The following is a 144,179-nucleotide window of genomic DNA, read 5'->3' as shown; positions in this document are numbered from 1 at the left end:
CTGTTATTCCGAGATTTAGACGCATGTTTCGTAGTGAAACCGATTCAAGACACTTGATCTGGCATGCAGATGAAAGAATTATAGATGGAAAGTATCGACATCCGGCAGATTCACCACAGTGGTTGAAAATTGATAATGATTATCCTGAATTTGGAGAAGAATCAAGAAACCTTCGTTTGGCATTATCTACTGATGGAATGAACCCACACGGTATCCAGAGTATCTCACACAGTACATGGCCTGTGATTATTATGATTTATAACCTACCTCCATGGCTATGTATGAAGCGTAAGTACATGATGTTGTCTATGTTGATTTCTGGACCTAAACAACCAGGGAATGACATAAACGTGTACTTGAAGCCCTTAATCGAAGATTTAAAGATTTTGTGGGAGACCGGTGTGGAGGTTTATGATGGATATAGGAAAGAAAGTTTCAACTTGAGGGCGATGTTGTTTGGCACAATTAATGATTTTCCAGCATACGGAAATCTATCAGGGTATAGCATAAAAGGTCAATGTGTGTGTCCTATTTGTGAAGATAAAACAGATTGGAAGTGCATTTGTATGTTCTGCACAATGAGAATGAGGTTGAGCCGTATGTTGAAATTCACAAGGATGTTCTCCGAGGTTTAAATCCCAATAGAAATGAAAATTGGATAGTACGAGAGCACAATCGATGTTTTATACCTTGGTTTAAGGATCATATTTATTCAAAGTATTATTCAGATCCCGCTTCAATAACAGAAAGGTTGAGATGCTTAGCATATGGTCCAAGTTTCCATGTTTTTTCTTATAGCGCATACGCGATTAATGGATACACATTTTATACCAAAGAACAAGATGATAAAAGTACTATGCAGAATAGTGGTGTCACCGTGGTAGCTGAAGCAATGCACATATCAAGTGTGAAGGACTTAAACCCCAAATTTGCAAATATGTCATATTTTGGTGTTATCGAGCGCATTTGGGTGTTTGATTATGAGAAGTTTCAGATTCCTATATTTGGTTGCAAGTGGGTTGAAAATAATAACGGCATTCGAATGGATAAGTCAAGATTTTTACAAGTGGATCTTAATAGGGTGGGATACAAAGATGAGTCTTTTATTCTAGCCTCTCAAGCTATACAAGTGTTCTATGTCAATGATCCGAAAAGTACGAAATGGTCTATAGTTCTTTTTTCCAACAAAGTAATTGATGAAAACACTGGAGATCAAGGTGATATTGATGTTGAGATTGAATCGTTTACCAGAAATGATCAAGATGAGAATATTATATCAAATGATTCATATATTAGAAATGATCATAATGAGGGTATTTGGATCAATCCAACCGTCTGTGTTGTTAAGAGACATGTAGAACATATTCCAACCAAGAAAAGAAAGAGAACTTAGTGAAAAAGGTACAGGTCAAATGATTTTAATTGTTTTCTTTATTACAGGTAAAATGGCTTTTATTACAGCAAATCGAGTCAGTTGCATCAAAAAAAAAGGTATAAACACAATTATATGATATTTATGCATAGAGAATGTTAATTCTTGATCTTATACTTCACCTAACTAATTTCATGATATTTTAGGTTCATGCTATTGATATTGAACAAAAAGAGGTTGTTGCTAAGAAGACTGCGGCTAGCAAAAAACACATACATCTCAGAGATGCTTTTGCTACTTAGTTTTATTTCTTTTTAAGTTATGAATTGGTTGTATATTTAGAATCTTTAGAAGTTAAACGATTATATATCAGTGGATTGTTGTATATGTATGGATTGTTGTATATAAGGCTTGTTGAATGCAATGTGTGAAAAAGGGCTTCAAATTATACAGTTTTAGGTGTACTGCTTCAATATACAGGTTGTCTAAAATAAATAAATAAATATAGCGCTTTTTTTTTTAAAAAATTTAAATAACCACCCACTTTAGAGGGCGCTTTCCAAAATAAGCGCCCTCTAAACCCTTTAAATTTCCACTTTAGAGGGCGCTTTCCAGTAAAAGCGCCCTCTAAACCCTTAAAAGTTTCCACTTTAGAGGGTGCTTTCCAGTAAAAGCGCCCTCTAAACCCTTAAAAGTTTCCACTTTAGAGGGCGCTTTCTTTAAAAAGCGCCCTCTAAAGTGGCCCTTAAAGGGCTTAAAGAGCCACTTTAGAGAGCACTTTCACCAGGAAAAAAAGCGTTGTCTTTACCTATGCCAGCGCCAGATTAGAGGGCGCTTTAAAGCGCTGTTATAGGCCAAAAAAAGCGCCCTCTTTTCCCTTATTTGACGTAGTGCGATCTAGTTTAATGAAGAAGCAAACAAGGCCAAATTGAAATATGTGGCGTGAAGGAGAATTGCGGTCCAAAACGCTGCGGAAATTAAAATTTCTCCTTTAGAGATCCTTACGAATGGTCATGATCAGTGATAGAATATTTACCTCTTGTGATGACCGAAACCTTTGGTGCAGATCTCTTGTGATGATCAAAACCTTTGATGCAGATCCACGAAGCGATCACGAACGTTGAACGATGACAACGTCTCTACTCAGTCCACACGAACGGGTTCCTTCAATCTCAGTGCTAGCTGGTACGAACGAAGGCTTTGAGTGAGAGAGAGAGAGTGAGAGAAAACGAAAATAATGCAACCGCACTTTGTGCTTCTGCACAAGGGTTCTATTTATAGAACCACTTGTGTGGGCTTCAAGCTAAAAGCCCACTTAAGTGTATTTTGGCCCATATCTTATAATATGCCCAAAATCACTTAAGCCCATGGTACCTTACCATATTTCGTATTCTACTCAAGCACACCGTACCTTACGATGTTCTATAACTCACTTAAGGGCACCGTACCTTACGGTATTCCTTAGTTACTCTATCTCTCATCAATCCGTCCTTTGTGTGTGACCCTGTAGGTTTTCGTGACGTTGGCAATTATATTAAATCACACATTTAACATAATAAACAGTGAGCGGTATCTAGCAACACATCACTGCTACCCAAGACACGAAAATGTCATGTGATCTGACAAAACCTCCTGTGATAATAATTATGTGTATAATTACCCTTTTGCCCTTATGTCTATATTGAACACAAGGCATAGACCGTGTCATCCTTGTCCAGTTCAATATTGGGCCCATAGACACTTATCCTGTTATGCAGGATGGGCAAATTCCATCTAGGTCACTCATGTCCCTCAGCATGCTTCGTGGAGTACCCATCAACTGTCTTTATGGTTATCCAGTTACGGACAACGTTGGATCAGCAATAAAGCACTCGATTATACATCTAGGATCCATAGTGGTTTCAGGTCGAAGAGTGGAATACACTATTATCACCATGAGAATAACTTATGACACTTTGCATAACTTTCTATATAGTATTCTCATAGCGGGTCAATCCGGTATAAATATTACTCCTAATATTCATACCTATGTTTAAGACTTGATAACTCTTTATCCATGATCCATGAGATGTGATCATCAGTCTACAAACATAATAGTCTTAATGCTTTAATGTTATCCCACTTCACACTAAAGCTCGACTACGGATACTTTAGGAATAATGTCCTTATGTTTAATGTGTTCTCATGATTAAGTCACACTTAATACATTAAACGGACTATCTATTCCATGGACTTTATTAATCAACCATAATAAAGAGAATGCCTTTTATTATTCGATACAAGTACCAAAATATATTGGCCTCTAGGGCTTTAAAGCGCCAGATTAGAGGGCGCTTTAAAGCGCTGTTATAGGCCAAAAAAAGCGCCCTCTTTTCCCTTATTTGACGTAGTGCGATCTAGTTTAATGAAGAAGCAAACAAGGCCAAATTGAAATATGTGGCGGACCTGATCGACAAATCGAGATAAGTCATCCACGTCTGAGAGTTTTCGGTCAAGCATAGAGCCTTCATAAGAAATAACTCCAAGGTCAAGCTAAGAGAGATGCAAGAGGGCGAACTATATTAAAAGATTTAGTTCTACCCGCACAAAAGGGGAAGCTACAACCTAACTAGGAAGGATCGTATTGTATATTCTATAAACTCCCTCAAAGGGTGTACAAGTGGCAGGAGTTGGAAGGATTGCTCTTTCCCAAAACATGGAACTCTCTCCGTCTTATATCTCCCAGGCTAATTAAACTCTTGCTTGAGGGGACTTAGGGTTTCCTCGAGTGGGAGAAGACATAAAAATCACGCCCAAGAGCCGTGACCAAAGTTTAGCCTAAGATACTTAATCACAAGTTTTGTCTAAGGCCTTGACATAAGCCCCTCCCGAGAGGTCCAATGTAACGCCCCAGATTAGTTTCAGGATTACCGACAGACCCAACATACCAACACGGGTCTTTTCAGCATGCTTTATCCTCACTCACACGCTTTTCAAGAAACTTCCCAGAAGGTCACCCATGCAAATACTAATCCAAGTCAAACCTCCTTAACTATGGGGTTCTTATTTGTCAGTCTACCGAAAAGAATATGCATCTTATTTTCAGTAGCCTACAAATAAGAACTCCATAGTTAAGTGTGCTTAACTTGGAAAAGTATTTGGATGGGTAACCTTCTGGGAAATTTCTCGGAAAGCATGTGAGTGAGGAAAAAACATGATGAAAAGACCCGTGTTGGTTTGCGTGGGCATCGGTAATCCTAAAAGCAGTCTGGGGCGGTACAAATGGTATCAGAGGCATGCCTCTTCCAGTACGATGTAGTTAGGGGACGAACCAAGCGGAAGCTGGTGGGCATGTAATGTAACACCCCTAATTTATTTTAACATTTTAATTAAATATTAGAATATTTAAATTGTGTGTAGTATGATTTATTTTGAGCAATTGTATTATTTTTTATAGTTTGAGTTTTATAAGGGTATTTTGCTAATTTTATAATTACTGAAATAATTGGGTTGAGAGCGTGGAATTTTAGAATTAGAATTATTTGAATTATTAGAGATAATTAGTTAATTTTAAAATATTTAGTAATAATAGAATTAATTGAAATTTTAGGATTTAATTAAAAGGTTTGAATTTTTATTAATAATAAAAAGGAACAAATTCTTAACATTTAAAATATTAAAGGTAACATTGTAATTATTATTTTATTTTAAGTTAGAATAATTATTTAATTGAGATAAAAAATTAAATTTATTATTTTTAAGTTAGAAAATTTAAAGGTAACATGAGGTGTGAGAGTACGTAGGAGGTGGAGTGTTCAAATGAGATTGAAACTATAAATTTTAAAATGAGCGTCATAGCTAGGTCAGAACATTAAAAATCTCAAAAGTGAGAAAAAGTTTCGTTAAGATAGACAGTTTGCTTACCGTAAGGTGGATATTTGGGCAGCCGGATGATGAGGATTCATTTACCCTTTCATCAGCGCCAATAGTTTGATATGTTAATACTATTTTCTCTTATTGATCATATCTTGTGGTGTTTTGTATTATGTGTTTCTTGTAAGGGATTGTTATAATATATATATATATATATATATATATATATATATATATATATATATATATATATATATATATATATATATATATATATATATATATATATATATATATATATATATATATATATATATATATATATGTGACACACGCGTGATTTGGTTAGTTTTGGCATAGATCATATTGTCTATGATCAAATGAAATTTGAGAAAATCGTGATTCATATAATATATGGATATTTTGGAAGATCAAATGGGATTGGGGTTGGTTACACTAGAAATTACATATAATATATAAATTTTGTGAATTACTGTAAAATTTCAAATTTTTATGAAAAAACATATTTTTTTATAAAAAGTTGAAACTTGTAATTTATATAATAGCATTTCATATTTATTCAAGTATATATTTTATTGTATTGGTAATAAAATGTATAATTTCTAAATAATTCATGCTTTTTATTCTTATTTAAATAATAATAATAGTAATAACAATTAAATTTATCATAAATAATTTAATTAAGTTACTTCAATAATTTCTTTGTTAATCATTGTATCACATTAAGATTTCTAAAAAAGAAATTATGAATACTTTGCTATTTACATTAAATATTTTATTTTATATTGTTTTTTTAGAAAACAATTAGTATTATAGTGTTCCTATAGTCTTATCTTGAGATTCAATAAGAACATATAATTTTATTTTATTTTTGTACAGTTATTGTTACATATTTATTCTTATATTGTTTATTATGCATCACCGGCGGCGGCGGTTCGGGAAATTTCGAACGTTTTTCTATTGTTTTGTCGTTTTTCGAGTTCGGAGGTCTTTTTTTTTTACTTTCGAGTGATCCTGAAGATAAATTGCATTATTTTGAAATTAAATTCTTTTTCTGAATAAAATAAAATATTTATAATTTTTATTTGAAAATATAATAGAAAGAGAATAACGAGTAATATTTTGGAGTAATGAAATTGAAATATTATTGAGAATGATGATTATTTTTAGTGGCTTTTTATTGGTGATATATGATTCATACTCAGAATCTAATTTTTGTGAATAACTATGGATGACTTATATTTGTTTTGGTGAACTATATTATTTGACTACTGACATATCCATGCTGCATGCATATACATTGGAGTTAGGTGAGATTTCGGTCTATTTGGTGACCTCCGATCTATTTGGTAGGATCGTTGATCTAGTTTAGAGACCAAAGGTGGATCTCGGATCTATTTGGAGGGGATCGTCGGTTCAGGTGAGGGAATGGAGACCGTGGAAGAAATCGATAATACACCTCTGATATCCACAAAAACTTGGCACCACATGCATATAGGTGATGGAGTTTGTGCATTATAACATTGCATATGTTGAGAATGATATGTGTGTTGTATTGGAGTATGTGGTTGTGTATTAATCTTATTGTTATATTCGTTTGTCATCCTGTTGCTAAATTTCACCATTATTATTATAAGTGTATTCTCACCCTTTCTTTGTTTGTTGGATGGCTTTGTGCAATGTTTGTACAGGTAATCAACATGAGTGATAGCTCGTGATAACTGTGAGATGACTTTGACACCCTCTTAGTATTTATTGTTTTTATGTTAGTTGAATAATGCTTTGATTTTGTAACATCGTGGAACGGGGCACTTATGTTCTTATGTATTGAGTTGTAACTCATTTTTTGGAGTTTTTAGTGATGTTTAATTCAGACTTATGTTATGTTTTTCTTTTGTTTTCCACTGTGGATTATTGAAGTTCCATGTTTATGTATCAGTGGTTCAATGAAGTAACATTCTACGTGTGAATTTTCTATAAAAATAAAGTTTGGGGTTTTAGGGTGTTACATAGTGGTATCAGAGAAGGTCGGACAGTCCGACCAAGTTCTGTGATTTGATTTGTTTCCTGTTACGCGACATATGTGTGAAACACTGTCATTGCTCATTTATTTTTCTTACCGCTTGCTAGCAGAAGCAGGATTGAAACAAATGGCGGAAAACCTTTTGCTTCTCTGAGATTCTTCTGGTGTGGAGGATTGGTTTAATGGGCTGTTGATTGTAGATGAGCGGGTGTTGTTGAGGCTATATTTCTTCTTGAACCCGAAAAGAGTATGAATTCGAGTTTCATTTTGCATGTCAAGTCGAGATGTCTTCAAGGAAGAACGATCAGGTGCACGTGATGTTCGCTTCCTTGAGAGTGGAATGTGATGTGGTGGCAAAGTGATATCTCAGTGGCGTTTGAATTTCCTGATGTTTTCTCTGAAGATATTTGCGACTTTCTTCTGCAACGTGAAATTGGGTTCGCCATAGTCTTAGTACCTAGTACTAGACCATTGTTGATGACTCCATGTAGGGTATCTACGTCAGATTTGGATGAGCTGAAGAGTTAGTTAGAAGACCTGCTTGATGAGAAATTCGTCAGACATAGTGTATCATCGTGGGGAGCTCCATTGTTGTTAGTGAAAAAGAAAGACGACAATATGAGATTGTGTGTTGACTATCACCAGTTGAATAAGGTTATTATCAAGAATAAATATCTTCTTCCTAGAATCGATGATCTTATGAACCAATTGATTGGAGCATGTGTATTCAGCAAGATAGATTTGATATTTGTCTATTTCCAAATCCGAGTGAAAGATGAAGATATTTTGATGTATGCTTTTAGAACTCGTTATGGTCATTATGAATACTCGGTGATATCGTTCTGAGTTTCTAATTCCCTGGATGTGTTTATGGAATATATGAACAAAACTTTCCATCCTTACCTGCATAAGTTTGTTGTGGTTTTCATCGATGACATCTTGATATTTTCCAAGTCAAAAGAGGATCACTCAAAGCATCTATGTATTGTGCTACAAGTTCTGGAAAAGAAACAATTGTTTGCCAAGCTATCTAAATGTGAATTTTGGTTGCATGAAGTTAGTTTTCTGGGTCATGTAATTTCCAGTAGTGGTATAATGGTGGATCCTTCGAAATTAGATGCAGTATTACCGTGGGAAGCTCCGAAGATAGTTACTGAGATCATAAGTTTCCTTGGACTAGCCGGTTACTACAAGAGATTCATAGAGGTTTTTTCCAAGATAGCTTTACCATTGACTTAGTTGACCCTAAAGGGTCAAGCATTTGTATGGAATATCTAGTACAAGGAAAGTTTCAGAGAACTGAAGAAGAGGTTGACTACTGCACCGGTTTTAACCTTACTAAATGCAAAGGAATCATTGTAGTATATTGTGATGCATCCAAGAAGGGTTTAGGAGGAGTACTTATGCAGAATAGTAACGTTGTGTCTTATGCTTCAAGACAGTTGAAAGTTCATGAGAAGAACTATCCTACACATGAATTGGAATTGGCGGGAATGGTTTTTGTATTGAATATTTGGAGACATTACTTGTATGGTTCTAGGTTCGAAGTATTTAGTAATCATAAAAGCCTAAAATATATTTTTGATCAGAAGGAGCTTAATATAAGGCAGATGAGATGGTAATAGTTCTTGAAGGACTATGACTTTTGTCTGAATTACCACACTGGTAAAGCCAATGTTGTAGTTGATGCTTTGAGTATGAAATTGTTGCACGTGTCAGTTATGATGGTGAGAGAAGTAGACTTGATCAAACAATTCAGAGATATGAGCTTAGTATGCGAGGTGACTCCTAGTAATGTGAGGCTGGGCATGCCGAAGCTTACAGTGGTTTCCTCGAATGATATCATAAAAGGCCAGAAGCTAGACATGAGTTTGGTTTATCGACTATCTTCCGTTAGACATAATGGAGATACGGATTTTAGAGTTGACGAGAATGGTGTGTTGAAGTTTCAGAATAGAGTATGTGTGTCTGATGTTCCGGAACTGAAGCGTGTGATTCTTAAGGAAAGTCATAGAAGTAGCTTTAGTATTTATCTTGGGTACTAAGATGTATCAAGTTCTGAAGAAGATGTTTTGGTGGCCAAGTATGAAGCGAGATATTGCTCAGTTTTTTATGGTTGCTTGACTTGTCAGAAGTCGAAGATTGAGCATCATAAGTCGTCTAGTCTAATGCAACCGTTGGATATACCTGAATGAAATTGCGACAATATCTCAATGCACTTTGTGACTGGGTTTCCAAATATTCCAAAGTGAAGTGTTTCAATTTGGGGGATTGTTGATAGGCTGACTAAATTAGCTTATTTTATACCGATTAAGAACAATTTTTCATTACAGAGGTTGGCTGAGATATACATTATATTGTTGTAAAGTTGTATCGCATTCTGTCGAGTATAGTTTCTGGAAGAGGTTCGAGATTCACTTCCAGGTTTTGGGAAAGCTTACAGGAAGCTCTGGGTACTAGGTTGAGGTTAAGTTCAGCCTATCACGCACAAACCGATGGTCAGACCGAGAGGACTATTCAGTCTCTGGAGGATTTGTTAAGGTCTTGAGTCTTGGAGTAGGGCGGAGTTTGGGACAGTTACTTACCACTGATTGAGTTCACATACAATAATAATTATCATTCTAATATCAACATGGCACCTTTTGAGGCTTTGTATGGTAGGAGGTGTATGACCCCCTTATGTTGGTATGATTCTGGAGAGAGAGTGTTGTACTTGGACCTGAGATTATGCAGCAGGCAAATGAGAAGGTTTAAATGATCCAAGAAAAGATGAAGGCATCTCAGAGTAGGCAGAAAAGTTATCACGACAAGCGGAGAAAATATCTTGAGTTTCAAGAAGGTGGTCATGCTTTTCTGAGAGTCACTCCTGTGACCGGTGTTGGTTGTGATCTAAAGTCTAAGAAGCTTACTCCTCGCTTTATTGGACCATATCAAATTACTCAGAGGATTGAATTTGTTGCATACCGTGTAACTTTACCCCATCTTTCTCGAACCTACATGATGTTTTCCATGTGTCGTAGCTCCGAAAGTATGTACACGATCTGTCTCACGTAATCCAAATGGATGATGTGCAAATTCGGGATAATCTGACTATTGAGACATCACCTGTTCGGATTGAGAATATGGAAGTGAAGCAGCTACGTGTCGAATAGATTATTCATGTGAAGGTTGTATGGGGGGTCTGTTGGAGGTAGTATGACTTGGGAGCTAGATAGCCGGATGAAGGAGTCATATCCAGAGTTATTTTTGTCAGGTAATTTTCGAGGGTAATAATACTTTTAAGTGGGGGAGAGTTGTAACACCACTAATATATTTTAATATTTTAACTAAATATTAGAATATTTGAATTGTATGTAGTATGATTTATTTTGAATAATTGAATTATTTTTGATTGTTTGTGTTATAAAAGTATTTTGATAATTTTATAATTACTGAAATAATTGAGTTGAGAGCGTGAAATTTTAGAATTAGAATTATTTGAATTATTAGCGATAATTAGTTAATTTTAAGATATTTAGTAATAACTGAAATAATTGAAATTTTAGAATTTAATTCAAAAGTTTGAGTTAAATATTTATTTAATTGGAATATTTTAAAATAGTTATTTAATTGGGATAGTTTTATTAATAATAAAAAGGAACAAATTTTTAACTTAAAAAATATTAAATGTAACATTATAATTATTATTTTATTTTAAGTTAGAATAATTATTTAATTGAGATGATTTTTAATAAAAAAACTAAATTGATTATTTTAAAGTTAAAAAATTTAAAAGTAACATGGGGTGTGGGAGTAAGTAGAAGATGAAGTGTTCAAATGATATTGAAACTATAAATTTTAAAAGTAGCGTGATAGCTAGATCAGAATAGGAAAAATTCTAAAATTGGTGAAGCGGCGCATCTGAGAGTGAAAAAGGGAGATTTGGGAAGGGATCAGTAGGAATGATAAGACTTTTGAGAAAAAGTTTCGATTAAGGTAAGGGGGATTGTTTAACGTAAGATGGATATTTTGGCAGGATGATGATGAGGGTTCACTTACCCTTTCATTAGCGCCAATGCTTTGGTTTGTTAATCATATTTTCCCTTATTGATGGTATCTTGTTGTATTTTGTATTTTCGGTATGTTTGTATTTTAGCCAAATGAAATTTTCCTTAAACCTTTGGCCTTGATCTATGGTAATATCTCAATAGTGTTAATAATATTGAAGTTATATATATATATATATATATATATATATATATATATATATATATATATATATATATATATATATATATATATATATATAATATTATGAATTTTGGTGCAATATGTTACACATGTATGATTTGACTATTTTTGATATAGATCGATATTACGATGAGACAGAAGGAACTAGATCTCGATCTATTAGATTGAACATCTTCGTAAAGGTTACCAGTTATGCTCACTCGTTTTTGACGTAAAACCTTCTTCAAGTGGAGAACAAGTCATTCTAGATGGATACGTGGGAATCAAAAGTAGAATTCGCATAAACGATGCCACTGTACCTGCAAGGTTTGCATTCTGAAGCTCAAGTCAGTATATGAATTATGAGAGACTATTCAAATTGTGTTTGAAACTTGTTATATGAAAAGGTGCCATTTGCATATATAGGGGAACAAAATAACTAACTCACTAAATTCTCGATGTAGAATTGATGAAAGTCCATCATTGCATATAATTAGATGAATAATTGGTGAAAACTAGCGAAAGATGAGCCAGAATGAAGAATAAAGACCCAAGAATGAGTGAAAAATAACCAAGTATGGCAGAATGGGACATAGTGAAAATAGGTGAATTTTGATGCAGCTACTGGAATAATCATGTACGCCATCGCGTGCGCGATAGAGATGAAAAGGTTACATGGTGTGTGCGATGCTTATATAATGCGCACAATGGGTGTTTTCTGGGTTTTTTCTGACCCATTCTGAGTGCTTTTTAAGGGGGGTTTCAACAGTTTGGAAAAGGTTACGAATTCTTACACTGAAAGCATGATTTTATAGCACCGAAAGTGATTTTAAGAGCATTTGAAGCCATTTGAGGTCAATCTTTCAAGGTAATTCATATGTTATTCCTATTTATTCAATTGGTATTGTAATTTTCATTATGAGTAGCTAAAGCTCCTCTAGATTAAATTGTGTGATCATGAATCTTATTCAATCTTGTTGGCATTATATGTTGGTTTAACTTTATATGAATCCTTTGAATTATAATTTTATTCAGTTGTTGCTTATTCTTAACGCTTTTTATATGAGATACTTTGTTAATTTGATATTGGACACATAGGGATTATTGGCCCTTAGCCTATATGTTGAACCTAGGGCAAATGTTCTACTTACGCTGGTTGAATAAGGATAGGAGACCCCAAGTAGTGGCATAGTGAATTAACGTTCTATACATCGCCTAACCCTTCTTACACTGGTGGACTAGGGATAGAAAGCTCCGAGTAGTGGTTAGTGAGTTATTTCGTGGGGGGCTGACTATAACGGTTTTGTTAATTCTCCATGAGATTATAAGGATAAGACCATTCATACAAGACATCATACATCAACAAAAGAGGATAAGGGTATTCTAATACACAACCTAACCATCTTTATTACTTCTGTTTAAACTCGTAGTTTATTTTCCATCTAAAAACCTGAACCCCCCCCCCCCCCCATTTACTATTTTTTCTTTATATTGCATAATTGTTGACTTGTTCGAACACATTTTTTGTGGGTTTGGTCTTTTTATTATTGCAATATTATCGGTACACTTCCCGAGAAGTCATCAAGAATGCAGAAGATTGTTTGATGTGTTAGAGGTCTGGATCTCCTGCTTCTCCACTGAAGGTTTAGTGGTCAGTAGAATATTCCAGAAGCTTTAGTAAATATGTGAGTTGGATTTGGGATGTTGCATATTGTAGTGATCGGCTCAGAAAAGAAGCATGTTTGTCTCAGAACAATATGGGAAGGGAATTTCTCTTTCCATCCTTAGGGGATCTCCCCCACCACCATGAAAAGACTAAAATGTCCCCAGCATTTGGAGATTCATCTCTGAACGCACCTTTTCCACAAACAACTAAGACGAAAATGGTGAGAAACATTTAATTCTGTTAAAATTTGATTCAGATATGCATATCCTGATTCAGAGATGCATCTCCATAACCCTTCTTAGTTCATTAGTTTGTGAGCTTTCTGGAGATGCATCTCTAGAATATGCTTTGTTATATCAAAATAGAAACATGCAGAAACAAAGGCATAATGGAAAACCAACATAAATTAACATCAAAATAAATATTACATAGATAAAGATTACATAAATTTAACATTAAATGTCATTTAAATAGGTGGTTCAAGACGTTACAACATTCTTATAATATATTCAGTTGATCTTTGAATCGTCGTATAATCGCATCCACTTAAATCACACCCTTTGTTGAGTAACGATAAAAGGTACTCCATATAGCCTTCAAATCATCATTTATCTTCAGTTTAAGCATGGTGAATCATATTTTGTCTTCATTGTTAACCGAGGGTGAAAGGTACTCAAGCTTGACGACTCTCCAATTTTCTGGATATCGCAAGAGAGTATTCAGTTTGGTTTTTAGATTGGCGAGAAGTATGTCCTCGCAGATTCGAAATTGAAGTATGGGGTTTTGCACCATTGAAATACACAAATACGAGATGGGGATATGTAGTCATTCTGGTTTGTGTAAAGAAAATGGAATTAGATACCTTATTTATAAAAGTTTTAGAGCAATAAGGACCTTACAAACATATCATATCTGCATGAAATACTTCGGAGATACATATCCGGATCCAATTTTTTTTCCAAAAAATAAGGGTATATCCGGAGATGCATCTCCGGATGATTCCCGGAATTTTTTTTTTAATAACTAGAAAGTGTTTCCATATATGCATCTCTGGAACCACCCAAAAATTATGCAGAACATAACCAATTGATTATGCATAGCAGAATTTCAAAAACAAAAATTGTCCAAAAAATACCACCAAATTTAATAATATTATGCAGTGTGTTACTTACAAAAAAATGTGTTACATTGTTATATTACAATTAAAATGCATCAAAACATATGTCACTAACTAAACCTATTGGTGGCTCATTCTTCGACCTTTCCTTATTTGCTTCTCATTCAATTTCACTTAACTTGGTGAACTCTTCCATGCTTTCAAGAAAGTGATCCAGACATGTTTGAGCATCTTGTGTGAAATGTATCGTCCACTCCGGCGATGTCTTTGGTATATAATATCTTGGTTTCAAATAAATATGAACAAAATGTTTTTTTTATAGCCAACCAATACACATAATGTGTTCAGATGGATTTTGAGGTGGCTTACTCTGAAGTGGAAAGAATGTTTGCGGAGTGGATTTTGAGGTGGCTTACTCCTAAGTGTGCATCCACACTTTGAGCTATCTGAACCTGTTTTATCAAGCTCGCTTGTCTTTGTGAAAAATAAAATTCAAACCCGCCCGAGATATGTTGCCAACCAATTATGAATAAATGATGTTATCTTTGAAGCAGTGTTCTAATACAATAATATTCTATCCAAAAGATGTATGTATCTCACTATGTTGGTTTCAGAGCATTTGATCCACAACGTCTCATTCTCGACAAAAATCACTTTATTGTTTCCCAACCAATTTTTCAGTCTAGCATGTGCATATTACACTATGTTAGTTGTTGTATTGCAAAAGTTTCGAACCTGGTTGATCCATACACAAACAATTTTCTATTTTACCTGATCCAAAATTATGCCCTCAACATATTTCAGCAAATCTGAATATATCGCACACACACTCCTGAAATATAAAATTTTATGCATCCATTATATTTCCACCACCACACCAGGTTTGACAAGTTTTTCATCTTCACGTTTGACTTGTTTCGTGCCAACTAGGAGTGAAAGTCTATACTTATTTGTTTTGTATGTTAAGTCAATTATGAACATGGACGGAAAGGTGTTGAACTGCTTGAAGGAATTAGGATGACTCCAAAATGCATCTCAACCAGTGACTTTATCCTTACAAATATTTTACCTCGAAACATAATGGTCATCATCCAAAAGCTTCAACAATTGTTACATTTCATATCTTGATTCTTTTACTCTCTTGTTGTCTCGAGCACACACGTTGTATATTTTTTTGATATTTAAAATATTTTGAGGTCTTTTCCGTTTCAAATATGGGAGTATATTTTTCGGCGCCACCATGTTTAATGCCATGTTCGAAACAAGTTCCCTCTCCTCCGGCACAAGGCGACATATAATGGGTTGGCCTGCTAGCTTGTCATGCAAGGCATGATTATGTATACCGAAATTCACATTAAATTTCTGTGTCTCATCCGCGGTACAATATCCGCAATTTAAACAAACACTCGCATTTCCTCGATCCAGTGTCATCTCGTTTCAACTGCCTAATCTTTGGTTGGTACATGCCATTTCTTTCGCATATCATTGTTACAAATGCTTGTCTTATATCCGAACTATTGTCAAACCTTCCAATTACAACGTTAAACCCTAATTTCTCGACCTTCCTACGGGCCCATTGTAGCATATGTTCACGAACAATAAACAATTCTTTATTTGCAAATTATGCAAAAATATCTACCTCGACAACAACTGGTCGAGCATCCAATTTAACATCATCATTCGCTTCATCTGGTTGAACATCAACATTCACTTCATTTGATTTAATATCATGCTTCACTTCTACCGATTTAACATTCACACACATAATAGTTTTGGGAAACATATTTGAGTGCATCATATTTATTACCACCAATAACAGGAAAAAAAATATGTTAAAATTCATACTAACAGGACAATTTGGAGATCCACGTCTAGACTACACCTAACTTCGTCCTGAGATGCATCTCCGGATTCAACGTCCATTTTTCAGCACATAATAAAGATTAATGCAAGAAATTAGGGATGCAATGAATGATCTTTACCTGTAATTCCAACTTGTTTTGCTCCCTTAGAAGTGATAAAGTACGAGAATGATGTTTTGGTGTTGAAAAGTTGATTCAGAATGAGAGAAAGTTTTTAAGGGTCTTGCAATAGAGTTTCTTTTTTAGCATGAAGAAGGTCATGCAAGTTGGTGCTTTATCAAATCAGGCTGGGCATTTTCCAAAATGCATCTCCGAAAATATCACTGAGTTGTTATTTAAATCAATTGCGTGAATAACAAAGTCCCATAGATGAGTGTAGGGGATATTTCAGAGATGTATCTCTAAATACACCCAAATAGTATACAAAGATGCATATCCGAACTATATATTTTTTTAAACTAATGAATCTCAAAAAAGCGAATATTTGTGTGATTTTGGGACGCATGCATGTGGACATTTTCGAACTTTCAAAAATGTGTGAGGCATTTCCAAGAGTGGAAAGAGCATTTCCCTCTGAGAATTCTTTTCCTTATGGTGGTCGGATTACGGAGGATACCGTTGGCCCAGAAGAATATTACTAACTAAAAACAATTTGATTTGTCGTAGTATTATTTACATTCAATCTATTTTATGCAAAGAAATGTTCAAAAGAACAAAGTATTCACCATAGGATTTCTTAATACATATATTTCTCAGACATTACACAAAAATCCAAAAATATCCTTCATTATTCAAAAATGCATCTCCGGACGCACCAAATACACATAATTCATTCATTTTTTATTCACACCACAATTTTATGAATAAATTTATTTCAGAAATACATCTCCGAAATATTTCCGAAAATATATTTCCAGAAATGATCAGAGCAATTTAAAACTTAAGATATTGTAACTTCATTCTTAATACAAACTCTTTGACTTAACTCTTACGCGTATTTAGTAAGATATGTCTTGTTTTTTCATATATATCTTTTGGTTTTTTCATATAAATTATGAGATATTAGTGATAATGTTGCGAATGATATATAATGCAGGAGATTATACCAGAACCGATTGAAATGATTCCAAAAAAATGGTTGAGAGAACTAGTGAAACAAGGGGCGGTGAAGCTTCTTAGTACACTAAACAAGATAGAACAAGAGATTTTAAGATTATACTATACCAGGGCCGGTTGAAACGATTCAAAATGGTTGAGAGAGCTGGTGAAACAAGGGGTGGTGAAGTTCCTTAGTACACTAAACAAGAGATTTTAAGATTATACTTTAGACTAAATATTTCTTAAATTTAAAGAGGTAATCTTATACACAAATTATGCAAAAACAATTTGATGCAGTTACTGCAAGGAGCCATTTCCTTGCTCTAACACTTCAAACCCTAAATATTTACTACTTTAAATTCAAATTGAGAAAAGGGAAAATAAAAAGTACTTTTTTTTTAATTTTCCTACAAACTCTTCCCCATTGTTATACTCAGTACATAACACAGCATTTTGATTTTCTCCATAGAAAAAAAGCACATAAATTATAAATTAAAACCACATCAACACAAGAGGAACCATTTCTTTCCACAATCATAATTTCCATTTTATAACTAAAAAAGTTACAACTAATAAATTAACAAAAAAAAAATTCATATAACTTACAAAGCGAAACCCTTCAAGTATTCAGGATCACGCTTAGCCTTCTCTTGAAATTTCTTAAACCACCGATCCAAAATATCCATCGGAACAATCAACTTCGATCCATCCACGCCACAAAAAGATTGCATAAAATTAAACAAATTCTCACCAACTTTCATCGCCAACCGTTCAATCCTCTTCTCACCTACAACATCAAGCGACGGCAACGACGCCAGATCCTCCACGGAAACACCGATTTTCGCCGAAAGCTGTTGAGCGTCCGCCGTCAATTGCGGCTGTAAGCTACCGGAACCAGGCTCCGGCCATGAGAGAGATAACACGGCGGAGGGACGAGCGATGGTGACGGCGCCGCAGAAAACGAACGGCGATCCCGGCGATTGGACGTAGACGGCGAGAGCTTTGTCTGGTGGGAGTGTGAAGCTGTTGAGGAGGAAGATGCAGATTTCGGTGACTTGATCGTACGCTTCACCTGCGTAAGATAGAGAGGAGCGGTTAGTTGAAAGTAGAAAAGGCTAATGTGCGCATGGAGTGTGTGGTGTGGGATTAGTTTAACTTACCGACGAATGTGTTCATGTCGAGGATCCAATGGAAAGTGTCGATTTGAGCGAAGGTTGAAATGTCCATTGGGAAACTACGGTTTGGGAAAACCACTCCGAACATTTTGATTGTTTGTTTGAAAATATTAAAATTAAAATTTGAGTTTTTCTCTGTGTTTGGATGAAACAATGGGTGAAGCAGTGTAGTAAGCAGATGCGTTGTTTTATAAGGGTCGTTGTTCTATGGCTACAAAGAGGAGAGAAATATACTAGAACTTTCTGGATATATGTAGGGATATATGAGTCTTTTCACCTTTGGAATTAAAGTAAACTCCGGAGTTGAGTGAGCAAAATGACTAAAACGGATCATTATCCATTGAATTCATTTGAATTCTTTAAATTAATCTATTTAATATTTTAATTATTTAAACAACTCAATATTAATTTGTGTTGGTCATAAGATAAGACATCCACTTGTATAAAGTTTGTCCTGAAAAAATTAATTATAAAATTAATTTTATATTTTTATTAAAATTAATACATAAAAATTATTTTCTTTAATTTTTATCTTGTGTCTCAATGACACAAGTTAACATTATCCTTTTTAAATATCAATTAAACTCAACCATATATATTATTTTACATAGGCAAAAGAGCATATTCGTGGAGAAGAACGACTTTGAATTAGAGAATAGAACTTTAAATTAAATATGGATAAATTTTTTGATACATTTTCTTAGGTATTAATGAAGGAATGTCCGATGTGGTTTATTCAATATCTTCATGTGTCGTGCTAAATGACGATTTTTTTTTAAAATTTCATGGCAGTAATTATTATGTTATTAATTTATTTTTGGCACTTTAAGTAATTAGAAAAACTGTATTTCTCTTTTCGGCAACCCAATTTTCCCTAATAGAGAAATTCATACGACCTCTATTGAAGACATAACTATCGAAGAAGAAGATTGTATGTTTTGAAAGTGCTTAAGGAAGTCTGAATCATTGGTCTCGTAGCTCCATTCATCCAAAAAACTTGATCGAATGTACGTTATTTTCCTCACACTTTCAAACTTTTAGTTTCGTGTAGTAGGTAACAACTCTGATGCATGTCTTTCTGGAACAAAGAATGATTTAGTTCAATGTTGTCTTCCATCACGAGGAATGGGGGTTGCTAGAGACAAGACAATGTTATGTATGGGTGGGGTTTAAACCACTGTATATGATCAAATTTCTGGGGGGAAAATACCTTTAGGGTTTGGAGCAAACTTGAAGATATAGATGAATTCTTTGTTGAAGTTAAGATGGATGATCGTCTTATAGATGTTGTGATGCATGCTATTGGAAACAACATTGAGTGGCATTTATATGTTGACCATAATGTCAATGACATCAATGTAAAAGTAGTTGAGCCTCAATGCATTGATTTGAATGAATAGGTTGAATCAAGTGAAGAATAAGATGAACTATGTGAAAGTGATCATTCTCAAACATACAAGCAAGAGAACTCGGGAGCATGGACGTCGAATCATACGAGCATACATGAACTGAGCTTGCCCTAGACGTAGGTCCGCTTGAGGATTGATGTTTCTTGAATCTGAATAGTGATTTACTTGAGTTGTGAGAACTCGGGAGCATGTTGCCATGCATTGCAAGATTTTTTTTTCCCATCACTTAAGTTTTCATTCCCTTGTTGACTTAAGTTGGAAACTCATTAGAAAACCCTGTTGAGCCAAGTGGACCTATAACATAGGGAACCCATTGGGGTTATTATTGTAAGACCCCAATTTTGACCCTAAGATCCCTCATGCAAATTCATCATAAGCACTAACATTGGGATCATACCTTGACATCCTCCTTACCCCTCTCTCATTGGGTTTGTTTTGGAAGAGATCACCAAGCACCATGTGATTGTATCATACTTGTATATTATCATTTTACTAACCAAAATACCAAAAATATGTCTTTGCATTTGCCTAACTCTTTTCTAGGTAGGACATGATCACATTGATTTATCAAGTTCATATATAAGGTTTGAGGCCTTCATGACAAAGAGCATAACCATGAATTTGATCCAAGAATGGTTATAAGCATCATATATGAGTCCAAATGATCTCTACAAGTTATATTGATTAAGTTTTCTTCAAGAGTTTGAAGGTGATTTGCCTTGGAACCTGATCAGTCACCATTTACATTGAGTTTTCATTACTAATCTGACTCGAAACAGAGGCATTTGACACACTGTGCAAGCATTTATGGTACATTTCGAGTTAATTTTACTTCTGTCATTTTATTTAAGCATTTTTAATCATTGTTATGTTTTACTTTTTATTTTAGTGATTTTATGCGTGGGATAGCTGTGTTTTTGTCCAACAGGTCCAGGTAGAAGAACCAGAGAACTCAGAACGAGACAATGCGAGATTCCGGCAAGCAAAGGAGCAGAAAACCCCGGTACATGAGGCCTGACACGGCCACCCGTGTCACCTGACACGGGCCGTGTCAGGCAAGGGAAGACATGTGAAGAAAAAACAGTAGCCTGACATGGCCACCCGTGTCAGCTGACACGGGTCGTGTAAGTCAGCACCCTCAACCGTGTCACCCCCTGCCAGGGGCGTGTCAGCCAGAACAGTAGGCTGACACGGCCACCCGTGTCAGCCCAAGCCCAAAAATCCAATTTTTCTCGGGCTTTTTGTTCTTCGGGCTTTCTAGAGATATCTTTGGACCTATCCAACTGCTGCTGGGAATTTTCACTATAAAAGAAGGTCTTCTGCCAAAGGAAAAATCATCTTGGAATACGGAAAAACACAGTATTGTGAAGCTATCAAGTATTACAGAGATCAAGGCATTCGGAGAGCTGAAGATATTCATGAGTGAGAGCGATTGAAGATCAAAGTCATCCAATTACTTGTAATGTGTAATTTTTATCTTGAATTTGTTTTAAACAATATGAGTAGCTAAACCCCCCAATGCTAGGGGGTGTCCCTGATTTAGAATTGTAATGAATTTGAGTTTACATTTGCATTTATAATATTGTTTTTACGGTAACCTTTTGATGTGTTTATTGCTTTCTCTTTCTGACCAATTGAGATTGATTTGTGGTTATCAATTAGGCTGGATCGCCATTGATAAGGTTTTCATAAGGTTACTCTACAGTAGATATCACCTAGGACTAGGGATACCCTGTATGAACCAGAGTATTCTTGATATTATACAGCTTAACTTCACCATAATTGACTATGGACATAGGAGTTAGGGTAGATTGATTAAAGGTTTTCTCACCAAGGACTTGAGAGAAAATAGCCTTGGGAACTAGTAGTAATTGATACTTGTTGATGCAATAGTGACTCAGAGCTGTTACAGGGATAAATCATACACCTTCCCTGGCATTGTTCCTTTTTCTCTATAAATCCTTATTTTCATCCTTCTTTACCTTTACTTTTATTATTATATTTTTACACTTAAAAACCAAATTAATACTTTTTGTTTAATTGAATGATAATTTAAACTCAATATTAACTTGCACTCCTTGAGATCGACATTCAGGAAATTTCCCCATTATTACTATAAAAGGCAAAATAGTACACTTGCTATTTTCCTGATCAGAACCCCTAGTTTGACTAGGTATCTTGAGTAACTTCTCCAACAAGTTATCTCACCAATTGATCAAATTTCTCAAGGGACACTTCAAAATTCATCATCTTATGCATATATGATATACCATGAGCCAAGAAAGTCAAAAGAATTAAAGGTTAACAAGTTGGTTGATGGTGGTTGGCCAGATGAATTCATCTGATCAAAACTGGGTCTCCTTAGACCTTATCTCCTATAATTCTCACCATATTAAAATTATTCCAAGAGAAAAGTTACTCTAAATAACATTCCAAACAACTTTCATGTTGAGACCTAGAGCTAGTTTTGCTTGGAAAATCATTTTCTATGTCGAAACATTATAGGTCATTTTGTCTAAACCCTAATTTAAAAGTCAACTTCCCAAGGCCATAACTTGCTAAATTTTTATGAGATGAAAGATTTCCAAGTTGTAAAATCAAATTCAAGATGTCTACTTAAACTTTTATGTTTTGAGTAAGAGCTAATTCAACTTTTATGAGCATGTGATATGAGGATATATTATAGGTCTTTTTTGACCTATACCATTGAATAAGTGATTTTTTTCAACTTCAAAAATGCATAACTATATCATTCTAAATCCAAATGACATGAAATTAGTGAAAATTTTGAAGGTCTTTGAAAGAGATACAACTTTGATGAAGACACTTTTCTCATTTGAAGTTCACATAAAAAGTTAAGCAAGGTGGAATATTGAGATATATGGCTTGACACTTAGAAAAAATTTCAACATGTTGAAATTGTAAGAACAAAAATAGTTCTACAATAGATTCCATGATTTTGATGATAACAAAGGATGAAACCAAAAGTGGTACCCTAACGAAAAGTTTCTAAGTGTGCAGGGTTCTAAAGAAAGAAGAAATAAATCTGATGATGTCATCAGATGCAAAACAAGATCAGATGCAAAATCTCAAGTATCAGAAGCATCTAAAGAGGAATCTCATTCAAGAAGCTCTAAACTCTGGACAAAACTGCAAGTATCAGAAGCATCTGAACATGAAGTAAAGTCTAGAAGCTCTGACTCTGAACAAATGTCTTCTGCAAACTCTGAAGTTATCAGCGCCATCTGAACATTCAAGAAATAACATCAGAAGCCAATTTCTCCAGATACACAAAGACTCTAATCAGAATTGTTAATCATGATGAAGTAACGTTTAAGCCAAGTTAAAGTTCTGCAAATGGATTTCCTCAATTAGAAAGAGACGTTAATCTCCACTTCCAAGAGAAAAGATACTAATTGTGGTAAGTAGTCACTTCTAAGTGAAAAAGTCTACTGCAGAAGCTATTAATGGAATGGCGTAATTACATCTCAATATCCAATAGATTCAACGCTACTTCAACTCTACTTCAACTCCTATAAATAGAGAAGAAATCTCATTCAGTAAACAACGAAGAAATCACTAGCCAAAACTATACTGAAATTATATCACGCTCAAGAAAAACATCTTTGTTCTTCAAAGGTTTTCACTAAGCTTTTGCTTATCAAGTGAAAAATTTGTTCTTAAGTTTGTAATATTTGCTTTCTTAGAAGCATTCTAGATTACACATCTTGTATCTATTTTTATTTGTTTTCCTCAAGTGACTCTTTGTAGTCTGTAGACTTGAGAGGACTAAGAGATTTTCTTTTCTCTTAGGGGTTGTTTGTAATCTTTCAAGATTAGTGGATTAAGTCCTTGTTGAAGGCGAAATCACCTTGGCCGGGTGGACTGGAGTAGCTTTGTGTTATAAGCGAACCAGTATAAAATCATTGTGTGATTTCATTTTGCAAAAGCGCTTATTTTTCAAACAATTCAAACCCCCCCTTTCTTGTTTTTCTCACCTTCAATTGGTATCAGAGCTCCGGCTCTGTTATTGATTTTCAAATCAAACACTTAACCGTGTAGAGAGATCCAGTGCGAGAAAAACAAATGGCCCACTCAAATGAGAAAGATTCTTACAATGCCAAGCCTCCTGTTTTTGATGGAGAAAAGTTTGATTACTGGAAAGATAGAATCGAAAGTTTCTTTCTTGGTTATGATGCTGACCTCTGGGACATTGTCACAGATGGATACAAACCTCCAACCTTAAATGGAGCTGAAGTTCCCAGAAGCAAAATGTCAGAAGATCAGAAACGTGAGTTCAAAAATCATCACAAGGCCAGAACAATACTTCTAAATGCCATATCATACAACGAATATGAGAAGATCACCAACAGAGAGACAGCCAAAGATATACTTGACTCTCTAAGGATGACCCATGAAGGAAACTCCCAAGTCAAGGAGACGAAGGCTCTGGCGTTGATCCAGAAATATGAAGCCTTCAAGATGGAAGATGACGAAGCTATAGAAGCTATGTTTTCCAGATTCCAAACTCTTATTGCAGGTCTTAAAGTGCTAGACAAGGGATACACAACTGCAGATCATGTTAAGAAGATTGTCAGAAGTCTGCCAAAGAAATGGAGACCTATGGTTACTGCTCTGAAGTTATCAAAGGATCTGAACAGTATCAGCCTTGAAGAACTTGTTAGTTCTCTCAGAAGCCATGAGATAGAACTAGAGGAGGATGAGCCTCAGAAAAGGAACAAGTCAGTGGCGCTGAAGTCCAGACCTGAAAGACGGAAGTCAGACAGAACCAAAGCTCTCCAGGCAGAAACTGCAGATACTGACGACTCTGAACCTGAAGACTCTGATGATGAAGAAGAACTGTCCTTACTAACCAGAAGAGTTAAGCAACTCTGGAAAAGAAGGAACAACAACAACTTCAGAAGATCAAGACCCAGAGGGGATAGATCAGAGTCAACTTCAAAAGGTAAACCTAATAAAGATATTACCTGTTTTGAATGTAAAGAAACAGGTCATTATAGAAATGAATGCCCCAAGCTGAAGAAAGATAACTCTAAGAAGGAAAGCTTCAAGAAAAATGCCTTCAGAACAAAGAAAGGATTAATGGCCACCTGGGACGATAGTGATTCAGGATCATCAGAATCTGACTCTGATGAACAAGCCAACGTAGCATTTATGGCTACCACATCCAGCAGCTCAGATGAAGAATCTGAAGAGGTATTTTCTGAACTTTCTAGATCTGACTTAGAATCATGTTTATCAGAAACTCTTACCTCTCTTCAGAAATTAAAACAAAAAGTTAAAAGCATTAAAGGTCTTCTTAAAGCAAAATCTGAAGAATGTAGTGAACTTGAGACAACAATTCTAGCACATGAAGATACAATCAAATCTTTAACGTTAGAAAGAGATGGAGCTAAAACAAAAAGCTTAAAATTAGAAGAAGTGTTGTCTCAAGCACCACAAACTTCAAATGAAATTATTTATAAGTATGAAGAAGCCTTTCAACAATTTCTGAAGAATGGGATAAATAGGAGTATTATGGCATCCATGATTTATGGAGTAGGTCAGAATAATAAAAGGGGAATTGGGTATGATTCTGATTCTGATAAAACTTCTACCAGTAACCAAATTAAATCACCTTTTTCATACCACTATACACACACACAAGAACACAAATTTAAAAATGCTAGAAGACCCAAAGTTGTAAGAAACTCTGGGAAAACTAATCTGAAAGGACCCAAGAGATTCTGGGTACCGAAAGATAAGATTATCTATGTTGCAGATATCCTATGCAGCAAAGTTCAGACACCAGTCATGGTACCTGGACTCTGGATGCTCGCGACATATGACGGGAAGAAAGTCTATGTTCCAAAGCCTGGAACTTAAAGACGCTGGCTTTGTAGGCTTCGGAGGAGATCAGAAAGGAAGGATCAGAGGCTCCGGAACTATTGGTAATGGTACTCTTCCCTCTATATCTGATGTTCTTTATGTAGAAGGTTTAATGCATAACTTGTTATCCATAAGTCAATTAAGTGATAACGGTTATGATGTAATCTTTAATCAAAAAACGTGTAAAGCCATTAATCAGAACGATGGCTCTGTCCTTTTCACAGGCAAGAGGAAAAACAACATTTATAAAATAAATCTTTCTGATTTAAAAGATCAAAATGTTAAATGTTTAATGTCAGTTCACGAAGAGCAATGGGTATGGCATAGACGCTTAGGCCACATTAGCATGAGGAAACTTTCTCAGCTAACTAAACTTGAGTTAGTCAGAGGCTTACCTAAACTGAAGTTTTCTTCAGATGCTCTGTGTGAAGCTTGTCAGAAAGGAAAGTTTTCAAAAACATCTTTTAAAAAGAAAAATGTTGTTTCTACCTCCAAGCCTCTGGAGCTTCTTCACATTGACTTATTTGGTCCTGTGAAAACAGCATCAGTCAATGGAAAGAAGTATGGACTAGTAATCGTTGATGATTACAGCCGCTGGACATGGGTAAAATTCCTAAAGCACAAGAGTGAGTCTCACTCTGTATTCACCAGTTTCTGTTCTAAAGTGCAAAAAGAATTTGACTCTAAAATTATTAGAGTCAGAAGTGATCATGGTGGAGAATTTGAAAATAAAGATTTTGAAGAATTATTTGATTCTAATGGAATATCCCATGATTTCTCCTGCCCTAGAACTCCACAACAAAATGGAGTTGTAGAGAGGAAGAATAGGACACTCCAAGAAATGGCCAGAACCATGATCAATGAAACAAATGTAGCAAAGCACTTTTGGGCAGAAGCTGTAAATACAGCGTGTTACATTCAGAATAGAATCTCTATTAGACCTATTCTGGATAAGACTCCCTATGAACTGTGTAAGGGAAGAAAACCCAACATTTCTTATTTTCATCCTTTTGGATGCATTTGTTTTATATTAAATACTAAAGAACATCTGAACAAGTTTGATTCCAAAGCACAGAAAGGTATTATGTTAGGATACTCAGAACGCTCTAAAGGCTACAGAGTATACAACACAGAAACCAAAATTGTGGAGGAATCAATTCATGTTAGATTTGATGATAAGCTTGACCCTGAAAAGTCAAAGCTAGTTGAAAAGTTTGCAGATTTAGAGATCACTCTGGTAGAATCTGAGAAAACTCCAGAAGCACCTGTCACTCCAGACTCTGAAGAAATTAAATCTCCAGAAATTCCAAGGAAAGTCAAGAGTCGTAGCAACGTATCTGAAGACTTGATTTTGGGAAACAAAGATGAACCTGTTAGAACCAGATCTACCTTCAGAACTTCTGAAGATATTCCTCTGGGACTAGTGTCTCTGATTGAGCCTACGTCCTGTGATGAAGCTCTTCAAGATAATGATTGGGTGGCAGCTATGCAAGAAGAGTTAGATCAATTCTCCAAGAATGATGTCTGGGATCTTGTTCCTAAACCCAGAGGCACTCATGTCATTGGAACCAGATGGGTTTTCAGAAACAAACTGAACGAGAAAGGAGAAGTTGTCAGAAACAAAGCACGACTGGTAGCTCAAGGTTATAGTCAACAAGAAGGTATTGATTATAATGAAACTTTTGCTCCAGTCGCAAGGTTAGAGTCTATTCGTCTTCTTGTATCATTCGCTATTAATCACTCTATAAAATTATACCAAATGGATGTCAAGAGTGCATTTCTAAATGGTTATATTTCAGAAGAAGTGTATGTAAATCAACCTCCTGGTTTTGAAAACTCAAATTTTCCAGAACATGTTTTCAAACTTAAGAAATCCTTATATGGACTTAAACAAGCTCCCAGAGCTTGGTATGAACGCTTAAGTAATTTTCTTCTGGAACAAAATTTTATCAGAGGGAAAGTTGATTCTACACTCTTCTGTAAAAATCATAAAAATGATCTCATGATATGCCAAATTTATGTTGATGACATTATTTTTGGTTCTGCTAATATCTCTGTTTGCCAAGAATTTTCTAAGTTAATGCAGGCAGAATTTGAAATGAGTCTAATGCAAGAACTAAAGTTCTTTCTGGGAATTCAAATCAATCAAACTCCAGAAGTCACGTACATTCATCAAAGCAAGTACATTAAAGACGTTCTAAAGAAGTTTGATATGTCTGAATGCAATTCTGCAAAGACTCCCATGCATCCAACTTGCATTCTGGAGAAGGAAGAGGTAAGCAACAAGGTTTGTCAGAAGCTCTATCGAGGTATGATAGGCTCTCTTCTCTATCTGACTGCTACTCGTCCTGATATTCTCTTCAGCGTCTGTCTTTGTGCCAGATTCCAATCAGATCCTAGAGAATCTCATTTAACAGCTGTTAAGAGAATTCTTAAGTATCTGAAAGGAACTCCTAACCTGGGCCTGATGTATGAGAAAACATCAGAGTATAGGCTTTCTGGTTATTGTGATGCAGATTATGCAGGAGATAGAATAGAACGAAAAAGTACATCTGGAAATTGCCAGCTTCTGGGAAACAATCTAATCTCCTGGGCTAGCAAAAGACAGTCAACTATCGCTCTATCAACTGCAGAAGCAGAATATATCTCAGCATCACTGTGCACAACTCAGATGCTCTGGATGAAACATCAGCTAGAAGATCTACAAATCTTTGAGAGTAACATTCCTATCCTTTGTGATAATACTGCTGCTATTTGTTTGAGTAAGAATCCCATTTTGCATTCCAGAGCCAAACACATAGAAATTAAACATCATTTTATTAGAGACTATGTTCAGAAAGGAATAGTAACGCTGAAGTTCATTGATACAGAACATCAATGGGCAGATATCTTTACTAAGCCTCTGGCTGAAGATAGATTTCGCTTTATATTAGAAAATCTGAACATTAAAAATTGCCCTGAGTAAAATTTGGCTCTGAACATGTAAAATGAGAATCTGATAAAAACAAATACACTTCTGCCTCTGACTCTGATACTTCTACCAAGTTAAGAAGATATCTGAGTTAGAAATCTTCAGAACCAATCTCTTGGTATTCCTGAAGATCAGAAACATCAACACGTGGGGAACATGCGTCTAACCCTAGAACTTCTAGACAACTGTCAAAAGAAATCAAAGGTCAGAACGCTTGAAATCTCCTCGAGCAGTGTGCTTACTGTTGGGATTAGACTTTCATTTATTAGCTATAATCATTTTTCCTCCCCTAGCGTGCAAATCTTGTGTTCTGTTCCAACGCAATTAATTGTGTCGTTTTGCATGTGTTTTTACCCTTAGGTATATAAACACTTTTCTCACATTTCACACACTTATCACTCTCACTCACTCTTAAACCCTAAACCCTCTCTCAAAGTTTTCTCTGCAACTCTCTCAGTTCTTCATCTTTTTCATCAATCTTCATCATGAATCCTCAAGAACAAGCAGTTTTTAACTTCTCCCAACAAATGGAAGCTGCTTCTAACCCCCAAACCTCAAACACTCAAACACCCATGGTTGTAGATGTTACCACAACCCCAGTTTACAAAGAACCTCACATTTTGGAACGCGAACAACACATAAACCTTTCAACTCCCTTTGAAGGTTTGGATGTTCTATGTGAATCGCTGGTAGATTTTGAGAATTTGAGAAGAAATGGCGTTGATTTAACTGAAGATCTTCGCAAGCAAGGTTGGGAAAACTACTTCAACAGATTGTATGGTCCAATCTATCCTCTTCTGGTGAAAGAGTTCTGGAGATGTGCAGATGCTGATGATGAGTTCATTGTTTCTTTTGTTCTGGGAGTGAAGATCATCATCACAGAAGCATCTATTGCCTCTTTGCTGAACATGGAGAGAACTGGAGGTAAAAGGATTTACAACATTCCTCCAAGGTCCAAGCGCATCACAGAAGTCATTAACCCTACAATCTTCAAAGCAAATGTTGAAGGAAACCCCTCTAAGAACAAGGAGCTTCATCAGAACCTCCGAGTTTGGTTGAAGATTATTCTGGGAACAATCCATCATCGTCCAGCTTCCAACTCTTCAGATTATATAAATGCTGATCAGAAGTGCATCCTCTACTGTATTCAGAAGGGTATTCCAATCAACCTCCCTGTTCTCCTCTTCAGATATCTGAGGGATTCAGTCAGAGAAACCAGGAATAATATGAAGCCCAGATCCTACGTTCCTCTGGGAAGATTGCTCTCTGATATCTTCATTGAGCATGGACTGGTAGATGCTCTGGAGAAGACCAGATGTATGGATGATCTGGCAATTGACGTTGGAAAGCCTCTCAATGCCAAAAATCTGAGGAGTATGGGAATCATCAAAGACATCAGAGTCAAGCCCACTATGAATGTGACCTGGGAAGCTCTGAAGGATCAGAGGAAGATGCCTCATGGCCTTGAAAGGTTCTTCAAGAATGAACCCAGAGATGCCATTGCCATCTACCTTCAGGATCGTCTGGATGAAGGCATTGACGTTTCTGATTTCCGCCTTGAAGACTGTCTGGATTCTGTAGAAGATCTGGTCAGATACAAAAGAGGCCTTTCTGAGAAGAAGATAGCTGAGGAAGCAAGGAAGGCAAAGAAACCCAGAACTGGAGAATCCTCTGGAACCAAAGCTCCTCTGAAAGTCTCTTCTTCTTCTGGTAAGTCCATTCCTCCTGCTACTTCTGTACCTGTAATGGCTTCTTCTACTCCTCTCCCAACACCTCCCATCTTTACAACCTCAGAAATTCCTCCTTCAACCATTAGAACCTCTCAACCTCCACCTGTTCTAAAAATTGCCCGTAACTTCACAACAACCTCTGACCCTAATCAACTATATCACCACAGCTCTTCATCATCCTCTGAGTATGAATCACCCCCTTACCTTTCTCCTTCTTCTAACCAAGAGTCTTCTGATCATGAATCCTCTGATCAAGAACACTCTGACCCAAACTCCCCAACAATAGCTGAAATTTATGCTAAAAATTTCGCCCCACAAACTCAAACACAAACTGAAGTAACCTCTCCCCTCCGAACTTCTATTCCACAACAAACAACCACCACACCCTCTGAAACTCAACCATCTGTAATTCGCCCATCTGAACCTTATATCACTCCACCATTAATTCCCGCTGTACCTAGCCCAGACTCTGACCCATTAGATGTAAACCCACTCTATGCTTCATCCCCCAGTCTTCAACCAGACCCAGATTCTGAATTTCAACCAGAAGCAGAATCTGAACCCCAGCCAGAACCAGAAACTGAACCTCAACCTCTAAATCTCAGCCCTCAAAACTCTCCACCTCATTCACCTGAACCTGAACCTAAAATTATCACACCTACCCTTGAGGAGGCCATTATACAGGTTGCAGAAGCTTCAGTCCAGAAGATCAAGTCTCTGGCTAAAAATTCTGAAGTCAGTGATGATCCTAAATCTGTTAGGACACACTGGAACAGAGTTATTAGTTGGATGACCTCTGAGTCTTATAGGCTGAAGAGTATCTCTGAACAAGTCAGAAATGGCTACATCAGAGACTCTGAGGAAAGACTCCAGGAAAGACTGGCTAGAGAAGCTGAGGCCAGAAGGTTAGAGGAAGAGAGACTGGCTAGAGAAGCTGAGGCCAAGAGATTAGAAGAAGAAAGATTAGCTAAGGAAGCTGAAGAAGAAGCTAAGAGATTGGAAGAAGAACGCCTGGCAAAAGAAGCAGAACTTCTGAGAATTCAGGAAGCTGAAGCCAAGGCTAAAGCAGATGCAGAAGCCCAAGCTGCTGCTGAAGCTGAAACTCAGCAGGCTCTGATTCAGGGGGAGTCTTCCTCTGCGATCCCTCTGATTCTTAACACTCTGAAGGAGATCAAGCAAGATCAGAAAGAGATCAAGCAAGATCAGAGTGAGCTCCGGGCAAGGATGGACAAGCAAGACGCTCTGAATGAAAACCTCCAGAACATGTTTGCCATGCTACTACAGAGACTTCCTCCTCCTCCAAACCCTTAGGCACTTAGGATTTCTTTTGTTTGCCTAGTGTTTTTGCTTCTGTCTTTTCTTTTTAGCTCTGATATTTCTTTGAATCTGTTGTTTTTGACTGCTGTTTGCCTTTGTGCTGTTTAATGAAGTGTTTTTCTCTCTATTATTCTTTTTATTTTTTATGCCTTTTTGATTATGCCAAAAAGGGGGAGAAATTATTAAATAGCTCTGATGAAAATTATGTCTAAAACCTTAAGCATTCTGCAACAATTATAGAAATAGTTCTGATATAAATAGCTCTGATTAAATAATAGCTCTGATTAAATAACTCTAACTTTAAAGTTAAGCATTTGCAGAAAGTTTTCAGAAACCTAATTACTTGGAAAGCTCTGGTAAGAACTTCTGAACTCCCTAGTACTAACTCAGGGGGAGCTTTTGTCTATCTGATCTAATATTTTTCATGTTTCATCTGATAATTTTTATTTGTTTTGTCATCATCAAAAAGGGGAGATTGTAAGAACAAAAATAGTTCTACAATAGATTCCATGATTTTGATGATAACAAAGGATGAAACCAAAAGTGGTACCCTAACGAAAAGTTTCTAAGTGTGCAGGGTTCTAAAGAAAGAAGAAATAAATCTGATGATGTCATCAGATGCAAAACAAGATCAGATGCAAAATCTCAAGTATCAGAAGCATCTAAAGAGGAATCTCATTCAAGAAGCTCTAAACTCTGGACAAAACTGCAAGTATCAGAAGCATCTGAACATGAAGTAAAGTCTAGAAGCTCTGACTCTGAACAAATGTCTTCTGCAAACTCTGAAGTTATCAGCGCCATCTGAACATTCAAGAAATAACATCAGAAGCCAATTTCTCCAGATACACAAAGACTCTAATCAGAATTGTTAATCATGATGAAGTAACGTTTAAGCCAAGTTAAAGTTCTGCAAATGGATTTCCTCAATTAGAAAGAGACGTTAATCTCCACTTCCAAGAGAAAAGATACTAATTGTGGTAAGTAGTCACTTCTAAGTGAAAAAGTCTACTGCAGAAGCTATTAATGGAATGGCGTAATTACATCTCAATATCCAATAGATTCAACGCTACTTCAACTCTACTTCAACTCCTATAAATAGAGAAGAAATCTCATTCAGTAAACAACGAAGAAATCACTAGCCAAAACTATACTGAAATTATATCACGCTCAAGAAAAACATCTTTGTTCTTCAAAGGTTTTCACTAAGCTTTTGCTTATCAAGTGAAAAATTTGTTCTTAAGTTTGTAATATTTGCTTTCTTAGAAGCATTCTAGATTACACATCTTGTATCTATTTTTATTTGTTTTCCTCAAGTGACTCTTTGTAGTCTGTAGACTTGAGAGGACTAAGAGATTTTCTTTTCTCTTAGGGGTTGTTTGTAATCTTTCAAGATTAGTGGATTAAGTCCTTGTTGAAGGCGAAATCACCTTGGCCGGGTGGACTGGAGTAGCTTTGTGTTATAAGCGAACCAGTATAAAATCATTGTGTGATTTCATTTTGCAAAAGCGCTTATTTTTCAAACAATTCAAACCCCCCCTTTCTTGTTTTTCTCACCTTCAGAAATTTCCAAACTTCCACCTTTAAATTCACCATAATCCAAGCTCCAAATGAAAAAGTGTTCAACATCAAACTTGTTCCCCTTGATCCAAGCTTTCCAAAGAACCCAAGTTCATTCATTTTGGATTAAGTTTGTTATGGTTGCGCATGGCTTTAACAGAGTTGCACCATTGGAGGAAATCAAATGTCCAAAACTCCATTTCACATTGCCTTGCCAATCAAGCATCATTTGAAATTCATTACAGTTGCAATTGGATCAAAATGGATTGCTTCATGGGCATGTACACGCCCATGCAAGCTTGTGCATCACATTGCCAAATTTAGCAAATTTTCAAGTGTGCAATTATCAATCCCAAATGCTATAAATACATGACCTCTGAGCTCATTTGAAGCACACCTTGTGTGCCAGCTTTTCCCCCATTGAAACCCTCTCATTCTAAAGGAAAACCTGATAATTTTCAATCTGAAAAATTGAGTTTGAATCTCAACTGTTGGAGATTCAAGAACTCCAGGATCCAAAGCCTTGCACCATTGCTAACCATTCCCTGCAAGCTTCTCAAGTGTGATCAGATCGTGTTTGAAGCAAGCAACCTCAAGTTCTGCACAGCATTGAAGGTAATTTTTAGAAAACTTCATCTCTTCGATTCTCACTCAATTCTCATCAACTCTCTTGGATCTTTGGTTTTCTTAAGTCCTACCAATGTAGGCAAGAAGATTGAGTTGCTTAGAGGCCAAATCGAATAAACTCAGTTGACACACCTCAATTCAACTCCTCATATCTTTCTATATATGTGGAGTTAGTTAAAATTGAGGTCAGATTCGTGCTCTACACCATTTTTTCTTTTAGATCATGTCCTCCTTTTTTATTTTGGTGATGGTTGATGGTGGACCAGCCCGGTGAGGTCCACCGGAGAAGAAGACCGGAGCTCTGACTCCGGCGGTGCGCTGGCACGTCTCCCCGCCATAGGATCCTTTCAAAATGTTTTAATCCTAAGCGTACATGCTGATTACCACGCGTGTGATCAGTTGACTCAAGTGCATGGTGGATTGCGTGCGCTTAGCCACTTGATCTGCCACCTCAATTAATGAGGGAGATCAAGTGGCTCACGTGTTTTTCATTTTCTGACTTTAATTTTTATTCCTTTGATTTTCATTAATTCATATTAATTTTAATATTGATCCAAAAAATATGAGAGTTTCACCAAATAATTTCAAATAATTTCCTCTTTCATATTTTGAATTAAAATTATTTTTTGGATCATTATTAATATCTTTCATGATTTAATTGATTTTGTGAATATTTTTAATTGTTTAAAAATACTTTTAAGTCTTTAAAAATTCTAAAAAAAAATCTCCAAAGTCCTTTGACCTATTTGACCTATGATAAATCTCATGGCCATTTCTTTGGTGTTTTGATGAGGTTTTAGGAATTTGACAAACCATATTTAATTTAAATGCCTTATTTTAGTATTTTTAATTTGAATAAATGCCAAATAATTGTGTTGACCTATTGTGATGATTTGTGTAAGTTTGGCTCATGTTGTTGGACCTTGGTCAAGGTTGATTTGACTTTGTTAAGTTAATATCATTGGATTTAGGGGATTGATGGAATGTACATTCCACCTCCCAAAATGAATGAATGATATTAATTTGGTAAAAGTCCTCCTTTGACCAATTTGAGTTTTGATCAATTTCCTTCCCTTTTCATCTCATTCCCCTTCTTTATGCATCAATCCCATTTGGCCTATTGTATCTCTAAGTCCTAAGGCTAGTTGATTGCAAAATCAACATAAATATGGATGAGATTAGGCCACCTCTTTTGTATATTCTTTTTGTGTGTGGTATGTTTCATGAGCATAGTCCATTATATTATGTCTCTAACATGCATTAACACCAAAAATTCTATGGCCCGACCTCAAATAGTTGTGACTTTTACATAAGTCCAATTACAATTGCTTAACATAGCGCTAAATTTTTGACACAAAAAGGCATAACATTCTAGTTAGTGAGATTGTAAGTCTCCCCTCTTTCATGGTATTGTGTGGAAATTTGGCCTTTTTTCCTTCCTTTGGAAGATATCTTGGCTCAAGGATCAATGCTTGTGATAAGTGGGTTGAGTGTTCTCCAAAGAATGACTTAACATGAAAAGCAAAAGCAAAACAATACTAACTTCTAACTTATTAACAACTAACATTTAATTTCATGTCCTTTATTTTAATGCACTTTAATTTTTAAGTTCTATTCATTTGCCATTATTTATACAATTCTAATTGTTTATGTTAATGACATTTTCCCTTTGTCCATTTGGACCATATTGTGTGATATATCTTGCTTGTGTATATTTTGTTTGTTTGTGATGTCTTGGACCATTAATGTACATAATAAGAACAAAAACCCAAAAAAACTTTTGTGTGGACTGCTGACTTAATCTTGGACAAATTGGACTCAGAATTTAGGCAACCTCCCTATGCTAAAGGACTTGGTCAATGCCAACTTTTGTGAAACCAAGTGATTGCATTGCAATTTGAAGCTTCATCTGATACATCATTCAAGATCCCTTTGAGTTCATCTGCAACATGATCATTGTGAAGTTGTTATTTTGAACATGTGGCTTATGGAATTCATCTGTTACATGAGCTAATTTGAAGAAGATCATGGAGTGGCTAAGCTTGGATGTGGCTATCTTTATTTGATGCCCTGCTCTTCAAGTTAATATTGTATGTATTGTTTGTTGCTTACTACCCATCGGTAAGATCTTTTCAACTCTTAACTTTTAATTTTGTGCATAGGATTAGTCTCTTCATCTCCTCCCTATTTCTTTAATTTCAAAATCTCTTCCTCCTTTCAAAAAACTTCTTTGTTTGAACTTGCTATTTTCTAAATTTTGACCACTTTGCAAACTAGAAACTTTGGCCTTATGCCATTGCATTTTCAAATCTATTTTCTTAATCAAACTTGTAAATAGACTTATCTATACTCGACCTAAACTTTCAAAAGCCAAAAAAGAACTAACTCATTCAAACCATTTCCAGGCCTTTGTGCCTTTCAAACTTAATTTTGTTAAAAGCAATGCATCCACTTTGAAATTTGTATCACAAACTACGAGGTTTTGATCCCTTATTTTTATGTTGGTACGTAGGCACAAGTCTGAAGGTCTTGTCAAACACAAAAATATAATTAATGAATTATTTTTTCACCCCCCCATTCTATTTATTTGTAAACATCATTTTGTACAAAATACATATGCACACAAAAAAGGGCTCCATAGGAGTACCTAGGACACTTTGGATGCTAACACCTCCACAGATTAGGATGCTTACCATCAAAAGGAGATGACTTAGAGGTCAAGGCAAGGTGTGTGTTGGAAATGGCATGAGCTATAGGGTTATGTTTTGTTTGAGATTGTTGTAACAAGCCAAAGAGATTGTGGTACTACTCTTGAGGAAACCAAAAGACTTAGATTTTGAAGATCCTACAACAGAAAAATTAGTGCTAGCTTATCTAAAATAAGTCGTTGAGGAGCTTTGCCTTTGGTCTTGAATCCACGAGGATATCCATGCTTGATAAAGCAAGTGTCAACTATGTGATTCGTTTTGCCAAAATGAATGCATACACAGTTTATGTCTTGAGGGGGACCCGTCCATTTCCATTTTGGTTTGCCTTGAGAAACATTTGCTACAAGTGAAGCAGAGTCTAAAGAATTTTTAGAAGTGTTAGTGGAAGGCATATCAAAAATAGGTAGATAAAACTCTCTTTCTTGTTGAATGATCATACAAAATACCATGTAAATAGCAGGCAAATGTGTCATAAGCATAATCTGAGACTTAGTTGCACTGAATTTTTTATTAAGGCCTTTGAGGAATCAAATCACATAATTTGGGTCTCGATAAACCTGTAAAGATGTGACAGTAATGCAACTACATTGAATCGAACACTTACAATGTGTAATGAGTCGAGAATTCTCCAATTCATCCTAAAGAGCCTTCATTTTGGTGTAATAATTCGATACTTCCATGGAACCTTGGCGTAGATTGTAAAATTCTTCTTGGATATCTGGAATACGAAAAATATCGCTCTGGGAGAACCGAGTCTTGAGGTTTTTCCAAACATTTGATGCATAATCAATCCAAAGAACAAGTCTTTCTATGGAGTCACTGATGGAGCGTTGAAGCCATGCAAGAACCATGGTATTGCACCTAATCCACAGAGCATACAAAAGATCAATATCATTAGGTTTAGGTAGAGTACCATTAATGAGTTTTTCCTTGTTCTTGGAGATCAAGGCAATGTGCATGGATCTAGCCCAAGAATGTTAATTCTTGTTATTTAAGAAAGGTGAAACAGGAATGAGGGCATGGTTTTCATTGGGGTTGAGATAATAGGGGTTTGAAGAATTTATTAAGAAATCGACAAAGTTGACAAGAACTATTGAAGGATAGAAGGAAGAAGAAGAGAAAGAGGAAAGATCAGAGTAAAGGATGAAGAAGAAGAGAAACAAAAATTAGTCGTGACACCATGTTAATATAGTAACACATTCTCAAGAAATAGAAACTTCTAACACAAGTAATAGAATAATCTCACACATTCTCAAGAAGTTATTTCTCTCAACTATTTAAATTCCTAAGTGGACCTCACTGACTCTAATTTTAAATGATTGTGTTCATTAAAATATTATTGATCGGTCTAATTTTAATAAAAATATTAGAATAGTATAATTTGATATATATATATATATATATATATATATATATATATATATATATATATATATATATATATATATATATATATATATATATATATATATATATATATATATATATATATATATATATATATATATATATATATATATATATATATATATATATATCCTCAAAAATAATATAATTACAAGTATATAAAACCTAATTAAAAATATTTGTAACTAACCGTTAACCGTCTACCTGAGCGATGCACGGTAAATTTTATTAAATTATTATTAAGAATATATACTTTAAAAAATAATTGAAATTTTTATATTGATTATATTTTTTTGTTAGAATTCAATATATATATATATATATATATATATATATATATATATATATATATATATATATATATATATATATATATATATATATATATATATATATATATATATATATCCCCTTTTCTTGGGAATCAGAGTGTAGAAAACAAAAACAAAAATTGTATGAGAAATAAGTTAGTGGACATACTTGGTTGATAAATTTTATTTTATTAATTTAAATTTTTTAAAATTTATGTTAATTATTATCCCTGATTTTTTATTATAAATTGTTTTGGATTTTTCATATATATTAAAAAAAAATACTGTTATATGAGAATGAAAAATTATAAATATTGTTACAAAATTGTTTTCATTAATAATACGAAAAAGAAAAATTTATATAATTTATGTGAGATAATAATAAATATTTAAGTGTATAATAAGAAAATAACTATTTATTTTGTAGTCTCAAATTTTTTTCTAAAATGATTTATAACAAAAAAAAATAGAGGGAGTAATTAATTGTGGATTGCTAAAATTTATTATTTTTGATTGAGTGATGTTAACTTGTGTTCTAGAAGTATAAGTTAAAAAAATTATTTATAAAAAATAATTAAAAAACAATTATTTTTTTATTAATTTCTCTGTATAATTTTTAAAGTAATATTTTTTTATTTAATTTTTAACTTGTGTTGATATGCCATACAGGGGTGTTCAAAAATTTAGTTAACTGATCCAAATACTTAATCTGAACTGAATTGAACCATAAAAAACTTAAACCATTTAAATGGTTAGTAAATTGAATTGTTTATTTTAACCAATTCAGTTAATCTAATTGAATTTAAAAACCAGTTTAAACTCTTATAAACTCTTTCCACAATTTTATCTAAAATATAAATACTATTATTTCTCAAATTCAATAAACTTAATAAATCATTATATTAAAATGATAAATATTTTAATTATAATCTTTTAATATTTTTTAGTCAGTTACTATTATCATAACATTTTCATTTTCACATTACGTGTTCTTCCCCAAATATGAAATATGAACCCTAAATCATCTTCTTTCCAATTCAAACTCAACATCAATTTCAATTTCACCTTCTATTTGTTTTGAATCGATTTCAAAATGATTCATAACTGTTTCTATATATTTTACCTTCTATTAAATGTTTATATATAACTGTTTCTATATATTTTACCTTCTATTAAATGCTTATATATATCAAAATCAATTTCACATTATATATATAGTTTAATAAATGATTATTAAATGTTAAATAAAATTAAATAATCAATGTCAATTCTAATTGAAAAATTCTAAATATATCAAGATCAATGTTTCTATATTAAGACTTATGAATCCAAATACGTACCAAGATTTCTAATACGGAGTATATACTAAAACTGATACAATAACACCTTTTTATTTTTGATTCTTTTTGTAATCACAAGTTTATGTAGTGTTTTTAAATGTGAAGTCAAATGTTCTGATATGATATAAGTGCATAGCAGAAAAAGTTGTCGGCTGTGGCATTCGCTGTGATGAATATGAATTCAATTTTTTTAAAAACAAAAAAGAAACAATTTTTAAAAAATCCAGATTTGAATTCAATTTTTAAATTTAATTTTATTATAAAAACAAAAAAGAAACAGTTTTTTTAAATATATAAAAAAACCAGTTTGGAATTTGGTGAAAAAATTAATCTAATTTTTTAAAAAATTGGTTTTAAACTGGTTTAAATAAATTAAACTGGTTTAAAATTATGAACCAGTTCTGAATTGGTTTTAAACCGAATTGAATTGATTAAACAGATTAACCACTTTTTGCTAAAGTGGTTTTTAAAAACTGGATTGAACCATTAATATGGTTCGGTTCAATTCAATTCATGAACCACGAACACCCCTAATGCCATACGTTAACATTATCTTTTTTAGCATTATCTTTTTTATTAAATAGAAATAGAATGGAGAGAGATGGGAGGTTTTGGAGGGAAATTTTTATGGAGTAGTTATAAGTTATAAGTTATAATTGAGTATTGTGATATGATTAGCGATAAAATTGGTGAGGGACTAAAATGAAATATCGTTGACACTAGAAACATCTAAGACTCTAATACATGTAATTAACGCTAAAATTGGTGTCACCATTCATTCCACACATGTTTCCCTTAAACCCTACTTCTTCTTACAGTTTCTCTTCTCTTCTTCACTCGCGGCTTCATTTCTCAACAACACCGCAATTTCACATCGACAAACAATCAAACATGTCATGTGCAGATAAATTCCCCGTAAGGTCTTCTTCTCTTTCTTCTTCTTCTTCAAAATTTGTTGCCAACACTTTCACAAAACCTCTCTTGGGTCCGCTTAATCCAAGATGTGTTTGTCCCCCTCTTACTTGTTTCCGTTTAAAGACTCCACCTTTACCAACAAAAGTTTATTCCTTTACAAACCAGAAGAAGAAAAACACGAATTATGAGAGTGCTTTAGATTCAGCTTTGGAGACTCTGGAATCGTCTAATGATGTTGATGACGCCCTTGATTCCTTTTATGAGTATCTTAGTGCAAGGGACATCACTGTTATTCTTCGTGAACAGAGAAATTGGAAACGTGTTGTTACGGTATTTAAGTGGTTTACATCTCATGAAGATTATGTTCATAATGTAATTCACTATAATGTTGTGCTTAGGGCTCTTGTTAGAGGTCAACAATGGGACCAACTGAGGCTTTGTTGGATACAGATGGCGAACAACGATGTTTTGCCTACGAGCCATACTTACGGCATGCTTATTGATTGTTATGGCAAAGCGGGTCTTGCCAAAGAGGCTCTTTTGTGGATTAAGCATATGAGAATGAGAGGCTTTTTTCCTAACGAGGTTATCATGTGCTCTGTTGTTACGGTTTTGAAGGATGTTCGTGAGTTCGATAGGGCTGATAGGTTTTACAAGAATTGGTGTCGGGGGAACGTTGACTTGGATGATCTTGATTTTGATTCCTCCACTTTGAATACCAAGGGTTCGAATTCATCCTTGCCTCTTAGTTTCAAGCAGTTTCTTTCAACTGAGCTTTTTAAGACTGGTGGGGGAATTCGGGATTCTAATTATATGATGTCGTTAGATATGGATATCGAGCCCCAGAAACCTCAACTCTCTATCACTTACAATGCCCTTATAGATTTGTATGGCAAGGCCGAACGGCTAAAAGACGCTGGTGATGTCTTTGCTGATATGATGAAATCTGGAGTGGCAGTGAATATTTCCACTTTTAATACTATGATATTTATTAGTGGAACTCATGGCAATTTGGTTGAAGCCGAAGCGTTGCTTGTTAAAATGGAAGAGAGGGGTATATCCCCTGATACGAGAACTTACAACATTTTCCTGTCTTTGTATGCTAATGTGGGGAATATGGATGCTGCTCTTTTTTATTATAGAAGGATTAGAGAGGCTGGACTCTTTCCAGATGTCGTAACTTACAGAGCTCTTCTTGGTATGTTATGCGCAGAGAATATGGTTCAGGCTGTGGAAAGTGTGATTGATGATATGGAGAAATCTTCTGGATCTGTTGATGAGCATTCTCTTCCTGGTATTGTCAAGATGTATATTAACAAAGGAGATCTTGATAAAGCAAATGACTTGCTTCAGAAGTTTCAAATGAACAGAGAACCCTCATCGCTTATATGTGCTGCAATTATTGATGTTTTTGGCGAAAATGGGTTTTGGGCTGAAGCGGAGACTATGTTTTATAGGCCAAGGCACATGGCACGACAAGCGAGGGATATACTAGAGTTTAATGCCATGATCAAAGCATACGGAAAAGCAGAACTTTATGACAATGCTGTTTTTCTCTTCGAAGAAATGAAAAATCAAGGAATTTGCTTTATTCCTAGTACATACAATTCTCTTATTCAAATGTTATCTGGTGCAGATTTAGTGGACCAGGCAAGGGACCTTACAGTTGAAATGCAGGAAATGGGGTTTAAGCCCCACTGTCAAACTTTTTCTGCTGTTATTGCAAGCTATATCCGTCTTGGTCAGCTTTCCGATGCAATCGACGTGTACAAGGAAATGTTAGAAACTGGTGTAAAACCAAATGAGGTTGTGTATGGTTCTCTAATAAACGGATTTGCAGAACATGGCACTCTTGATGAGGCGCTTCATTACTTCAACTTGATGAAAGAATCGGGATTTTCAGCAAATTTAATTGTGTTATCAACCTTACTGAAGTCCTACACTAAGGATGGTGACTTGGAAGGAATAAATTCCATCTACCAGCAGATGCAGAACATGGAAGGTGGTCTCGATATAGTTGCATGGAATAGTATGATTACTACCTTTGCCGAACTTGGCTTGGTATCCCAAGCCAGGCGTACTTTTGAAAATTTGAAAAAGGCAGGTCTGGCTAATAGTACGTCATACGAAATAACAATGGTTCTTTATAAAGACATCGGCATGTTTAAGGAGGCAATCAAGTTAGCAGAAGATATGAAAATGTCAGGTTTACTGAGAGAATGTCATTCATATAACAAGGTAATGCTCTGTTACGCTACTGATAGCCAATTTCAGGAGTGTGGCAAATTACTACATGAGATGGTATCTAAGAAGATTTTACCAAATAAGGAAACTTTGCATGTGTTATTCACTATACTAAAGAAGGGACGGTTTCCTAAGGAAGCAGTGGAACAGTTAGAGTCATGTTTCAAGAAGGGGGAACCTTACGCCTTACAAGCAACCTACGCCTCTCTGTACTCTTTACTCGGTATGCATGCTTTTGCACTTGAATCTGTTCAAACATTCATAGAATCTGAGCATGAATATCCTGAATCTGCTGCTGCCTATAATGTGGCAATCTGTGTATATGTTTCAGCTGGATATGTTGCGAAGGCGTTGAATATACACATGAAAATGCGGGATAAGCACGTGAAACCAGACATAGTTACTCACATTTTTCTGGTAGGTTGTTATGGAAAAGCTGGTATGGTTGAAGGTGTGAAAAAGATACATAGCCTATTAGAATATGGAGAGGTTGAACGGAGTGTGTCGTTGTACAGAGCTATTAAAGTTGCCTATAGACTCTGCCATAGGTATGTTCGAATGAGATTCAAGTTCGACTCAGAAGAAGATTCTGAAGCTGAAAGTGAATATTTTGATGCTGAAAGTGAATATTTTGATGCTGAAAGTGGAAGTGAAACTGAATATTACTCTTATTCTGATTGAGATTCTCCAGGTTTGTAAAATCCTGAGTTTGGGTTTCTTCATACATCAAAACTTGTATATATTGTAGTAGTCATCTATTCATACAAAGGGTTTGATTTGTTAAAGATATTGTAGGAGTTAACTATTCTTATAATATAATTTTTACAAAGTAAAATTAGATAAAAATTAAAACCTTGCATAGTGTTTTAGAATTTACATGATTTTTTCTTACAAAAAGTTATCTTTTAAAAGTTAATCAAATACACCCCCTCTAAATCAAATCCTCTTTGAAAGCAAGTGTTCTCAACAATTAATTAACAAATCAAATGTGCTATTAATAAATTATGAGTTTGCTGGAATATAACAAATATGTTGAGTTTAATGGTAGTGTAAAAATAATTTATGAGTTTGCTGGAATATAACAAATATGTTTTGAGTTTAATGGTAATATAAAAATAATTTAACTATCCAAGATACTTCACCTTTTCATTTTTAATATTTGTGATTGATTGAGTTAAGGAGATTAAGAGATTATTTTGGTAAAAAATTATTGAAGATTTAAAAAAATTTGTAGGAGTATATTGATATTTATTTAGATTTTCTAAAAAGATTCGAATTAAGGAAAGTTGCTAAAGATGAAAGTATATTAGTCCAGGAAAATGATTTTTTTTATAAGCAAGAGAAAATTTGAAATTAAAAAGAGGTATAAGGGTGCTCTCCCTTTTATAACTAAGAAAAACAAATACCAACAAAACCAAACGGATAACAAACATCAACTCAATTAAAGAGCGCAACCTACCTACGCCCAACAAGCTCTAGGGTTTTTACACCAATCCAACCTAGAGATAAACTCCTCAATACTAAAAAAAAAACATTAAACCACTCCCAAGCCAAAAATTTAGCCAAACCCAAAACATCCAAATTTCTAAGAACATTATCTTTAAAAAAAAAATATTTCTACAAGATTAAATGGACCAACAAAATGCAAGATCAAAGAACCAAAAAGAAATAGAAGAATTTAGGCCTTGAAGTGTCTCCACCAAAGAACCCGCAAAGGATGAAACATCCACTCCAAACAAATGCTCCACATCTCTCTCTTCCAAGAAGCAAAAAGGACAAACTACATTGTGAGCTCCTTCAAGAATTCAACGCTTTGCCAACTCTAATCTAGTAGGTAACTTATTAAGGATTAACCGCCAACCAAAATAAGGATTTTACTTTGAACTTTGGACTTCCATAAACTATCTAAAGCATTAACCTTTATAGGATCCAACAAAGGCACCAAAATGCAAGAGTACAATTGTCAAACTGACACAAGGAGCACCAAAATGGTAAAAAATCGACCTCGAATAGTACAACTGTCAAACTGACACAAGGAGTACCAAAAACAAAATCCAATCAAAGAAACAACGGAATATAAGAAGCAAAAAACAAGCTACACCGAGAAAAACCAAATGCGTCAAACAAAAACAAAACCCTAAACCAATAGTCACACTACAATCCTCCACCTAACAACACACCGACTATAACTTAGACCACCAGACCCACAAAAAATACCAAGGTTACACTAGCACCACCGAACACTACAAAGCAGGCCAAAGCTCTTTAACCGCTATTGGTTAAGACATTGGATAGGATTTTGAAGTAAATCTGAGAAGGATAAGGAGTTCACAAATAACCGACTACAAAACTAACTCCAAGCAAAAAAAAATATTTTTCTCTTCCAACTCTTTCATGTTTGTTATCTTACTAAAGAAGTGTTTCTCATTATGTGATAACAAAATAGACCAAATGATCGCATGTCAAATCATGACAAAAACTCTTATAGACTTAGACTTAACCCCTAAAGATATGAAAAATTCAAAAAGAGTCATAAGATCCCTAGAAAAGCTACTTGAACTCCTAAAAATCACATACAAGACATTAGAGGATATAGAACATGTAACAAACAAGTGGGAGTCAAATTCAATCCAATCCCATAAAGGATGCAAGAGATAACATCTAGGTCAACAATAAACCTACTCTTGAACAAGTTTTCTCTAGATGGGAACCTATCCAAAAAAGTTGCCAAGAGAAGACAATAACTTTAGAGGGAGCCCAACTATCACAAATGAGGGGGAAATTGGGAATTCCCTAACTAACAAAGGCTCAGATGCCTGAAAAAGGTCATGATGGACTTGATAAGCCGACGCCACCGAGAAAAACCATCTTTAGAATGACTTCAAATCCACATATCTCCTCACTAAGCTGGACCTTTCGAAGGGCCAAGAAAAATCTGAGACCAAAGGTTCTTCCCGGATGAAGAAAGATCTTCTCCATCTAAGATCCCACAAGAATCTCCTGTCTTTCCACCTCCCATCCTCTCTAACAGTCTCCTTTTGCACTTGAGAAATATAAAAGAGACTCGAGAATCTGAATTTAAGAGGAGTCATACCTAGCCAAGGATTTTTCCAAAAAGAAGTATGAAACCCTGATCCCACCTTCTTAACAAAACCTAACTCAAACCAATTAGGGGTATCATCCTTTTTAGAACCAACAAGATAACCCCCTTTTCACCATGTTGAAAAAGAACGAAGACCGAAATACCTTCCCCTTACAAAGAGGAGACAATTGAGGTATCATACCTGGAAGAAAGGATATCAAACCATAAACCTTAGCCACCCGAAAGAAGTATCTATCTCCACGTGGCTAAAAGGACAAGGTTAACCAACCAAAATCTCTAACCCCTAAGCCCCAAAATCTTCTTAGACTTACAAAAATAATACCACCACACCCAGGAGATCTTAGCATCCCCTTGTTGGAACAAAATTGGTTTGTACCATATCTCTAAGATTTTGATGATAATAAAGTATTTAAAGAATAATTGGGTATAGTAACATATGTTCAAGTATGCAGGACCATATACTAAAAATTATGATATAAATTCAGTTTTGATACTAAATTAACATTTAAAGAGAAGCTAACAAGATCCATAATCTAAAGGATCAAAATTAGATTCTGAAGAATCAGACTCAAAAGAAGGTCAACTTCTGAAGATCACACCCTGAAGAAAGTCAGCCTCTAAAGACCTAGAATCTGAAGGATCAGAATCTGAAGACTATGATAGGTCACTATCAGACTCTGAGGTTAGTCAACGCAAGGATCAATGAGACTCTGATAGGCCACTTTCATACTCAGAGAACTATTTGTCTTCTTCTGATCGCGTGAAGATTCAAACAAAAATATTCATAGACAATTAGAATGCAATGGATAATTCCTCTTGAAGCAAAGATATTTAAAATATATTTTCAAAGGGATTAATCATATCAAGTAACATTTCAACATCTTTGATCAAGCTTCTCTAAGACTCGTTTGTGCTCTTCAACGACTCTTTTGTATTTCTCTATATAAGGAACTGGAGGCTTGAAAAATACACAATGAACTATTGACAATAAAATAGTTATTACTCCGTCAAATAAAAAGCACAAGTTTAACTTAGAATTTCTTAACACTTGTATATTTTAGAAATTCTTAAGTCTTAAAGAGTCTTAGTGTGTTATATTTTGCTTACACCTCTGATTGTATATCAAGTGTAAGAAACAATCAATCTTTTCTTTGTAAGTTATATTGTAAGAAGTCTCTTGCTTATGTGTTTGAGCATTTGAAGTCTCTTTTTAAGTGCTTAAGCATCTAAAGTCTCTTATTGTGTGCTTGAGCATTAAAATTATCTTACTCGTGTGTTTGAGAATTGGAAGCCTCTTGCTTGTGTGCTTCAGAAAATTATAATCAATTGTTATTATAGTGAAAATCCATTGGAACTGCAAGCAGAATGGAGTACTCTCTATTTGTGGGAGGAACCTGGATAAATCTCTCTCTCTCTCTCTCTCTCTCTCTCTCTCTCTCTATATATATATATATATATATATATATATATATATATATATATATATATATATATATATATATATATATATATATATATATATATATATATATATATATATATATATATTGATCCGCTTTCGCGCACGGGTCAAAAACGAGTTTAAAAGTGTAGTAAAACGGAAGTGACACTCGAATATCGTATCACAAGGACTCTTGAATGTTATAACCAAACAAATAAAAAGAAGGGGGTTTTTAAGATTCAAAACTTAAATCGAAGATGATCAAAGGTAAAAGCAAAATTGATAAATAAGTTAATCTATTATATCGATTTCCGACTTATCATCAATTCTTATAATTTCAATTCCCTAGCGAATTCAATCCCATTCGATTACAATACCCACTGACAAGCGCAAATTGGTATTATATGATGTATGTTCCTAATTTCCGAATTAAGCAAACGGATTTAAGCAGACGCGAATTAAGCAAACGCGACTTAATCAAACACAATAACGAAAAAGCTACGCTAACGTGATTATAGTTAAGGATCATACAAACAATCAAATTTAATCAACTCTATCCTATAAGAAACAATCGAATTAAGCAAACAAAAGTAATTGAATTAAGCAAACGAGTTTATAGGAAGAATTGAAAAGAAATTGAAATTAAATTGAAATTAATAAAAACCTCAAAGTGGAATTCGAATACAACATATCAACTCTTTGGGAATTAGCTCTCCATGAAATCTTCTAAGCAATATTGTATCATCAAAATTCAGAATTTGGATTTCTATAGTAGTGAAAGACCTAATATAATAAAAGGTAAATTCGGGCCCTTATAGGATCCGACCCGAAAATTACAAAAACTGGCCCAAACTAACTATTTTAATTAAGTCTAGAACTTTAACGAATTATTCGACCCTCATTCACTTAGAATCAGATTTTCACTTCAACATGAAACTTTTAGCTTATCCTCTCAGCTTTTCAACGCATATTAGAACGCATCAATCCGATCCTCGTAGCTCAAGTTATGATCTGCATAGTAACAAGGTATAAAATAACTATTTATGCTGAAAATAAAGTACAAAAATAAAATAAAACCAAAAATAAACTTAAATATAAAAATACACTAAAATAGTAAAAATAATAGAATAAACTATAGAGTTGCCTAAGTATAATAGTATAAGAAGGTGCATCAATATGCACTGATCATACATATAAACCTATTTTATCCGCTGCAAACTCTTAACTAAGTATCAAATTCTAGACCTTGTGTTCAAAATTTGATTAGAGGCTTAGAGAAAAGAAATAAAAAGGTAACATAATTCAACCCCCTTCTTGTGATTTTCTAGGGATGTCAATTTGCATCTTTTAATGGGGATCCATGTGGGGATCATCTGTGTCGAGCTCCGAGTGATCTTTCTCCATGGGGACGAGGATGGAGGGAAAAGTTCCCCTGATGACACTTCAGGGCGGGGATTGGGAAAGTACCATCCGCCCCGCGGATTCCCTGACCCCGACCATATTATTTAACTTTTATATATAATATATAATTATAATTTTTCATATTATTTAATTGAAATAATAATTGATATATTAAAAAATGAAGAGTTATCAATGAATCATTTTATTTTTTCGTTTTAATGTATAATGCATTGTTTCACTATCCAAGTACCAAATCCTGTAAAAGTGCATCCATTAGATACATAATTCTTCTTTTATCAATTCTATTTGCCTCATTCATTCCTCATCTCCTTTGTTCTCATCATCATCATCACAACAACCACTCTCTATTGTTCATTGTGTTTATGATATTTACTCTTCGACTTCACTGTACTCAATTAGTAACTTGTTTTTCATTCAATTAGTAAATTAGTAGTTATGTTTTTGTAACTGCAAGAGTTTTTGAATTTTTTTTGTTATTGATATAAGATGTATTAAAAAAAATGCAAAGTATGTCTTTTTAAAAAAGGAAAAAACAACGAAATACTAGTGTCGTAGTTTTAATCGAAAAATATAGAAATTTTTTTAAGACTCGATCTCCATGGATCTCTGATTCTCCGTGGGGATTTGTGAGGATATGGAATAATATTCCTCTGTGGTAGGGACACAAGGATGGGGATGGGGAAAACATTGGGGGCAGGGGAGTGGAGAAACATCTTCCGCACATTCCCCGCCCTGTTGACATCCATGTGTTTTTCTCACCTTTAGTTGGTATCAGAGCTTGGTTTGTACTCTAACAGTTAACAGTGGTACATAAATGATCCTGAGAGAAAAACATGATTGATGCATCTGAAACCTCTAGTCCTAGAAACATTGTTGTAAGTTATGACTATAGTACGTATGAAAATAACAATTATACTTCTAAACCTCCAACCCTTCAGTGGAGATTCTCTGAGTTTAAATGGTGGAAAAGTAAGATGTACACTCACATCATAGGTGTTGATGATGAGTTATGGGACATCCTTGAAGATGTTATTAAAATCAGTCGCGCTACAATCCTCCATCCAACAACATGCCAGCTAGAACTTAGACCACTAGACCCACCAAAAACACCAAGGCTACACTATAACAACTAAACACTCAAAAGCAAGCCAAACCTCTTTAACTGCTATTGGTTAAGACACTGAATAGGAGTTTGAAGTCAATTTGAGAAGGATAAGGAGTTCACATATAACCGACTACAAAACTAACTCCAAGAAAAAAAACCTTTCCCTTTCAACTCTTTCACATTTGTTATCTTGCTAGAGAAATGTTTCTCATTATGCGATAACCAAATAGACTAAATGATTGCATGTAAAATCATGACAAAAACTCTTCTAGACTTAGAATTAAGCCTTAAATATATGAAAAATTCAAAAAGAGTCCTAAGATCCCTAGAATGAGCCACATGAACCTCTAACCACCCAAAAATCCCATATAAGACATTAGAGGATAGAGAACGTGTAACAAACAAGTGACTACCCAATTTCAACCCATTCCATAAAAAGGATGCAAGAGATAACCTCTAGATCCACAATAAACCTCCTCTTTAACAATTTTTCTCTAGATGGAAACTTATCCCAAATAAGTTGCCAAGAGAAGATCACAACCTTAGAGGGAGCCCAACTATCCCAAATGAGGGGGGAAGTTGGGAATTCCCTAACTAACAAAGGCTCATAGGCCTAAAATGGTCATGATGGACTTGATAAGTTGACACCTCCGAGAAAAACCCATCTTTAGAATGACTCCAAATCTACTTATCACTCTCTTCACCAAGTTGGACCTCTCGAAGGGCCAAGAAAAATATGAGACCAGAGGTTCTTCCTAAATGAAGAAAGATCTTCTCCACCTAAGATCCCACAAGAATCTACCGTCTCCCCACCTTCAAACCTCTATAACAATCTCCTTTTGCACTTGAGAAACATAAAAGAGACCTGAGAATCTGACTTTAAGAGGAATCATACATGGCCAAGGATCTTCCCAAAAAGAAGTATGAAACCCTGATCCTACCTTCTTAACAAAACCTAACTCAAACCAATTAGGGGGGTTATCCTTTTTATAACCAAGAAGAGAAACCCTTTTCCACTAGGTTGAAAAAGAACGAAGACTGGAAGATATCCCCCTTAAATAGAGGAGATGGTTGAGGCATCATACCAGGAAGAAAGGATGAACTTTACAATGAAGAATATTATGAGAAAGATGAAGAACAAGCCAATATAGCTCTGATGGCTCTTACATCTTTAGACACATAATCTGACTCAGAGTCTGGTTCAGAGTCTAAAGAAGAATATGATGTATTCTCTAAACTATCCCGTGCTAATTTAATTACTCTTATTTTAGACCTTATGAGTCATTGTCAAGACAGAGCTGCAATATAACCAAGTGTCAATTGAATAAAAAACTCTTCAAAATAGAAATGAAGTTTTAGAAAAAGATCATATTTCTCAGGTTCAAAAGTGTCTGATAAATATCTATATAAGTATGAAGTTTCTCTTCAGGAAATTTTCATAAATGTCTTTGATAGAACAAAACTTGGATCCATGACTTATGGTGTAAGTTAGAACAAAGAAGAGGGTATTAATTATTCATAAAAACCTTTCAAACGTTGGTTAAACAAATAAAACCTTCTTCTTCAAGCTCTGGTCATAAAGGGTTATATTCTCACTTTGTACCAGCTGCTGACAAGGTAAAGGTTTTGAACCAACCAGAACCAGAGACTTCTAAGTCAAAGTTTCTGAAGAAACCAGAGCCAGAGATTCAAAGTTAAAGGTTCTGAATAAACCATAACCAAAGACTCTAAAGTCAAGAGTTATAAACAGAGCAGAACTCAAGACATCAAAGTCTAAGGTTCTGAAGGATTCACAACTAGAGGATAAGTATAATTCAAGACATAAAATTGTTAAACCAAAAGTATAAAATGATCTCAAGCCCTACTACATAAAGGCTAAGGTACAAAGTAAGAAGAAGTCTTTCAGAACTAACCCCAAAGGACCCATGAGATTATGGGTACCTAAATCTAAAATTGTATTTGAATCAAATATGCATCAAAGGAGAAGCAAAGTAGTTGTCTTGGTACCTGGACAATGGCTGCTCATGACATATGACAGGATAAAAGCATATGTTCCAAACCCTAACTTTGAGAGAGGGAGGAACTGTGGGGTTTAGAGGAAACCAAAAAGGAAGGATCGCTGGTACAAATACTATTGGTAATTCTTCCATTTCAATTAATTATGTTTGGTTAGTAGATGGACTAAAACATAACCTACTGAACATTAGTCAATTTTATGGCAGTGGTTATGAAGTAATGTTTAATAAGAACAATTGTATAGTCATGAATGAGTCTAACAAGTCCATAATGTTCAAAGGTATGAGAAAAGGCAATGTTTATTAAATTAATTTCTCTAAAATGGCTTATTAGAAGGTATTTTTCCTTCTATAAGTGAGTGATGAAAAATGGCTCTCGCACAGAAGGTTGGGACATGCCAACTGGAGATTAATTTGTAAGCTTAGTGTCGCATCCGCGAAAATCAACCGGCGAAGCTCAAATAAAAACACAACACAGAGCCGCCACTGCGCGTTATTTATCCCAAGATAGGGAAAGGAAACGCTCAGAGAAACCTGGAAAGGAAATGGTCTTGCGACCAAAGAGAAAGGGTAAGGGAGTCGGTTACGCAAGGGGAAGGTATTAGCACCCCTCACGTCCGTCGTACTCGACGGGATCCACGTTCTAAGAAAAGAAAAGGTTGCTAAACATCACACACACACACAGGGGAACGCAGGTGGGGTTTAAGAGAAGGGAGCTCGATAGGACGTCGCATCATATGCCTACATATCTTGTCTGGAACAAGAATCAGAGCCACTGTAGTTCGGCTTACGCACGCCAAACAACACAAAACACACAAACAAATGGCAAACATGGAGCCCGACAACCACTCGATGGAATTACGTCAGCATCCGAACCCAAAACACGCACAAAACGGCAAACGGGGAGCCCGACTGCCAATCAATGGACTTACGTCGGCATCCAAGCCAAACACACAATCAAATAACAAACAAACACACACAAAAGAAAAAAAAGTTGCCCGGAGTGGTCTCGCGCGACCACCTGCCTACATACCTCGTCTGGAACGAGGATCAGGGCGATGTAGTTCCCCTGAAAGGGACTGAATTGCTAGCCAGAAACCAGGGAAAGACACACTACTAGGGAGCTGGACTCGAGCCTAGTGTTGTCATGCATCGTTACCCTAAGTTTAGTTTTCTATCCTACTTGCATAAGCAAACTACTCCTATCCAGGAAAGAAGCAAGCACACAAGCATACAGAATATAAGCATACATCAAATGAGAACAAGCATCTCAAACAAGCATGTCAATCAGATATCCACATAGCACGCACTATAGCCAAACAAGGGGGCTCAATCAATAGGTTTGACTGCCGAAGCGAGTCGTCTGTACGGGCTGTGTTTGCTCTTAACCTTGCCATTACGAGGCTAAGGTGAAGCAGATGAAAGGATGAAGTGAGGATCAGACCTCACAGCTCTTATCCCTAACCAGGGAGAGCTTCTGACAAATGAGCATGGGTCCAGAATGGGGGAACCCTTCTATACTCAGAGACTCTGACACAATGTGCACTGCACGGATCTTGGGCTTGTGATCTCAATGCTACAACCATGTAATGGGAGCAAGGAGAAGACTCAACTGAATAGTGGGGGATAGATTGCATATCCCTACCTTCCACCAATTGCCTTGATTAAGGACTTCACCTGCTTAGGCACAAAATTAAACAATCACAATCATCGCCACTTAAGGAGGACTTCAGACATTTATTTGCCCGGCCAAATAACAGACCGGGTCTCCAGACTACATGAAGTTAGGAGGACCTACCTCAAGCGGTTTACACAACCGAGCAGCAGCTACCAAGCAAGTTCTTAAAAGAACTAGAGCGACTAAAGGTACCTGTACAAAAGCTAACCAGTTAGCAACTCAGACAAACAATCAGAAAACAACAAGTGTTCAACCAATCAAACTATACAAACTAATGCACAACAAAGCAAGCTATGAGCTCAAGACCAAGCTTCACAACCTACAAAACAATGTTATGTTAGTGTACAAACATCAAACAACATCAATTGCATTTAACTTGATTCATTCTCCATGTGCATTGTGCTATTCATCCTGAAAAATCAAGCAAACATTAGCAACTAGACCACTAGGCCAAGCCTAGGGTCCAAAGGCAAGAAAAATTCCTAAACAGCAAGGTATCTCTAACCAAACTCAAATTAATGTCAAACAAAAGCCAACACAATTAGTCCCATGTCCATATCATTCATTATATTCATTTCATGATCAAAACATGTCAACTTATGTCAAATGAAGCACCAAACATCCAAACAGAACTATTGCATTCAAATCCATATCAAAACAAATCCAAAAAATCTCAAATAAATTATACCTAAACAGGACCTAATCCAGGTATGACACACCAAATTTCAGCTTAATTGGGCAAAGGGAACCATGTCAATGAAAATCAACAAAAACAGACACAATTATATGCTCCAAATCACAACATCAACACATGCTTCCACTTCAAAAATTCATAACTCAATGAAAACAGTAAAGAAATGGATGGGACCAAAGCAGGGATGTCACATCATGTGTCTATTACAAGCATATCAAATTTCATGATCACACAATACCATATGAGCATTTCACATTGATTCTACCAACCTATGTCACATGAACTTGTAAATTCAACCACCAGAGATGAAAAATAGCAATCAATTTGAAAATGCCACATAAAATTCCACAAAAATTCACATAGCATCCTAACATGTTAATCAACCATCATGCAAAATTTCACATCATTCTAACAAGTCTAGGCCATTCAAACAAATCCAGCAAATTGACATAATGAGGTGTGACACAAATTGTCACACCTAAGTTCCAAAATTCATAACTCAATGATCAGGTATCAAAAATTCATGAAATTTACATGTAAATCTCCATTGATGTGTCTAGAATTACCACAAAAATTTCCAGACATTTATTTGTAAGCATGAGAATTTCACATTGAATTTGGCACAAGGTATCAAAAATGAGTACATGTTAAAGATCCCTAAGTCAAACATTATTCCTACCATGCACAACTTTGACCAATAGGTCAAACAAATTCTACAGTCAATGAGAAAGTCAAAGAAAAAATCCACACATTTTTCTGAATTTCCTATGATTTTTTATGAATTTTTTAACATGTTTAAGAATTTTTTACAATTTTTATGAATTAAATTAATTAATTAAAAATTCATAGTGGCACAATTGTAAATAATGGAGGCGGGAGCGGGAAACGCGTTATTCAAAAATTCAAACCGGATTCAAGATCAAACACTCCTAAATGTCCAGAATTCGTCTTCTTCTTCCCCAGATTTTCCAGAAATGGCATAAACATGATGAACACCAAAACTCAACGAAAATTAACATGCGTATACTCGTTAGAACCGTCTTTCTACACACAATCCAAATATCAACCTAATTTTGTCCAATTGTTCCTTAATCTCTCAGATCGATCATGTTAGGGTTTGTTCTCAAAATTTCGAATCCAGATTTCTTCCTATATATTTATCCATTTGCAAAACCACAAGCATCACTATGATCTACCATCAATGAACTACAGAATGCATATAATAATCAAGTAATTTGTGAGATTCGAATTTTACTCACCTGGCCATGGCAGTGATGAAACTGATGGAATTCGAGCTTTTCTTCCTCAAACAGATGCACTAGATGCTTCAAGGAGTTGGATGATGCGATTATGTTCGAGTAAAACAGCTTCTAATGCACACAATTTGGATTTGCCATTGATGATGCTTCTTTGAACAGTCGAGTTTTGGTACGATTTGGATGATGAAAGCCACAAACAGTCCAAGGAAATGATGATTGAGGATTGATGCAAAAGGAATTTCGAAGATTGATTGCAAACTGATGAAGATTTTTGGATTTGAAGTTTTGGTGTTCTTGAGCAATTTGAGAGAATGTGATGAGTTTTCAGATCTGGTTTTGGAAAGTGTGTATTCTGTTATGATTATCATGTGATTAGGAATATATATGTGTGCTTAATCATCACTTAACCATGTAATTAACCAAATGCCTTTGATTAGTGAAAATGCTTAATTTCAAGTAAGGGACAAAATGGTCTTTTCACATACAAGCCAATGCCAGCTCATGGACAGCTCACACACTCTCTAAATGACATGTGTGAGCTGTTGCAACTTGTCTCACTCTCATTGGATGCACCATTCTCATTTTCACCTTGTGATTGCACTTCGTCCAATTTTTGCACTTTCATTTTTCAAGTCAAATTCCAAACCACAAACCTTAGGCATGAAATGATGATTCCAACAAATTTCAAATACCATTTGTGAGGTGTAGCAAAAATTCCCACTCAAAAATTCCAATTATTTCAAAAGTTGGACAATTTTGCCCTTGGTCCATTTTAACTGTCCAGTTGAAAATTTGACTTTTTGCATTGGCCACTTTTGATAAAATCCAATTATGCACCATGAAAGTACATGTCAAATGGAGTTTGTGCATATAAAGAACTTGCAATTTGGACAAACCATGTGGAAATTATGGCCTCCTGATTATGGGTCATTTTTGAATTTCACTGAGCCCTAACTTGACAACCATACATGGGATTTTCAAGTTCTTGGACTTTTTGGAAATGTGAGAACAAGATCTACAACTTTCACGTTGAACAATTTTTCATTTGAAGCTTCCTTGGACACGTGGCTTTGAGGTCAAAAACTTTCCATTTTTGGAAACTTCTATTACAAGTCACTTTCTATTTTTGGCAGTTTTTGTCCTGACTTGATTTTCTTCATTCTTAAGCTTTGCAATGTCATATAACACTTGTTCCAACATGAATTAAGTGTATCCAACTCATTTCCACCCCCAAATCCACCAAATCATGTACAGTTGACCACAGTTGACTTTTCCAACTGACATATGAAATTGGCAATGCATTGATCCATCTGAACCCCAATCCTCTGATGAAATGGCTCAAGGGTGAAACCCTAGCCTCAATAAGCACAATATAATCACATTATGAACCCCATAACCCTCATAGACCCCATCTCCTGATCATGCCCTGATTGGCCCAATGCAATTGATTAGGGTTGACCAGTGGTCAAAACCCTAATCTCAAGGAATCTTCCTCAATCTTCTGATGACATCCAATCATGATGATGATGATGTATCCTTGCAATCAAGATGAAGACCAACATCCCTTGAGAATCACAAAACCCTAATTCACAGCCCAATCCTCAGATGGCCCATGATCAGTCAATAAACCCTAGGCTTGCACTCTGACCTCTTCATCCTCTGATCAAAACTTGGGAGGATAGCTTGCACAATGTAACCACATGATATGCAATATGCAATGCCTAATGACCTAAAATGATATGCAATATGTTAATGCTAGTCCCAAGAGAGGAGGGCAAATTTTGAGGTGTTACACTTAGCAAGTTAAAACTTGTCAAAGGTTTGGCAAAACTCAATTATCACTCAGGTGTTTATTGTGGGGCATGCTGTAACACCCTTCTAAAATACCCCAATAATTAATTAAAACAACAAAATATGAATCAGAGTAGATATGCAATTTCAGGGTGTCACACTTGACACTTCACACCATTCATCAAAATAACTTGTCATGCTCGTTTATTAATTAAAATAAAACATTGCACAATTCGCAGCGGATAGAAATCTAACAACATGCAAACCATGTAACACATTACATGTAAAATTGTTCAACAACTAACAATGAAAACAAAGTAAAACATCCCGTCCCGATGTTACATATACCAGAGCATGACCCACTAAGGAACTACACTAGACTCCAAGCACTAGCTTCTACTCAATCACTGCTCGTTACCTGAAACATAGTTGTAAGGGTGAGTTCCTCAATCGATATAATAAGCATTATAAAATATCATGTAATGCTAAGTAAATTAACACATTCATCACCCTAATCATATCACACATTCAGCAACGGCAACATCAACTCATAATCATACTCAACACAAACACAAAACACACGTATAATATTGGAATACATCCATTCATATTATACGCCATACATACATTATGAAATGAGACTCCATGCATGCGGTACCGACTATTCGTGAACACATAGTTCAACCTCACCGATCAAACCCAGATACGGCTACCAAGCTCACTAGTCCCACTCATTTGAGACCTAGTGACTCACTCACTAATTCCTCACCATGGGAATTAGCTACCACCATAAAGGTTATTCTATGCACGCTAAATCACCTAGCATGCAACCATCAACAACAATCCACAATGGACATATGCTCACACTCTAAGCCATAAACAGTCCATCCACAATTGCATACATAATAGATATATTCACAGCATTATGCATACCATCATACATCGTCAGCATATTTATCACAGAATCATATCATGTCATGCCAAATAATAAATCACAGTATTAGCACACTCTACTAATACCTATACTGCTCAAAACAACGGGAAATGATCCCTACTATATCATACATGCAATATATCATTCACCAATATAGGCCAATCATCAAATATGTACACATAATTCCATTCCAAAACGTACACAATAGTTAAATATCAAATTTTCACTTTTCAAACAGTGTTAACCTGTTAACGCAAGACAGAATACAATTTTTACAGTATTTCAACAGTGTTAACCGGTTAACTCCCTGGGTTAACCCGTTAATGCAAGACAGAATACAAATTTAACAGTTTTTCAACAGTGTTAACCGGCTAACGCCCTGGGTTAACCTGTTAACGCAAGACAGAATGCAATTCTAACAGTTTTTCAACAGTGTTAACCTGTTAACGCCCTGGGTTAACCTGTTAACGCAAGACAGAATGCAATTCTAACATTATTTCAACAGCGTTAACCTGTTAACGCCCTGGGTTAACCCGTTAACGCAAGACAGAACACGCTTTTTGGCAAATTATAACAGTGTTAACCGGTTAACACCCTGGGTTAACCGGTTAACGCAAGACAGAAATTAATTATTTTAATTATCATAACAGTGTTAACCGGTTAACGCCCTGGGTTAACCGGTTAACGCAAGACAGAAAGCTGTTCTTGCGCTAACACGAACAGAATGCAGAATTATCCGCATTTTTCGCCGTTGGAGGACTTCCGGACCTCCGATTTCGATTCCGTAAAAAGCTACACGTCCAGGAAATTACGACTCATCCAATTATAGATTCATCCACAGTTTTAACGTAATTTATTCATCACAATTCAGGGTATTTATCAAAACCTAATTAGAGTCGATTCAATGGCTTATTACTACCCATTACATGTTAACCCATAATACCCATTAAACGACGATAAACCCCCCTTACCTGAGTTAATCCGGCAATTGATTCTCTGACCTTCAGAAATCGTGAATTCTCCTCTTGAGCCCTAGCCTCTTCTTCTCCCTTTCTCAGTTTCTTCTCTTTTCTCCCAATTATTACGTGTTCTCTGTTTTCACGTGTAAACAACCTTTTTACCAAATGGGACTCTTTACTGATTCCAAAAATCGTTCCAATTCCAACTTTATTATTCCAATAATAATAATCCAATAATATTCCAATTATTTAATTAAATTAATAAATATACTAATAATAATATATATGAATGGTTTAGCTTTTATTTTGAAAAATAATACCCTCTCATTCATATTATCATCATAATATACTATTAAACTTAAATTAAATAATTATCATATTTTATCGGGGCGTTACAACTCTCCCCCACTAAAAGAGTTTTCGCCCTCGAAAACATACCTCAAGCGAATAACTCTGGATAAGACTCCTTCATTTGACTCTCAAGTTCCCAAGTCACATTGCCACCTGCTGGTCCTCCCCAAGCTACCTTTACCAAAACAATCTCTTTACCCCGCAACTGCTTCAACTCTTGATCCTCGATCCTCATAGGTGATGTTTCAACAGTCAGGTTATCTCTCACCTGTACATCATCTACTTGGACCACATGCGACGGATCAGGAATGTACCTCCTCAACTGAGACACATGAAAAACCTCATGCAAATTCGCAAGTGACGGCGGTAAAGCGATACGATAGGCTACCTCCCCTATCCTCTCCAAAATCTGATAAGGACTAATAAATCGAGGTGTCAACTTCTTCGACTTCAAAGCTCGACCAACCCCAGTTATCGGAGTAACACGAAGAAACACATGATCTCCCTCTTGAAACTCAAGTGACTTCCTCCTCTTGTCGTGATAACTCTTCTGACGACTCTGAGCAATCCTCGTCTTCTCCTGAATCATCTTAATCTTTTTCGTAGTTTGTTGAACAATCTCCGGTCCAACCACAACACTCTCACCGGACTCATACCAACATAAAGGTGTCCGACATCTCCTACCATACAAAGCTTCAAACGGTGCCATACCAATGCTCGAATGAAAACTATTGTTGTAGGTAAACTCAATCAAAGGTAAATAACAATCCCAAGCACCTCCCTTTTCCAAAACACAAGCCCTCAAAAGATCCTCCAGTGACTGAATCGTCCTCTCAGTCTGACCATCAGTCTGCGGATGATATGCAGAACTCAATCTCAGCTTAGTTCCCAAAGCCCTCTGCAAACCTTCCCAGAACTTCGATGTAAATCTAGGATCTCTGTCCGAAATAATACTCGACGGAATACCATGCAAACTTACAATTTTCTCAATATACAACTCAACTAATCTCTCTAACGGATAATCCATTCTGATCGGAATGAAATGAGCCGATTTTGTCAATCTGTCAACAATCACCCAAATAGCTTCAAAATTCTTAATTGTCCTCGGTAAACCAGAAACAAAATCCATACTGATACTATCCCACTTCCACTCTGGAATAGCCAACGGTTGCATTAGCCCATACGGCTTCAGATGCTCAATCTTTGACTTCTGACAAGTCAAACAAGAATAAACAAAACTCGCAATTTCTCTTTTCATTCCCGGCCACCAAAATAACTTTTTCAAATCATGATACATCTTCGTAGCCCCAGGATGAATACTCAGGCCACTACGATGTCCTTCCTCAAGAATACTCTTCTTAAGTTCGGTAACATCCGGAATACACACCCGATTACCAAATTTCAAAACACCATCCTCATCAACTCTGAATTCACCACCTTGACCTTGATTCACTAGATTCAACTTATCAACCAAAAGCACATCGGATTTCTGACCCTCTCTAATCTCATCCAGAATACCACTCGTTAACTTCAACATTCCCAATTTAACACTATTGTGAGTACTCTCACACACCAAACTCAAGTCTCTAAACTGCTCAATTAAATCCAATTCCTTAACCATTAACATAGACATATGCAATGATTTCCGACTCAATGCATCAGCCACTACGTTTGATTTACCCGGATGGTAATTCAAACCAAAGTCATAATCCTTCAGAAACTCTAACCATCTCCTCTGTCTCATATTCAGCTCTTTCTGATCAAACAAATACTTTAAACTTTTATGGTCACTGAAAACCTCAAATCTTGACCCGTACAAGTAATGCCTCCATAACTTCAGAACAAATACCACAACTGCCAACTCTAAATCGTGTGTCGGATAGTTCCTCTCATGAACCTTCAGTTGTCTCGAAGCATAAGCTACAACCTGCTTATTCTGCATCAAAACACCACCCAAACCCAACAATGAAGCATCACAGTAAACCTCAAATGGTTCCGACGGACTTGGTAATATCAGAATAGGAGCAGTAGTTAACCTTCTCTTTAACTCTTGGAAACCTTCTTCACATTTTGAGTCCCAAACAAACGCTTGCCCCTTTCTAGTCAACATCGTCAACGGTAACGCCAACTTAGAAAATCCCTTAATGAATTTCCTATAATAACCTGCAAGTCCAAGAAAACTCCTTATCTCAGAAACTGACTTCGGAGCTTCCCACTTAGATACCGCTTCTATCTTAGAAGGATCAACAGCAACACCACCTCTTGAAACCACATGACCAAGAAAACTAACCTCTTCTAACCAAAATTCACACTTGGACAGTTTAGCAAATAACTTCTTTTCTCGTAGAACTCCTAAAACCACTCTCAAATGTTCAGCATGCTCTTCTTCAGATTTCAAATACACCAAAATATCGTCAATAAACACCACAACAAACTTGTCTAGGTACGGATGGAAAATCCTATTCATATACTCCATAAATACCCCAGGCGCATTAGTCACACCAAAAGGCATTACAGAATACTCAAAATGTCCATACCTGGTTCTGAAAGCAATCTTCTGAATATCCTCAGTTTTCACACGTATCTGATGATACCCCGATCTCAAATCTATTTTGCTGAACACACTCGCACCAACCAACTGATCCATCAAATCATCAATCCTCGGCAAAGGATACCGATTCTTGATCGTCACTTTATTCAGTTGCCTGTAGTCCACACACAACCTCATAGTACCTTCTTTCTTCTTAACCAATAACACTGGTGCGCCCCACGGTGACACACTCGGACGAATAAATTTCTTATCCAACAGATCTTCCAACTGACTCTTCAATTCAGTTAACTCAACAGCAGACATACGGTACGGAGCCATCGATATCGGCCTAGTACCAGGTACCAAATCAATCGAGAACTCAACTTTACGCTCTGGCGGTAATTCATGCACTTCTTCAGGAAACACATCAGGAAAATCACACACCACGGCTAGATCGCAAATTACCAGTTTATCTTTAGCCTCCAAAGTCGCTAACAACATAAACAACTCTGCCCCATCTGCTACTGCCTCATTCACCTGCCTTGCTGATAGAAACAAACTCTTTCCTTCCTTAATCTCAGGAAAGATCACAGTCTTATCAAAACAGTTGATATAAACTCGGTTAAACACCAACCAGTTCATACCCAGGATAACATCAATCTGCACTAGGGGAAGACACACGAGGTCCATCCCAAAGTCTCTACCAAAAATACTCAAAGGGCAATTTAAACAAACCGAAGTAGTAGTCACTGAACCCTTCGCAGGAGTATCAATCACCATACTCCCATGCATCTCAGATATCTCTAATTTAAGTTTCACAGCACAATCCAAAGATATAAAGGAATGAGTCGCACCTGTGTCAATAATAACTACAAGAGGAAAGCCATTAATATAACACGTACCTCGGATCAAACGATCATCTGCAGAAGTCTCAGAACCCGATAAAGCAAAGACCTTGCCTCCCGACTGGTTCTCTTTCTTCGGCTTAGGACACTGTGGACTGATATGACCCACCTCTCCACAGTTGAAACAAGTCATAGTCTTCAACCGGCACTCTGCAGCCAAGTGACCACCTTTGCCACACTTGAAACACTTCTTCTCAGTACTGGTACACTCATGGATACGATGTCCAGCCTGACCACATCTGTAACACTTAGCAGGGGCACTGGAGTCTCCCCCACTAGGTCTCTTCATCCCACTCTGTCTCTGGAAACCTTTGCCAGCTGCATACGGCTTCCCACGATCATTCTGATTCTTGCCTTTCCTATCAACCCTCTGCTGATAGCTCTCCGCTCTGGCCTTAGTATCCTGTTCAAAAATCCTGCAACAGTCAACCAAGTCAGAAAACACTCTAATCCGCTGATACCCAATGGCCTGCTTGATCTCGGGACGTAACCCATTCTCAAACTTCACACATTTTGAAAATTCCCCAGTAGCCTCATCATAGGGAGTGTAATACTTCGACAGCTCTGTGAACTTAGCAGCATACTCAATAACAGACCGGTTGCCCTGCTTCAATTCTAAGAACTCTATCTCTTTCTTTCCTCTGACATCCTCTGGAAAGTACTTCCTCAGGAATCTCTCTCTGAACACCGCCCAAGTGATCTCAGCACTCCCAGCAGCTTCCAACTCAGTGCGGGCAGCAACCCACCAATCATCTGCTTCCTCTGACAGCATATGCGTACCGAACCTGACCTTCTGGTTATCGGCACACTCAGTCACTCGGAAGATCCTCTCGATCTCCTTCAACCACTTCTGAGCACCATCTGGATCGTATGCTCCCTTGAACATTGGAGGATTGTTCTTTTGGAACTCACTCAGTTGACGAGCAGCTCCCAATCCCACAACATTCGGATTCCCTCCAAGTACTCCAGCTAGCATACCCAGAGCCTCAGCAATCGCAGCATCGTCTCTACCTCTTCCAGCCATCTCTATTCTGAAAACCCAACAAGATAAAACAATAAGTACTGATAGGGTTACACAACACCTATCACCTACAGGGAAACAGAATAATTACGACTCGACTCGACCGACTATGCTCTGATACCACTAATGTAACACCCTTCTAAAATACCCCAATAATTAATTAAAACAACAAAATATGAATCAGAGTAGATATGCAATTTCAGGGTGTCACACTTGACACTTCACACCATTCATCAAAATAACTTGTCATGCTCGTTTATTAATTAAAATAAAACATTGCACAATTCGCAGCGGATAGAAATCTAACAACATGCAAACCATGTAACACATTACATGTAAAATTGTTCAACAACCAACAATGAAAACAAAGTAAAACATCCCGTCCTGATGTTACATATACCAGAGCATGACCCACTAAGGAACTACACTAGACTCCAAGCACTAGCTTCTACTCAATCACTGCTCGTTACCTGAAACATAGTTGTAAGGGTGAGTTCCTCAATCGATATAATAAGCATTATAAAATATCATGTAATGCTAAGTAAATTAACACATTCATCACCCTAATCATATCACACATTCAGCAACGGCAACATCAACTCATAATCATACTCAACACAAACACAAAACACACGTATAATATTGGAATACATCCATTCATATTATACGCCATACATACATTATGAAATGAGACTCCATGCATGCGGTACCGACTATTCGTGAACACATAGTTCAACCTCACCGATCAAACCCAGATACGGCTACCAAGCTCACTAGTCCCACTCATTTGAGACCTAGTGACTCACTCACTAATTCCTCACCATGGGAATTAGCTACCACCATAAAGGCTATGCTATGCACGCTAAATCACCTAGCATGCAACCATCAACAACAATCCACAATGGACATATGCTCACACTCTAAGCCATAAACAGTCCATCCATAATTGCATACATAATAGATATATTCACAGCATTATGCATACCATCATACATCGTCAGCATATTTATCACAGAATCATATCATGTCATGCCAAATAATAAATCACAGTATTAGCACACTCTACTAATACCTATACTGCTCAAAACAACGGGAAATGATCCCTACTATATCATACATGCAATATATCATTCACCAATATAGGGCAATCATCAAATATGTACACATAATTCCATTCCAAAACGTACACAATAGTTAAATATCAAATTTTCACTTTTCAAACAGTGTTAACCTGTTAACGCAAGACAGAATACAATTTTTACAGTATTTCAACAGTGTTAACCGGTTAACGCCCTGGGTTAACCCGTTAACGCAAGACAGAATACAAATTTAACAGTTTTTCAACAGTGTTAACCGGTTAACGCCCTGGGTTAACCTGTTAACGCAAGACAGAATGCAATTCTAACAGTTTTTCAACAGTGTTAACCTGTTAACGCCCTGGGTTAACCTGTTAACGCAAGACCGAATGCAATTCTAACAGTATTTCAACAGCGTTAACCTGTTAACGCCCTGGGTTAACCCGTTAACGCAAGACAGAACACGCTTTTTGGCAAATTATAACAGTGTTAACCGGTTAACACCCTGGGTTAACCGGTTAACGCAAGACATAAATTAATTATTTTAATTATCATAACAATGTTAACCGGTTAACGCCCTGGGTTAACCGGTTAACGCAAGACAGAAAGCTGTTCCTGCGCTAACACGAACAGAATGCAGAATTACCCGCATTTTTCGCCGTTGGAGGACTTCCGGACCTCCGATTTCGATTCCGTAAAAAGCTACACGTCCAGGAAATTACGACTCATCCAATTATAGATTCATCCACAGTTTTAACGTAATTTATTCATCACAATTCAGGGTATTTATCAAAACCTAATTAGAGTCGATTCAATGGCTTATTACTACCCATTACATGTTAACCCATAATACCCATTAAACGACGATAAACCCCCCTTACCTGAGTTAATCCGGCAATTGATTCTCTGACCTTCAGAAATCGTGAATTCTCCTCTTGAGCCCTAGCCTCTTCTTCTCTCTTTCTCAGTTTCTTCTCTTTTCTCCTAATTATTACGTGTTCTCTGTTTTCACGTGTAAACAACCTTTTTACCAAATGGGACTCTTTACTGATTCCAAAAATCGTTCCAATTCCAACTTTATTATTCCAATAATAATAATCCAATAATATTCCAATTATTTAATTAAATTAATAAATATACTAATAATAATATATATGAATGGTTTATCTTTTATTTTGAAAAATAATACCCTCTCATTCATATTATCATCATAATATACTATTAAACTTAAACTAAATAATTATCATATTTTATCGGGGTGTTACACATGCCAAGTTGGAAAAATTAATAAAACCTCTTTTAAATCAAAGAACAATGTCTCTACCTTTAGAAACTTAGAACTGTTTCACATTGATTTATTTGGCCCAGTTGGTACTGCATCAATCAATAGAAAGAAATATGGATTAATAATAGTTGATGGTTATAGTATATGAACTTGGGTGAAATTCCATAAAACTAAATATGAGTCATATGATGTGTTCATCATCTTCTGCATATGATGATAGTCTGTCATTGCATATATTTAGTCGAAGAATCAGAGCAAAACAAGTGAAAGTCGAGCAAATTTGAATAAGAATGAGGGGAAATAACTAAGTATGAAAATTGTGGACTTAGTGAAAATTTGAGTGAAAAAAGAGCAAAAAAAGAGCGAAGCTTAGGAAATAATCACATCCACCATCACGCACGCGATAACGCATTAAAAAGCTGTATCGCGCGCGTAATGTAGGGTAGCGTGTGTGCGATAGTCACTTTTCTAGGCTTTTTTTCTGATGCGCTCTGGTTGATTCTGACGCCTTTAAAAGAGGATTTTCAGCACTTTCACAAGGGTTACAATTTTTGGAGATTGAAGCACGAATTAGAGAGCACAAGTGGTGATTTTTGGAGCATTTGAAGCCATTGGAGGCCATCTCTTCAAGGGACTTCTTATGTTATCTTTGTTTATCAATTGTGGTATTTTCAATTACACTTTAAGTAGCTAAATTCTTCTTGGTTAGGTTGTGTTATGATGAACCTATTTCTCAAATGTTGGATTCTATGTTGATTTGACCATTGTATGATCCTATTGATCTATAATCTTATTCAATTGCTTCTTGTTCGTAATGTTTTTATGTGAGATACTCTTTTAATTTGATTTTGGGAATATAAGAAATACTGACAATTAGTCTATGTGTTGGACCTAGGGTAATTGTTGTGCCTATGCTGGTTGAGTAGACATAGGAGACCCTGAATAGTGGCATAAAGAACTAACGTTCTATACATCGTCTAACTCTGCTTACATTGGCGGACTATGAATAGAAAGCTCCTGGTAGTGGTTAGTGAGTTATTTCATAAGGGATCGACTATAACGACATTGTTAATTCTCCGTGAGGTTAGAATGATTAGATAATTCATACAGGGCATCAAACATCAACAATAGAGGAATATGGGATTCTACAACATAACTTGTCCGCTTTCGTGAGATTGTTTACTTGTTTATTTACTCTTCACATTGAAACCTGACACCCCCCTCCATTTTACTAGTTTTTCCAAATTTCACACATTTTGTCTTTCTTGGAGGTAGTCCATGTGGATTCGATCTTTTTATTATTTCGACATTATCAATACACTTGTCGAGAAGTCATCAAGTTTTTGGCGCCGTTGCCAGGGACTGTTGATTTTTCAATAAGATGACTGTCATACCCTGAATTTTCCCTCACCTAAAGTCATTCATATGCGTTTCAGTCGTCTACATTCACTTATTTTATGCCCATTCATTTGTATTCCTAGTTCACTATCATTTAATTTTGCATCATTTCTCATGACCATTTCATTTGGTCATAAGGATCTTTCCATGCATAAGTTCAATAATCAAAGACTAAGTATCTATGGTTTGTGTTATTTTTGTTAAGTTCAACTCATTCCTATCATACACCATGTTATTCATACATTTATTTTTTCATATATTTTTCTATCATGCACTACATGTCCATAATTGACACTTGTTGCATTATAGTGAGTATTGGAAGGTTTAAAGAATTTGTCATGGATTTTCATTTAAGGTTTAGTTTTAACTAATCAGAGATATATCTTTGCATTCCATTTCAAAAATAATTTAGGTATTAATTGGATTTTGTCTTAATAATTTGTTGTTGCTAGTTTCTAATAAAAATCCTTTCTTATGTTGTTTGAAAATAAAAACAATGTGAGTTTGTTTTACAAATTTGAATTGAGTAACAAAAAGAGATAAACCATGAACCATAGCTTCTTGATAAAACGAGTTTGAAATTTGAATTGATAATTATAGCTAGGTTATCAATGATAAAAGGATAAATTAAATATAGGAAATGGATTCCTAGAATAATAGCTTATTGAATATTTTTAACTAGAAGAGAAGAAGTTTTATAACATATTTGATCTTTATAAATCTTAGTGTTGGATAATTTAAATGACACATGTAATTTGTTACTATTGACTCCTCTTATGAATTCTTTGGTTTTCTCGTAATATTGAATTGTGATTAACCCTTCTTGAATGCAGTTTAAATCTTCCCTAGGTTTATTAAAGCAACTAGTTCAAAATTCTTATCTTTAATAATGAGATTTATTTTACTATACCATTTGTGAGATATCATATTTTCTATTTTATTGATATAGGGATCTTCATTGGTTGAAACAATAACTTCTTCATTAGTTTCCTCATGTTTCTTACTAGAAGAAGTTAATATATGTTGATTTTGAATAATCATGTGACCTTGTAATTCTAAAAGTTTGAGTTTTATCTCATCATCCTGGGTTTTTAGAGTTTGAATTTTATTTTTTAAATTCTTAATTTCTTCTTGTAAGTCATAACATAAACAATTCTGTCAACTGGTTTTTTAAATAAGTTCATAACATCTTTAAATTCTACTTTGTTAACATGCTTTTTTACAAATATCGTTTTCGTCAATAACGTTTTTAATTTGTCTCATGAAAACATTCTCACTTTCAGATTCTCCCATCTTATCTAATATTCCTATTAGGGTATTAGCTTGATGGTTAGTGAGAATATTAATTCTTTTATTACAACTATTACAATTACAAAAGTCTATTCCTAAACATTCATCATAATCAGAATATGACTCTTCAGAGTTATTAGTTTGACAAATTTCTTCATAAGAAGATTTTTCATAAGATAAAGAGTTATCTTATTCTTTAGAATTTAGTAAAATATTTTTTAATGTACATATCAAACTTTGTTTTAACTCCTTTGAGATGTCTAAATTTTCTAATTGATTAATTTTCTCTTGCATCTTACACTTATTAGCATAATGACTAAAACAACCACATTTATAACAGTTGACATCTTTGTCTTTGGGACTAGATTTAGCATAAGGTTTTTTGTAAGGTTTCTTACCATAATTTTCTTATGAGGGACTTTGTAAAATTCAGAGTTATCTTTGTAAGGTTGTTTCTTATGTTAACAAAAAAATGTCTTACTTTTAATAACAACCTTTTTATTCTTAGGGTTACTAAGAACTCTTAAAGGAGTGTCTCCATATTGTTCGTAAAATGAATCCATTTCACACATATTACTCATTTTTTCATTTTTAGTCTTATTTTGAAGTTTGTAATCAGTACATATTTGTATACCAGTTTCAATAACATAATTAGATAATTCACCTACGGTTAAGGACTGATAAGGAATGATTCCGTTGAAATCTTGTTTAATATTTGTTTTAACCTTCTCAGCACATAATCTGGGTAAATCACTAATACATATTTCTTTCGAATAATCAACAACACCATCTGACCTAAGGCAGAGTTTAGAAAGAAACATATATCTATACCACATAAAATCAAACATGGTTGGACAGTCAAAATTTAGTAATTGGTATCCTGCTTTTTGTTGGAGGTTTAAATGCTCTCATATAAATAACTTTAATAACATACAAGAGAGTTATAACACAAATAGCTTCATTAGACTCTATTTTAATAGCTAAGTTAATTTGGGTTTTGTCTCTAGGACTAAGGAGATTATTCCACCATCCTTTTAACTGCCTTATAAACCCCATAACTAATATATCTTTGGTATAGTTATCTATGTTTCCTTTGAGTTTAAAAGTTGTAGCATCCATATTCATATTTTGTATGGTATATAACACTTGTTGTTCAGAAGCACCATCAATGTTCCATTCTACCATGGGTTCTCATGAATAACTATTTTCAACAAAACTACTTCTTTCTTCAAATTGCACATCAACAAATGACGGTCTATGATAGTAGTTTCAAGTTTTGTGTCTGGGGCTCTTCCACCTAATTTACTCACCAAATTATCAAATTCTTCTTCCCGAGATAAAATATTTATCTATCCTGAAGAATTTCCCATGTTTAAGGTTCTTAATTTTTCAACTAATTCTTCTATCCTTTGATTAACATCACGACCTAAACTCATACTCTTTAGCTCTTGGATATAAGGAGTATGTTAATGATATATATGTCATGTAAGGTTTATTTTAAAGTTTTTAACATCCTTAGGTTGACGGATAAAGTTTTCTATTTTGTCTAATTGTTGGGCAATAATGTGAAATATTTGGTTTGAGTAATTCATCTGACTATACAAATTATTTATATCTTTCCTCTATTTTGTAAGATTGGTAATTGATTTAAAGGGAGAAGCCTCTATTTCTATGTTTTTTTTTGGAATGGGTAATTTTTATGACTTCTAAAGTTAAATGGGTGGATTCTATTATATATTTTTGAACACTTTTTCATTTAGTACTAATTCTAACAATAACATTTAAGTAAATCTTAATAGCAAAATGATTTTCTATCCCTTATTCTATGCAAAATAATTCAAACCATGTAAAAAAAATAAACATTAATCTCATGTTTTTTTTTTTAAATTTGTATAACTTTTGTAAATAGAGTTGAGTATGATTTTTATAGAAAGATGAGAAATACTGATTTCTCTTCTCTTAATTATACTTAGCCTCAAAATCGACTCTAATCCAGGCTTTGTCAATGACAAATACTTCTTCTTTGGTAGTAACTCATAAGATTTAAGACTCAGTTGGAGATGATGGCCTAGAAGTCCTCTTAGAGTAAATTGGTCGGAGAATTGTAGGAGCAAAGTTTACTCCTGCAAGGTTAACCCTAATGGTTGAATCAACAAAGTTTCTACCGCTGGATGTCGATCCAATGCTACTAGACTGATTGTAACGAAATGGATGACTCCTATTCATTTGAATCCTGACTGATCCATCAATATCCTGAATAACATCTCTAATAGATTTGACTTCAATCTTTTCAGATTTAACACATCTTACAAAATCCATTCCTGAGGGAATTTGTCAATAATATCAGAAGTAGTAAGAATCTTCGGGGCCATAATATTAGATATGCTAAGATTGACTTCAATATACATGTTTCATTTCTTGGAGTAGTTTTAAGATATTTAAAGTTGTAATTAACATTAGAAACTTTGTAGGTAATTATACTAATAACTTTTATATTGGTAACTCCAGGATTAAATGTGTTGCTTAGGCCTTGAACATATATGACTAGTGAGTTTTTAGTGAATTTATCAGTTAAACTCATAGAGTAATTAGGATGACAGTTAAAGTAAATTGGACCATCATTAAGGTTAGATTTAACTATAACAATAGTTGAGTTATGAAAATCTTTAATAGGAGTATCACAAAGGACTAACAAAATAATGATGTTTAGTCGTAGTTTATGTAAAGACTTTATATATATTTGGATTAATCCTAGATGGATATAACGATATCCTTCTCTAACATGATTTTCTAACCGTTTTCTATTTAACAAATTAATGGTTCCATGTTTATTGCATATAGATGTATTAGATTTCGTAGTATGAATAATTTTTTGACTATAAAAATCAAACATGTTAATTTTATAAATTTCTTTTAATTTAATTTCTGACATAGACTAGTTAACTAATCTATTTTCTATTTCTTGAATTTATAATTCCTGAATTTGGAAAGTATCTTGATCTAATTCAAATTTATCATTATTTAGGGTAGCCGAAACTAAGGTTCAGCTACTAATATTACTACGTTAACTGCATCTTAACTCACTTAAAACCTTGATGATTTGAGACATGGTTACTAAACAGTAAATTTTTAAACAACTTTCTATTATGTAACTAGTTATTTCTTAGTTTTCTTACTTACTCTCTATCTCTCTCTCCTCCCCCTTATTGGTTGTTTTCTTAATGACAACTACAATATGCTAAACCAACGATTTTTTTACTGCTTCACTTCTCGGACTTACGACCTAGACCACACACTATCAACAGACACACTTAAAGAAAATCAAAGTTCATGATTATGGTTGAAAATAAACAATAATTCATTTGATATGGTAAAAAGAAGATTAAAATAACGATTTTGTTAAAGTTTTGTAAGACTTTAATTTTTATGTATATCGTTAACATATCAAATGATTTTCGATTGATGTTAAATTTTATATAGATGATCTATAAAATAATAGTTTCAATTCAATAATGAATTTTGTTATACGGATGTTTACCGAAGAGTTATGAGATTTTGTTATATGGATTTTGATCCTGACTATATATATATATATATATATATATATATATATATATATATATATATATATATATATATATATATATATATATATATATATATATATATTATATATATATATATATATATATGCGCCAATTTATAAGATGAAAGATGATACAATATTTAATGTCTTTAAGTAACATCTAAATTATATAATGAGTTTTGAAATAATGTTCATAATTTTCAAGTTAGTGAAACGTCATAGGAGAATCAATGAGATCAACTAAAATAAAAAAATTAGGATATCATTGCAATATTGTTGAATACGGTCTCCGTTCCTTTTTAAGTGTTGTTTTTTTTACTTTTTATCCATACCAATACAACTAATAATTGTTGTTAATTTTTAAACAATGATTATTGTTTTTGCCAATAATACCCTTAACTTTTTAGTAATTTTATTAACTTTTCTTTTTCTCTATAATAAATGATCGGAGATAGTTTTGACATTACTACGATCAATACTATTTTGAATATTAAAATGACACTTAAATTTTTTTTCTTTCTAAAATATGACATTTGAAAAGAAACATAGGGAATATTAAACAACAAATTTATTTTTATTATTATTTTGGATTAATTTAACTGAATTCAAAATTAGTATGTTATTAATTTATATATCTCGTTAAATTTGATTGTAAATTTTTTTTACAAATTTAATATATTTTGATGTTATCTTTAATTTTTTATATATACTAAAATTGTTTTTATATTTTCATTAATATATTTATTTTAATTGACAAAAAAGTAATTTAATAATATAATATAATAAAAAACGAAATTATTAAATTTTTAATTAAAAATATATTTTCATATCATTTTGTATTGATTAACTAATATATAAGAGTTAATTTACCAAAGACTCAAATTAATTTATTAATTATCATTTATGAGTCATTACTACCCTCTATCAATTATCAAATAATTTTAAAAATTAAAAATAATGCATTCTCCGTATAAAAATAATTTGATCAACGAGATACATTAATATAAAAAATAAAAATCATAAGAATATAATAAAAAATAAAATTAATATATGACCGAATCGGGTTTCAGACACCGTGCAATTGTAATATTCTCTCTTCTGATACGCGTTGCGTTCCTTTTGGTTACCCAAACCAAACCTAAGCCTCAGAACCAAAAGCTAGCTAGGGTTCATAATCCTCTTTCTCCTCTTTCTCTAATTGGTGCGTTTTCTTTCTCTAATTTTCCAGTTCCTTCTTACGCTTTTCTTTTCCTGTATCTCCCGAATCTCAATTTGTACCCAATTTCGAATTCCAAATCATTTCTCTGGTTTCGTTTTAGGGTTTTTCACCCTCTCGTGCTCTTGCATCTTTCTACTTTTTTATTTTGATTTACATATGCCAAAGATAGTTTCATCAAGTAGCTGATTTCATTCATTTATTGTTCAGCCAATTATTTATGGAATTACTGCTACAAGTTCTGAACTTTGCTCTTCCTTGTTATGTTGTAATATACACAATTTAAGCAAAAGAGGGGGAAAAACTCATTTTGTTGTCCGATTGTCCCTTATTTGTGATTTTATCTTTGTTACAATTGTTGTTTTGAATTTTCACTATTCTGTTTTCTCGTTTATTATAGGAACGAGGTTGTGATAAAAGATAAAATTTTGAAATTGTAGCTGTTGGAGTGAGTGATAATCCATTGTGACTCATCATGGAGTTACAGACTTCTGGCAGGCCAATTGAGTCCTTGCTAGAGAAAGTCCTTTGCATGAACATCATGTCATCTGATTACTTCAAAGAGCTTTATCGATTGAAAACATACCATGAAGTTATTGATGAGATATACAATCAAGTTGATCATGTGGAGCCTTGGATGACTGGGAACTGTCGGGGTCCTTCAACAGCTTTCTGTCTTCTTTTTAAGTTTTTCACTATGAAGCTTACTGTCAAGCAGATGCACGGTCTACTGAAACATCCGGACTCCCCTTACATAAGAGCGGTACGTTGAGGTTTCCAACAATGATATGTGACTTCTCTTATTCGTTTTTTATATACATTTAACTGATGAAATTATTGTGTATTCATTAGGGTGTGTGTTTGTTTGTGGGTTTGTGCATGTTATTTTTGTTAGTTTGGTATGAGTTTTCCCCCACTATTTTATATTAAGTTTAGGAACTTCTGAATTTACACTTATCTTAATAATTAGCCATCTTGTATGTCAAGAGAAGATTAGTGCACCAGAGACGATTTGATTTGATTAGTGTTTTCTTCTTTGCTGTATAATATATCTTGAAATATCATATCGGAGTTTAGAGTGTTGTGGATTTTGTTGAATTGTCAAAGGCAAGGTAGTCAAATCCATGGGATAGATTGTAGGATTGTACACTTCCATGACTTTTGCTTGCTGCTATGATCTTAATCACTTCTAAAAACATGATTTGGTGAGATCATTGGAGACTCTGATCCATCTTGGTACCATCCCATCAAGTAGCCAAGTTGCCCATTTCTGTAAAGTAATACTTGATCCCCCCTTGATGAAGTCTTAAGACCCAAGCTTCAGGGCCTCTTTTGTCATTCATTTGACCTTCCTCCCAATCTGTACGCCTGTGGATGCTATCAGTCGTAGCTCATGGTTGTTATTTTGGTGAGAGTGGCCGTTGCTTCAACCTTCCCACTTCCTATTTCTTATTCAATCTACATTTGCTCTGGGTTGTCTGTAATGCTCAGCTGAATTCTAAGTTGATTATTAATTGGTCTATATGTGTCTCGGTTTATGATATTTCCAGTTATTTAGGCCTTCAGTTTGCTGTATATTGTAGTTCTATCTGTTGTAAAAAACTCATGTCTTTTATACCACAACTTGGTAAGTTTAACTCTATTGGGTGTTTTTGTGAATGTATGCATTGGTAATAATCAAATTCCATCTCTTTTCTTTCACTTCTAATTTCCATTAAGTTAGGAATGCTATGCATCATGTATTCTTTATCTTGATCTCAAGCTCTGTTTAATGAGGCAAAAGATGGTTTAGATACTGTTAGAATATTATAAGATACAAAGAGATACTCTGAATTAATCTAAAAGACATTATAAGATATTTTATAATATTCTAACAATTACAATCTGATTGGCATCAAAATAAAGAGGTTATGCTTTATTGCTTACACGGATGTTTCACCTTTTTTATTTAGTTTTTGGGCACATGTCATTATTCTTATTGTTTTCTAATTTCTTCCTATCCATTTATCTTGTGATCTGCATTAATTCCATATATTGTTTATAGGTTGGATTTCTCTATCTGAGATATTATGCTGATCCAAAGACTCTGTGGAACTGGTTTGAGCCATATGCAAAAGATGATGAGGTACGGGGTTGTGATTAAGATATCTATAGCTTTGAATGTCTATCATCCAATTTCTATTAAACTCTTGCGCTAGCATTTTTTCTGCTTACATAATTATAATACTCTCTCTGTCCTTTATTATGAGACTCGCTTGCATAATTCACTAATATTAAGTAAAGTAGCTGTAGCAATAAATTTGTAAAAAATATTTTTTACTTTTTCATAGACACCGCCTATAATTATTGATATCATAAGAGAGAGAAAATAAATTTATGTTTTTCAATTGTAAATTAAATTGGGGTATTTTCATATTGAAATTATTAATGCATGTGAAAGTTTGAAAAGGGTCTTATATTAAGGGATAAGAAAATATGAAAAGTAGGTCTTATAAATAGAGACGGAGGGAGTAATTCTATTTCTATTTTTTTCTATATTTATTCAAATTGTATGACTGTTTTTTTTGGGTGCAATTACACATTCCTCATTTATCATGTTTGATTGTATGATTTTATCTATGAGGGTCTGATCAAGGTGGTGATGCCGGATGTCTTTTTCAATAGCATTTTATTTTCTACTTCTGTAACAATTGTTTATACCTTTGCTTGATATGGAGCTATGCAAATAGTGTGTTCTGTCAAACATGATTCGCTATATGATATGCTTTTTAGTCAAATGTATCAAGGTTTTGGTATTTATTGTATGCATGCTTTGTGGCTATATGGTCCTTTTCTATGGAATATAGTTATTTATTTGTGTTAATTTTCTTGCATTATTATCTATATGGGGATATCATTTAAAGGTACTCTTATTTGTTTGTGTTAATTTTTAGTCATGTTAAATTATGGTGCTGTATTTCAGGAATTTTCTCCTGGATCTAATGGACGGATGACTACGATGGGTGTATATATCCGTGATTTGCTCCTTGGACAGGTTCGTTATCTATATGAGAGGATGCTTTCTTGTTTAAGTTCTTTGGGCTGATGCTCTAATTTTGATTGTAGACAATCAAATGCATTTACATGATAATGTCATACTATACCCTGACCCCTTGATATAGACATTTTTTAAATGTAATGATGACTTACAAGGCTAAGAAAATAATCATTTGACTCGAGTATTTAACTAGTTAAATTGAGAATTCTCTCTTCAGAGCTCTTCTACCAGAATGCAGGTGCATCACAAGAATGCAAATGCAGATATGTTCCTCATCTTCACATGTTTTGGAGTAACAGTATGAGGTGCTTTCAGTCTTTCAAGATCTTTGGACATAAACCTTTTACACTTACCAGTAATTTCTCATTAGTATACTAGTTCAAAAGAATCTTTCTTTTTTCTTTCACTTCTTTTTCTTGTTTTATTTGTGAAAACACGACAGAGGTTTCCGGAAAAAAACTGAGTATTTAATCTTGTATCTTTAGAATAGAACTTGGGTTAGTCCTGGTCAAAACTCGAAAGGGACACTAATATTGGGAACCTGAACTTGAGTGATCAAGTTGTTAGTCTAGGGTGACTGAGAAAGGAGATAAAATTAGATGGAAAGACCATTGGAGACTGTTTCTATTATTAAAAATCATCAAGTAGTATATTGGGCTCATTTGTTTTAGATTAAAAAAAGTCGTCAGTGCCTTTTCTTTTTTCCCGCATCTGCTTTTTTCTACAATCATTTGGAATATATTTTCCTAAAACATAGGGGAGTTGTTGGACTTCCCTTACTAATGATTCAAACTTTTGATATTATTGGTTTAAATAAGGAAGGAACAAGTTCAAGAACTGAAAAAATTGATTATCTTTTAATATGCAAGTTAGATTCTGGAGAGAATTTTAAATGCTTTTTTGTCTTTCTCGTTAATTTTGGCTCAGTTTTTATGTTGTCAGATCATGTACACATGCTTGTTGTATCAATCCTTTCTTATTTTCATGAGTATATAGCATATTTATTAATGCTTACCATTACTTAGAGTTAAGTGGTAACAGTCTCTTCTAGCAGTTGTCATTTTTGTGTTCTATTGATTTTTTTTGCTTAAATGTCATCATTGATAAAGTTGAATGCTCAATTGTTTTTCCCTTTTTCATGGTGAATTAAATTTTGCTAAACTTACTGATGATTTTGTTCTACTGGTGCAGTACTACTTCGACACACTTTTTCCCCGCATTCCAGTTCCTGTAATGCGTCAGGTTGTGGCAAATCTTGAAAAGTTGAAGCTCCCTACTACACACTGTGGTACAACAGGGGAAACCACCCGTCATGGTTCTGATGACACTGCCCGTAGACCACCTTCTGTGAAAGCTGCTCTTTCAGTCTCTTTTGGTCAGCGTGCGCCACATCGAGCCTCCACAAGGGATTCTTCACCCATTCGTCGTACAGTACCTCCTCATGAAAAAAATGGCACTGATGACGTAAGACGATCTCCCAGTAATCGTCGCAGTCAGAGCCGTGAATATCCTGAAAGGGATAGAGACAGGGAGCGGTCACGCTCCAGGGACCGGGAAAGAGACCGGGACCGTGAAAGGGACAGGGAACGTGACAGGGACAGATATTATGACCGAAATAGGAACAAGGACCGAGATGTTGAAAGATACAGGGATCGGGACCGAGATAGAGATCATGAGAGGGAAAGAACCAGGAGGGAGAGGGACAGAGAGAGGAGTTATGATTATGATAAGAGGTCTAAGTACGCAGAGAGAGAAAGTAGCCGGGATTATGACAACAGCATTGGCAATGGTAGTAGGCACTATCGTAGTAGGAGTCGAAGTAGAAGTAGGAGCAGGAGCCGAAGTCAGAGTCAAGTTGGCACCACACGATATGAATCGCGATCTAGTCCACCGAGAGATGGAAGTAAGAAGACTTCTGCATCAAGTAATCTAGCTAAACTTAAAGATTTGTATGGTGATTTAGGTGATAGTAAAGGAGATGCCAACATGGAAAGAATTCCTAGAAGGAATAATGGCGGCGAAGAGGTTATTAGACTTGGTGGCTCTTCTTGGAAGTATTGACAGATATCACAACGCTTGTATCTGATGTTGGAGGTTATTAGATTTCGTGGCTCTTCTTGGAAGTATTGACAGATATCACAGAATGCTTGTATCAGATGTTGGATAGTTTTTTCTTTGAGAAAATCATATTGGACTTTTCATCGCCTTTTATCATCACTTTGTTGACATAAGTAATAGGTGGATGAATGCTATCTATATTAGCATATATAGATGATGTATACTAAAATTTATTTATGTTACATTGAATTTCCTGCTTTGTAATTGCAATTTTAGACTTAATGATCACTCTATGGAGACCTGCTGTACCATGCTTCCATTGTTCAGATGAAACCAAGTTATTACAGACTTAATTAACGTTCTTAAGTTGATCCTTAGAAAGTTGCCTCCATGCTTCCTTTATGAGTTCAAGCTCTTAGGATTGTGTTGATATTATTGCTCAAAACTAGTATTCTTCTTCTTTCAAACGATAGTGACTTTTTAAAGTCATTATCAAAATTTGATAAGCAAGCGTAAATTGATCCTTAGTTGTACTTCATTCAAGTGAACTTGCATCCCACTTTCTCCCTTGTTTGGGTTAACTTTTTTTCTGCTCAATTCTTTTTTAAAACAATACATGAAATTTATATGCCCAAAATCTAGTTAAAAAATAGATTTCAGAAATAACTTTCTCATCAATGGAGAAGCAAGTAACAGAATGCCAAAATCGTAGCTATGTGAATATGTAATGTTAAAAGCTCTTCTGTAATTTCAAAAAAAAATTGTGAGTTTCACTATCATGATACATTTCCTATGAGATTATAAACTTGGGAAGCAATTGCATTCCCCTACTATTCTTCGGTAAACCTTTTGCAACAAGATGTTAAGTCGCTGTATTACACTGCACATAGTAAAATAAAGGGTCTGATTTTTTTCAGTGAGCTTCTTCTAGGCTATTCACACTTGATGGAACGGTATATGTGTCTAACAAAGATTAAAGAAGCTCGGAAACCGACAGTGCCAAGCATGAGAAAGAAACCATAGCAAATACAAGCCATGTAGCCAAAAAAGAAAGAGGTTTGCATGAAACCATACATATCTGATCTCGCATGGTAGAAAAACATGCAGTAGGAATATACGAACATGCCAGTTGATCCACCACAAAGGAAAGACCTATTATCATGAAAAAAATGACCAAGTTAGAAAATGTAGGGACATGATTTACATCAATGTGTAGCCTAAGAATGCACATCAATGGTTTTGACAGAAATTTTCTTTTTTTATTCTGTTATATCGCTCCACTGAGAGTCTGGATCCTCTTATGCCTCTACTTCTTAGAGGTTGGCCACTGGATTCATCCGATAACAATGAGATCAATACTCTCAACCGATAGATGAATAACACGACCAACCTCTAATGACTAAGGTAGAAGAGGATCGATATCCGTCTAGTATAGGGAGAGTACTCATGGTTACATCATATACATACCTCCACCACCATTCATGATCCTCAGCAGCAAGTTGAAAGTATGTCAACGCCACGTTAACAAAAGCAGTGACAATCAATAGAATGATGAAAACAATGAACGAAATGCTGTATATGGTATAAATCTGATGACCCCAAACACTAGAAAATATGTAGTAGAGTTCAATGTAAATCGCACTGAATGGCAAAAAACCAGCCATAGCCATCTGAGCGAGAGTTGTACGGTACCAAGGAAGTTGAGGAATCTCCCTAGGATACTTGTTGGTTGGACACGGCGCTAGAAACTCTGATTGGCTATTCTTACCAGCAATCCCTCCCAATACCAATAAAGGTGTGGTTACAAGAGTCCATATGAGGAAAATAACCATAATTGTTCCAACGGGTAGTGCTGCAGTGGAGTTATACGTAACAGCAACAGTGTTAAGAAAGCTGAATGTCAAAAACAACGGTCCAGAGAAAAGACTTCCGGTTAACACCAAAATTTTCACCTGAAATGCAACACACCAGTACATTAGAAGTGTACTCACTTAGGTTTGTTTTCTTATGTTGTATACTTTCAATCATTTAAAAGGAAAAATAACTTGGAATAGACAGGAAATGGATTTGATGCAGTCAGCAGTCACAGCAGTCAATGATCTCAACTGTTGATGAAGATCAGACAATTGAGATTTTGAGTTCTCGATTTACTGTAGTCACGATATGAGTCACCTGATCTTTATCCAATGACTTAGATCAATCAACTCAAGTGAATGCGTGCACGAGTTATTGATTGTTGTGAACTTAGGTCCGGGGAATCTAGATAAGTAGTAAAAGGCGAGTACTTTACCCAATTTTTTCCTTCAATCTTGTAATAGAAGGAAGCTGCAGAATAACCGGCAATACCGGACGTTAGTGCATATATGACAACCAATGCAGTAAACAAAGCTCCCCGGTTGTACGGATAGAAAACACCAACTAGAGCAAGCATAAAGATGAAGATTACACTGAAAATGGAAGCGGAGTAATATAGTCACATAAGAGAAATGAAAAATGAGTAAACAAACACCTTTATATAATCAGTACTTTTAGAAGGTAACAACTCACTCACAGTGTAAATAACTGAGAGCCTATTCCAAGAGCTGCTGCAAACAAAGCCTTGAATCTTGGATATCTAAACACATCACCATGGATATACTTCCATCCACTCTCCTCTTGATCATCAAGTGCCTCTTCATCAGGAGTAAACCTATCATAATATTTGCATATGCAGATGAAATAAGTTTCGCAAGCTAAAAGGTCTAATAGTTCTAAATTGCGATTGCGGCTGCAATACAAAGGTTTCAGAGGTTGCAGCCGAATCGCAATTTAGAACAATACCGGTGAGATCAAGAAATAAGAAGATTCTTACTTGACAAAGTCATTTTTAAGTACACGCATGAGAATCATGGCAAGGAATCCAGTCAAGAGAAGAACAGTAACACAAGAGTTAATAATAGAAAACCAATGGACTTCCAAGTGATGTGAAAATGAAGATGTCTGTGAATATTTCTCCAACCTTTTCTCGAATGGAATATCTGTTTCAGTCCATTTGACAGAAAATGTGAAATCGACATTTACCTCTCTATCTTCTGTCAAATCCACAACAGCATTCGGATCATTTCTAACAAAAACATCAATGATGCGATCGTTATTGTATAGAATCTCAAAATGAACATGCCTAAAAAGAAAAATTGTGGCCTCATTCAAGTCATCATCATCATCTATTTCTTTAGTTTCAAATCTTCCAAGGAAACCCCAAATCGGCAAATCATCATAGTACATTTGATAAAAATAGTCCTTCAAAACAGCATGTCTGAATTGATCAACCTCTTTTCTCGTTAGTATCTTTTTGCAGATGCTCTCAGGTTTCTTATTAACCAAGAAATCAAGTTTGTAAGGAGCAACAACTAATCTATCTCCATTCAAAATTTCACCAAGGTCTTCTCTCTTTTCTTCGACATTAGCTGCAACCAACAAATTTTCGAATGTATAAAGGATAGCTAACTAATACAAAGACAATAATAGAACATTTGGGGCAAGTAGTGAAAATAATGAATACCATCAAACAAACCTGGTGAGCAAAATGGAAGATCAAAATATCTGTACGTCTCGCTGCGGCATAAAAAATTCAAGGAAAACACAACATATTAACCAATTAAGAAGAAAGCATTAAAAAAGAATATTACATACATTAGACTATTTAATGCGAAGTTAATAAATTCAGCAGGCTTTCAGCAAAAGAAGAAACGAAAACACTTTTATACAAGCAATGCTTCATTTTCAAGATAACTCTTGATTAAAAAAGCTTAAATATCGTCTAGTTTAGCCAGCTTAGTTGGTAGCTGTGTCTGTGTGTTCAGACTGCAGGGACGCAGGTTCCAACCTGCAACACCGCTATGACATGTAATTTGTTGAAGTTCAAAAGTGTAATTTTTGCCATAGTCAATCCGGTCGATTGGTATTCTGTCGAATTCGCCGTAAATAGTTTCAAACACGCTCATCTCCTCTTCATCCACCTTGAAGAATTCACTCCATAGAAGAATTCTTGAATGGTAGAACGACACAACCCAAATTATTATTTTTTATTAAAGTTATAATTTGAGGAGCATTGGGATCGAAATATATTTCAAAAGGGTATATGAAAAAGTGAAAGTAATGAAAATCTAACCTGGGATTATGAAAGGGTCCCGCTTTGTTGGCATAAAAGGGCACAGAATCACCTTCTTTGTAACGATGATCTGATGCATCAGATATGACGTAGTTTATGCAGGAGAAACAACAGAGAATTACAATGGGACTAACCAAACATATCGTTGACTTTTCCATAAACACGAATCCACATATAGAGACAAAAAAACCAGAGAATGAAAGTGCAATGGTAATTGTTTGTTTGTTCTTAATCGTATAGTATTGAGGCAGATGAGTGCATATGAGAGTGGTTGAGAAGAAGGAATTTCCACGACAGTTGGTTTAAAGAAAATGAAATGAAAATTGTGAAGATTTGAATTTGCACGCACTTCTTTAAATGGAAATGAATGATTTTTCTGTAGAGTTGAAAAGAAATCGTCTTCGTGAATGGTGTTGAATGATGACAAGTACGTGTCTTCTTCTGACAAAAACAAATTCTATTTCATATATTAATGTTAAGGTTCGTTCGATTTATACTACCCCACAATATTTGTTATTTTTCCTTCTTTCCTACGTAGTCACAAATACAAATATAAACGGTTTTGGCCGGTCACACGCATGAAAGGAGAAACCGAGGCCCTGACATCGGTCTAAAAATGAGTTTGTCTGTCCCGTTTAGATTTGTTTAGTAAAATAACTGAAAAAAGGGTGAGACAAACATATTTGAGGATGCGGACTTAAAACTTTGCTCAAATTTCTTAATGTATCATATATATTACTTACTTATACACAACGTGAAAATACTGAAATGCCCTCAGATTCTGAAGATGCATCTCCAGACGCATTCAATTCTAAAAAATTCAAAAGTTTATCAAACTCTCTCAAATATTTTTCCATCAACCAAGTCCAAAGTCAAACAACCAAACTCAAAGGATCTTCAATCAACATCAGAAACATCATCCAACACTGAAACAAAGTGTAAATTTGTAATTTTTGATGTTTTGATAATTTTTTTGAGTTTTTGTATAAATGAGTAGAAAATGATGATTTAAGTATCAAATGAGTAGAAAATTTAAGAATGTTAGTTTATACATATTGTAAAACATGTTTGTTTGCTGAAAATCATGATCAAACTGTTTTTTTAGGTTTGCATGTCTGCATTACCGCCATTGATGACCTGAAGAGTTGTAGAAAATTTTGGAGATGCATCTTCAGAATTTTGAACGTTTAGTTACCCAATAACCGGAGATGCATCTTTGGAAATTCTTAGTATATTTTTTTTCTTGCTTGTAGTGTTGCTTGTATAATTCTATGGTTTAATTACAGACATTATGGTTGATAGACACGATAGACTGAGACATGAGAGGAATGCATAACATGCATCAGTGCAGCAGGAGAAGAGTCAGGTTTCAGTAGTTTTTGTTCACTCTGCCCATGCAGAGACATATACTTTTGAGGCTCATGCTTATCCATCTTCGTTTTCCTATAGGAGACGAGTTTCACCTACCAACGCATCACTCCCCTCATCCTTCCGTAGACATTATGTTTTACATATTCAAGCGCCAGAAGTACCCGAGTCATAGGTGGTACCGGAGACACCAGTGCCACCTCTGACAGATGATGCTTCTGAGCCAGTGCCACCTTTGGCTGCTGATGGTGTTGAGCCAGTGCCACTTCCGGATGGTGAGGTTGCTGCGGATGATGAGCCAGAGACACCTCAGGCATTTGGAGGAGGTCATGTAGTGTTGTCACTACTGCCTATGTATCTATACCATATTGCCAGACATATCTGGGACGGATATGTATAATTAGTTGGTTTCATTCTTTTTAATTTTTATTTATTATTATATTACAAGTTTCTGACATTGATTTATTTTTCTGCAGAACCGTGATCAGTTAAAGGTTATTAACCCTAGGCAAAAGATTACTAGTTTGCCTTGATCGAATAAGGATTGGTTTCAAACAACTTTATCCCTATCTGGGATGAAGTACATGTGCATGACCGATTATAGTACGGTCAATCACATGTGCTTAATGCATTCGTGGAGAGATGGCACACCGAGACCTTGTTATTTCATCTCCCGCTGGATGAGATATTAATCACACTCGACAATGTGTCGTGTTTGTTGCATCTTCTGATCAGGGAGAATTTCTATATCATGGGAGGATTATCAAAGACGAAACACTGGAGTTGATGGTGAACTATTTGGGAGTTAACCCAGTGGATGCATTGACTGAGATAGATAGAACCAGATGGACTCATGCTAAGTTTGAATTCCTAAAAGAGGTATATACATATGAGTTATAGAGAGCAGAGTAGGCTAGAGGTGATGACGAGCAGGTGGGGCTCCATAGAGCGTATGCTATTAGAGCATACCTGCTATGTTTTGTTGGCACTGCGATTTTTATGGACAAGAGTGTCACTTATACAAATGTCGTCTACCTACGATAGTTCGAGGATTTCGAGTGGATCCATGAGCACAATTGGGGACCTCTTATTTGGTTTACTTGTACTCGAAGTTATCAGAGGGTTTTACGTGGATGACGAAGTAGGTTACAAACAACATCACACTACCGACAGTAATATTTATTGGTCTTTTAATGTTTATGTATCATTTTCATTTCATCTTTGCAATGCCATTACCGATGATTCAGGCTTGGATCCTCCATCACTCATGCGCATCTTCGATTGGACGGGTGTACTGACTTACATTAAGGATATGCCGCGTGCTATTGCATTTTCCCCGCTCGGAGGGAACCAGAATATATAGTTGTTTATAGTGTATCTTGGCCGTTTGATTTCCAAGGACATGCACTTCAACAACTATGTCGATCACCGTGAGACGCAACCATTTGACGACATTGTGCTATACTCGGGATGGTTAGCTTGCAGATCACGTCTCACTGCTCCTCATCTTCCCGAGCGCATGATGCGGAAGTTCGGATACACTCAAACCATTCTCAGACATTCTGTTGTCTCTGATCCTCCTGCTTTGACATATAGACAAATATATGCCATGTTTAATCATTATGAGAGTTATTTGGTACCAGACGAGACACAAAGTACCGTAGCTGATAGCGACTCGAGCTACGCCAATGGGTACATCAGATGGTTCTTCATGGTGTCACATCTGTATATGGTGCATGATGCTCTAGGAGATCCACTAAGGCCAGCTCATCATGAGATACTAGAGGAGAAGCATGCACAGTTAGATCATGCTAAGGATGTCTTACCTAGATGTCATCACATATTGGAGATTGCGCATGCAGACATTGAAAAAGGTATCTTCCTTTATGGGTATGATGTGAGGCAGGTCCTAGATACCATCATGGTGAAGACACGAGAGACATTGATGTACCAGAGGCAATATCGAAGGAAGGGGGTATTGAAGGTCGAGGATTCAGAGGAGGCGTAGAAGATGTAGTTTGACATACGTAGTAGTGCAGTAGTATATGATATTTATACTTTAGATTCATTATAAATTGTATTTTATTTTCACTTCATACTACTTCATCGTGTATTTAGACTTTATTTATATAAGTCATTTTTCGACCATCTGGATTTTATATATGTCTTTTTTTGTATATCGATTGTATGGTTTAAATCTCTTCACATAACATGGTACATAACGTTTATAAACCTTCATCTGAATAAACATAAACAAAACATAACATGCACTTTCACAGACGCATCTCCGAAATAATAAACGTGTAAAATGCCTTTGAAAGTGGTTGAGTGGTATATGTTTTAAAATATTATGGAGATGTATCTCCGAACCAGTTAACCTTTTGATTTAAGACAATGTGCGTCTGGAGATGCATCTCTAAAATCTTAGAGGTATTTTGGATTTTTCATATGGTGGTTTTTCCACCCCATAAGGTGGGATAAGAAATTCCCCTTAAAAATGAGGGCGGGTCCGCATACATTGAACTTTTTAGGCCTAAAAAATACAAACTTGTATGTAAAAGCCCATGCCTACAAAATTCCGCAAAAAATGAGGTGGAACATACATATTAAAGGGTGCAGGTCTAAAACGTTGACCTGTCCAGCAAAAAAATGTGGGCAAAACGGGTCGAGCCCATTTTGCCATCCTTAGGTCCAAAAGCCCGAAGTGGATAAGTCCGTCTCGCTAAGACTCATCCCGCAAAAGTTCAAAAAAATGAAGCATAGTGGATATTGCTGAAAGTGCGGATTTAAAATTTTGGTTTCTCTTGCAAAAAGATGACAATGGGGCGGGTCTGTGCGATGCACTTTTAAAACATAAAATTGGAAATTTTTTATGTTAATCTTCGTACCCGCAAAGACCCGGAAAAAAAGGGACAAACATATTAGATGGCGCAAGTCTAAAATTTTGATTTGCCTCGTAAAAAATGCAGGCAAAACGGGCATACCCACCAATCCGACCCCATTTTATCACACCTAGTTGAAGATGGATAAGAAGGATCATCTCATGCTTTTTCATTCAAAATATCATTCTGCCTTAAATCTAATCGTTGAAAAAATTAATTAGTACAATTAATTGAAAGAGAGAGAAATAAAACATACATCCAATGGTTAGAATTAGTGATGTACACACAACAAGAGAGGATCCTACTCCGTTGAAGATACAAGACAACCTTTTTCTAGAGCTCCCCATTATATGCATGCCATAGACTAATGTTTATCGTTAAGATGCATGCCATAGTCTAATGTTTATTGTTAGATATCATCTAACGACATCCTACATTTTATGCGAGAAGCGAGAGACGTCTATAATTGTCCCTCGTATATAAGATAAACTACTACAAAAAGTACTTTTCGCAATGCCATTTCACCTCAGCTAAAGTATCCACCGTGGTAGAATTTATTCACTTAGGCACTTTCCTTTTATTTTCATTTTAAGCCACTTTTCACCACGGTTGAAACTTCCAACTGTGGTGAAACATGACACTTGGTCATGAGTTTGAATCCTAGCACGTACAATTTTGTTTATTTATTTATTTTAAGTCATTTTTTTTACCACGGTTGCAACTTTCAACAGTGGTGAAAAGTGGTGCATGATCACGAGTTTGAATCCTAGCACCTACAGTTTTGTTTTTTATTTATTTTTAAGTTATTTTTTACCATTGTGGTGAAAAGCAGCGCATGATCATAAGTTCGAATCCTAGCACCTTCCATTTTGTGTTTATTTATTTTTACGCTACCTTTTATCATGGTTGAAACTTTCAACCACGGTGAAAAGTCACTCAGGGTCATGAGGAAATATAAGCATTTTTATTGAGTTTATTCACCGTCCTTAAACAAATTTTTACCGTCCATTTAGTGAGTATCAACGCTCAAGACACTATCATTAGTGATCCACGTGAAACCTAAAACTTAGATGAACCTCCAACTTAGACGAACTTCATCTTCTAGCTCCAAACGTCATTTTTAATTTACGACAATCTATTTCTCCACTAAATCAAACTCGAAAACATTAATTCTTCTATAAACAAAACTCGAAAACGTCATTTATTTCATTAACAAATTTCAGAACTCCATCACCTCTTCTCCAACTTGAATGAGATAAGAAAACTATGGATTCAAGTTAGCAATGTTATTTGTTGGTGTTCTTGTCGTTCTTGTTCTTGTTCTTTTTGTTCTTGTTGTTATTCTTGTTGTTGTTCTTGTTGTTGTTGTTCTTCATATTGTTGTTGTTTATGTTGTTGTTCTTGTTATAGTTCTTGTTGTTCTTGTTTTTGTTGTTGTTGTTGTTGTTATTGTTATTGTTCTACTGTTATATTTTTTTGTTTTATTGAAAAACATACAACAACGGTTGTTCAAAGTAACAGTTGTGATAAGTTGAGACATACAACAACGGTTGTATAAAATAACCATTGTGATAGGTTGCATGCTACTTAACTTATAATCACTGTCGCACGACCGTGGTGGAAAAAATCATACATACAATCACACATTACCTCACAACGGTTGGTCGGACGTGATTGTCTTCATTTTCCAACCGTTATAAGAGTTGTTTTTCATAGTAGTGATATCTCAATTAGATTTTAGATGTTTTGGAAACCATAACTCACATTTATTCTTTATTACTATTTTACTAACTAAGACATTAAAGTGATAATCTTATAGGTCCACTCTACGCCGCTGCATTGCAATTCATTGTAACAAAATTTTAATCCATCGTTTTTACCAAACATTTTTGTTCCATATCATAAACAAATATATTTTTTATCTATTTTTTTTAATAATAGATATATTTAATCTCAAATATCGAATAGAGAGTCAACATATAACAACTTATATTCAAGAAAAAACTGAGTGTTGTAATAACTCCCTTTGATTTACATCAAAAGTTTGGTACAATCTAGCTTAGTTAGTGAGTGGAGTTTGGTAGAATTACATTTAATGATATTTAATTTAGTTGATGGTGAGTATATTTCACTTCATTATAGTATGTAATAATGTACTTTGAGAGCCTTAATATTCAATGTAACAAAATAATAGATTTGATTATCTTAAATGAAAGTGGACAAAACTAAAAATATTTTCATATGTCATTATATTTGTAATTATGAATTGGGTGGTATCCACTAAGATGCATGCCTTCAACGTATGAAACCAATAAATTGTTATTGTTTTGGAGTTTTAGGAACGAATTAATTAATAAACGAATAATATAAGTGTTCTACCTAATCCTAGTTGGACATGGACCAGCCTTGTGTGTGGGAATGGACCTACCTAGTTGATTGAGGTTGGGATCATATACAGTTAGGTGCAACTTTTCCTTCTATGTGGATCCCACTCTTTCCCTATATCCCCAAATTTCAATGTGCACTTATTTCATGATTAAGAAAGAAAGAAAATAAGCTAATCAAACAAATTATATTGTAAGTGTTTAGTTAGTACTAGTTGTAAACATATGAATCACTTAAATGATGTAGTTTTAGTACCATTACTTTCAATAATTTTAAATTTTAATTTCCTTAATTCATAAAGCAATAATTTGATCTTTTTATTTTAATATTTATGGGATTTTAATCCTCATTTCATTTGAGTGTGATTTTTTATAATCTCATACTTGAATTGATGATGTCTTGTTACTCAAGTAATATGATTTAAATTTTATATTATTAAATATTAATTTTTATTTTAATAATAATATATTATTATTTTAAATAATTTTTTTAATTATATGTCTTTATATAAAAAAAACTCTAAATTATGAAGGATTAATTAATTATAATTTATCAAAATGAAATTTTAAGGTGAGAGAGGATCGATCCATTTTCATGAGAATAAAGAATGGTACTTTAATTATCTAAGTCAATAACACTTTTTTAATAATTGATGATAACAAAAGTATGTATTTGTTCATCTTCAAATACTTAAAGTTGACTTAGCTAAATAAATGTGTGTGAACTCTTTGTCTAGGTTTCAATTCCCAATTTTATTTCTTTGTATTGTTTTTATAATGTATAAATATAAATAAACTGTTGATACTTATAAATCAATTATTTAGAAAAAAAATATAAAGCTTAATTTTTTAATTAATGTTAACTTTTTTTATTAAAATTGAAAAAAATATTACTAAGTAGAAATATATTTTTTGTTTTTATTTTTTAATTTTATACTAACTTTAACTATAAAATGAAAAAAGAATACAATGAAAAACACGTTTACAATCAATTATAAAAGTTTCATATTTGATTGTAAAATGAAAAAATATTTTTATAATGAATTATTAAAAATTTATATTTAATTATAAAATAAATTATATTTAATTTATTTATAAATGATTATGCTTTAATTATAAAATATAATAATAATAAGTCAAAAAAACTTTTACAATTATAGTATTGGTGTGTCCAAATAATATTATTCAGAGAAATCCATGAGACAATGCATATCACTCAATCGCATTGGTTCACAAGACGTCTAGATAACAGTATTCAGACAAACTCTCAAGACAGTACATAATATCTTGACATACAAGTTACAAGATAAAGTGTATTCGGATAACACTATCTAGAAAAACCATTGAGATAATACATAATATTTTAAAAAATCAATTTACATATAAGGGAGTGTCCAAATAACATTATCTGGACAAACCCTTGTTTGTGCCAAGTAAATAAGACCTAAATACATTATTTTACATATCAAGGCATATCTAACTAACATTATTTAGACAAACCCTTGAAACAATACATAGCCCTCAACCACGTCAGTTCACAAGATATGGTATGTTCGGTAACAATATCCAGTCAAATCTTTGAGACAATATATAACACTTGGCATATCAGTTTATACGATAAAAAGTGTTCATACAACAATATTGACAGTATATACTTTGGCATATTAGTTAACAAGACATGACATGTTTATATAACATTGTGCTTCTATGTGTTGTGCACGTTATCAAGTTATTTGAAATTTTGATGATGGAAAAAAAGAAAAGATAATCATAAGCATCATCAGTATAAAAGATAGAAGTTATCAAAAAGAAAAGCTAATAAAGTTCTAGTGTTAAGAGCATATAAGGTTGACATTTGGTTGACCAAGTCATATTGATTTGTTCACCGCTATTTTCCTTTGATGCATCATGACTTCAATTGGTGATTAAGGCATTGAAAGAGGATTTTGGATTCCAAGTTCAAAAATTCAAATTCAAAATTCAAAATTTAAATTGGAGGGAAATGTGTTCATTACTTGAAAAGTAACACAAGCCAAAATTCCAATCCAAAAATTCATTACAATGTATTAATTACAAAGGAAAAAATGAAGAGTACATGGAAAAAAAACCTACATTTTGACACACAATTGAATTTTGGTCATCTGTTGACTTTTGATTAAATAGTTGACCAAAGTCTAACCCTAACCTTGAGTTAATCCTAGACATATTTCCAAGTCTTCTACAAACATCGTCAAGCCATTAAGTCATGTATTTGCATCATGTGATCAAAGTTTCCATGTCCATTAAACCACCAAACTTTGACTTTGGCATGACCATAACCAAACATGTCCAAACTTGCACCAAATGACCTATCCAAACTTATACATGATGTACATGCTATTGCATCACTACACCAAACCTGCAAGCATAAAGCAAAGATGTCATTAGATAATTGTCTTATTGCCAAAATGGACATGTTCATAATATGCACTTCAATAGATAATAGGAGTCTAAACAATTCAGACCAATGTAATGCATCACCATGGGATCATGCTCAATTGAACCATATATACATAACAACCTAGAATACATCAATTTTGCAGCAACACATTCACATTTCCATCAAATGAAAAAAATATATATTCTGAAAAATAACTGAAAGTGAAAAAAAAATATTAAAAAATAAATTATTCTCAAAAATAAAAAATAACTGAAAAAAATGGAAATCGTAAATAAAAAATAATTTTTATTCTGAAAATAAATTTTTCTTTTATTCTGAAAATTTAAAAAAATAACCTTTTTGAAAATTAAAAAAATTATCAAAAAAAAAATATTTAAAAAAAATCTAATTTTTTTTACTGAAAAAATACAAAACATTTTTGATAATTTTTTTTATTTAGAAGAAAATAATAATTTTATTTGAAAAAAAGTCAAATATAATTTTTCTGAAAAAAAATCCAAAATTATATTCTGAAAATGAAAAAAAAAATATTAAAAAATAAATTATTCTCAAAAATAAAAAATAACTGAAAAATTCTATTTAAAAAAATGGAAATCGTAAATAAAAAATAATTTTTATTCTGAAAATAAAAGTTTTTATTATTCTGAAAATTTGAAAAAAATAACCTTTTTGAAAATTAAAAAATTTATCAAAAAAAAATCTAAATTTTTTTACTGAAAAAAATACAAAACATTTTTGATAATTTTTTTATTTAGAAGAAAATAATAATTTTATTTGAAAAAAGTCAAATATAATTTTTCCGAAAAAAATTCTGAATATAATATTTTTCGTGAAAAGAAAAAAAAATTCTGAGTTTTATTTTAAAATATTTTTTTATTAAATTTAAAAAAAATTAACATATAAAATTAATTTATAATATGATAAAACATAAAAATAAATAAATACTAAAATTTGAATACTCAATAACAAAACCAAATTTTTATAATGGATCACAATTTATATTTTGATAACAAAATGGATACCCAAATATTTATTTTAGCATTTAGTTTAGTTTTTTAAAAATGAAACAATTTAAATATCAATTTAGTTATGAATAATCGATTTTTTTCATACCCCTATATATAATATAACTATGAAAAATAAAAACAGTAACGTATAGCTTTTTGGGATATTTAAGAGTTCAAGGCCCACACTCCATCCTTCCACAATTCTCTTCTTACTTCATTCTAAAATAATTAATCTCTCTTAAAAATAAAAGGCATGATTTTCTTCAGCAACAAGTAAAAAAAAGAGAGAGAAAATTCATTTAAAGTGATACACTATTAGAACTTATCACCGGCTAACTAGTGACATCCTTCCAATCGCATGCTATAAGTGATACACGATTATAAATATTTTGTGTTGTAAACAAAAGGAAACTGAAAATATATAATAATAAAGATATTATATAGGGATTAGTTCTTGGGAATCTCTAGTTATATGTATTACTTTTAGAGAATGCATTCTTGTATTATGGTCATATGCATCATATAGTATGTATATAAGTGTCATTGTATTGGTAAGTTTGACGTTTTTTTTTCCTTTGTGATTGGAGTCTTTGTAATAAGTTTGATGTTTTTTCGGACTTTTGTGGCCTTTTTTCGATTAGAATGAGTTTATTTATCCGGATCATTTGTGCCTCATATAGTAGTTTAGTCACATTGTATTTCTTATAATATAAACAATTATATAAAAAATAAAATATTAATTATATTATAATTGGCGGAGTCTTTGTTATTATTTTATGACATTTTCTTATGGTGAGTATGATTCAATTTGGATATGGAATTTGACCTTTACAATTAAAATTTTAGGTGCTCAAGAAGAAATGCATGATTGAATATGTTGCTTGAAGTGTGTACGCAAAAATATGGTTTTTGTATAGTTAGCCCTTTATTTAATTAAATAAGTCGTTACGATACACTATTTTATTTTACTTATTGTTAGTATTTGAACTCGTTTAAAAATGCGGATATGGATGTCCTTCTGCTAGGAATTTCCAAACTATTCCTCAATTTTATTAAATCTATGTTTCTTCAAATCCTACTTTCAGTTATTGTTATGATTTTCCCATTATATATAAAAAAACAGCCGCTTTTCTAATAACATTTTAAAATAATATCTTGGATAAAATCCGGGATTTTACATTTGGTATCAGAGCAATAATTCTTGAATACACATTTTGGGGTGGGACGGTCTTGTATGGCGTATGAGTATGAATTTTATGATGCATGAGTTATGTAGTCTTCTAACATTTTAGATAAGCATTGTGACTATTTATTTATTTAATTACTTATGCTATGTTCTAACTAGTGTGAAAAATCATGTGTAGCAAATTTCTTTGGATTCCACATACTTATAGCACAAGTATTAGGATGAGATCTTAAAAAAACCTTCTAATGCAAGTGTAATTGTAGGAAGTTACAATGAATCGACGAAGAACTTCTACCGACCCACAAAATACTCAGCCAATTACTGACATGGCAGACGTTATTCAGGCAATTCCCACAATGGCTACTACTATTGCTCAACAGTCTGCAACTACTGTTCAACAATCAGAGACTTCTACTCAATAAGCTACAATCCAAGCTCAATGTGAGGCGCTAAGGGATCAGAGAGAGGAAGTCGTTGCTGCTGCGAGAGAACTGATAAATTTTAATCGTCAAAACCCACCAAAATTCAATGGGGAACATGACCCAAACAATGTTGGTCTTTGGATACAATAAATTGAGATTTTGTTTTAAAATGCTCTATTGCACAGATGCTAAGAAGGTGGAATATGCAACCTTTTTGCTTAGGGAAGAGGCTAAATCCTGGTGGCGGGGTGCGAAGTAGCTAACAATGAAGCATTAAACTGAGCAACTTTCAAAAAAATTATGGACAAGTATTTTCCATAAAGTGCTAAATCTGAGAAAGAAGCTCAATTTCTCAGACTTTACCAAGGTAATATGACTATCTCTGAGTATGCCGACAAATTTGACTCACTAGCCAAATATTTTCGCTATTTTTGTGACCATGTAGATGAGAATGATAAGTGTGAGAGATTTGAGCAATGACTCAGATAAGAAATTAAGAAATCTGTAGAGCCCTTGGAGATTCGTCAGTTCCAAGTGCTAGTGGATAAATGTAAGAAGGTAGAGCGGATGAAGCAAGGACGTCCAAACAGATGGGTTGCCGGAGGACCGTCTAGACACCATCTAGAATCTGAGAACTTTTCTTTAAATTTGTTAAGAATTTTCTATCACTAAGCCTTTTTCAAATAGGGACATCAGGACCACAATAATATGACAAGTAACAATAACCATACACCCGACCTCAAAGGGGTGGAAGAGACCAACCTCAAACATATTTCAAGTGAGGTCAGAGGCCACAAAGTTCAAGTGGTATTCGCTGCTATAACTACAATAAGGACAGAAATGCGAGTCCTCAGTGCCCAGAAAGAGCGAGAGTCGATTATCTTTGCCAGAGACCAGGACATTTTGCTAGGGATTGTTAAGCACCAATGAGAGATCATGTTTCATCTACCAACAACAATAATGATGATATCTGCCCTACTGCTAAGGGATGTGTCTATCACATTGGAGGAGAGGAAGCTTCGAATGCCTCATGATTAATCCAGGGTGAGTGTGAAATTACAGACAAACTATTTCCAATATTATTTGATTCTGGTGCTACTTATTGGTTCATCACTATAGAGTGTGAAAATTCTATACAACTGCTTATTACTTCACTACCTTTTGACTTGGTGGCCACAATACCATCTTTCGAATCTGTAATACTTAATAAATCTTGATTACAATTCCCCTTAACTATCTTGGCCATGAATTTCAAAGTCGGCCTAATTTGTATTCCCCTAAAACATATGGGAGTGATCCTTGGGATGGACTGGCTATCTAGTCATCATGTTCTTTTGGATTATGCTCGAAAGTCTGTAATCTTTCCAGACTCCGATGTTTCTCTATTCCTCAACGCCAATCGATTAAAATTTTATTTGAAGGGAAGCATCCAGAAGTATATGTTCTTAAATTTGTCAGCATGAAACTAGAAATGGAGATTAATGATATACAAGTGGTAATATATTTTCCAGAAGTATTTCCATTAGACGTGTCGGGGTTACCTCCAATATGTGAGGTTGAATTTGTTATCGATGTGATCCCAGGAACTACACCTATTCATATTGCTCCATACAAAATGACTCCATCTGAGATGTTATAGCTGAAAAGTCAACTTGAAAACCTACTATCAAATAATTTTATCCAACCAAGTGTCTTACCATAGGGAGCTTCTGTATTATTGGTGAAGAAGAAGGATGGGAAGTCGAGATTGTGTGTTGACTACCGACAACTTAATAAAGTCACTATCAAGAATAGATACCCTTTACCACGCATTGATAACTTGATGGGCTAACTTAGGGGCGCTGCGATATTCTCGAAGATTGATTTGAAGTCAGGATACCATCAGATTCGAGTGAAGGAATAAGATATATCCAAGACAATATTCATAACGCATTATGGACATTATGAGTATTTGGTGATGCCTTTTGGAGTGACCAATGCACCATTGATTTTCATGGACTATATGAATCGTATCTTCTATTATTTCTTAGACAAGTTTGTTGTGATTTTCATTGATGATGTCCTTATATACTCCAGGAGTAGAGAAGAACATGAGGAGCACTTACACCCAGTCTTGAAAGTGTTAAAGGAGAAGTAATTGTATGCTAACCTAGGGAAGTTTGAATTTTGGTTGGAAGAGGTGAAACTCTTAGGACATGTAATCTCAAAGGAAGGTATTGCAGTTGACTCATCCAAGGTTGAAGCCGTATTTTCTTGGGAACAATAAAAAATAATCAATAAAATTAGAAGCTTTGTGGGATTTGCGGGATATTATAGGAGATTCGTTGAAGGATTCGCCAAGATTGTAACCCCGCTGACACAACTCACTCGAAAGAATTAGATTTTTCCATGGACTGAGGAGTGCGAGAAGATTTTCCAACTAATAAAGGAGAAATTGACTACATCAACTGTGTTAGTACTACCAGAACCAGAAGAACTTTATGAAGTTTATTTTGATTCTTCATATCAAGGTTTGGGTTATGTACTTATGCAACATAAATAAGTTATGGCTTATGCTTCGAGGCAACTGAAAATTCATGAGAAGAATTATCCCACTCATGATTTGGAGCTTGTTGATATAGTATTTGCACTTAAGATATGAAGGCATTACTTATACGGTTGTAGCTTTGAAGTATTCAACGAGCATAAAAGCTTAAACCATTTATTTGATCAGAAAGAGCTTGATGCTAGACAGAGGTGATGGATGGTATTCATCAATGATTATGACTTCACTTTCCAATATCACCCAGGAAAAGAAAATGTAGTGGCAGATGCATTGAGTAGAAAGTGAATTCATCTCTCGACTATTGCATTAAAGGGGTTGGAATTGTTAGAGAAGTTTCAAGATTGAACTTGGATTTAGATTCTTCAACTGAGAGAGTGCATTGTGGAATGACGACTATCGAGAATGAACGGATGAATAAGATTGTGACCCTCCAGGGAGACAAGAGAGAAATTCAGGAGAAGAGGAAGTTGATGGAGCCGAAAGAGCACCAGAGTTCAAATTTGGACCAGACAACATTCTGCATTGTAATAGGTGTGTGTGTGTGTGTGTGTGTGTTCTAAATAATGCAAAGTTGATAAAGAATATTTTAGATGAAGCCCATAAAAGTAAGATGAATATTCACTTCAGAGCGACAAAAATGTATCAAGACTTAAAGCAGAGATTTTGGTGGTCGGGGATGAAGAAACATGTGGCCGAGTATGTGGCTTCTTGTGTGACATGTCAGAAAGTTAAGGTAGAACACTAGAAGCCATGCTAATTATTACAATCTCTGGATGTTCCACAATGGAAGTGGGGTATCATTTCTATGGAGTTTGTTTGGGCATTACCGAAGACTCAGAGTAAGTTTGACTCTATTTGGGTGATCGTGGACAGGTTGACGAAATCAACTCACTTTATACCAGTGTGAATCAATTATAATGTAGCCAAGCTCACAGAGATATATATTGCAGATATTGTGAAACTACACAGAGTACCTTCTAGCATTGTGTCAGATAGAGATCCGGAGTTTACTTCCCACTTTTAGGGAAAATTACAAGAGGCATTAGGGGAGAAGCTAAGACTGAGTTCTTCTTATCATCCTTAGACATATGGGCAAACTGAGAGGACTATTCATACCTTGGAAGACATGTTAAGGGCATAACCCTATTACATGTTAAGGGTTATCAAACATTTCCTCCGGTTACCGTTACTTGTTGATCATAGTGCATTGTTGTGGTGATAGAATCCAAATAGGATTGTGTATCTTGGTTTGGGTAGAGGTTTTTAGTGGGTTTTTCTTGAATAAAATATTATGGTTTTGTACTCAAAGATTTAGGGTTTTTTTGCATAAATCTTTGCTTTATAGATTCAGCTGAGTGAAAGGTTTGAAGAACGGTGGGTTTCATTCGAATGAGTAACGGTAACCGGAGGATTGTGAAGAAAGGTTTGGGTTCAAGCGTGTCGCGATCGAAATCAGCCGAGCTAGAGTTTTGAAGAACTTAGAGTTCTTGCAATAAGGTAGCTACAATTGGAGGTTTGTTCGGAACGTTTGAAGCACTTGGTTCAACTTGAACCAATGGGAGAGAAGTGAATAGGATCTACAACATCAATTAGGTTTGCTTGGTGGTGATTATTTCTTCTCTTGTATAAACTTTTCAATTAATAATAAATATCTCAACTCTAGTTTTAGATTGGGGGCAAACGTACCCGAAGCAAGGAGGAAAGGGGAACTGCCTAAACAAATTTGATGTTGTTCTGTCTTTCTCTAACTATTTAATTTTTGCATAAATTGAATCTTGTGTGAAACTAATTGGTAACTTAATCTCGCTTAATTGTTGTGCATTAAAGTTGTTTGATAAATTGTTGCAATCACTTTGGTTGTAACTAAGGAAAATTCTGCATAATCAATTATAGTGAAATTAAGACTTGGTGTAATGTGCACACTAAGTGTTTGCTAAAATTAACTTCACACAAGTTTATCAATATTTTGGTTTTTTTCTCATTGTTTTAATTCATCATTGGTGGTATCCATATCAAGGATTTGCGTATTTGATCGATTGATTAAGATTGTTGTTGATTAGCTTTATCTTAGTCATTCCATTAGGTTTCATGCATATCCGATCTTTCCAGTAACGAATCGTTTAGACGATCATGGTCTAGGGAGCTTTCGTAACCTTTAAAAACAATTTTAAAAATCGCCAAAATTTTAAATATGTGATTGTCATACCCCAAAATTTGCCCATTAATATTTTAAGACATTTTTCAGGGCATTCCAACTCATTTTTATGACACTGATCTTAAAAGAACAAAGGCCCAGCTCACGAGTGGCCCAATCCAGAAAAGGCCCAAATTGGCCTGCTCGCTAGGCGAGCAATTCCTTCGCCTAGCGAACACTTCGTTATGCCACTCGCCCCAGCGAAGCACCAGGTCTAGTAAAAGCCCAAAATAGCTTGCTCGCTAGGCGAGCAACTCCTTCGCCTAGCGAAGCTAGCGAATATCAGAATTTCTGGGCTTCATTCTGAGCCCATTAGGTCACCACGATCACTATAAATACTGGTACTTCAGCCACGAGAGGGAAGGAGGACGAAAACCAACGAAGACGGATAGAGGAAGACGGACGGAAACCCTGGCACAGAAACCCTGGAGGCTACTTTAGAGAGTTCCGAGTGAAGAAACCCTGAAGGCCGCTCCTCCGCTCCGAAGCTACCGCCGCCCAACTCCATCCGATACCAAAGGTGATCAGTCTCTCCAACATAGCAGCTCAGTTGCAAACAGGTTTGCGCATCACTATTGTTTTATGCTTTTAATCGGTAATCTCCATATACATAAAGCGTCATGATTGAAGTTTCGAATACGTAATTTGATTCCACATGCAAAGTTAAGTATGCTTGAACATCATGAATGTCTGTCCATGCTATGCCTATAATCAGACGCCATAAAAGTTCAGGTTTCCGGAGGTCATGCTGCTGTCAAACTCCAAACCCGTGGCCACTCGCTAGCACATCGCTAAGCGAGCCTGTAGCGAGCATTCGCTGAGCCTTCGCTAGGCGAAGCAGAGGCGAACGGGACAGTGGCTGTTTTGTTTCTTTTCTATTCTATCTTATGTTTGCCTAATCATGATTTATTATAATTCTGCATCATTTGGCCTGAGTTCATGACTGTTGTGTTTATGTGCAACTTTCAATTATACTTTATCTCAATGCTCTAACCCGTGTGCTGAATTGTGTAAAGGTTTACATGTTCCCGAGGAAACGGCCGGCTAGGTATCCCACTTTATGTGTGGGAGATCCTTATGGAGATTCAATCTGAATTATTCAATCGATTTTAATGTATTAATTTTATGGCAAAGATCCACCCTAATGGCTTAATTGTTCTTAATGTATTGGTTTGTAATATGAATCTAATTACCTACTTGACGACGGCTACCTAATTAATTGTAAAACTTTGCCTTTAAATAAGTGATCTCGGACCTCTCTTTGTTACCCTACGATTATGGTATTATGGTCATGTCCCGCGAATATGGGGATACACTTAGCAAAGACCCTTCGGTTAAATCATCATAGTCCCTCGAATGTTGCCTTTGTCCCTCGATGACCCTTCGGTGTAGCCTACGGTTAAATGATGATCGTCCCTTCGAATGTTAAGGTATCCTCACAACTGTTGCCTTCAATGACCAATCGATGACCCTACGATGACCCTTTTACATCCAAAGGATAAAACTACTTACTTCTCAATAGTAAGGACAGTTTGACCCTCATAAGGATAGGAAATGCCCGGAAAGACCTCGGACAGGTATAACCCTTAATTGCTCATTCATAACCTAAAACTACTTTTCACACCTTACACCTTTCAAAACCTCCATTAGAAGATCACCACTTGGCATACATGCGCACTAGAATCATTGCCGAGTTATATCTTTCTAAACTATTTTCAAACTAAACGAGATAACCACTTTGTATACATTCATTCAAGAATCATTACAAAGTTAAGTTCTCCTTTTCAAAACATTTTCTACACATTTTTCAAACACTTTTTCAAACGAGAAAAACATAAATGATTGAGCAATTAAGAGCCCATGGATAACCATGGATACAAAGGGTGCTAACACCTTCCCTTTGTATAATGTACCTCCCGAACCTAAGAATCTAAATTAAGGTCTTTCCTGTTCTTTTCCACCTTTCCTTATGGGATAAAAGAAAAGTCGGTGGCGACTCTTGCTAACCGCGACATTGCGATTAAAAAACACATTAAAGTCAGTTCACCGTATGACAGTGATATATTCACCCCCCTTCTAGATCGGTACTATCGTCTAACAAATGGTATCACGAGCACCCGTTCATCTAGTGCTTCACATATAACTTTTTAGAAAATGAATAACGATCCTAAAGGGGCGTACAATAGAGCACCTATTTTCACTGGTGAAAACTACAGTTATTGGAAATATTGTATGCATATTCATATCAACTCTGTTGATAGGAAGGTATGGAACGTCATCCAAGATGGTCCTATGGAAATAATTGTGACCAATGCGAATGGCGTTGTTATACCTAAACCTGAAGCACAATTGAATGAAGAGGATGAGAAAAAGTACAACTATGATTGGAAAGTCAAGAATATGATCATCGTTGCCTTAGGTGTTGATGAGTGTTACAGGGTTTCCCATTGTACTAGTGCTAAAGCTATGTGGGACTCCTTGCAAATTGGCCATGAGGGAACCAATGATGTCAAACTAGCTAGAATCAACACTTTGACTCAAAAATTTGACCTTTTTCATATGAACGATGGTGAAACCATTGCTGATATGCAAAAGAAATTTTCTAGTCTAATCAATCAGTTAAATTCTCTTGATAAAACTACCCCAAATGATGTTGCTACTAACAAAATCTTAAGATGTCTTAACATGGAATGGCAACCAAAGGTCATCGCGATTAATGAAGCCAATGATCTAAGAACATTGGACATGATAACATTGTTTGGTAAGCTTTAAGAGCATGAGCAAGAGCTCATGAATCTTGAGAAACATGAAAAAAGTCAAAAGAAGGAAAATAAGGAGAAAGCAAAGGACACCGAAAAGAAGTCTACGATTTAAAGACTTCAAGTTCTAAGTCATCCACAAATGATACTGTAAGAACAAGATTATGTGTCTACAATTCATCTCTAAGATTTTGATGATAACAAAGGATGAAACAAATTGGTACCCTACCAAATTTATCTAAGTGTACAAGACTCTAATAAAAAAGAGGTCGGATAAACATATATCAAATACACACGCAAGTCCAGAATGACCACTTAGAAGGTATTCAAGCAGAAGCTCTGACTCTGAACAAAGGAAGCTTACAAAGCTCAACGAAGAAAGAGATATCAGACGCTCTGATTCTGAAGAGTGCACTATAGGGTCTGATGATCCCTCAATCTGATGCACTAAGTATCGGGAAGACATCAAGAACCTCTGAAGTCAATCAACCTTCAGCAACCTTCTGAAGATGCACACGCTGAACAAAAACTCTGATCTTTGCACTCTGATTCAGAAACGATCAATAAAGACCTATCTATGAAGTCTTTCACTTATGGTAAGAATCTAATTTTGGAAGAAAGTTAAAGCGCCCCAAACTGCTATGGAAAGAACAAAGAGATTAATTACATTAAACGTCCATCAATACCAAGATCTTCTCTTCCAACGGTCTCTTCGACAAAACCCCTATATATAGGATGAATCATATTCACAAAGATCAACAAAAAAACACACACACGAGAATACTGAAACCAATCTCAAATTCCTTATTCATTCTCCTTCACACGAGTTATTGCTCTAAAGTGTGAACTATCCTTCTGTTACTGTTTTATGTACTTCTGCTTACCTAAAAGCACTAAGCACATAATTGTATTTTTCATTAAACTGTTGAATTTTCCTCAAGTGACTTGTGAAGTTTGTAAACTTGAGAGGGCTAAGAGATCTTTATCTTCTTAGACGCTCATATTGTAATCTTTCAAGATTAGTGGATTAAGTCCTTGTTGAAGGCGAAATAACCTTGGTCGAGTGGACTGGAGTAACTTTGAATTTCAAGCGAACCAGGATAAACTTTTGTGTTAATTACTTTACTTTTTCGCGTGTGTTTTATCTGCAAAAGTTTTTATTATTCGTTAAAACAATTCAAACCCCCCCTTTCTTGTTTTTCTCAACCTTCAGTTGGTATCAGTGTTGTGACTCGGTTATTGATTTTCTAATCAAACACTTAACAGTGTAAAGAGATCCAGCGTGAGAAAAACACTATGGCCAACACCAATGAAAGAGACAGTTACAATGCCAAACCTCCAGTTTTTGATGGAGAAAAATTTATTACTGGAAAGACTGAATCAAAAGTTCCTTTCTGGGTTATGACACTGACCTATGGGACATAGTTACTATTGGCTATGTACCTCCTGTATCTGATGCTGGTATTGCCATTGCCAGAAACAAGATGACAAATGACTAAAAAATTAATGTGAGGATGTCAAATGGTTTATGTTCTCAAATATCCTTTAAATGCCAAAAACCCAATTGGAGGAACCTCTAGAGTTAATTAATGAAGTTAACTTTAATGAATACCAATAGAAATAGATAGATTTTGCAATATTTCACATCAGATTCCTCTTTTTTTTCAAACTTACTAAATAGGGATGGAAGATGATTAATTAATGAAGTCAACTTTAATGAATAACCATAGGAATAGATAGATTTTACCATAGATCTGTTTCACTTGACTTTTTTTCAAACTTACTAAATAGAAAGGAAAAATAAAACTCAATTTACATTAAAGGTGTGTCTGCATAACACTATTCAGATGGTGTGTTCGGATATTGTTCTATAAGCAAATAACTTTTTTCATCAGTGAATTGATTACTAAAATAGTTTTAAGTTTACGGGGTGAAAGACTTTTTAATAGTTTTAAGTTTATGGGGGTGAAGACTTTTTACTTTAATTCACAAATTTTATAACAAAGTTATTTTTATATTTTTAAATCAATGTTTTAAAACTCGGATCAATCATTTATCTGGTCAAACTATTGAGTCATTGAATTATTGGCCGGACCACATGACTTATAATCAAGTTCATACAAATATTTTTTTTATTAAATAAAATTCTTAACATAAATTTCATAACTATAAAATCTACAAAAGAGAATTCTATAAATTTATTCATGCAAATAAATTGAATAAGAAGCTTACACAAAATTTCAGTTTTCAAACATAACAACTTATTAATGCTTATAAATTAACAAAAATTAAAAAAGTAATTGTATGAAGTATAATAATACCATAAGCTAATAAATTAATATAGAACATAAATCATTATCATGCTATATGTTTTTTAAAATTTTGAGTTTAAAATTGTTTCACCTAAAAAAAATCAAATTCAGATATGTAAACTTTATTTAGTTTTATTATTATTTACATATTTTTTGAAAACACAGTCCCAAACCTCATTTTAATTATATTTATCTAAATCAACATGGAATATATCCCTCATTCACGTTTTGAAAAGAGATATTTGTGAGGGAGGTGTCAAAAATAAAAACGGAGAGTTGTTAAGCAAATTCATGTTTGTGTACAAAAAAGCAACGACCACAGTGGGAGTCGAACCCACGACCTTCTGATCCGAAGTCAGACGCGCTAATCCACTGCGCTATGCGGTCCTTGTTGTGTGATATTTCCCGCTTTTCATTCTACAGTACTGGTTTATCTACTATTAAGTAATCGTAATAGGGCTTTGCAAACGGCAAGACGAAGAAGAAGAGAGTAGGGTTCTGCACGAGATATACCAAAAATACCCTCACACGTTCCAATTCATTGTAGCGAGCGCCATAACTGAATTTAAACGGAGAAAATCAAGTTAAATAGTATTGATTTGTTAGGTTTAGGGATTCGAACCGTCGTCTTGTTCATCTCGTGCGCAACCGCATCGCAGCATGAGTTGTCCAAGTCCGTTACAGTCAGCGATGCTTATGGGTGCACCGTGTTTTCCCAACGCCATTGCTTGGTCTGATGAGAATCTCATTGCCGTTGCTTCTGGACACATCGTTACCATACTTGTACTTTCTTTCTCTCTTTCTCTCTTTCTCTCTTCATTACTTCGTAATTGATCATTAAATTCAACTGTTAATAACTCTGTTTTCTGCTTTGTTTTTTTGCAGAGACCAGACTCGCCTAATGGACCACGTGGATTGATTCAAGTCTTTCCCGGCGGGCCTCGCATTTTAGGGTTTGTAGAAAGAACAGGTATTTGAACTTCTCTCAACTTCTGCCTCGTGTCATTATAGTGCACACTTTGCTAAGAATTGTTAGATGCTAGACAAATGTATATAGCCATATTGTTTGAATAATCAACTTACAACATACGCATCATATAAGCTATTTTACATAAAGTAAAGACTAACTGTTTTTTAAAAATAATTTACAAGGTGTTTTCATAAGCTATTTGATGATGTTATGGAAATAATCTGAAAACAGTTTCTGAACATGTTGTAACCTATAGGCTGTTTTCATAAGTTCTTCTAAGCTGTGTCACCAACTCATGGAGCCATAGACTCCGACACGGACACCAGGACATGACACGGACACCGCGACACTAATAATGTTAAAAACATAGGACACACACCGTTATATAAATGATAATATTTGACATTTATTTATCCATTTATTATTAAAAAAGTTGAAAAATTTCTAATCAAAATTAATGTATTTAATCTCTAATTGATGACATTGCTTCAATACATATTTAATTCTTTTTTAGATGTGAGTGAGAATTGTTCTAAAGAATATATAAAGTGTGTTAAAGTATAGAAAAAGCATTTTTTATGAAATGTTTGTTTGAATTGTCCGACACGTGTAGTTGAGTGCCAACGGGTGTAGGATATAAGGCTCTCATCTTGACTAATTGAGCTAGGCAAACATCCATAAATAATCTGGCATTATATATATTTATAACTAAATTTTATATTTTGAGGCCTTGGTATGGCCCAAAGTTTCAAGGCCTAAAGCTCCAGTTTGAGCTGCTCGGCTTGGCCCTATGCACCTAATCATTGTTGTGGCAGATCAAATTGCATTGACTCCAATATCTTTTTTCTTTTTGAACTCTAGTATGATCATGTTTGATTTGCACATGTTATTGCAACTACACTAGCATATATGAACTTTTTCATAAACTGATTCATGAAGTATTTCTATGTTAATAGAAATGTGTGTTCTATTTGTTAAGCGGCAATTATGAACTTTTGTGTTTGTGATATAAATTCATATGTGGTAATGTTAAATGAGAGTTCAATATTTTTCATTTACCACGGGACTAAGCAAAGTGTTAACATGTTGGAATTGAATTATACACAGATTTACTCTCTGGAGGTCTCCTGCCCACGGCTTTGTATCGGGATGATAAGCCAGTTGTTCGATCAATATCATGGTCTCCACTTGGCATGGCTTCCAACTCAGGGTACGGTTTCTCATGTTTCCTGAATCACCGAGTCAATGTTTTGGGGGTGGATATTAAATTGTTCATACTAAACAAAATGAAATGAAATATAATAATCACTCGAAAGAAAGTTGAGGTAGCTTCCAATGTAGAAAAACGCTTAGATTCTCACCTTAAAGATTTGAACATTTATGATAGAATGAGACCAAGAAACATTATTGGTCAAACCATCAAGAACTTTTTTGAGGTAAACAAATTATCTCTGAACTTAAAATATAGGGATTTATGTTGTCATCTAATCCTATAGCCAACTTCATGTGATGAGATTAAGATTGGTTGTTGTTTGTTAAATTGCTAACACTGTCCTGGATTGAGGTTGGTGGTTAGCTGAACCATATTTTTCTCAGTGTTGACTCTAGGTTGTATACAGTTGAAATTGCAGAGAATTTTTCTTGGACTCAGTATTATAATTTTGCTGGAAAGTTGTAGTTGGTTTATTTCATTTAGTTCAACATTTTTGTAATTACTTTTATGCATTTAAATATTAGTTTGAGATTTGTTTTGCTACAGGTGCTTGATAGCTATTTGCACTTCTGAAGGACACGTGAAAGTTTATCGTCCACCTTTTTGTGATTTTTGTGCTGAATGGGTAGAGGTATGTTTAATATAAGTGGTTAGTTTTCTGGATTTGGAATCGACTTTATTTAAAAATTTTCAGCAATTCCCATTTATGGATTTGTGCAACATGAAGTATTTAGGAGTCTTAATATTGTATCCATACATGGTTTTAAGTCTAATATTTTATTCCTATCATGTTTAGGTTGTGGACATTACTGAAATGCTGTTCAAATACTTTCAATGTACCAGGTTTCGAGGTACAGGAGTTTCTTCATTAAATTTCTCTAAAGTAAGTTACCTCATTCACCCATTTTTTTGTTGCTTTCTCATTTGTGATTCTCCATGCAGTATAATCTATTTTCTCTTTATTCTCTCTAACAAACATTTGAAAAGCTAAGATAAACAAATAACATGCAAAAAACTATATACAAAGTGTGTGTGAACTAATGTTTTGTTACCAATACCATATGTGTAACTAGTCTATATACATGTATACAAGCAACAAGAACAACCAAAATATTTTTCCATTAGATTGGGTGGGTTACATGCGTCAAATGATGTCATATCATGAACCATGTGTATAGATATGCCATTTAAATCTATTTAATAGTTCTGTCTTCCTTTCGCTCTTATTATTTTTCTATCTCCTGTTTGTTCCTGTCTCCTTACTAGTGCTTCTATGGCTGTGTCCACACATATCCAAGTCACCTATGAGATATTCTACCGTATTGTTTTACAATGGAAACCAACTTTCTCTCTAATGATTTTGTTCCTAATCATCCATCTTAAGTAATAACATTCTCACTCTACAATGTTAACCTTTCTTTTTGGTTCTTTAGAGTCTAACAATCAAACCCCCTGTTATTCTCATATAACATTGCAATTAAAGCCCTGAGGCATTTATTTATTTATTTTCTTTATAGTGATATTTTTATATGCAATTCACACTCAACATTCTCACATTTTATCCTTCGCCCATGGATCCTATGGTTGACAACTCCCTCTATCCTTTTGTCATTGTGTACGATAGACATGATATATCTGTGCAACTTGTCGTATGGGTTGGTCTCCAATTTCACTTGTAAGGTAGAAGTTCTGTTCTTCTTACGAAGATTGCAGTTCAGATATTCTGTTTTACTTCTAGTAAATGAAACTCAAAAAAAGCATTTCCCAACATACAGACCTATAAAGTAAGCACATTTAGTACCAAGATAAAAAATAAGTTCTCAAAGTTTAGTCTTCGTGCAAACCTATAATTTAGGAATGTCTTTTTGTGACTCCATCTTATTGTGTGCTTTTTCCAAACCATTCAAAACAATGTGTATATCTTTTTCATTCATCCAATATTGCTACACGAGTCTCTGTAACAACTGATGCGCATTTAACTTCCATGTTACATGTATCCATGGTATATTTGTAGATTTTTTGTTTTGTTTTGTTTAACCCTTGAAAGCAATTAACTTTTGTTTGTATTTTAATATTTGTACAATGTCATTTACTTTGTCTAGAGGTGAATTTTGAGGATCAAAATGTGATGCAGTTTTTTAATTGATGTTAAGAATTCAGCAATTCTTTGCTGTTTCTTAACTGTTTCATGAAAAGTAAATTGCACAACTTTACTTCTTGTAAACTAAATTTAATCTACAGTTAGTTGCACTTTGACCAGTATAGCACCGCCCTCTTGCAATTAATGGTTAAGTTCTACATGAAACCACTGTGTTTAAGTTTCGTCCAAGATCACCATTAATTGTGTTTATTTGATTTTTAGGTTCCTAGCGTTAGACCGTGTCTGCTAAAAAGTGCATCAGGTCAAGCCGATTCTGTCACACCTAATGACGAACTGTTGAAAAAAGGGCCACTGATAAGCGCAGAGGAATATGCTTCCCGTACTGTAATGCTTTATTCGCTTGTTGTTTCGTGGTCTCCCTTGCTGTGTGTAGCATCTGAGTTTTGTCCTGATCCTTATACAAGTGCTCCTGTCAGTCTTCTTGCTGTCGGAGGGAAGTCTGGTGAAATCTCTTTTTGGAGATTTGACCAACCAGATTGTTATACTATTGAGGAGACAAAAGCCCCAACTGCTGTGAAGTTTGCTGGTTTTCTTCAGGCACACAATTCATGGATCACAACAATGAGTTGGCTGTTGTTTGCTTTTGATTCTTCAAATCCTCTACTTGTATTAGCTACTGGAAGCTCTGATGGGAGGTGAGTTGGTTATGCTTATGAAATTGTGTGATATGAATGCCATGAGTGTTTTGATTTCATTCCTGAGGTAATTGTTTGATATAAATCTATGTTATCAATCTCGGATAGCGGCGCGGCATGGCTATCCCTAGAAAGGTAACGGGGAGCGGAACGGATGACATTTTAGTGACGCGGACACTAATGAAGTTAATGCTAATGAACACATAATTGTTAAAAACTAAAATAAATTAATCAAAATTCATGAAGTATTAATATTTAGAAATAAAAACCATAAGTCTTGAGCAAAACAGACTTCCAAATGGCAATAAAACTCAATAAAATAACCTTATTATCCTTAAAAAATAAGGGTAATATCATATACGGCAGACACGGCAGGAGCGGCCATGTCAAAGTGGCGTCATTCCGAATCCAATCCCATTATCACAGTCGTTCCAGCCGAGTCACCCATTTGTGACGGAATGGCGCGGTCTGACGTGGTTTTCTTGGTTTTGCTGTTCCATGTGGAGATAACGGACGGAAAGGCAGAGTTTAATAACATACCCAAGGTGTGTATAAGATGCACTACTTTTGGCTGTGTACCTAATAATCTTCGAATAATAAGTGGTCAAAGATTTAATCCTCACACTTCTGATTAATAGATTTAATCCCCGCACTTCTGATTAATAGATTTAATCCCCGCACTTCTGATTAATAGATTTAATCCCCGCATTTCTGATTAATAGACTTAATACCACCTATTATCTGGTCTAAGCTGAGATATATATGTGCTTTGTAGTGTGAAAGTTTGGTTGGGTGACAAAAACAATCTGAAATCATCAGAAGTTGATCAAACATCCTTATTGTTATTGAAGGAGGTACATCCCACTTATTTTTTAAATTTCTTTTCATTTCTATATATTCTTTATGAATAATTCGTTTATGCAACTTTCAATTTCTAATTAGGTTATAACTGTCAATGCTGTCCCAGTTTCGGTACTTTCAGTAACTCTGCATGCTCAATACCCCTCCAAGATGCTTTTAGCCATAGGCAAATGTTCTGGTTCTATTGAGATATGGCTGTGCGACATATCTTCTAAGGAATTTGATAAGCTTGGGTCATATGATGCACATTACTATGCTGTAAGTTAATTCCATTCTTTTTTGACATTGATTGAAAACTTGGGCTGCATTCCTCTATTGATTTCTACATTTTTATATCCTTCAGGTTACCGGTTTAGCTTGGGCGTTTGGTGGAAGATTTTTGTGCAGTTGTAGCCAGGTTTTATTTTCCTTCAACTGACCTGTCCAATTTGTGACAATGTATCATTAAATTTATAATTGTAAGACATTAATACATTCGATAATCCATATTCCATAACAAGTTTTCTATCTTCCACCAGTTACATTCTGCATTTCATTTCTCTAGGTAAATAAACTTTACTTCCTAACTGTCTTATCATGGATTACAACTGGGTCCTTTCAAGTAATTGCTTGAATATTTGCAGTTTAGAGTGTCATTTGCTGTATGAATTTTTAAGTTATATTGAACAGGTCTTCTTAATTTTGTATGCATGCATGCAAGCTTCCAAAATGTGATGAAACTGCTTAGCCTTCTAGAACTGGTTAATCTGAGCTGCTTTTAGGACTAGTTTGCATAATGCAGTGATAAATTATCTACAATAATTATTTTTATGGTTATCTTAACCAAAGAGTTCTTAAGCAATTTCAGCTAATGAAATAAACATTAAACTCCCAACAGGTTCAGATAAACATTTCAAGAATAATGTTGTTTCTCCCCCTTCCGTTTTTTCGATATGATTGCAAAGATGTCCATAACTTGTGTTTCCTAAGATGTATCTGTGGTTGATGAGTATTTTCTGAATTGTTGGTAGGATAAATTATTGCGTGGATGGATTTTGCACGAGCGCCGCCTAGAGGAAATAACCAAATTTTCTGAGATGCCCCGTAGTAACGAGTCAACCTGCGTATGGTGTTACCATACTCTGTAGTTTATATCATGTTTTGTTTTATCTCTGTTTTCCCTACTAAATAAAATATGCATTTTTTCTGTGCAGCCTTCAAGAGATGCATATGATTCAAGTTTTGGTGTAGCTGTGTCCCCTGGAAATCTTGTTATTGCAAGTGTATGATATTTCTTTTCCATCTTAATCTTGCATATATGTTTCAATTTTGCAGCAGCCCAAATGTCAGCAATCAACTGTGTAGCCCTAAATAAAGAAAGTAGATTAAATTAGTAATCATCATCTGGATTCTTTAGAATATTTTCATGGTAAATTGACAATCAATTTCTCTAGGCTTGGTTCTTTCATGAAAGACTGGGTTTGAAGAAATTTGGAGAACAACTTGATTATTAGAGTACGGTTTCATTCGACAAACGACCAAATTCAATTTAAACTTTTGAAGTAACTGTTTGTTTCACCCATATGGAAGCTCACAAGTTACCACTGTCATAGTTTGATTTTCAGCCTCTTCACTAGATTGAATAATCGGACCTCCATCAAAGGCCTAATAACTTGGAGTGTATCGCCTATCAATAAGTGAACCAACCCAATTTGCATTTAAATATCCCACAATATTGTAAAATTTGAATTGCTGCCTCCCAAATTTCAACACATATTGCATGAATTGACTCATCACACAGATCGTAAAGGAAATATGTAACCCCTTGTATCTACCCGAATCTGATAGATACTTAAAGAAACTGTAACAACGATAGAAACTGAGAGAGAAAAAGAATGAAAGAGAGGGAAGGTAGATTGCATTTTCTGTTGTCCTTAATTTGTTGTTTGAATCACAAATGTTTGTTTCTTGCAATAATTTCCTATATGAAATCTTTTTATTGAATGATCTTCCCCATGATAATGATTTTTATAGATTTTTGGTTGTTACGTTACTATACTACTACTTCTGTTGCTTTATATAAGAGACAATTCAGTTTTTAAGTTCATTGAATAATCAATGTATTTGGTCAGTTTGTAGACTTGGATACATTAATTATTCAATCAATCTAAAAAATGATTTGTCTCTTATATAAAGGAACAGAGACAATATTATTTATTTATTCTGGTTAGCTAATGTGTAGAAGAAGTGACCTTAGTAGTTCACAGGGCCAACCCGGCCTGTTTAGAGGCCTAAAGCCACAACCCGGCCTGTTTAGAGGCCTAAAGCCACTTTTAAAATGAGGCCTTTAAAATATATTTTAAAAAAGTGAATTTTTGTGGTTGCCAAGAGTTGAACCGAAGACCCAAAAGATATGAGTCCTTCTTTTTACCCACTCAACTATGAGAATTAATGTAAATTATATGTCATTTTAATAATGTATAACTAAATTCAACTTTTTAAGGCCTTTTTTTGGCCCAAAATTTTGAGACCTAAATCCCTTGCTTGGGTCGCTTACCCTTGGGCTGGCCCTAGTAGTTCAGCATCAATTCCTCAACCCCAATTAATTGAGGTCCAACAATTTATGTCAATCTATGTTTCTTAAGCTTCTAAGTTCTAGCATTACTTTTTTTTTTTGTTTTAAGGAGGAATGTGATGAATGGATTGATTCTGTGCATTTTCCGGCTACAAGTATACTTACCCATGAAAAATAATTTCCCTTGCTTTTGATTTGAACATGTTATGTTATTTCTGAGTTATTTTTTGGTTGTTTATTACAGGTTCATTGCTTTGATGTTGATAAACTGAATCGAATGTATGAAGGAAGGTATAAACATGATTTCATGGCTGTATATTTGTGTCCTTCCTTATGGGTTGATTTTTCTTGAAAATTGAAACAAGAAACAAAATTGGGGAGCCTCATGTTTACACTCCTAAGCTATCTTTTATTTTCTTTTTGTTCCATGTATTTTCTAAATAGAGATTTTATGAATTAAAATTTGACAAATTTGGACAGGGTTCTAAGGGCAGCTATTGACTACTTTTGGATTGGTGGGCTACAAATGGATGTTTGGTTGAAATCTCCCTTTTCACGTTGCATTGAAGAACTTCCCAGTTTTCTTGAGAAAGAATTAACTTATTGGGGGACCAATATCATATGGTCTTTAAACCAGTATCAATGTCTTGAAAAGGCTCTGGTTTTATGGGATTTATGTGCAACATTATTTGCTTTCATGGATAACAACTCAAAATATGTAGAACAGTTAGTGATCAAATGGCTCTCATTATCATTTATGGAATCTCCTACGAATCTCCCTCCTGAAGAAGTCTTATCACGTCTCATTTCAAGGTTGTCAGACATTCCTTCTCGGCTGCTACACTTACTCAATATATTGTGTAGACGTGTAATGTTAGCAAAGCTGGATCCTGATCAGATAACCAAAATAAACAGCAAAGTTCAAAATGTAGAAGGGGTATGTCCTGTCATTGATGGGCAAATGACTAAGTGGATAGAAATTCTTTTAGGCAGTGAAAGAGAGCTCCGTGAAAGGCACGTGGGTTTTAGTTTCTCTGCTGTTAAAACTACCAAGTCCCATCTAAAATCCACTCCATCTAAATCTGGCCGCTGGCATCCTTCTGGATTGAAACAAATGGAACAATGGGTTGTTTTAAATCAGGAACACATACGCGACCAGTTGAAATTCATTGTACCGAAAGTTACTCGTGAAAAAAGGTACTGCTTGTATCAAACTGACACCTTTATAGATTGTTTTACTAGTCAACCAGTATATTACAGCACATTGCCATTCATGAGGATATAGGTTCTTTCTATTTTGACGACCTTTTTTCTTGAATAAAAAATATATTCCTTTTCAGTCATAATGAACAAAATAAGGATTTTGTTGTAACTAATGAGCTAGAAAATTTGCTAATCACAATGCAAATTGTATTTTCTTAAAAACAGGTCTGCGTCCAAGAGATGTTCAGCAGTGGAGTCATGCAGTTATTGTTCTGCAGCTGTTCCATTTGAATCCCCAGAGTTTGGTTTTTGTCAAAGTAAAGATTGTACCAGCGATAATGTTAAACGGCGTAAGTTATTGAGATGTGCTGTTTGTATGGAGGTTTGTCCTAATAGCCCCCTATGGTTTTGTGTATGTTGCCACAGGGTTGTGTTTAGATTGCCTCCAGAACCACTTTTTAGGATGTCTTCATGTTGTCCAGATTCAGAGTCCTCAAATAGATCTTCCTCTCAAGCAGTATCCTCGAAACCATTATGTCCCTTTTGTGGGATTCTGCTACAGAGGAAACAACCAGACTTTCTACTTTCTCCTGCACCTGTATAACAATATTGAACTATTATTTATTTATTCATTATAATTGTGTTTATTGTGATTTTAAGAGGTTTTGATTCTTGTATCATAGCTTTGATATGCTGTTTATTATACATGAAATTTTACTAGTTGAAACCACCAGAAACTTGATCAAATAATAAATTTGATGGTTCGTGTAAATCAAATAATAAATTATATATGAGATTGTGTTAAGAAACATGGTTGAGCTTAACTTAATCCTATAAAACTGGTTGGTAGAAAGAGGACTGTTCCCACTTATAAACACATGTTTAAATCATATATTATCCGATGTGGGACTCTTAACACACATCCTCATGCTCAAGATTAAAAAACTGGAGCGTGAGAATGAATCTTGGGTGATCCGATAGCGAAACTAATAGTTAGGTGGTTTACCAGATCTTCAACCAGACTCTGATATCATGTTAAGAAATGTGATTGGGCTTAACTCAACCCTACAAAACCGACATGTAAGGTGAGAATTGTCTCAGTTATAAACACATGTTTCGGTCATATATTATCCGATGTAAGACTCTTAACAGGTTGAAATGAAAATGTAGGTAATTTAATCGAGAGAAGTCATGTGGAACTTTAAAGTAATTATGGAGTGGTGGACAATGAGAATGTTTTTGCCGAATAATTCATTTTTTCAAATTAATTCCCAAAATAATTCATGTATCAAAATTTTTTCCAAACTTTTCTAATGTAGCGAGATAAATTGACGACAATTTTATATTTTTAAGAGAAAGTGCCAATTAGGTTGACTATTTCATATAGTGTTGCCAATTCAATTAGCGTCAATGTACAAATGTATAATGGAGACGTCAATTGTTCTGACACCAGTGTTGAAACATAAGTTTTTTTAGCATAAATAATAAACATTAATATTTAATTAAAAATACTTTTACATAAATTAACGATGACGATAAGTTTTTTTAGCATAAATAATAAACATTAATATTTAATTAAAAATACTTTTACATAAATTAACGACGACGATCAGGTTGGTCATATCAGTCACCGATTTCACACCCCCTAACTACTCTTAGTTGTTGTCCTCGTTGATTCACTTCAAGTGTTTGAGGATTTGAGGTCTCAGGAACATCAACAGAATCCTTAGAAGTTCTTCCATTTTTAAGAAGAACTATGTATGGAGCGACACACTGCCGTAAATGAGTTTGCGACCCATATCAGAGTAGTTGGGATGTGTTGAAGGAATCATTGTTGTGCGGTCTGGACGATTGAAGAGGGGCATTGGTTTGCGGCCTGAACGATTGAAGGGGGACATTGATGTGAACGCTTCGTTGGAGAATGATTGAAATGATTGTTGTGGTATTTGAAAGTCACATAGTTGTTTTGATGTTTGAGCATTTTGACGTTGAAACTTCTTGTGTGTAAGTGATTTTTTGTGGTCGCATAAATACCTCTATGCGGAGACAAACCCAGTTGCAACCGATTTGTATCAAGCCATATAAATATTAGTTGGTCTAGACGACGTTGACATCAAAGGGTCACATAAGACATGGTCACGACGCTTCCTCCATTTACGACACTTAGATTTAGCAAAGTCCTTCCGATTGACAAAGTTTCATTGTTCATTAATTTTTAGTTGGTGCCATTGGCCGAGGTCAGTCGGGAGATTTGAGATGTTTTGAAACATTCCGAATTGCAGTTTGACACGGTCACTGTGTTGCATCTCCACTACGGTGAATCTGATGATCGGCGTGCATGCAGTCTAAATGACTGCATCTTCTTCTCTGACTTCATGTTGATGTTCTAAGTTTAAATATGGACGTTAGATGAACCGTAGAAGAAAAAAAGATTAGATCATAAAATGGATAAAATTAAAAATAAATTGATTCGTTTAGTGACAATACATCTCCATATGTAAGGTGATCAAAGAGATTGCGATATTGAACGATACAAATGACATATATTGTAAGTCATATGAGCCGACCATCTAAATAAAAAAATATACAAATGAATTAGTTAGAGACAATAATCATGATAGTTAGAGACAAATAAATTAGTTAGAGATAACAAATTAGTTTTAAGAATCATGATAGAGCTAGTGATAAAAATGAAAGAAGAATTTGAAATGAGGTGTGAATTGTAGTAAATAATAGGAGACACCTCTATTTATATTAAAAAGTTCTGCTTGTACATTGATGTCAGACCAGTTGACATCTCCTTTATGCACTTGTACACTGACGATAATTGAATTGACAATACCATATAAAATCGTCAATACAATTGATGCATTCTCTATAAAATTGTCGCCAATTTATCTAATAAGAACACTTCATCCTCGTTTAAAAATAAAGTATTTTGAGAAATTTCTTTAAACATGAGAAATTAATTTGAAAAAGTAAATTATTTGGGTAAAAATTTAGGAGAACGAATCTTAGAAAGTATGTATCAAAACTCATTTCAATATGAAAAGTTATAATTTAAATAAGTGCTGGTTGAAAAAAAGTGGCTCCCACTGCATTGACACATGTTATGTTCTTCAAGAAAGTCTTTAAATTGCCATGTATTTCCACACCATTGATTTTCTACATTATGTTGTGTGCGGAATTGAATTTTCATTTTTAAACTCAACTCAGTCGACAAACTTGGTCTTTATTTTTTTAAAGCAATAAAAATTTCACGCTTTTCATTCAACCTAATAATGCAAGTAATTGGCTAGACAAGATGTGACATGGCATCCATGACATTGACAAGAATGATATACACCTGTATGATGCTTGTATCTATATTTTTCTTTCTGTTTCTATGTAAGGAAATGTATGATGGTTGTATTTATATTTTTCTTTCTGTTTCTATGTAAGGAAAAGCAAGGTTCACTTTCTTTATGCCTTTCTTCTTTATATATATATATATATATATATATATATATATATATATATATATATATATATATATATATATATATATATATATATATATAATATTCTCTAATGAAAAAATTAAATTAATTGAATATAATCACATGTACCTCTAAGTGTTAGACACTTAACATCGACATATGTTAGACATTAATATAACTTGAATCAAAATTTTTGATGCTAGGAAGATTATTATTGTCATACGCGTCCGTGTCTGATACTTGACATTAATACGTGTCAGATATCAAAATTGTTTTATATAGATTATTAAAATTAATTGAATATAATCAAATGTACGTGTAAGTGTTTGACGGTTAACATCGACACGTTTTAGACACCAACATATTTTGAATCAAAATTGTCGGTGTTATGAAAATTATTATTATCATAAGTGTCGGTGTCTGATATTTGACATTAACACGTGTCAGATATCAAAATTATTTTATATAAGTTATTAGGTTAGAAATTCTTTTTATTTTTAATTTCTAAGGAACAAAACAAACTTGTTAGAAATTCCTTTCTCTTTTTCTTTTCCAACTATAGCACTTTCTTGAACATTCTTCTCTGTTAATTCCAAAACCAGCCAACAACATAACTCCTTGGTTTTAAATGAAACCTCATCTATAAAAAGGATATAACCAGTCTAAAATTATTATCAACATCAGTGAAAGAAAGATGGCAAAAACACACCAAGTTGGAGTAGCCATGGACTTCTCTCCTACCAGCAAATTAGCACTTAGATGGGCTGTTGATAATCTGATCAACAAAAATGATGAAATCATCATGATCATTGTTCAACCTCCCTCAGCTGATCACACCAGAAAAGAGCTTTTCGAAAACACTGGTTCACGTTAGTGCCCTTTTTCTCATTCTCTTTCTTTTATATCACAGGTAGTTCTTTCTTGCATCACAATCTATGACAACTTTTCTATGTTTTTTTAATGAGTTTGCAGCTTTGGTGCCTCTAGAGGAATTGAGAGAAATAAACTTTACAAAGCAATATGGGATTGCCAAGGATGTTGAAGTCATAGATATTCTTGAAACTGCTTCCAAAACCAAAGGGGTATTTACGTAATTGAATATAATCATATATGTCGATATCTCGGACTTTGTTTTTAATTTGAAGTATTGATGTTTTGAATCAGGCAAAGGTAGTTGCAAAGGTGTATTGGGGAGATCCAAGGGAGAAATTATGCAGTGCTGTGGAAGATCTTCATTTGGATTCATTGGTTGTTGGAAGCAGGGGTTTAGGTACCATTAAAAGGTAGTACTAAAATTTATGTTTCACTAAATTAACTTGAATGTTTTAAGAGAATTTTTGTGATTAATTTGATTCAAAAGATTGTTTAAACATTTGGCATGTTTTTTCTTATTTTTTCAGTGTGTTGTTAGGAAGTGTTAGCAAGCATGTGGTTACAAATGCTTCTTGCCCGGTCACTGTGGTCAAGGGAATGCAATCTTCAAAGTCTAGGCATTCATATTATTGATATTTACTTTAAATTTATATACATATGAAAAAAATAAATCACTTAAAGTATTGTACCCTTTGAATAGCTTGAATAATTGTCTTTTTTTGGGGCATGTTTTGTATGTAATTAACATATAAATTTGAGTAGTATTAGGAATCATCTTTACAATTTATCACTTAGTTACATCTCATAGTGATAGTTATTTGCCCTATATTATGGAATATGGATGAGAGACTTGTTTTTAATAAAATAATTATAGTTTACAGAACGTTATAATTCTATTGGATGATGGTGTAAAAATAGTTTACATTGACCGTGTATTATCTTTAATCTCATATATATATATATATATATATATATATATATATATATATATATATATATATATATATATATATATATATATATATATATATATATATATATATATATATATATATATATATATATATATATATATATATATATATATATATATATATATGAGATTAATTGAAATACACTGACAGTGTAAAAGGGTTTTACACCGTCAGTTAATTATAGACGTTGGATATTAAAAGAAGTTTGACTTTTATTTTAAAAATCTATAAAGTAATACAAATGGGTGATGGTGATGAACCGATGATGTAAAATTTTTTACACTGACAGTGTATAGTAATTAATCCCTATATATATATATATATATATATATATATATATATATATATATATATATATATATATATATATATATATATATATATATATATATATATATATATATATATATATATATATATATATATATATATATATATATATATATATATATATATATATATATATATACACGAATATCTTACTAATTTTCAATAAAATGATAAAGAATTCATATTAAAACCAATTTTACATCTCCAGAATTAATTTTACTTTATCTAAAAGTCGAACCAAAGAAATGTATTGGTCTATACCTTTGCTTAGTTAAACTATGGATTATTTTCAAGTTTCTAAAAATTTGGATCATTTTTTACTCAAGCACTACTTTTCCTTACCTTTATTTATCTTTGTTTAAATAATAGACTCCTTTTAGGAGCACGGCCTATTGAAAGAATGGATTCAATTGAAAAATCCCACTTCCTTTGTATTATTATTTAAGATATTAAAAATTAATTAAGGTATGAAAAATGTATGTTAGCTTTTAGAAGATAATTTTTAAAATTTAAAGAAGATTTATGTGGAGTGATGGGGTAGGAAGGTGTTTCTAAGATTAGGTTGAATTAACTGATTTAATGTCTAAAAATTTAAGCGGGAACGCGGTATAATTGTTTTGTGATCTTTACTTGATAAATTTAGTCTTTTTATATAAATGACGTTGAAGGTTGATATACACATGTTCGATCTTTGGTGTGATAAATATGAGATTCCTCATGCTTTCTCTTGTTGGGAGGTAGGTCTTCTAGCTTACATTTTGTTTTTATGAGATGGACATACATGTCTTCTTTAGGTTTTAAGTTGAACGATTCTTTTGATTAGTTTGTGGATAATTTATGTTAAATATATAATTTTTTGTGTCAAGCATAAGTGTGTTCGACAAAGTAGAAATAGCGTGCGTTCGACAGAGTCGAATAAAGTCTGTATTAATTGTATTCGACAGAAAGTCAAATACAGTTTGTCGTTGTTATTGTTGTTGTCGAAAGAGTTAACTTCGACAAAGCTAAAACTTAGCATTTGTTAGTTAGTTAGAGATTATTTAGTGTGCAAGTAATCTCATATATAAATAGGGAGGTATCTTATCATTGTAAGAGTATAAAACAAGAGAAATTTAGTTAGAATAAAATGCTGAGAGAAACTATGCATAATTTGATCCATTTTCTTTATTTTCTCCCAAAACCCTAATTTCTCTTTTGTTCCCCAATTCGCTTTCATAATTTTTTTTCTTTTCAAATCATTGTGAGACGAAATCACGAAATCATCTTGCAACCAAGGTGTGGTTGAATCACTCGAGTGAAGAGTGACGAACATAAATCATAAAAATTAATTCTTGTTCATTAAGATTGATTCAAATTATCTCTAAGATTGGGGTTAATTTCCAACATCTGGTATCTAGAGCTCGGGCTGTGATTCTCGGAAGCATAGTGCAATGACTTCTCATTCGAACGGGAATTTTCTAGTGAAACTTCCAATCTTGAATGGTAAGAATCATGAAAATCAGTGTAAGTAGATGAAAATTCTTTTCTATTATCAAGATCTTCGGAATCTTGTGAAGAATGAAGTAACACCAATTGGATAAAATGCTACAAATGAACAAAAGGTTGCATACAAAGATTTGAAGAAGAAAATTAGAAAACTCTCTTTATAATTCATCAATGCGTTGATTCAGACAACTTTGAGAAAGTTGGTGATGTAGACTCAACAAAGGAAGCATGAGACATCCTAGAGAAATTGTTTGGAGGCACTGAGAAGGTGAAAAAGGTGAGGTTACAAACTTACAAAAGAACATATGAATTGCTTCAGATGGAAGAAAGTGGAAGCATCACTAATTTCTTCACTAGAGTAACGAGAATGATGAATCGAATCAAGATGTATGGAGAAGTGTTGACATCAAGATCAGTAGTTACATGGATCTTGAGGTCATTGACTCCAAAATTTGATCATGTGGTAGTAGCCATAGAAGAATCGAAGGATTTGTCAAGCATGACAAAAGAAGAGCTTAAAGGGACGCTTGAATCTCATGAACAAAGAATAGATGAAAGATCTGTAAGCAAGATAAAGAGTGGTATAACTCTACATGTGCATTCAAGAAAATAAAGACAAAGGAAGATGGAATATTAACAAAGGTATAGAGAGTTACAACTATTCGACTAGTAGAGGAAACCATCAAGATGGCAGTTCATACCATAGATAACCCTCGAACCAAAGCAATCACAGAGATGATGCTGCAAGTAGAGGAGGAGGCGATGGAAAAAACCTGATAAAAACCATATTCAGTTTTACAATTGTAAGAAGTATGAACATTATGCAAGTCAACGTCGAGGAGGAAAGAATAAAATCAATAAAGTGATGAAAGACTTGCAAAACACGAAGAAGAAGATATGTTGTTGAGGTTACAATGAAATATTCAGAAAGATTCAAGGACCAATGGTACTTGGACTCAGGTTGCTCATCACACATAACTGGAAGGAAATATTGCTTTGTCAACATAAGTCCCTAGATGAAGAACAAGGTGAAATTCGCAAATGATAATACCCTAACTGCTGAAGGTATTCGTGATGTTCTGATTATGAGGAAAGATGGAAAAAGGTCGATAATTTCCAATGTAATATATATACTAGGCATGAAAAGAAATTTGCTCAGTATAGGGCAACTGGTCGAGAAAAATTACAAAGTGTTGATCGAAGACAAGACGATGAGAGTTCTCGACTTAGGTGGTAGGTTAATCTTGAAAGCACCTATGTCTCAGAACACAACCTTTAAGATTGAACTCAACGTGATGGAGCGCAAATGTCTGGAAACTTCAGCTATCGGAGATGAATGACTATGGCATTACAAACTTGGCCATCTAAATTTCAAAGACATTATAAATATGAAAAGAAGAAACATGGTTTCAAGATTACCAAAAATCGACATTCCAAATGAAGTCTGTGAAGAATGTGTTAAAGCAAAGAAACACAAGAATAACTTCAACAAAGATGCAGGAAGCAAGTCGAAGGCAATTCTTGAAGTCATATATTCATATGTGCGTGGTCCTACCCAAGTAGATTCGATTGGAGGGAACATATACTTTGTCACATTCATAAATGATTCTAGTAGAAAGTTATGGACATAACTTATCAAGAAGAAAAGTGATTTTCTTGATGTGTTCACAAAGTTTAAATCTAGGGTGGAGAGATAAAGTGGTCGAAAGCTCAAGACTCTGAGAACTAATGGAGGTGGAGAGTATGTTTCCAATGATTTTGCTGCTTGATATGAGAAATAGGGGATTATGCATAAGATGGTGCCATCCTACACTCCACAACTAATGGAACTGTATAAAGGAAGAATAAAACCATTATGAATATGGTGAGGAATATGCTAAGAGGCAAACATTTACTTAATGAACTATAAGGTTAGGCTGTGTCGACTACAACATATATCTTGAACAGATGTTTGACTAAGAAACTAGAAGGAATCAAACCAAAAGAATGTTGGCCTGGTGTCAATCCTATCTTATTAAGTCATCTGAAGGTGTTTAGGTCTATAGCAAGTAGTGATCAACAAAGACGTGATCATAGATGAGCTGAAGGAGTGGGATTGAAAAAAAATGTCAAGAAGGATTCAGTGAGAATCTTATGTGATGAACCAACTAGTGAGGCTGACAAAGAAGTTTGACAAGATGAAGTCAGAGGTTAAACATGCATAAGCAGAACTCAAAGAACAAGAAACATGCTTGCATGATTTCAAGAATATGTGATTACATCATATAATATGGTCGATGATGAAGGAGAACTTCTCCACTATTATTTCAAATCTTTTTAGCAGTCGACTAGCTATTATGAAGTACATAATTAAATTCTCCTTAATACATCTATATTCCTTTGTGATCTGCTTTATGACTAACTCTGAGTCACCCATTATTTCGACTCGATTTGTCCCAAATTCCAACAATATTTCAAGTCCGGCTATGAGGGCTTCATATTCAGCCTCATTATTTGAGCAGAGACCCCCCCCACTTTGTACTTGAATCTTGTTGGAATTTTATTAGGAGAAATAATTATAAATCCTATGCATGTACCATCCCTGTGACTAGACCCATCGAAGTACAACTTCCAAGGTTCTAATTCGAGATAGTCCAATGCATTTGCATCTATGGAGTGATCGACTATAAAATTTGCTACCACTTGTCCTTTAACAGCCCTTAATGGCATGTACGTTAAAGAAAATTCAGTTAACGCTAACGCCCATTTCCCAATTCGACTATGCAAAATTGGTTTGAATAACATATTTTTAATAACGTCGAAATGAGATGAAACATAGACATCAACATGTTTTATATAATGCTTTAATTTTGTGCAAGAGAAATACAAGCATAAACACAAATTTTCAACTATGTTATACCTAGTTTCTGCATCATTTAAAACTCTAATGAGGTAATAGATGGCTCTTTCGACACCATTATCCTCCTCTTAAGCCAACATGCTCCCTAAAATATTGTCAGACGCAGATATATACAATCTCATACTTTTATTTCTACAAGGGGGCGTCAGGATTGGTGGATGGCTCAAGTATGCTTTAATCTTGTCAAATGCTTCTTGTTGATCCTGCCCCATTCGAACCCTTCCTTATTGAGTCGAAGCGAGGGTGAAAAAGCTTGTGTCTTCCCACTAAGGTTTGAGATGAATCTCCTCAGTAAATTGATCTTGCCTAGTAGTGACTGCAATCCTTTCTTTGTTGATGGCGCTTTCGCTTCCATTATGGCCTTGGTCTTATTTTGGTTTATTTCAATCCCCTTTTTATGGACCACAAAGCCTAAGAAATCCCCAGCATGCACACAAAAAGCGCATTTTAGAGGATTCATTTTCAGACTAGGCTTTCTCATCCTTTCAAAGGATATTCGAAGATGGTCAATGTGACTATTCCCTAAAACAGACTTAATGACAATATCATCTATATAGATTTTCATAAAAGTCTCTATAAAATCATGGAAGATCGAATTCATCGCTCTTTGGTAGGTTGCCCCAGCATTTTTCAAACCAAAACGCATCACCATCCATTCGTAGGTGCCTAAGGCTCCAGGGCATCGAAATGCTATTTTTGGGACATCCTCTTCAGCAATAAATATTTGATTATACCCATCAAGCATGCTTAAATATTCATAGCCTGCAGCGGAATTGACTAGAATTTCTGCCACTGGCATTGAATATTCATCCTTTGGGGTTGCAGTATTTAAGTCTCTAAAATCTATGCAAACCCTTAAAGTACCATTCTTTTTTACAACAGGTACAATATTAGCTAACCATTCGACATACTTGGCTGTGCGAATGAAATTGCAGCGAATGAGCCTTTCGACTTCTTCTTTAATCTTCGAAAGTACTGCTGGTGCAAATCGCCTTGGGTTCTATTTCACAGGCTTCTTTCTAGGCTTGATTGGCAACTTCAATTCGACCAGCTCTCTGCTCAAACCAGAAATTTCATCATAGTCCCATGCGAAACACTCTTTGAACTCTCTCAACAACTGAACTACTTCGACCTTGAGTTGAGGATGGATATTGGCACTAATATAAGTTGGCCTTTTTATCAATCCCTCGCCCAAGTTTACTTCTCCAAGGGGGTCCTGAGCCAGCATTTTAATGTTTGTTGCTAGCGGATCCTTCTCGAAACCCAAAGGCTCATCATCGTAGATAGCGTCGAGCCTTTGGTCTTGTTCTTCGTTCTGACCCATGTCAGGTGGCATTGGGTCAAAGTCCTTCCCAGGACCTATTGGATGAGAAACTTCACTGGCTTCGACAACCATGTTTTTTACTTCGGGCTCTAAGGCCAATTGTTGCTTGTTTTCTGCTATGTAAGCCGAAATCCTTTTTAGCGCCGTAAACTCAGTCATTATTACTGAATTCACTTCCCCATCCTGTGGGCTCGAATCCAGACGCTCATAATTATCAAAAGTCGTCTTCACCTATTATTTCTCTGTCCCAGCGAAAACCATAGTGAGGGTGCAGTGACAGGGAACAATAAGCATTGTCAACATGGGTGAATGTAAACTCGGCCGAATCACAAGAAGCTATGTTGGCCAAATGCTTGTCAAATTGGCGCGTGTCGATATGATTGATAGGGGTTTTGAAGTACCCCTGATCCGCCTCTATGTTTTCTACGATACCATCTGGGCGCCAAATTATTATCCTTTGGTGCATTGAGGATGGGACAACTCCGACCCCATGTATCCACTCCCTTCCAAGAAACAAATTGTAGTTAGCCTTTATTTCCACAATCATAAACATTGTGGATCTTGTGATTGTCCCTACTGTTAACTCAACTTGGATGACTCCTAGAGTGGAACTCACTTTACCTTCATAGTTGGTAAGCACCATATTATGAGGTTTGACATCAGTATCATACTTGCCAATTTTTCTCAGCATGCGGTGAGGCATTAAATTCACAGTCACTCAACAATCCACCAATATTTTATTAACGGGTACGTCTTCGACTTTTCCAGTGATGAAGAGGGGTTTAAGATGGTTCCTCATGGCCTTATTAGGTCTCTCGAAGAAAGCATTTTGATATTCAACGCAACCATTATTCATCACATAGTAACACACTGGCTTGTGAGCAACCATTTCTCTCTCTGTGATGTTGTTAGTGTCTTCGACTTCAGTAATTCGATTGAATTCCCTACGCATCACAGACACTACCCTGACTAGAATATCTAGCGAAACTTCCGACCCTAAGTCGAAGTTGTCAGTCAGCATTTCATCTTCAGCAGTCACTTGATTGTGTCTTTCCCTGGCCGCTTCTGCTGGATCATTGATTTTTATTTTGACGAAGCTTGAGTCTTCTCTTTGCTTCGCAGGCACATTGGTGCTTGACTCAACTTGGTCTTTCTCACCTTCCTCTCTTTGGGCTTTCCTTCTTCTTTGTTCCCTCCGCCATTGAGATTTGGTCATAGGGTTCTTTCCCTTATAGTTCTCAGATACATGGGAGGTTCTTTTATCAGCCTGAAATTCTTCCTTTAAACGTTCTAACTATCGAACTCTATCAGCTAGTTGGGTCATGTCTTTTAGATATTGGGTATCTAGTTTCTTCCTAATTTAATAGTCAAGGCCCCGAGTGGCTATTTTGACCAGTTCATGCTCCGGTATTTATGTAAAACACCTAGCTTTGAGCAATCGAAACCTATTCAGATATTCATCAATTGGCTCGGTAAACTTTCGTTTGATACTAGCCAATTCCTTCAAACTTATCTTTGTTTGTCCCATGTAAAACTTCTCATGAAACATTCTTGGTTCCAAGTGTGGATCGAACTTTAGGGCAAGGTGGTGAACCATGTGAAAGCATTCTTTGTGAGAGAACTTGGAAAAAAAATTATCCTAAGGCTCTCATTGTTTGACATATCTCCTGCCTCAATTTAGTATCTAGCCACGTGCTCGACAGTGGATTCAGTGGTATCCCTAGCAAACTTAGTGAATTTGGGGATTTTGGTTCTAGGGGGTGCTTCCGTCTGTAAGATATATTCTGACAGAGGTGATGTATAATTTGGCCTTCGAAGGCCGAAATTTACCCAATTTCGCGCCATAATCCTTTCAACCATGGCTGCTAAATTATTATCTGTTGCCAAATCGTCATGTCGAACTTGTCGTATGATATCATCGGCATTTTGGTTTCTATTCACCATTAATACCCTTGGTTCCCTGGGTATTTGTGGTTCGATCCTAGGGGGTGTTGTCCCCCCCCCCTTTGGTTTTGTGGGATTTGCTTGATAGTAAGGTCTTCTTCAAAGGTGGCCTCCTGATTTCCTCTTACCCAATCCCTAGGAGGGTGTCATTGGTGCTGCGATACACCAAGGAATTCAGACATTCACGCCACCTGCGCTGTCATCTGTTGATTCGACTGAGTCGTATTTTGAATTAGAGGATTTAATACGGTGGTCAAGGTTTGGGTTAACATCTAGACCATTTCATGGTTACTTTTGTCTATATGTTGCCTCCACGCTGCCGCAGAGTTATTGGTAAGAGTAGGTAGTTGTGTCGGGTGCCTCAAACCTGAAGATTAGTTAGTTCGACCCATCTTAACTCTAGACCCTTGTACTGGAGAGTTTATGTTAACCACTGGTTCTGAAAAAGTAGAACCAACATTGTGTAAATTGGCCACCACTGAAGTTGGCATTCCATATGGTTGTTCTCGACTACCAAATGGCATTTAGAAACCATGGGGTACCAAAGGCCTGTTTGGAATATCTCTAATTGGTGGGGGAGTGTGAGGAGGCTCCCTAGGCCCAATGTAGGTTAAAATTGGTTCAGTATGGGAGATCGAATGCGTAGGCATCGAACTCAACATAGATGGAACTATTTCAGACACATGCGTTATGGTCGTGTTTGCCCCTATCGAAGAAGAATGGGGCGTTATGTTACTGGTTGATGGGTTTTGAGAGTTTTGGTTATCTGGCGCATTCACATTTGCCATCCTCGTATGGGATTCTCTCCTTGGTCGTTGTTCGTTGTTTATGACTACTTTACCACTTCTTAATAACATACAACGAATCTTTTCCCAAAAAAACTTAACAACCAGAACTAAAAACAATTCGTAACGTCGGCACAAGTCCCACTGGGCGTGCTAATTTGTTTACCTTGAAAATTGGTAAACAACCGCTGATCTTCCAAATTTCTAAATTTGGTTACTCGCAGGATCGATCAGATTGATCCTAGGACATGTGTTAATTGTTTTGAAAATGAGTTTTGGTAATAATGAACACTTCGACAGTACGCGTAGAACTAGTGTTTAAAAACTTATAAAAAAGGCTAATATGAATTAGAGAAAGAAATTGTAAAGGGCTGATAATAAACAACTGACAAAAGCAAATGTTTAAAGCAAAGAAATCTTAAGACTATAAATCATGAAGTAAAAGAAGAGTGTTTGAAATGAAGAAGTAAAGAAATGTATTTCTGGAAGAAAAGTAAAGATAAATTTGTATTGCTTTAAAGTAACTAACAATGGTGTAAGCAAACGTACATTCTGTGATTTACGATTCTTCTTCACACGAGTACTTGGTAAATTTACAGATTTTATACACACTTTGGCACACACATATCCTAACACTAAGACCCTTTATTTATACTGGATCGAAATAACTGTTTCTGGCAGTCCTTCAATCACGTCGAGACACATGACGTCTTGCATGGATGTAACTATCCATTATGCTCCACGTGTACTCTCAACAGTTTCAGATAAGAGCAAAATCCCTCCTTTATTTGAATTTTAAATCATTAATCGAAAATCGTCTTCAACCGTTTTTTAAGAGATATTTCTGAAGTCTCAACTACATGCTGACTCTTATTACCCTTATCCAGTCGAAACACCTCCATCTGGTTGAATATCACCTTCTGGTCAAAAACAGCTATACATAGGATTTCCGTTTTATGTAATTCTTAATGGGCGTCGAAATTATGAGCTAACAATCCCTCAGAATTTGCTCCTCCCACCGTCCTCCGTAGAGATCATGATGTCATACTTGAGGATTTCGAGCAACATTTGGTACCAGAGTACTATCACAACGTGTCAACTCCTGTACATTGGGAGTATGTAGACGACTACATGACATAGTTCTATAGGGTGTCACATCCTATCATGACACCAAACACTTATGGAAGACCATATAGGCTTTCTAATTACGAGGTACTATAGGCTAGGGATGACCACACCAGGACGTGCACAATGTCTGTTGGTGTATTGGGGATATGTCGAGAACGGGCATAGAGGGGACATTACTTTTTGAGGAAGATAGTCCCCAGTTGGTCCACATAGAAGGCATTATTACCAGGACCCAAAATTCCTTGCATTACAGGCGGAGAAACCGAAGGGTTAGGCATACACAATAGTTTAGGTTTGATTGTATTTTTTTTTGTATTTTAGGAACAAGTTATGTATAATATATACATTTTTAATTTAATTTAAGTAATGTATGAATTTTTTTAATGTATTTGTAGTAAGTTTGAATCAATTAATGTATGCGTTTTTTTTTAATTTATGGCTTAAAATAATATAAAATATAATTTGCCCTCAAATCATGTCAAAGTTAGGACAATGTTAATGCATAGAAAGCATTCAGGAGAATTTTCGGAGATACATCTTCGAAATATCATTTGTCATGTATAATTAAAATGACTTCATGGTGTTTTATTGAGATGAATATTCGAATACACCCCAAATCTTTACGGAGATGTATCTCCGATTAGATTTTAACAAAAATGAGATATGTGACTAAATTATAAAAACTAATGTGATTTTAGATGTGTTTGATCTTCATGCAAAATAAATACTTTTTATATTACATCCATAGAATGTGATAAGTATTCTTCTAAACAAATATAATTATAGTTTTTTTAAAAATTATTATATGATAAAAAAAAGTGAGCACTTTAATATTCTAAAATATTGTTAGAGACAAGCTCATCATTGAATAATTTAATTATATATCTTTTTGTATTTTAATTATTTTAAAATAATTATAATTTTTTAATTAATTTTGCCTATAAAGTAGTATTCCTTTCTAAAAGAAAAAGGGTAAGCATGTGACATGTGTATGCATAGTTGAACCATATCGAAATGGAACATACTCTACAACATTTATAGACAACAATGATTTAACACACATGACATGAAGTATGGATCATCCGTACCAAATTTAGAAGCAATGATGATTTAACGTTTCCTAGTTCAAACGAATCATCGATGCCAGCAAACGTCCAAATTCCAAACCATATATATAAACTCTGAATAACAAGCCAACCATTGCATGTTCCCAACAGAATCCTCCACAATACTCATATTAATAATGACATTTATTACATTTCATACCACACAAATTATTAGGATAACTCTTCCAAATCGGTGATACTATAAGTAATAGGCATAAGAAGAATACTTTTCACTAGGGAAAGGTAGCATTTCTTTTAAGTTTTAAGAATACGTGTGTATGCATCATTTATGATCACATGGATAACAAACTCTATCGTAATCTTGAAGATTTTGCGGCTATCGATCACTTGAGATATTGTCATTGAAAAAATAGTTCGATTCGACTTTCTTTTTGGTAATTGTTACACTATTTTAACGTGGACTAGCATTGTTAGTTCTGTTTTTTTTTTCCTTTTCTTTTTAAGAATTCAGATTAGTTAGATGTTAACAATATTGAAATTTAATGTTAATTTCAACTATATGATTTTATCATATTATGTTTTATGTGATTATTATTGAAAAACACTTTATTTTATTCGTTTTTATTTTATTAAATTTAGGTGGGAGACTTATATGTGTTAGTAACCGGACTAAGAATTTTGAATGCTGAAGATAAAATATAAAATAAAATTGATATTACATGATATTAAAACACATTTGTTTATTGAAGTTATGATGATCAATTTTTTTTAAATAATTTAAATGTTGAACGGAATCTTTTTTATTTTATTATATAATTTAATATTGGAGGGTTTTCAATTGGCAAACGAGACATATCCTATCTTTTTATAAGATTGATTCTATAGCATCCATCAAGAATCATAGGTTGGAATTACACTTTATTCTCAACAAATCAAAATTAATGTTAAAAACTCTTCACTATTGTTATGCTTTGATAGAGTTCATAGAAATCATAATGAAACTTTTCATTCTTTGATAACAGAATTCTGTTTTGGAAAAGCTCACACAAGCTAGATCACTGTTTGCCTTATATAGATGCAAAACAGAGTGACCTGTGATAGCAGGTCACCACTATATCTAAACTGACAGTTGCCAGTAACACCTTATACAAAGTGTATTATGTCTATTCTAAGAGATATTCTAATACCCCCCCCCCCACACACACACACACACACAAACTCATGGGGAGCTTGCAACCCTGAGTTTGTGCCTTAACTCCAGAAACTTGGTTGAAGGTAGAGGCTTGGTGAGGGCATCAGCAATTTGATCAACACCTGGAATGTGAGCCACAGTAATTTGTTTAGCTAGAACCTTTTCCCTTACAAAGAAAAGATCAATCTCCATATGCTTAGTTCTTGAATGTAATATGGGATTGTGTGCTAACAACACAGCAGATTGGTTGTCACACAAAACAAGGGGCTGTTGTGTAGGGATAGATAATTCCTGTAAAAGAGTTTGCAGCCAGAGAAGGTCAGCAGTCGCTTGAGCTAGACTTCTGTACTCAGCTTCTGTGCTGGACCTGGCAATAACCTGTTGCTTTTTGGACCACCAAGAAACTAAATTACCTCCAAAGTATATTGCAGCTCCAGAAGTGCTTCTCCTGTCATCTGGATCTGAGGCCCAGTCAGCATCACAAAACACCAAGAAACTGTCTGGGGGCCTGTTTAAGACCATAGAGGGCTTTATGCAGTTTGCAGACTAGAGAGGCATTAGAGTCCACAAACCCAGGTGATTGCTCCATGTACACTTCTTCAGTTAACAGACCATTTAAGAAGGCATTGTTAACATCAAGCTGCTGAATTGACCAACTTTTAGTGAGTGCAATAGTGAGAATCAGCCTGATGGTAACCGGCTTCACAACTGGAGAAAATGTCTCATTAAAATCAAACCCTTGCTTTTGATGAAAACCCTTAGCAACCAAGCGAGCCTTATATCGGCTAACACTGCCATCAGGATTTTCTTTTATGCGAAAAACCCACTTGCAGCCAATGGCCTGCCTGTTGGGAGGAAGGGAAACAAGGGACCAAGTCTTGTTATGAGAAAGCACCTCAAATTCTGCCTGCATTGCTTCTTTCCATTTAGCATCAGCAAGAGCTTGTTTGACAGATTTAGGTTCAGCGTGAGTAAGAAGTAATTTAGGTTGAATAAACCCAGACTTTGCTCTAGTTTGCATAGAATGCGCATTTACAGGAACCTTAGAAACTAGAACAGCATTAGAAGGGATTAAGGCCTTAGATGCAACAATGGATGAGGAGACAGAGACAGATCTAGAAGTAAGACTAGTGGTAGAGTCAGACTGTATACGTGCGTTTTCGACGCCATGAGATTTGGTGTATAAAATGACTTTTTCGACAAATGATGACATGGGATAAAACGATTTGATTAATAAGTATGGTTCGACATTTCGACAAAATGGAGGTTCTGTCATTTCGACAAGATATTTGCAGCTAGAAAAGTACTTTTGACAGACATGGAGAACATTGCAGTATATTGATAATTCGACAAACATCCTGAAAGAAGACGTCCTTTCGACTTAAAGTGTAAATTTGAATTTGAAAGTTGTAACGTTTGGCAGAAGACGCGTGGAAGCATCTGGCGAAAGGAAGAAAGCCAAGTGTCACAGTTTTAGGATTTAGTCGTTAATAACAGTTATGTTATTTGTATATAAATAGGGTAGTTGTTATCGAAAAAGGTGTGAAGATTTACTTGTACAAAATTCCTGAAAACACTCAAAGTACCCGTGTGAGAGAAAAGAGTCATATTTGGAACATGTATGTGTAAACAAACACCAATTCCTTCAAAGTTTATTTTATAAAGTTTAAAGTTCTTTACAAATCTCTTTTATGTTTTCCAGTCATTTATCTTTCTGTACTTTCTACTTTTCGACACTTTACATTTCATCAGTTATTTTCCGCCATTTACTTTATCTTGTTAAATTTACATCCACTTCACGTTTTAATCAACATATTTCGACGTAAAACACTTAGAGAACAAAAAAAATGAAAGATATGAAAGTGATTCTAGACATCTCCAAGACCATCTAGATCTGCACATGTCCTAGGATTTGTGTGGTTGATCCTGTAAGTAACCCAATTCTACAAGTTTTGGTAAACCAGAGGTTGTTCGCCAAAATTCACAGCGAACAAATTGGCACGCCCAGTGGGACAATGCAGAAATCTAGAAATTTGGATAATCACTAATCAAAATTTGTTCTTCATTTGTATGAGACTGAGAAGCGGTAAATTAGCCGTATCCGAAGTAGAAATACCAAAAAGAACAAGAGTAAGGAAAATGGCGAACCAGCCAAATAATTCAAACGAATCCATCCCAGTATCCAACCCTGTCCCTTCGACAGAAGGCAATATAGGATCGGTCCCTGTGTCAGAGGCTGTACCTTCGTCAACAGGATCAATGCCAGCGATTTCGATATCGCAAAATGCGCCTAGTTCGTCCTTCAGGGCACAACAAATGCCCATTGGGACACCCCCTCCTGTGGGAAACACTTCTAGGCCTTTTGTAACAAATTTCACCATGCCTCCGCCTGGTAGGGAACAACCCTTCGGAATGCCAACTTCGGTGATGGCGAATTTACATAACTCCCCGTTAATATATTCAGATTCGATGGCCAACGTGTCTTCACCCTTACAAGGGTCAGGATATGGTGGAAACATGAGTAGACTGAATCAACAACCACTTTACGTGCCGCCGATAACAAATAATTCGGCGCAAGTAATTAGACAGCAGATGGACGAGAGTAATCATGATATGGTCCAAATGTTGACGCAACAAATGGGAGCGGTGTTTAATCCACTAATACAGAACACCACTCAAACAAACCAAGTGTTGGCAGCGCAAATGACGCGCATTGCTGATTTCTTTGGAGTCCCTCAAACGCGACACAGAGAACAAGTGATTCATAACCCAGTGGTAGCGGTCCAGGAAGAACCTACGATAAACCAGATACCGTTGGACAATCCTCAAACAAACGTCAGAAACCAAGAGGATGTAGTCGAATAGCCTCGTGTCGAAATCCCCATTCCACAAGAGCCTAGAAGGATAGTAATCCAGAGAGGCCAGGACGCGGATGCCGTATTGCAACAACGGATACGGTATAATAATCCGCCTGTCGAAAACAATCTGGCAGCCATGGTCGAAACGATAATGGCACAAAATGGGATGAACATGGGTTTACAAAGGCCTAGTTACGCATCCCCACTATCAGAATATATTCTGCAAGAAGAACTGCCACCAAGATGGAAAGTCCCTAAGTTCACAAAGTTCTCAGGGGACACTAGTGAGTCCACTATAGAACATGTGGCACGTTATCTGATCGAGGCAGGGGAGATAGCCCGTAATGAAAATTTGAAAATAAAATATTTCCCTAGTTCCTTAACAAAAAACGCGTTTACTTGGTTTACATCGTTGCCTGCAAACTCAGTATACACGTGGACCCAATTAGAAAGGCTGTTCCATGAACAATTCTACATGGGACAAACAAAAATAAGTCTGAAAGAATTAGCCAGTGTCAAGAGAAAACACTCCGAACCAATAGATGATTATTTAAATAGGTTCAGGTTGCTAAAGGCTAGATGTTTCACCCCAGTGCCAGAACATGAGTTGGTCGAAATGGCCGCAGGGGGACTAGATTATTCTATAAGGAAGAAACTAGATACCCAGTATCTGAGGGATATGGCACAATTAGCGGATAGAGTGAGACAGGTCGAAAGGTTAAGGGACGAAAAATTCAGGGCAAATAAGAATAAAAAGGAGAGGGTAGCCTACGTAGGGGTTCGCCAAGACGATGAGTTCGACGAAAACGAACCAAATAACTTCGACGAACAAGAGATTGACCTAGCAGAACTAAAGCAAGGCCCACCTTATTCGTGCAAAGTACTAACTCCGTCGAACGGAAACCCAGTCGAAACCAACGATAAGTTCCCCAAAAGGACTTATACGTTCGACATCACCAAATGTGACGAAATCTTCGATCTGTTGGTTAAAGATGGTCAGTTAATAAAACCACCAGGCGCTAAAGAATCGCCTATGGAACAACAGAAAAAGAGAGGTTTTTTGTAAATACCATAATTTTCTTGGCCATAAGACGTCTCGTTGTTTCCTTTTCAGGGATCTCGTTCAAAATGCTATCCGTGACGGAAGGCTGAAGTTTGGTGACAAACCAAAACAACAGATGAAGATCGATTTGAATCCTATGCAAGCAGTCGAAGCCCACTACGCTGAACCATCCGTCGTAAACATGGTAGAGGCCGAAGTTGCTCCTGATGGCAATTTGGAAATGGTGGAAGCCCCTGGAAGTTTCGACGCAAATGTCAACATGGTCGAGATTGCTGATGATCTCGCAAGCCAGAAAAGAATAGAAACTACTGAAGGTTTCGACAAGAAGGACGGTGACAATGTTGTCGAGAATGTGGAGTTTCGACAAGAGGAGAATTGGGACCGCTTGGGACAGCCAAGTGGGAAATATGATTATCTTGTGAAGTACAATGCGCCGGCAAGCTCTCAGATCGACATCAACACAATCCAACCAAGCGGTTGGGGAGATGCTTCTTCAGAAAACAATGAGGAAACAGTCGACGCAATTGAGCATTCCCCTAATACGAAGGAGAGGGTTACTGAAGACCTCGCGATTGAAAACAAGGCTGCTGAAGGCCTTGATTCTAACAAAACGAAGAAAGGTGATATCGCCAACTGCGTCAACACTATGGGGCCTTTCAGTAAAGAAGTCACAAAAATCAAAGCGGAAGCCGCTAATGGTCCTTCGAAGCCCATGATCACTGGGATTCTGCGTAGGACAATGGAAGACCCCAGAAGAAATTGGAACAAATGCTGTTGCAAACATGGTCCCAGGACCATATCTTGGTGCTGCTGCCCAGAGAAAGAGTTCGACCAGACACCAAAAGGCGTCGAAGGCGAAGAAGAGAGGCTCATCAGGAAGATGAACGAATTAAGCATCGCCGACGAACGAAATGTTGGGGTAAATATGGTAGAAATATCTCAGAAGGACCAGGTCGAAGAGGGCGAAGATCGTCGTCAGAAAGAGTACCAAAGGCTGGCGTATCCTAGAGAGGAGGAAAACTTAATGGAATTCATCAAGAGGTGCCAAAGGATGAAAACCGAAGTAATGTTGTGCCCACGCTGCAGCGCAGTCTTCGACAGGAAGGCAGCAACCAACCTGGAAGCGGTGGATAAGACCAAGAGGAAAGAGAATTGGGGAACAGTGAGATATGACCCAAGGAGAAGTGATCACCACCAGTGGAGGCACGGAGAGAGACGCCAGAACACCTATAAACCATCTGACAAAGCAACGGACGACAAATGGGTTCAACCCATTAGAGACGCCCAGGGGCAGAAGAAATGGGGGAGGTTTGAGGTTCAGAGAGGCGCGTCGATGGAGGGCAAGAAGGAAATGGAAAAACACAAGCCAAGACCGTACCCTTCAGAGAATTACAAAGGCAAAAATCCCATGTCCAGATCCCAATGGAGGAGGTTCCAAAGGCAGAAGAGGGCAGAAATAGAGATGGCAAAAAAGAACACGAATGGTCCAGACGAAGCAGAATCTAGAAACAATCGTCAGACAAGGAGCAGGAAAGAGACTCCCCTCCAGATCAATCCTAGCAGAGTTGTCGAATCGGTGGCGTCGAAGGAGAAGATGCAGGAAGATGATGAAGTAACCGACAGTTTTAACTCTGACTCAGAAGCATCCTTCAACGTGATTTGCAACGTGGTCTCTGTTCTCCCTAGAGACTATGATAGAGTCATGGAAATTGAGGATGAAGGAGACGAAATGGAAGAAGAAACAATGGCACACAAGCCCGTCTGCTACTACGTGATGAACAACGGATGTGTCGAAGAGCAGAACGCTTTCTTCGAAAGACCAGACGACTCCATGAAAGCGCATTTGAAACCTCTGTTTATAAAAGGAAAGGTGGAAAATGTTGGTGTGAATAAGATACTGGTGGACGGGGGAGCGGCAGTGAATTTGATGCCCCACTACATGCTGAAGAAGATTGGAAAAGACGATTCGGACGCGAAGCCTCACAACATGGTGTTGTCGAATTACGAAGGGAAGATAGGAACAACTATGGGAGTCATCCAAGTGAACTTAACTGTAGGAACCATAACAAGGCCTACAATGTTCATAGTCATCGCTTCGAAAGCCAACTACAACCTGCTGCTTGGTAGGGAGTGGATTCACAGCGTAGGAGCTGTACCCTCTTCAATGCACCAGCGGATAGCCATATGGAGGCCAGATGGAATCGTCGAAAACATCGAGGCTGACCAAAGCTACTTCATGACCGAGGTGAACACTGTCAACAGCCAAAGCTTCGACAAAAACCTGGCTCATATACCTCCCTGCAGCCCGGCAGAATTCGACTTGAAGACGACAGACAATGCCTATTGTTCCATGTACCTGCATCCAACGCATGGTTTCTAGTGGGATAAAGAAGTGATTGGCGAAACTTACATATGGGGAACCACTCATATAGCGCCGACGGGATGGGGTAGTGAATTTGACGATGACGAGTGAACAATCAGCGATCGAAAAGATTACGGCTTACATAGCCGAAAACAAATTAAAAGAGGCCCTTGAGGCTGAAGTAAAAAATATGGCTGTCGAAGCCAACCAAGAGAACTCCAACAAACAATGTCCCCAAGAAGACGTTGCGGAAGATCATGTCACCAACCAAATGGGCGGATGGCAACACCAAAAGCTTGACGCCATTTACGACGACGAACCTCTGGGGTTCGAAAAAGATCCAGTGTCAACTAACGAGAAGATGGTGGCGCAGGATCCTTTAGAAGAAATAAACTTAGGAGTGGGGGCAGAACATAGACCAACGTACATAAGCGCAAAAATGGACCCCCAGTTCAAGGTCGAAATAGTCCAGTTGCTGAAAGAGTTCAAAGACTGCTTCGCATGGGATTATGACGAAATGCCTGGTCTTGACAGAAGTCTGGTCGAAATGCAGTTGCCAATAATGGAAGGAAAAAAGCCAGTAAAGCAGACTCCGAGACGCTTCGCACCAGAAATCCTGTCGAAAATAAAAGAAGAGGTCGAAAGACTTCTAAGATGCAAGTTCATCCGCACAACCAGGTATGTCGAATGGATTGCAAATATTGTTCCAGTAATTAAGAAAAATGGCAAGCTTAGGGTATGCATTGATTTTCGAGACTTAAACTCGGCTACCCCAAAGGATGAATATCCTATGCCAGTGGCAGAAATGCTCATAGATTCTGCAGCCGGCCATGAGTACTTAAGTATGTTAGACGGATACTCTGGCTACAACCAAATTTTTTTCGCTGAAGAAGATGTTCCTAAAACGGCTTTCCATTGTCCTGGAGCCATAGGAACGTACGAATGGGTAGTAATGCCTTTTGGTTTAAAGAACGTTGGAGCGACTTACCAACGCGCCATGAATTCCATCTTTCATGACTTCATCGAAACTTTCATGCAAGTGTATATTGACGACATTGTGATTAAGTCTGTTTCAGGAAAAAATCATATAGATCATCTTCGACAATCCTTTGAAAGGATGAGGAAGTTTGGTTTGAAAATGAACCCACTTAAATGTGCTTTTGGTGTGCAGGCGGGTGATTTCTTAGGCTTTGTGGTCCATAAGAAGGGGATCGAAATAAACGAAAATAAAGCCAAGGCCATAATGGAAGCGAAAGCGCCATCAACCAAAAAGGGGTTGCAGTCTCTGCTAGGGAAAATCAACTTTCTCAGAAGATTCATCTCCAACCTCAGTGGGAAGACACAAGCTTTCTCTCCTCTGCTTCGACTAAAGAAGGAAGACTTCGCATGGGGGCAAGAACAACAAGCGGCTTTCGACAAAATCAAGGAATACCTGGCTAGTCCCCCGATCCTGATGTCTCCTTGCAGAAAAAGAAGTATGAGATTGTACATTTCGGCATCAGACAAAACATTAGGAAGTATGTTGTGTCAAGAAGATGAAAATGGCGTCGAAAGAGCCATTTATTATCTCAGTAGAGTCCTAAATGATGCTGAAACTAGATATAGCATTATAGAAAAGCTATGCCTCTGTGTATATTTCTCTTGTATGAAATTGAAGCATTATATAAAACCAGTCGATGTATATATTTCTTCCCATTTCGACGTAATAAAGTATATGTTATCTAAATCTATTTTACATAGTCGAATTGGAAAGTGGGCTTTAGCTTTAACAGAATACTCCTTGAAATATCTGCCTTTAAAAGCGGTGAAAGGACAAGTGGTCGCTGATTTCATAGCGGACCACTCTATAAACGAAGATGTGGAATACGTCGAACTAGAACCTTGGAAACTGTACTTCGACGGTTCCAGTCATAAAAATGGAACTGGCGTTGGGATGTTGATTATTTCTCCTGAAAAAATTCCAACAAAATTCAAGTACAAAGTTGAAAGTCTGTGTTCAAACAATGAAGCAGAATACGAAGCTTTGATCGCTGGACTTGAAATCTTGTTGAAATTGGGGGCAACGAGAGTCGAAATAATGGGTGATTCCGAACTGGTAATAAAGCAGTTGACAAAAGAGTATAAGTGCGTGAAAGAAAATTTAATCATGTACTTCGTAATAGCCAATAGACTTCTCAAGGCGTTCGACAATGTCGTCTTCAGGCACATTCCCAGGTTGGAGAATCAAGAAGCGAACGATCTTGCTCAACTAGCATCCGGATACAAAGTGTCGAAGGAAAAGTTAGAAGAAGCCATTAAAGTCAGAAGAAGAGTCGTATCCACCAAGTTATCCCCATCAGATCTAGAGTCAATAAGATTAGGATACGGTGACGAAGAAAACTTTGAGATATTCAACATAGATGATTCAGGGATAACAGACTGGAGAAAGCATGTCAAGGATTATCTACAAGACCCAAATCAGAAAGCAGAAAGAAAGATAAAATACAGAGCTTTGAGTTACGTACTTGTGGGAAATGAATTGTTCAAAAAGACTGCAGAAGGAGTTTTGTTGAAATGCCTGAGTGAGGACGAAGCCTACATAGCCTTGTCGAATGTACACAGTGGAGCGTGTGGCGCACACCAGGCAGGTCACAAAATGAAGTGGCTATTATTTCGACAAGGAATGTATTGGCCAACAATGCTGAAAGACTGTGTCGAATTCGCAAAAGGTTGTCAGGAATGTCAAGTACATGCAGGCATACCCCACGTCCCTGCAAGTGAGTTGCACTCAATTATAAAACCTTGGCCATTCAGAGGATGGGCGTTGGACTTGATCGGGGAAATTCGACCAGCTTCCTCAAAAGGGCAAAGGTACATCTTGGTTGGGATAGACTATTTCACAAAATGGACTGAAGCTATACCATTGGCGAATGTGGATCAAGAAGCAGTCATAGACTTTATCCAAAAATACATAATTTACAGATTTGGGATACCTGAGACAATAACAACATATCAAGGATCTGTGTTCACCGGTAAAAACATGCAGAAATTTGCGCAAGAAACAGGTTTTAAGCTCCTTACTTCGACACCTTACTACGCTCAAGCAAATGGGCAAGTTGAAGCAGCCAACAAGGTAGTGATAAACTTGATTAAGAAGCATGTGAGGAAATGATGGAAGTAGGCTGTGAACGTGGGCCAGACGTGACATTGTGAAAAGGTGTAATGATGAACCTGCATTGGGAATTGAGATTATCAGACTTGCATTTAATGAAGATTAAAATGACATGGCATCAAAACACTGGTTGACAACAAATGACTGTTTCTCCAGAACAACAGTCGAAACGTCTTTGCTGGGGGGCAATTTGTATACGTGCGTTTTCGACGCCATGAGATTTGGTGTATAAAATGACTTTTTCGACAAATGATGACATGGGATAAAACGATTTGATTAATAAGTATGGTTCGACATTTCGACAAAATGGAGGTTCTGTCATTTCGACAAGATATTTGCAGCTAGAAAAGTACTTTTGACAGACATGGAGAACATTGCAGTATATTGATAATTTGACAAACATCCTGAAAGAAGACGTCCTTTCGACTTAAAGTGTAAATTTGAATTTGAAAGTTGTAACGTTTGGCAGAAGACGCGTGGAAGCATCTGGCGAAAGGAAGAAAGCCAAGTGTCACAGTTTTAGGATTTAGTTGTTAATAACAGTTATGTTATTTGTATATAAATAGGGTAGTTGTTATCGAAAAAGGTGTGAAGATTTACTTGTACAAAATTCCTGAAAACACTCAAAGTACCCGTGTGAGAGAAAAGAGTCATATTTGGAACATGTATGTGTAAACAAACACCAATTCCTTCAAAGTTTATTTTATAAAGTTTAAAGTTCTTTACAAATCTCTTTTATGTTTTCCAGTCATTTATCTTTCTGTACTTTCTACTTTTCGACACTTTACATTTCATCAGTTATTTTCCGCCATTTACTTTATCTTGTTAAATTTACATCCACTTCACGTTTTAATCAACATATTTCGACGTAAAACACTTAGAGAACAAAAAAAATGAAAGATATGAAAGTGATTCTAGACATCTCCAAGACCATCTAGATCTGCACATGTCCTAGGATTTGTGTGGTTGATCCTGTAAGTAACCCAATTCTACAAGTTTTGGTAAACCAGAGGTTGTTCGCCAAAATTCACAGCGAACACAGACACAGCAGGCTCAGGTTCCAGAACAGGACTATCAAGGGAAAACTGCTGACTAGATTCATTAGAAGCTGCCAGATCATTTGGAGTGGGAGTAAAGGGAATGGCAGAAATAGGAATTAGTTTTGGAAGACCTGATTGAGGTAACATAGATTGCAAAGAGGACACAGAGTTGGATTTTGATGAAATTGCAACAGGAGGTACAACCTTGGTGGTGAACAACTCCAAGTATGGGAATCTTGACTCATTAAAGAGTACATCTTTTGAGATGTACAACCTACCAGAAGGTGACAAACACTTATAACCTTTATGAGAAGCAGAATAACCAAGGAATAAGCATTCATGAGATCTGAACTCAAGTTTATGAGCATTATAAGGTCTCAACAAAAGGAAGCAGGCACAACCAAAAACTTTGAGGAATTTATAATCTGGCATAGATTTAAAAAGTAGGCAATAAGGAACCTGAGACTGAATGGAAGCAGAGGGAAGTCTATTAATTAAATAGACTGCAGTAGAGAAAGCAAAATCCCAGTAGGTTAGAGGTAATGAAGCTTGACTCAACAATGTAAGGCCTAAATCCACAATGTGCCTATGTTTTCGTTCAACTACCCCATTCTGATGATGAGTATGAGGGCATATGACTCTGTGTACTATTCCCAGTTCAGTGAGGAATTTGCTGAAAGGTCTGAATTCCCCACCCCAATCTGACTGGACAACTTTAATAGAGTGTCCAAGTTGAAGTTCCACTAAAGTTTTGAACTGTTTGAAAATACTGAGTGCTTTAGCTTTGGATTTAAGTAGATAAATCCAAGTGAATCTAGAAAAGGCATCCACAAAAGAGATATATTAACTAAACCCTTGAGTAGATGGTTGAGGTGAGGGACCCCAAATATCATAGTAGACAAGTTCTATAGGAAAATTGTAAGAAGTGTGTGAAGATGGAGAATGAAGTCTATGAGCTTTGCCAGCACAACAAGCAGAACAAAAATGATCAAGACTTTTATTATTGAAGGAAATATTACAGCTTTGAAGCACAAGCTTTAGAGTATTGACATTAGGGTGGCCTAATCTTAAATGCCATACATTGAACAAATAAGGAGAAATACTAGTAGCATTAATGCTAGGTACAACTTTATTTGCAGAAACTAAAGACATGGCAGGACTGGAGACATTAAGCAGAGGGAACTGATAAAGACCATCTGAGCCAACTTTACCAACCAGGAGGACAGCATTAGACACCTGGGATTTGACAAGATAAGTATCAGCTGTGAATAAAAAATAAACATGATTATCACTGCAAAATTTGCTGACACTGATAAGATTTTTAGTGATGGATGGAACATGTAAAAGATTTTTAAGTGTGAGAGGTGTGTGAGGTTGATAAGTTGAGAGGAAATGGCTAGAACCAGTAGAGTCAATAGGTAGACCTTGCCCATTGCCTATATAAATCTGATCAGGTCCCTCAAAAGAAGTGACTTGTTGAATGTTGTTAGCATCATTGGTAACATGAAATGAAGCACCTGAGTCTGGATACCAGGATGCAGCAGAGGTTGAAGGGGCAGCATTAGCAATGAAAGTGCTAGGAGCCAAAGACATAGCAGGCTTTGCTTGAGGAGTTGTAGGCCTTGTCCACACATTTGCAGGAAATTGTCCATAAGGCATTTGAGGAGTGGACCAAGGAGCAGTGTTATAAGGACTTCCATAATAAGACTGAGGCTGGAACTGTTGGTTGAACCTGTGCCAACAGTTGAGGGCTGAGTGTCCAACTTTGGAACAAACCTGACATTGTATTCCAGAGTTTCTGCCACCTCTACCTCTTCCACTTTTACCTCCTCTATTGGACCTTCCACCTCTAAAACTGGAATAATCAGGTTCATGAGTATGAGAGGGAGGATTGGAAGGAGAAGAATCAGTGTATCCAGATTGAGTAGTGTCAGGAGAGGTAGGTTGAGACGTGGCATGAGTGAGATTAAGCGAAGCCAGATCAGGGACTGATTGCTTCTTGAAC

The 144,179-nt window shown here is 35.3% G+C and overlaps 7 protein-coding genes and 1 non-coding gene across 12 annotated transcripts; 5 read left to right on the top strand and 3 right to left on the bottom strand.

The window, feature by feature from the left end:
- Window positions 1–17,725: 17,725 nt before the first annotated feature.
- Window positions 17,726–18,615, bottom strand: LOC127118355 (protein OPI10 homolog). The gene is made up of 2 exons (XM_051048536.1): window positions 18,381–18,615; window positions 17,726–18,292 (listed from the first exon to the last, which is right to left on the bottom strand). Exons 1-2 carry the CDS (start codon window positions 18,481–18,483, stop codon window positions 17,823–17,825), a joined length of 573 nt encoding a protein of 190 aa, XP_050904493.1. The 5' UTR covers window positions 18,484–18,615; the 3' UTR covers window positions 17,726–17,822.
- Window positions 18,616–40,359: 21,744 nt separating this feature from the next.
- Window positions 40,360–43,605, top strand: LOC127118354 (pentatricopeptide repeat-containing protein At1g73710). 2 transcript variants are annotated; one of them, XM_051048535.1, is made up of 2 exons: window positions 40,360–43,043; window positions 43,152–43,605. In XM_051048535.1, exons 1-2 carry the CDS (start codon window positions 40,448–40,450, stop codon window positions 43,499–43,501), a joined length of 2,946 nt encoding a protein of 981 aa, XP_050904492.1. In that variant the 5' UTR covers window positions 40,360–40,447; the 3' UTR covers window positions 43,502–43,605. The 2 variants fall into 2 exon arrangements, with proteins under 2 accessions (XP_050904492.1, XP_050904491.1); XM_051048534.1 differs by having other exon boundaries at window positions 40,360–43,605.
- A 30,096-nt stretch (window positions 43,606–73,701) lies between these two features.
- Window positions 73,702–79,327, top strand: LOC127118352 (pre-mRNA splicing factor SR-like 1). Of its 3 annotated transcripts, none has more exons than XR_007802185.1 (6): window positions 73,702–73,864; window positions 74,280–74,642; window positions 75,924–76,004; window positions 76,842–76,913; window positions 77,134–77,271; window positions 78,108–78,256. XR_007802185.1 is itself a non-coding variant. In XM_051048533.1 (6 exons), the coding sequence occupies exons 2-5, from the start codon at window positions 74,355–74,357 to the stop codon at window positions 77,218–77,220; spliced, it is 528 nt and encodes a 175-aa protein (XP_050904490.1). In that variant the 5' UTR covers window positions 73,702–73,864; window positions 74,280–74,354; the 3' UTR covers window position 77,221; window positions 78,108–78,260. The 3 variants fall into 3 exon arrangements, 2 of the variants coding, with proteins under 2 accessions (XP_050904490.1, XP_050904489.1); XM_051048533.1 differs by having other exon boundaries at window positions 77,134–77,221; window positions 78,108–78,260; XM_051048532.1 differs by lacking the exon at window positions 77,134–77,271 and having other exon boundaries at window positions 78,108–79,327.
- Window positions 79,328–79,699: 372 nt separating this feature from the next.
- Window positions 79,700–83,588, bottom strand: LOC127118351 (transmembrane 9 superfamily member 2). Of its 2 annotated transcripts, none has more exons than XM_051048530.1 (7): window positions 83,125–83,588; window positions 82,516–82,568; window positions 81,826–82,420; window positions 81,526–81,663; window positions 81,265–81,421; window positions 80,442–80,926; window positions 79,700–80,126 (listed from the first exon to the last, which is right to left on the bottom strand). In XM_051048530.1, exons 1-7 carry the CDS (start codon window positions 83,280–83,282, stop codon window positions 79,907–79,909), a joined length of 1,806 nt encoding a protein of 601 aa, XP_050904487.1. In that variant the 5' UTR covers window positions 83,283–83,588; the 3' UTR covers window positions 79,700–79,906. The 2 variants fall into 2 exon arrangements, with proteins under 2 accessions (XP_050904487.1, XP_050904488.1); XM_051048531.1 differs by having other exon boundaries at window positions 82,528–82,568; window positions 83,125–83,587.
- A 2,306-nt stretch (window positions 83,589–85,894) lies between these two features.
- On the top strand, window positions 85,895–86,500 carry LOC127122130 (uncharacterized). Its single transcript, XM_051052520.1, has one exon. The coding sequence runs from the start codon at window positions 85,895–85,897 to the stop codon at window positions 86,498–86,500; it is 606 nt and encodes a 201-aa protein (XP_050908477.1).
- Window positions 86,501–104,936: 18,436 nt separating this feature from the next.
- Window positions 104,937–105,010, bottom strand: TRNAR-UCG (transfer RNA arginine (anticodon UCG)). The gene has a single exon. It is a non-coding gene; the product is annotated as a tRNA-Arg (tRNA).
- LOC127118350 (uncharacterized) lies at window positions 104,955–114,879 on the top strand. Its single transcript, XM_051048529.1, has 14 exons — window positions 104,955–105,406; window positions 105,509–105,593; window positions 106,701–106,803; window positions 107,353–107,437; window positions 107,603–107,689; window positions 109,169–109,602; window positions 110,378–110,456; window positions 110,545–110,721; window positions 110,807–110,860; window positions 111,474–111,566; window positions 111,657–111,725; window positions 113,262–113,308; window positions 113,498–114,214; window positions 114,446–114,879. The coding sequence occupies exons 1-14, from the start codon at window positions 105,284–105,286 to the stop codon at window positions 114,822–114,824; spliced, it is 2,532 nt and encodes an 843-aa protein (XP_050904486.1). The 5' UTR covers window positions 104,955–105,283; the 3' UTR covers window positions 114,825–114,879.
- Window positions 114,880–118,223: 3,344 nt separating this feature from the next.
- On the top strand, window positions 118,224–119,446 carry LOC127121198 (universal stress protein PHOS32). The gene is made up of 4 exons (XM_051051770.1): window positions 118,224–118,568; window positions 118,672–118,781; window positions 118,864–118,982; window positions 119,100–119,446. Exons 1-4 carry the CDS (start codon window positions 118,394–118,396, stop codon window positions 119,203–119,205), a joined length of 510 nt encoding a protein of 169 aa, XP_050907727.1. The 5' UTR covers window positions 118,224–118,393; the 3' UTR covers window positions 119,206–119,446.
- The last annotated feature ends 24,733 nt before the right edge of the window (window positions 119,447–144,179 follow it).

Source organism: Lathyrus oleraceus, chromosome 2 (genome assembly GCF_024323335.1).
Source record: "Lathyrus oleraceus cultivar Zhongwan6 chromosome 2, CAAS_Psat_ZW6_1.0, whole genome shotgun sequence".
Taxonomy (NCBI): domain Eukaryota; kingdom Viridiplantae; phylum Streptophyta; class Magnoliopsida; order Fabales; family Fabaceae; genus Lathyrus; species Lathyrus oleraceus.
This window is presented reverse-complemented; position numbering and strand designations above follow the sequence as displayed.

Bases quoted from the DNA above. Each gene is read 5' to 3' on its own strand.
- LOC127121198 (XM_051051770.1), top strand. From the start codon at position 118,394: ATGGCAAAAACACACCAAGTTGGAGTAGCCATGGACTTCTCTCCTACC. The intron at 118,569-118,671 runs GTTAGTGCCCTT...ATGAGTTTGCAG, and splicing joins TTTCGAAAACACTGGTTCAC to CTTTGGTGCCTCTAGAGGAA. The intron at 118,782-118,863 runs GTATTTACGTAA...GTTTTGAATCAG, and splicing joins CTGCTTCCAAAACCAAAGGG to GCAAAGGTAGTTGCAAAGGT.
- LOC127118350 (XM_051048529.1), top strand. From the start codon at position 105,284: ATGAGTTGTCCAAGTCCGTTACAGTCAGCGATGCTTATGGGTGCACCG. The intron at 109,603-110,377 runs GTGAGTTGGTTA...TGTGCTTTGTAG, and splicing joins ACTGGAAGCTCTGATGGGAG to TGTGAAAGTTTGGTTGGGTG. The intron at 111,567-111,656 runs GTATGGTGTTAC...TTTTCTGTGCAG, and splicing joins GTAGTAACGAGTCAACCTGC to CCTTCAAGAGATGCATATGA.
- LOC127118352 (XM_051048532.1), top strand. From the start codon at position 74,355: ATGGAGTTACAGACTTCTGGCAGGCCAATTGAGTCCTTGCTAGAGAAA. The intron at 74,643-75,923 runs GTACGTTGAGGT...TATTGTTTATAG, and splicing joins ACTCCCCTTACATAAGAGCG to GTTGGATTTCTCTATCTGAG. The intron at 76,914-78,107 runs GTTCGTTATCTA...CTACTGGTGCAG, and splicing joins GTGATTTGCTCCTTGGACAG to TACTACTTCGACACACTTTT.
- LOC127118354 (XM_051048534.1), top strand. From the start codon at position 40,448: ATGTTTCCCTTAAACCCTACTTCTTCTTACAGTTTCTCTTCTCTTCTT.
- LOC127122130 (XM_051052520.1), top strand. From the start codon at position 85,895: ATGCACTTCAACAACTATGTCGATCACCGTGAGACGCAACCATTTGAC.
- LOC127118355 (XM_051048536.1), bottom strand. From the start codon at position 18,483: ATGTTCGGAGTGGTTTTCCCAAACCGTAGTTTCCCAATGGACATTTCA. The intron at 18,293-18,380 runs GTAAGTTAAACT...TATCTTACGCAG, and splicing joins CGACATGAACACATTCGTCG to GTGAAGCGTACGATCAAGTC.
- LOC127118351 (XM_051048530.1), bottom strand. From the start codon at position 83,282: ATGGAAAAGTCAACGATATGTTTGGTTAGTCCCATTGTAATTCTCTGT. The intron at 82,421-82,515 runs GTATTCATTATT...TGTTGGTTGCAG, and splicing joins CTCACCAGGTTTGTTTGATG to CTAATGTCGAAGAAAAGAGA. The intron at 81,664-81,825 runs GTAAGAATCTTC...ATATTATGATAG, and splicing joins CTTAAAAATGACTTTGTCAA to GTTTACTCCTGATGAAGAGG.